We start from the raw sequence: 144,179 nt of genomic DNA, 5'->3' as shown, positions 1-144,179 counted from the left end.
AACTATAAAAACTGCATAGACCAGCAACCACCACACCAACTCCATAGCCAGCACCTACAATAGCTCTTTGATGATGTTCACCACCTCTTTACCTACTTCTGTAGTACTCTAGTTCATATCATCTGAAGCAAAAATAAGAGCCTCAAGAGCCCTAGTAACCTTTTTCCTCAAGCTCTACCTAGTTCTCTTACTATGACCTTCTGGACTCCCCATCTTAGCATTACCGAGAGACATTATCTCCTCATTACTCCTCTTACCCAAACTGGCCACCATAGCACACAAACTAGAAGTGACCTATTCCATTCTTTGACCACCTTTCTTCATTAAGTAATAAAGCTCCTACTCATATTCTTTAAGCTTTTCAAGGATGTTACCTATTTTTATTTCCATCTGAACTCTCCTAGTGTGTTCAAAGTCCAACTCTTTCTATATAACCCCCATTTTCTTCTTTGAGTACCATTATTTCATTATATAGCCAAGAATCACCCTGAAGGGAAACCTCCACTTTAAGCTTAGCAGTGTAAAGAAAGGATAGTTTCACTTCCTGAGAGTCATCCCTATCATCTACTACAACCCTAAGCTTAGAGTCAATCATAGAAGTAACAGTATTGATATGGATATCAGTATTGATTTGGATATTAGTATTGATATCCTACTTCTCTATCCTCTCCTCTTTTTCCTCTTTACTCTGGCTATTGTCCTTAATAGCAAGGTCTTTATCCTCAATTTCCTTCCTAGTATCCTATTCCATTTTCTCCTCACTAGCATTCCTCTTTAAGTGGGAAGGGTGATCACTGTGTTTCTCTTCATGCTCCCTGAGGGCTTCTGACCCAACATTTGAGTCAATATTTCTATCCTTTCTTTTCTCCACATTATCTTTACCAGTTGACACCCCTTTGCTCCCAGAATATCCATCTAGGTTGGAACTAAGTTCCCCCATTTCCATATTGTCATCATTATCAGAATTCTCAAATTTTTTGATTTCCTCAACATTTTTTTTATTCCTCTCCCATTTGAAAACCTTCTTTCTATCAGTAGTCCCTTACTTGCTTTTAACCTTTATTCTCTTAGAGTGAGGATCATTACTAGACCCTTTTCTCTTCTCTAAAACTAGAGAGGGCTTAATGACCTTACTTTTTAAGAAGTTTTCAATAAGTAATATTAAACCTTCATGAAGCACAGGATGGGAATCTTTCTTCCTATGAGCATATAGGCTTTGAAACAGAGAGTACTTTAGATAAAATAGAAAGGAAATCCTATCTTTGTGCCTAAGATTATTTAGGAAAACAAAGTGAAGTTTATGGACTCTCTTTGCTACCATCAAGAATAAAATACTCATGGATACATGACACCATGTCCTTCCAAATGACCTTTATTTGTTTCAGGTCATAGAAGTCACCATTTTTCTCCAAGTTCTTCTCTTCTTCATCTGTCTTTAGAAATTTCTTAAAAGTTTTGTTCAAGACACTAGTCTCCTTGCTGAATTTTATCCCTTTCATAAGAAGCCTTGTGAGCTCAGCAAAAAATGCTTCAGTCAATTTCATCATGACCCCATGCAAAGTGACCCTTTCTTCAAGCCATTTTTTAAAGAAGGTCTTTGTAATGTGAGGTTTATGCCCATGGAGTCTCTCAATGTAGGTCATCACTTTCCCCTTCTACAAAATATCCCACATAGAAGTATTTGCCTTCCATTCCTTGAAATTGCTCGGCTCTTGCTTTCTAGGTTCCCCTCCCATCTCGAAATCTTGTTTTCCCCTACAAATCACCTAAGAAATGGAAACCAAAAAAAAGAATATAGTTTTTTAATTTATTGAGTCACTATTAACCTTACTTATGTGTCAAATGCAAGTCATTGTAATGCAAAAGTACTTCCTAGGGAATCTCAAACTGTCCTCCATTAACCCTTCACTCTTCTTCATAAGTTTTCCAATCTTAGGAAATCTTTCCTTCTCTAGCATGTGTCTTGTCATAATTAAGTATCACCATTATCTCCACTTCCTTGCAGAGGTCAACTTGCCATCTTAACTTACTTTCCCCATAGATAGCTTGGTTGGCAATCTAATCAGTAACTAAATTACCCTCCCAAAAAATATGAGAAAATAATACATTATCAAATTTATTAATAAGGTTTTTTATTCCAATATACTTCCCTCAACTATCCAAGTAACCAGACTCTTGTTATATGCATATTAATAATGTTGAGTGAATCTCCTTCTAACCAAAGATTCTGATATCTAGAATCCACTGCCAGCCTCATAGTATATAGATCACTTGTAGCTTCTACTTTATGGCTAGTAGAAATCCTAATAAGAATTCCAATAGCATCAACAATTCTACTAGTATGGTCCCTCAAAACCCCTCCACAACTAGCTTTACCAAGATTACCTTTAGCAACACCATCAAAGTTACCTTTAATCTAACCCATAGGAGGAGAATCTCATTTTACATTCTGCCTCTAATCATCAATTTTAGTTCTATGGCCTTTAATCTTCATAGGATAATTGATTTGGATTTCATCACTAAGTTTTCTATAAGAATTGAAGTTTTACTTGATAGCTTTGATTATATTATGACATAGAATCCACTCAGAAATTTCTTTGTCTCTGAAAATTCTATTATTTCTCTCTTTCCCAATTCCCCACCAGAGATGGGGTGGAGATATTTTCCATGGAAAATCAATATTAGTATCCTTAGAAGGACATGTCCAACTCTAGAAACATTGATCAATATTATTTTGTTGAACCCAATCTAAGTTACAATAGAGAAGGATATAACTCCACATTTTTTAACTATACCTACAATTTAAGAAAAGGTGATTCCTATCTTCAAATTCCCTTTTTCATAGGCAAAATTTGTTGACCACATAAACCCCTCTCTTTTGTAGATTGTCCAAAGTTGAGATTTTGTTTTGAAGCAAGATCCAAAAAATAATGTTAATTTTAGGAATAAGACCTTTAAGCCAAGAGTTAGTCCATAAAGCTCTAATTCCCTTTTCCTTGGTTCTAAGAAAAAAAGAGACTTTTAAAAAACCTCTTGGTTCAATCCCCCAAACCATTTTATCTTCAATATGAGGATAAAGGCTAAAAGCATTTAAGATTAACTGGGAACCGTTAAAAAACATATTACTTTCAGCAAGATTGACCCATTCATTATTAATCCAATAGGTCTCCACTAAAAAACCAAAAGTTTTTTTACATTTGTCAACAAGAGTTCTATCCTCAAAATCCTCAATCAAAGGATGATCCAAAAGTCAGACATCATCCCAAAACCTAATCTTCTGACCATTACTCACTTTCCAAGTACAACTCTTGATTAAAATATTTTTGGCTCCATGAACAAAACCCCAAATAGTAGAAGGAGACTGGACATTAGGATGAGAAAGAAATTTGGTCAAAGAAGGAAAAGCAAAGAGGTATTTATGTTTCTAAATAGAACTCCACTCCTTATTGTCATGAAAAACTCTCCCACCCTGCTCAGCAAGTAGAACTTTATTCATACTCCTAATAGATGTGATACCCAAACCACCATCCATTTTAGGCTTACAAATTTTCTCCCAAGCACTCAAAGTCATTCCCTTTTTCTCCTCAATGCTAGACCAAAGGAAATTCCTTTGGATTTTGTCAATAGTATCAACATATTTAGCTATAATCTTGAAGAGACTCAAAGAATAAGTAGGAATACTTTGGAGGCAAGCCTTTAGGAGAGTAACTTTACCAACTTGACTTAGCAAATCATCTTTCCAACTTGGCAATTTATTGTTGAATTTCTTAACAAGATCCTCCCAAAATGAATCCGAAGGATTAGGTCCCAAAGGGAGACCTAAGTAAATACAAGGAAAAGACCCTCTAGAACAACCAAGAATATTAGCAATCTTACCATGTCTAGAAATAGGAGTATTAATAAAATACAAGGAACTCTTATTCTAGTCAATCAATTGACCAGAAGTAGAAGAATAGAGATTAAGGGCCTTTTTGAGGTTTCTCACCTCCCTAACCTCAGATTTACCCAAAAAAATAGTATCATCCACAAATTGTTCATGAGAACAAATAAGAGGATGAGAAGAAGGCAACAATCCTTTGATTTCCCCTAAAGAAACTAATTTCCCAATATATTTGCCCAAATAATCAACCATAATAGTGAAGATGATAGGAGATAAAGGAACTCCCTGTCTTAACCCCTTGGTTGTTTTAAAGAAAGTAGAAGAATGCCCATTAACCAGAATAGCAACTAAAGTAGTAGAGATCATGTGCATAATAAGGTTAACCACATTAACACTAAAACCAAAAGATAATAAGATCTTATGAAGAAATGATCATTCTACTCTATCATAGGCTTTAGTAATATCAACTTCCATAATAAACCCTTGATTATTAGAAAGAGATAAAGAATGGATATTCTCATGCACAAAGATAATAGAGTTAAGGATTTGTCTACCAGGAATAAAACCATTAGATTGCTCAAATATAAGAAAAGGAAGAAAATGCAATAATCTCAAAGTTAGGACTTTAGAAATAATTTTATAGATTGAATTGCAGAGACTGATAGGCTTGAACTGATCCAGAGAATCTACACCAAGGTTCTTAGAAATAAGACATAGGAAAGTAGAATTAATTTCCTCGAGATCCTTTTAGCCTCAAAGAATTATTTAACAACATCACACACATCTTTACCAACTAGATTCCATTTATTTCTTTAAAAATAGCATGAGAAAACCATCTGGCCCTGGTGACTTATCCCCTTCTAACGAGAAAACAATTTTATAAATCTTCTCTTCTTTAGAAATAACACTTAGCAATCTATTCTGATCTTCAGTAACCAAAGAAGGAATAACATCCAACAACTCAGCCTGATGAGTCAAATCAATTCCAGGATTTGAGGACATCAAAGAAGAGAAAAAGGAAACCATTTCCTCTAAAAATTCCTTTTCCTCAGTTAACTTTGTTCTTCCTTTAATATGACTTAAAATTTGAGTTTTGGGTTTATGTTTTGAAGTTGGCAAATGAAAAAAAAATTGTATTTCTATCACTTTCATCTAGCCAAATAGATCTGGATCTCTACCTCCAATAAGTCTCTTCTTTAGTGACTATATCATGATACTCCACCATCTTCTTATTTTCTTCCATCACCAAATCCATAAAGTACCCTTCCCACTATATTTTGTCTTGGATAACTTGCAAATCCTCATTAATATTAGATTTGTTATCAAAAATGTTCCCAAAACATCTTTTGTTCCAAACTTTTACTTTCCATTTAACATTTTTGATTTTAGAAGCCACACAAAATAGAATCATTCCTTCAAAATTTATGTTCCACCATTTAGCCAATTGATCTTCAAACTGTGGATATTGCATCCACATTTTCTCAAATCTAAAATAAAAATTCTTTCTATTTTGGATAGACTTAGCTCTAAAAATCAAAGGAAAATGGTCCAAACCAATCTTCTAGATAGCCTTTGGATTACACATAAAAATTTTAGTCCAATCCAGTGATATAAGAACTCAATCTAGAGATCTTGGATACAGTCACTACCAACCCTTTTGTTACTCCAAGTGAAATCAATCCCAAGGAGATCTAAATCCATTAATCATTCCTTGTTTATAAAATCCATATAATCCAATCTACCATCTAGCTAACTAGCATTTCCCCCTTTTTTTGCATTCTCATAAAGCAGAACATTAAAATCTCCCAAAAAGATCCATCTACCATAGCAGTCATAACTCTTAATGTTAGATAGAGTAGCCCACAACCTTTTTCTATCACTCTTGATGTTAGATGCATAAATAGTAACAATATACCATTCAATATTTTGGGCAAGACTCTTTATCTTAACCACCATAAAATGTTTATTAGCATTCAACAAAGTACCTAAGAACAAGGATAGCTTCCACATTATCATTGTTCCACTTGAGGCTCCTTCTAAACTATTAGCCATAATGTAGTAATTATTAAAAGATTTAAGCTTTTCAGCTTTCTCTTTATCCATTTTGGTTTCCTGAAGCACTAAAATATTCAGTTTGTGCTCTCTAACAAAATGTTGAACAATATCTAATTTATGAATACTATTCGACCCCCTAATATTCCAAGTAATAATATTTATCATAACTTTTTAGGGGTAAAATCCAAAATAGTTGCCTATTTCCCATTGGCAATATTTTATAGACTTTCACTTTCTCTAGTTTTTTTAGATGTTTTCCTTCCACGTTTATCTGGACTGCCAACATTTGGTTTCAATTTTGGACAGCAAATTTCCAATTCGCTACTTTGAGTCTCAACTCCTTTAGATAAAGTATTACCTTTCTTCTATGTTTTCTTTCTTTGACTTTGTTTCTATTTGGGCTCTTTCTTATCTAAAATCACATTCATTCCTTTGGATTCAAGCACATTCTTAATGAATATAATCTCTTGACAAAGGGGAGGCAATTGAAACTAAGATTCAACAAACTGAGTATTCTCTAAAGCCAAATTATGACTCCTTTCCTCAAGAATTTCTCTTTCCTCTATCTCTTCTAATTCTTCTAAATCTTCCCATTCTAGCTCTTTTTTTTTGATAAATAACCAACTGATTCATTGGATCCACATTCTTCTCTTTTACTTGCACAATTGAAGTATCCTCTAGTGCCATTTTCTTTCTTGAATATTGATTATCTAGGATATCTTTACCCTTAATCACCTTCTCAGGCATTGCTTTAGATTTCCATACCCTTTTTTGGATCTTAATTTCTTTCTTTTTTTCCACATTTACCAACTTAGGTTGATTTTTTATTTTCAAAGGACAACTTTTCACCTAATGGCCCTATTGTTTACAAAAAAAAAAAAGAATTTGCAAGATCTTCAAAGATTATCTCTTGCATTTTTACCAAGTTTTGAATTCAATTCCACCTTCTGTGGAAGGTTCTTCAAATGAGCAACTTTCACTTAGATTCTAGCACACTAAAGTTTTCATCTTGAAGTCCTACCATTGTCAATAGCTACAAGTTCACCAAAAGATCCAGCTATCCCCTTGAAGATTTCTTCATGCTAGAACTCTATGGGTAAACCAAAAAGTCTAACCCAAACCGGAGTAGTTAGGAAGAAGGCATCAGATAGATCCATATTGGGTTCCCATTTTTAATCATAAGAGTACTATTACCAAATGAACAAGGTCCACCATATACCACCATGTTTAAATCTTCCTTACAAGTAAAAAAAAAGGAAAATAGCCCATTCATCATAATTGCAATGTCCACTTGAGCATAGAGAACCCATTTCCTTTTGATCATATTTCTCAATGCATCAATATCAGGTCTAGCCCCCATAAATTTTTAGTTAATCAAATCATCAGACTCTATTTCCTCTCCTTCATCCTCCTCATTAGGTGTGAAAATTAACTTCCTTCTCAGCCTCTTTTGTGGACTCTACTAACTCCCTTTTTTGGTTTGTTTTCTCTTTGCTAGAATTTTCTTTGTTTTAGCAGTTGTGGGTTGTGATATTTTGGATCTTGTAATTATTCTTCTCTTAGGCTTAGATGTAAGAGGAGTAATAGTTTTCTTCACATTCTTCTTTAGATCTCTCTTCACCTTAGGATCAATAATTTTGATCTTCTTCTATTTAGTTATCTTGGGCAACAACTAGCTCTTTACCCTTTGAATCTTCCTCCTTTTCTTCTTCCTCAAATTCCTCATCTTCACCCTTGCCTTATGTTATCTAGAGGGGTCCTTCACCAATTTTTCCCTCAATATCATCTATCATCTTTTTATTTTTCATGTCCATCTTGGGAACTTTTGTTTGCATCAACATTTTAATCTTGGCTAACTCATAATTGTCAAAGGGGTCAGCATTCTTGTCAATTTCTTTAGATAAGAGTGCAGTTATTGCTATAGTAATTTCATCAACATTTACTTCATATTGCATAGGCCTCAACCATGCAACTCTTACTAACATTTTCTATACACAAGTGAAATATGTGTTCACTATTAAACAAATATCTTCATAGCAGTGATAGACCGCTGATTGTGGGATCCTCATTTTGTTCTTCATCTTACCCTTAAACTCCTCAAAGTAACCATCCATTATGGTTTCAAATTTTTCACCCAATTGTTCAATAAAACCATTGATTTTATTGGTTATGGGTCTAGTTCTATCCCATACAATAGTTCCAACAGTACGAGATGAGTTTTGTACATAGAAAAATATACAAACTTACAAAGATCCAAACTTACAAGATGTATTCCTAGATTTCTTAATTGCTCCAATATTTTCATATAGTTGTTACAGTTATAGCTCAACTAGGTCATAGTTATGGTCTTTCTTCACAATTGTATAACCTAGGTCAACTACGATGCATGGAATATTGTTCATTTGGCTTGACTAATGTAGCTTGTATGCAATTACATGCACTACAAATTCAATAAAAAGATCCATATTTCCATCAATCGACATTCCATGGCTATTCCACTCGACCTTCATCTAATCTTCAATGACATTCTTCATTGTACTTCTCCTTGTCTTCACCCTATCCAGGGTTGGATAACCTGTAACTCGATGAATTATCACTTTGTTAATCTTGATTGGTCCACCTTCTAACCACAAATTCATGTCATGTAGTTGGCTCAATACAATATTTATTAATTCCACTTTAAATAACTTTAGAAATGCTAGGGCACAAATAAGCCCTTTCTCAACAACAATCGTATTATCATCTTTTAGGATTCCATTGTCACATAGCTTACAATAAGAAGCTCATAACTCATAATCTCTAATCTCCCCAACCGTACACATATAACATGATCAAACATCTATTAAAATGTATAGTCCACCAATATTATTGGGGGGGTGAATTAGTTATCCAACCATTTTCACAATCATCAACCTTATTAAATCTTAACCATATGAGCAATATAATAAAAAACCACAAAAAGATACGGATGTACAATAACACCAAATATGTTAACTATGGAAACCCTTGATCAAATGGAAAAACCCGATGGGGGTGACACCTACAAGATGATGTACTAATATAAATATTCCTTGTTATAGGATGGACCCTGTTAGGAGTTTATGAAAACATTCAGTACATATCAATCCCTATTAGAAGACTTGGAATCCTTATTAGGAGATTCTAACCCTATTAGGAGTTGTGTCAACCCTGTTAGGAGTTGTAGAAGGAAGATGGACTCACTATCTAAATAGCTTTAGGAGAAAGATCAATGAACCTACTATCCAAATGATCTTTGTATTATTCCTTGTAGAATTATAGAATTAAACTATACTACTTCTTCCTCTTTCTTTGTCCTGTTAAACAAACCTTTGCTACTTCTAATCTTAATACCAAATCATAAACTTCACATCTGATAATTCCTTTGATTGCTTACTCACATTCACCAAACACTCTGCTCCTTTTCACACTTCCTTGATTACTTCACATTCAATACATTGATCACACTTTTACAAACAAGGAAAAAATATTTTCTTTATATACCATATCTTCAAAATAATTCCTTGGGTCGACCTTGAGGCTTTCCTAATTAACTATAATAAGATAATTAGTTATTTCATAATAACAATAGCATTTTTGATTCATAGTCTATACAAATTCTCACATGTGTGACACTAGGGCTTGTGTACTCGCTAACATTACCATTAGAGTATCTTCTGTCACTAACTAAATGTGCATCTCCAGATTATATCTCTATTAGAAGATATAATGCAATCACCAAAAATCACTTCTCAAGTAATTTGTCTCTATATAGCTCATTGTAAATCAAGCATATCTTATGTACGTCTTTGACTTACTTTATCACATTGAAACTTATCATCAAGATACAATGTGGAACATGTCCTTACCTGTGCATCACAAGAACACTAAACCTCTTTCTATATGACTTTGATATCTATCTGCTACTATGCCAGTCTTCACAGAATTACTGCTATGTTGGCATCAATGATAAACACAGTCATGAATGCAACATGTCAATACTCTCTAATGCTTGGGATACTCCCCCAAAGGAATACTATCAACATTCATGCTAATAGTCTCCCCCTTTGGCATTGATGGCAACATATATGACAAATATCCAGTTTCCAAGAATACCAAACAATTATTTGCCGATGTTGTTACTTGTTCTCATCTTTTCAAATCCTCTTCATCAATCAAATCAAAAATCCTCTGGAATATTGCTATGTTCAGCATCTTCTAGATTGACATCATGAGTTGTTCACTAAGAAACTTCTTATATTTTCCCCCATTCATCAAAACTCTTCATGCTACATATCTCCCCCATAGATATATTCCTTCTCTTTTACATGAATCTTTATAAATCTCCCTAATAACTATCTCTTCCCCATACATACTTAGGAGATGTTTTTCATACATTCTCTCCCCCATTGATATCAATGAAAAAGGCTTCATTATGTCAATTTATTGCCTCAAGTCTTCAACTAGCTCAAGTGTCCAAAGACATTACTCAATACCAAATACCAAGAGTCCTCAATGGCTCTACTCATCACAGATACTCCCCTATATAGGAATCATCAATATTCAGTCCAAATAAATAGTAGTGCTCTATATCACTAGACTGATGCATTCTCTACATCATATACTCAAAAAGAGGTAGGGACATAACCCTAAGCATACCTTTTCAATACTCAAATGTATCTTTAGGTGAGCGCTTTGTAAAGATAACTACAATCTGATCTATAGTACTCACATACTCTAATTTGATCTCCTTCTTTGTTTCCTTTTCTCTCAAAAAATGATGCTTAATAGATATATTCTTAGTCTTAGAATGCAATACAAGATTCTTATACATACTATACTTTTGTTATCATAGTATATGATTGATCTGGTTTTACGATCTAGGCAATTATATACTAGTGAAAATGCATAAAGGTGTACAAATACTTAATGTCTAATGTATAATTAAAAAGACATAAAATATTAAAAATGACACAATCAATAGAAAGAGAGAATTATATCACCAGAGATAGAGAATGGAGAGAGAAGAGAACTAATTTGATTTGGGAGTTCATCCGGACTATGCAGACTACATCTCTGGGTCTAGCTCAACTGAGTGACTAATGTATTAATGATACTCCCAAAGTTGATCTACAACATATTGTATTCTATCCAAAAATTCATTATACAAATCCTAACTCGAACCACCTTGCATACAAGCTCTCAAGGCGCAAGACTAGTTACTGAAGAGCAAGGAAGACTGCCTAAAAAGGTTTTACTACAAACACAAAACATCATTACATCACATTCTCCTTATTCCTCCTACAAGAATTCTTCTTGACTAGAGAAACACTCACATTCCTCTTGGCATCAAATGCAAAAAGCATTCGGAATGCTCTCAAAATGGCTCCTGGAATCTCCCCCCAAAAAGCTTTACATAAGCCTCTTTTTATACATAAAAGTTAGCCAAAATAGGCTAAAACCTCCAAACAAACAAAATCCCCCATTTTAAACATCAAATCCGATCATATGTCCCTTTAAAAATTTCATTTAATACTCATCATGCAATTTTTGGGGTTCATTTTAACCAAACAACCTTAATTTGTAAGGTTGGAGGATTTTAGATAAAGTTTAAATAAAAACAGCATTGTGTATATCTCAAAGTGTTTAAATAGCACAATGGCATGCCTTATTTTGCACAGGCCATCGGTTGAGGATTCAAACCCCACTAGCGGTCCCCTTTAGTCAGCCCAGTCAAAAGATAAAGCTTAAATAAAAACATAGCATTAGAGGTTATGAAAACCACTGGTGGCTCAACTGCCACTAGCCAGAGACTTATAGCTTGAAGGTCGCAGGTTCAAACCCAAGCAAATTTTTGGTAAAACAAACTCAGTCCCTTCCACCACGTAGGTGTCACATGGCACTTTCCTTGATGTTGACACGTGTCACCTTCCCTAATGTTGACATGTGTCACAACTACATTTTGTTATTGCCACATCACTTGCTGACTATGTATTGCCATGTGTCATTATTTTATTGGTCCACTGACATCACCTGTACAGACATGCCACATCACTGGTCAACCTTTTCCCCGATGAACTTTGACTGAGCATAACTTTTGTGTCTGGGCTCCATTTTTGATGAAACAAACATCATCAAAAAGCTCTTGATGAGACTCTTGACCTAGTGCTAGTTTTGACTTGTTTTGAGGAGTTCAAATTTTTACCCTTTTGATGGCCTATGTACCTGAGTTTGACCAACCTTTGACTGGTCATAACTTGAGCATACGGACTTCATTTTCACCCGTTCAAGTTGCGTTAAGTTCAAAATTCTAAGGACTTCAACCTTATGTCAATTGTTGGAGTTTTGGAGATACTTTAATTTTTGGTGAAATATCCCCTGGATAATGATAATAGGTTTTGAAAGTTCTATCCTAATATCCTTCAATATTTGCTTCATCCACATCACTTGATTATAATTATTTGTTGCTACTACATAGTCTACCTTAGTTGTACTCTACAAAATACAATCTTGTTTCTTACTTAGCCAAGAAACCAATCCTCTAATAAATAATGCTCCACCATTGTTGCTCTTTCTATCATCCATACTACATGCCCACTCTGCACCAATATAAGCACATAGAGTGAAATCACTTGATCCATCATACCATATTCCATAATCAAATGTTGCCTTCAAATATATGAATATCCTTTTTACTACTGCATAGTGATACTCCTTAGGATCAGCTTGAAATCTAGCTACAATCCCAACTACATTTTCTATATTTGGTCTGGAGTGAGTTAGATATTGCAAATCTCCAACCATGGATCTATAGTATTCTTTTGCTCAACTTTAGGTGTCTCATATTTGCTAGATAACTTGTGACTAGTTATCATTGGTGTACCAAAAGGTTTGGAACTTTGCAATCCAAATTTCTTCAATAAGTCTTTCAAATACTTAGCTTGTGAAATAAAAATATCATCATTGTTCTTTATAATTTGCAAACCTATGAAAAACTTCATTTCTCCTATCATACTAATTCCAAACTCATTCTTCATTTCTTTAGCAACTTATCACATGCTTCATCATTGCCTCTAAATATTATGTCATCAAAAAATATTACTATCATCAAAAATCTATTCTCTATTTCTTTCAAATAAAAGTTACTATCTATCATAACTTTAGCAAATCCAAGTTTTGCCAAATATTTATCCAACCTTGCATACCAGGTTCTAGGTGTTTGCTTCAGACCATACAGAGCTTTCTTCAATCTACATACCATATCTTTCTCTTCTGTCAAATGGAAAGTTTCAAGTTTCTCAACGTGTACCACTTCTTCAAGTTCTCCATTCAAGAAGGTTGATTTGACATCCATCTGATACACTTTAAATTTCTTATTTTCTTCATAAGCCAGGAACATTCTTACTACTTCCATTCTAGCTACAGGGGAATATGTCTCCTCATAATCTATTCTTTCTTGTTGTGAATATCCTTTGCATACAAGTCTAGCTTTGTTTCTTACAACTTCACCTTGTTCATTCATCTTGTTTCTAAATACCCATTTGGTTCTAATAGCATTCTTGTCTTTAGGTCTTGGAACTAATTCCCATGTTTCATTCTTCACAATTTGATCTAATTCTTTGTTCATTGCTTGAATCCAATGATCATCTTTACATGCTTCATCTATACTCTTAGGTTCAACTTGAGAAATCAAACATATCTCTTCATTAACTTTGTTCCTTGTCATCACTCCTTTGTCTTTGCTTCCAATTATCTTCTTTGGAGGGGGATTCTTTGTCAGATTCTTGCTAGAGGTAGGAGTTACTAGCTCAACTCTTACTTCTTCTCTTGGTTCAAATATTTCTCCTTTTTCTCAGTAATTTGTACATCATTCTATAAATCATTGTTAGTCTCAAAGAAAACTTCTACATTTTGTCTAACAATTATAGTATTATCTTCTTATTCATCAAAATTGTAGTCCATCATCTTTTCCTTAATTCTAAACTTTTCATCAACTTTTACATTTGCACATTCAACTATTGTCTTGGTTCTATGATTAAAACATCTGTAAGCTTTACTTTTCAATGAATAACCAAGAAACATACCTTTTGATGTAGGAGCGTCTTGGTTTTCCTTGTTATCCTGATCATTTTTTTTGTTCATTCTGTATGTTGGAGTCAAGTTACTGTAGCACTTAGTTGGAGCCAAGTTACTATAGCACTTAGTTGGAACCAAGTTACTATCGCACTCAATTGGAGCCAAGTTACTATAGCACTTAGTTGGAGCTAAGTTACTATAGCACTCATTTTGAGGTGAGTTACTATAGCACTTAGTTCAAGTCGAGTTATTGTAGCACTCAGTTCAAGCCGAGTTACCATAGCACTCAATTGGTGTTGAGTTATTGTAGCACTCGGTATCGAGTTACTATAGCAATCTAGTGTTGATCGAGTGTTCCTTCATGTGTCAAGTTACCCAGTGTATGTCGAGTGACCCTTCATGTGTTGAGTTACCCAGTGTATGGAAAGTGACCCTTCATGTGCTGAGTTTTCCTGTTTATGTTGAGTGTTAGCATTTGGATGTGATTTCTATGAGCCAACTTGCAGGATTTATTTTGATCATGATATTTATGTTACGATCTTTTCTTGGGATGTGTCCTAACTATTGTTGGGTTGGCCTTCCTATTTTTTTTTTGTGTTCTAGAATATTCTGTAAGCTATTTTGGAAAGTATAAATAAGGGTCTTGTTGAGTCTTTAGGTAGTGAAGCTTTGGGAGAGGAAGTAGATGCAAATATTGAAGAGCTAGGGTTGTGGCTTGAGAACTAGAGGATTGCTTGGTGGATCTAAGGGTCCAAGTGTAGATTCTCTTAGTATTTTTATCTAGCTGTGTATCTGGGCTAGCTAGGATTGGATCTATAAGTTGGATCTTGTGGATCTTATAGAACTAATTTTGTAATTGTTGTTTGTAGTTGACCCTAACCTGGAAGGCCTTACAGTCGAGCATATTACATGTAATCAGTTATCTTTTATGAATAAATTATTGTAATTTGGTATCAGATCTTGCATTATTATTTCTTATTGTTGTGTTTTTGTTGTGTGGTTGGATTTCTAGGGGCTAGGGCATCTCCTTTGGGGATTATCCTACCTTGTGCTACATTAGGTGGTATCAGAGTGAAGGTTATTCCTGAGTGTGCAGATAGATCACCAAAGATGAGGCAGTTTGCACTAGGACTTGGGTTGAAGAAGGTTGATCTTGCAACTAATTGATCTTCTTGATTGGTGGAGTCGTTGCTTAGGATTTGCCAAAATTTTGGATGATGCCTCCAAGAAGATTGGACCCTAAGGAAATTTTTGATCTTAGTGATACTGTAGAAGAATAGATCTCAGAGAAGATGACAGCAAAATTCAGATCTGAGATTGCATTGATGAAGAGTGACATGATTGCCGAAATTGTAAGCACTTTAGGTGGTGCACCTAGACATGTGAGTATTGAATATGGTTGTGAGGAAGCTGCTAAAGACTTTGAATTTTCTAAATCAAGTGGTGAGGCCAAAATTGATCATATGGAGAGACCTATGGGAAATAGGGCTAGTTAGTTTGCTTGACCTGGATCTCAATTGAAGTTGAAGCATAAGATGGAGGTTTCTAATGTTTCTGTTACTTTGAATCCTAAAGACTTGATTTATTGGATTGGTTAATTAGAAGAATAATTTGAGCTTGAGGACATTGAGGATCCACTCAAAGTAAGGTTGGCACAAACAAAGTTGAAGGAACATGCTGCTCTTTGGTGGAAAGAACTACAAAGAGACAGAGAAGAGGAAGGTGAAATGAAGATCAATAGATGGAAATTGATGGTGACTAAGTTGAAGGCTAAGTTCATTCCTATTGATTATGAACTTGAGTTGTTTAAGACATTGTACAATCTAAAATAGAAGGATATGACTGTGAAAGATTATACTAAGGAGTTCTACAAGTTAACTATTCGGTCTGGTCATAGAGAATTGTCAAAGGAAAAGGTAGCATAGTATATTAATGGTTTGAGGTTTCATATTTAGGATGAGGTTGGTATGTTGAATATTTTTTTAGTTGAGGATGCTTATCAAAATTCTTTGAGGGTAGAGGAGAAGCTAAAGAGGAAGAATCAAGGTAGTTCCCAAGGGAAGGAGAAGCAAGATAGTTCAACACAAGCTAAACCAAAAGAAGGTGAACCAAAACCTGTTGATTAGAAAAAGAGAACATATGGAGGTAGGTTCAGGGTCAACAAGGGCATAGATCTTTTGAAATTTTGATTGGTAGGATAGTTGTTGTTGTAAATGAGTTTGAAGTCCAAGACAATCAGCCCGAGAAAGGAGAAAGTGTGTTGAGAGGGCATTAGATCCTTGTCAGAGGACTAGTTTGTTTAGGACTTGTTGTAAGTCTGATGGTAAAGTCTGTAAAGTAATTGTGGATGGTGGTGGTAATGATAACCTCATCATTGAAGAGATGGTTTAGAAACTTGGTTTGAAAAGAATGAGACATCCTTATCCTTATAGGATTAGCTAGTTGCAAGGTGAGAATGCTTTGGAAGTGAGGGAGCAATGCCTTGTTGATTTCTCGATTGGGCAGTATAAGGATCAAGTGTTGTGTGATATTGTGGACATGAATAGTTATCATGTGTTGATTGGTAGACCTTGGCAAAATGATTGTAGGGCTATGCATGATTGTGTCAAGAATGTGTTTACTATTGAGAAAGGTGGTAGGAAGAAGAGCTCGATAGGAGGAATTTGAGTATTGGTAGCTGAGTTGAGTTGGCAGATTTTTAGAAGGTTGGAGATCAGTATGGAAAGAACACCTATAGAACACCTTAGATGGATGTAAAGAAGTAGAATAAGAACAAGGGAAAGAATGTACAAGTTGAAGATTTGGAGGATATATATGTGAAGAACCAGTTTAGGATTTATGTGTTGAATCCCAGAAGATGTTTTTCCAACTATTAGAACATCTTTGTGAACCTGGGGTATCTGATACGGGAGCATCCTGGGTTGCCTTGTTATCCTGATCATTTTTTTGTTCATTCTACACGTTGGAGTTGAGTTACTATAGCACTCAGTTGGAGCCAAGTTACTATAGCACTCAGTTGGAGCTAAGTTACTATAACACTTAGTTCAAGCTGAGTTACTATAGCACTCAATTGGACCTAAGTTATTGTAGCACTCAATTGGAGTTGAGTTACTGTAGCAGTCATTTGGAGCTGAGTTACTATAGCACTTAGTTGGAGCTAAGTTACTATAGCATTCAGTTGGAGCTGAGTTACTATAGCACTTAGTTGGTGTCGAGTTACTATAGCACTCAATTGGTGCCGAGTTACTATAGCACTTAGTTGGTGCCGAGTTACTGTAGCAATCTAGTGTTGACCAAGTGTTCCTTCATGTATCAAGTTACCCAATGTATACCAAGTGACCCTTCATCTTCCAAGTTACCCAGTGTATGCTAAGTGACCCTTCATATGTCAAGTTTTCCTATTTATGTTGAGTGTTAGCACTTGGATGTGATTTCTATGAGCCGACTTGCGAGATTTATTGCAATCACAATATTTATGTTAAGATATTTTCTTGGGATGTGTCCTGACCATTTTTGGGTTGGCCTTTTTTTTTTTTGTGTTCTAGAATGTTCTATAAGCTGTTTTAGAAAGTATAAATAAGGGTCTTGTTGAGTCTTTTGGTAGTTAAGTTTTGGGAGAGTAAGTAGATGTGAATATTGAAGAGCTAGGGTTGTGGCTTGAGAACCAGAGGATCACTTGGTGGATCTAAGGGTACAAGTGTGGATTCTCTTGGCATTCTTATCCAGCTATGTATCTGGGCTAGCTAGGATTGGATTTGTAAGTTGGATCTTATGGATCTTACAGAACTAATTTTGTAATTGTTGTTTGTAGTTGGTCCTGACCCGAAAGGACATATAGCTAGGCATATTGCATGTAATCAATTATCTTTTATGAAAAAATTATTGTCATTTGATATTAGATCTTGCATTATTATTTATTGTTGTTGTGTTTCCATTGTGTGGTTGGATTTCTGGGGGCTAGGACATCTCCTTTGGGGATTCTCCTGCCTTGTGCTGCATCACCTTCATCACTTCTTGGATCAACTTACCAATATCATCATCTCTCTTTATATAAAATTTTCTTCCAAAGATCCTGAAATACTTTACTGGGGGTGAAGACCAAACCATAATTCATAAGGGGTCTTATTTATAGCTTTTCTTAACTATACCCTATTCATGGTGTACACTATTGTATTGAGTATATTTCTCCAAAACATCTTGGATACATCATTCTCAAACATCATTTCTCTTGCTACCTCTACTACTAATATGTTTCTTCTTTCTATAATCCCATTTTTCTCAAGGGTCTTGGGTGAAGATAATTGTCTCTTGATTACATTCTCTTCACAAAACATGTTAAAATCTCTAGAGGTAAACTCTCCTCCTCTATCTAATCTCAAAAAATTTATCTTAACACCAAAGTCATTCTCAACTCTACTCTTAAAATCTTAAACTTCTCAAATGCTTCAGACTTTTCTTTAAGAAATGCTACCCACATAATTCTAGTGAAATCATCAACAAAAATCATGAAATACCTTTCTCCAAAAAAACCTCTTGTTCTTGAAGGACCACTCAAATCTGTGTGAATAATCTCTAGCTTCTCTATAGTAGTGAATTTCTTGTTGGGAAATGATACCTTCTTTTATATATCCAAGATAGATTCTTTGCAAACAATATTAGTATGCTTTATTATCTTAGGCAAATATCTAATTGAAAATGTGCCACTAACCTTCATAATGTTATCAAATTTTATATGACAAAATCTCCTATGCCATAACCAATTGTTATCCACTTTTGCAACCAAACATGTTATCTCAATGGGATTCAACTAAAATACATTACCTCTGGACCTTGTTCATGTTGCAATCAACTTATCATCTTTATCTTTGATAATACAAGTATTTTCTATGAATTGCAACTAATAACCTTTATCCACCAATTGTCCAACACTCAACAAGTTATGCTTTAATCCATCAACAAATTAAACATCATCAGTGTTAGTCTTTCTATCAAGAGTAATAGATCATATCCCTATAATGTGACATGATGCATTGTTACAAACTCTAATAATAGCTCCATCATGATTCTTGAATTTAACAAACTTATTCATATCACGAGTTGTGTGGTGTGAACATCTATTGTCTATTATCTAATCAGATTTATTTTCAAATTGGGAAACTAGATCTTTTCCTTCTCTAATTTCTTTTTCAAGATCATCTTCTTTAATGCTATGAATCCTAACTCATCATCACTTTGACTCTTAACTTTTCCATTAGATTCCTCATCTTCATTTGCATATAGATAATTTCTAGGTATTTTAGGCTTAAACTTCCCCTTATACTATTTTCTCTTTTAGGATATTTAGATGCATAATGACAAAATTCATTACAAGTCCAACATTTAAAAAATATTATTACCATCTGGTTCTCTTCTTATAAGAAGGGTTATACCTTCTTCAATCTTCTTTTCTTCATTAGATATGGTTCTACTACTACTAGGAAAATCTCCATGTATGCTCACACTTCTGGAAAAACTTGGCCAAAGACTTAAAACATTGAAAGATGATTCAACTATTGTCAATTCTCCAAACTGTCTCAAACCTACTTCTATTGCTTACAATATTCCAAGAAAATTTTCCGTGGTGAACTTCTTAGTACAAGGTATCAATAGTTCAATCATATGTGCTACTTGATTGAATGGTGGTGTTAAAGTTTTCAAGATCTTCCACACAACCTCATCTTCTTCCTTGGTTCCACCATATGGTTTGACTCTTGCAACAATCTTAGATATCCTACTGACATAGCTTCTTACAAATTCATCTTCCATCATTTTAGCATCTTGAAATGCACATATCCAATTCTACATTCTTATTCTTTTTGTATGTGTATCTCCTTCAAAAATAGATTATAATGCTTTCCAAATTAGATGGGATGTTTGAATTGACTTTACCTGACTATATTCATTCTTAGGAAGAGCTGGTAGTAGAGCTTCTATGGCTTTCATATTACACATGAACAAATCTCTTTTGGCTTCATTGTATCCTTCAAGTTTTTCTTCCTCCAAAACTACTTTGTTATTCATCAAAATCTAGTATCCTAGACCCATACATAGTAGATGAGTCTTCATCTTCTCTTTCTATCTTTCATAGTTAACTCCATCAAACTTAGGACTATCCTTTCTAAAATGACTCACCATTGATCTCCCAAAGTTGTTAGGCTTTCTCTTCAAGGACCTGATGCTCTGATACTGACTATTAGAATATATAGTCTACCAATATAATAGAGAAGGGGTGGGTGAATAAGTTATCCAACTATTTTTACAATTATCAATCTTATTAAATCTTAACCATATAAGTAATATAATAAAAAACCACAACAAGATACTCATGCACAATAGCACCAGTTATGTTAACTAGGGGAACCCTTGATTAGAGTGAAAACCCCAGTGGGGATGATACCACAAGATGATGTACTAATATAAATATTCCTTGTTAGAGGATGGACCCTGTTGGGATTCTATGAAAATATTTAGTACATATCAATCCCTATTAGGAGACTTTGAATCCTTTTTAGGAGATTCCAACCCTTTTAGGAGATGTACCAACACTTTTAGGAGTTATAGAAGGTAGATGAACCCACTATCCAAAAAGCTTTAGGGGAAAGATCAATGAACCCATTGTCCAAATGATCTCTATATTATTCCTTGTAGAATAATACAATTGAATTTTATTGCTCCTTCCTCTTTCTCTATCTTATCAACCAAACCTCTACTCCTTCTGATCTTAACACTAGATCACAAACTTTACATCCAATAATCCCTTGGATCGCTTGCATTCACCAAACACTCTTTTTCCTTTTTGCACCTCCTTGATTACTTCATATTCAATACATTGATTACACTTTTGAAAACAAGGAAAACATCTTCCCTTTATATTTTATCTTCAAAATAATTCCTTGAGTTGGCCTTGAGGCTTTCTCAATTAATTATAATAAGATAATTAATTATTTCGTAATAAAAATAGCATTTTTGGCTCACGATCTATACAACTTCTCACAAGTGTGATACTAGGGCTTGTGCACTCACTAACGTCACCATTAGATTATCTTTTATCACTAACTAACTATGCATCTCTAGATTATATCTCTATTAGAAGATGTAATGCAATCACCAAAAACCACTTCTCAAGTACTTTGTCTCTGTACTACTCACTTTAAATCAGGTATATCTTCTGTACACCTTCGAATTACTTTATTCACATTGAACCTTATCATTAGGACATAGTGTAGAACATGTCCTTACTCACATATCAGCAAAACATTAAACCTCTTTTTGTATGACCTTGATCTCTACATGCTATTCTACCAGTCTTCAAAAAATTACTACTATACTGACATTCATGACAAATAGATTCATGAATGCAACATGTCAATACTCTCCAATGCTTAAGATAACCAAAAGAATACCATCATCATTCATGCTAGCAACATCATACTCTAGGTATAATCAATGATAGGGCACTTGATATGTCTCTAGTCATTGCAATGTCAAGTATGCCTTAAATTTTGGTGGAGGACATTGATCATTCCTCACAATTTGCGCATTTCTTTCCTTCAACATCTCTTTCCTAGACATAGACATAGAAGATTCCATTTCAAAAATGGGTTTTCAAAACTTAACTTCACTAATCTTTGAAAAAAACTAAACTTAGCACTTCAAGTCTTACTTCATTCTACAATTTTTTCGATGGCATGCTGAGACTCACTTACACTTTTGTTGAAATTTCCTTTGAATCACTTGGGTGCACTAAATCTCTTGGTGAATGAAGATGAACTTAAAAAATTTGAAATAAACCTTCAATCTATTAAATTAAGTCTGTAATAAATGTGTTGCACTCTATTAGGTGCATTATAGTTGTCTCAACCTTCACATAACATTTTGTTTGCACTACTTTTGTTTCATCACTCTGTCTTTATTGCCTTTACATGTTTAGCTCAGTCAACATATCAACTTGGTTCTATATGAATGCTTGGCTCATATGGAATTTCTTGGTCATTGTAGACAATAACACTAATACTCGGCATCTATTATGAATATGACTTCTTTTTCTCAATTATTTTCCTAGATCTATCCTAATGCATTTTGATTCATGCAGATATGGACTTTTAATCATATCTTTTGTTAGGAATTGGTATATAATTTTTCATTCAAGTGTAAATTTCTTTACATACCTTCTTTTCTTAGTTATAAGTGGTGTGATCACCTGATCCATTGGATTAGTGATCTTTGCCTCACTTGATCCACTACTTCCAACTTCTACTTTCTTTCTCTAGCTTTGACTCATCTCTTTCTTTTTTTTTGTCTATGTCAACTTTTCCTTTTCCTTTTCCTTTGATGTGTTCATTTCTTGGTTCTAGTGCTTCGGTCCTACAATTCGTACTGACATGTCCAACCTTGTGACACCTAAAGCAAAATAAGCTTATATTTAACCATTTCTTGTAATCGCCTCTAAAATGTGTCTTAATGTAATTTTTTGGAATGTGACCATATTTTCCACAATAATTACAATTATACCATGTGTTATAATCCCAATTATAAGAATTAATTTTCCAAGGTGCATGTGCTTACTTCTTAGATGTCTAGTTGGATTTTTCCTTGGATCTGCATTCTTGATTTCTATGTCCATATTTATAATAGTTGTAACAGTGACCTTCAAATCTAGGTGCAATAGGTGTATCACTTTCCTTTGACCTACATTCATGTGCTTGGTTTCCTTTTTTCTTACATTTAGAATAGCTTCCAGTAAACTTAGGTTTAGCATTATGCATACCAATCTTGCTTCTGCAAATGTTTGCTATATAAGGTTTTCCACAATGATAGCATGTAGGGTTGCCTTTTGGGTTTGCATTTATTTTTTCTCAAATCTTGGATGATTCCCCTTCTTTAGTAGATGAAGAGTGCTTGATATTTCCTAATCCAAAAGTATCACTAGATGACCTTGGTAATCTCATTAGTTCGTCAAAGTATCTTATAGCTTTACTTGGTGTATTCATCCTCTCTATTACTTCCTTTTTAGATCTAAGTTCATTCCTCATATTTTCAATCTCTATGTCCTTTATATTCAACTCTTGATTAGAAATTAGTGATTAATTCATCATGTCCATTTGATTGTTTGTAATCTTATGTGCATCATTTCACATTTCTTTAAGTCTAGTAGCTATTTATCTCTTGTCTTCTTCATCCATGACTTTTTCTTCTCCAGCTTTCTTTTTCTATTCAGTCACTTAACATAGTATCACTAGTTGGATATCATGTTCTCTCTTTAATCCTCTGACCTCTTCATTCAAAAAAATTTTCTTCTCCAGTAGGTCTACTATTGTTGCATCACTTTCACTGAAATTCCCTTTCAAATAGTCCTTTGGTGTTTATTTCTTGGTAGACTATATCATTTTGTTGAATAGCCATATCTTGCCTATTCTTTATTGTTTCAAGTTGTTGCATTATGATCTAGATGTCAATCATTTGATTCTCCATAGTCTTTCCCAATTTCTAAGCCACCATCTCCAAGATCTGAACTCTCAAGTTGTTGACTTCTTATGAGAAAATAAGGCTCTAATACCAATTTTTGGAAGTCTTATTGGGAAGCAAGATACTAAGATGTGGGGGAGGAATCAAGATCTATAAAAAATTTAACTCCTTGAAACAAAATAATAGATAACTACATTCACTCCTAATCCATCTCATATCTTAGATCATATACCTTGTAATCATAAACTATAAAATAGATTTAACTATGCATCACATCCATCAACATAAAAAGTAAATGTAAACACATAAAACAAATATTTTGTTTACCTAGAAACCCTCCAAGGTGAAGGTAAAATTGGGGTGGGAGTGATACCCACAAATCTTCACTATTGCGACAATAAAGTTTTCTTGTTAGGGCTACAATTTTTTATCACTTTTGTTAATCTACCCTATCAGGGGTCTTCTCTGATAAAATATTTACAAGATTGTCAAGTCTATCTTAATTAAAGAATTTAAACTCATAATTAAGTAAGCACTCTGATAGGATATTTAACTAGGTCTATTAAAACCACGTTGTTAATAGATTTTTCCTGATACACTGGTTAGAATGTCTCAATACCTAATGCTTTGATTAGCACTTTATTCTAGATTATAGATCTTCTTTTTCCTTGTTTGAATTGATCCCCTTATCTAATTTTCTTTGTTCTAGCCTTCACTACTAGGTTTCTCTAATTGATATTTGTCTCTAGTTATCAAACTTAACCTTCCTTCACTCTTTCCTTGACCTTCATGTGCATACATGATCGTCCTTATGATTTAGGTCTTGGTCCCTTCTTAAATAGACAACTAATAAAGGTTATAGATCATGATCAACAATCTAGAGTTCACCCTTTTGTTTCTTAGTCCTTCTAATTTTTTAATTGGTTACTCTACCTTTGTAGGGATTTATGTCCTCTAACAAAATGCATAATTATCTCTTTAATTGTCTCTACAGTCCATAAATATTGCAAAGAATTCAGCCAAAATGATTTGCATAAGTGTTTATGCCATTACAAACACATATGCCAAAGTTGTTTTACTCAAAAATTGAATATCCTAATGCTTGGTCATAACTAATATTCATGTTGTCCCTTAGCTTCTATGTTCTCAATAGTTACTAACTCACTTGGCAAAAACTCTCTTCACATTGCTCATTTTTTCTTATCCTTTACTCGGCTTATATTGTGACTTAGTCTATACTGGGGTGCTCAGCAACCTTAGACTTTTTTGGTGTGTAATAAAAATATAAAAAATTCCATGTAGCTCGACCTTCATTAGGTGGCTTGATCACAATGATGACCAACCAATGTTGCCTAGAAAATGACTAAGTGTTGGACACTAATAGGCAACAAGGCTTAGGGATCAACATATTATTCCTTTAATTTTCAAGTTATTTGTGGTCTTTTCACCCAAATAAAACCAAGAGACACCTGGTATTTGAAGATTCTATAGGCTAATAAATAAAGATTCTTTAATGTAGCTTTAAATATAGAAGACTACTTGAACTAGCCAGTAGATCTTTCAAGATGAATACCATTATCAATTTAAGAGGCCCTTCTTCATAGATTTCCTTTGCCAATCCCAAAAATGGTACTCATCTCACAAAAGTCCCCTCAACATCAACTTTTTATTGGTTTGGCCATTTTTTAGAATTTTGGGTAAATAATTTATTATGAAGATAGATTGGTATAGGGTTCATAGTGATATCCCTACAATGTTTCTAGCAATTACTAGTGTAATTGGTATTGATAAAGGCAATATTAATAGGCTATGTAGATATTTTTTAACTAGAATATTTAGGGAACTTTGAAAAAGTACTTACTAATATAAGAAATGACCTCCTTACTTGTAGGTTGTATCACAATGACATCCCTCAGCATGGAGCCAGTTAGTCACCCTATATTTGAAAATCTCTTCCTTTGACCCGACTAGAGTAATAGAATGGTTCCACATTATTCATAGGAATATTTATTTCCTCCTATGCTTATGCATGTTAAGTGAACCCGAGTTACAAATTGGTTGGAGAGATATGTGTTTGAAGAAAGGATTGGAGCATGGGAAAATGAAATAGAGGTGAGCCTAGAGTGTTTAGAACTGTCACTTCTAGAAGAAGAAGAAGAGGTTTCATAATTTGAGGATTCACCATCTTCATCCCATATGCCCTTAGATTAGTTTTTCCTCTGGCCTCTTTCAATTTAATGGGAATGTAGAATTTATGATCTAAAATAGAGCTTATGTCTCTCATTTTATGCTTGCACTAATGTACTCCTTTAAGCTCTAATCATATTTTAAATTTGTAATTCAATTGATGATTCTATTTTGATGGTCCAAATCCTCCTTTTCTTTATCACTTTGATTGTATCATTTTATCTTTATCCAATTTGTTTTGTTAAAATTTAATCTTTATTTTTCTTTTTGCTAAATACTTGACAGGTAGAATTGAGTATGTTTTGGCTGGTTAGAGTTGTGTTATTTCAAGTGAGACTACAAAAAGGTTTACCTAAAGATAACTAGATGTTAGGAAGATGAGCTACTAATTTTGATAGTTTCCTATACATATTCATTGTAATTCCTTTGTAAAGAATATTTTTACTTATATATGGAAAGACTTAATGACTTCAATCCAACTCAGTCCTTTCAATGTCCCATGAGTTGGGTTGTATTTAAATTTAAATTTATCAATAGCTTCGACCTCTTTCTTATCAAAAAAAAAAAAAAAACTCATCAATAAAATTATTTTCTTTTTCAAGAAAGGGCTAGTAGTTTAGAAACTACATTCAACTTCCTATAGATTCTATTCTTACAATTTTTTTATATAAGGTTCTTAACTAGTTCAAAATTTCACACCAAGTTGACTAACATTGATGTCCCAATTTTTCATCACCACTTAAGGTCATTGTTTGGTCCCTTGTGATCAACTAGTATGGCCTTGTTCCTTAACACTTCTCCATTATCATTCAATTTGTTTTTGAAAAATCCACTTTGTTCCAATAACATTCTTGTTTGTAGATCTTGACACTAGTATCCATGTGTTATTCTTCTCAATCTGATCTATTTCTTCATTCATAGCATTGATCTTATAAATCAATTAATAATTTTTGAAGGGTCTTTCATTTTGCATCTATTATTATTGTAAAACATTTAATAAAATGATATCTTATAAATCATTTTATTTAAATGTTATCACAAATGCAAAATTTGTGTATTTTTGTTTTTGGTGTAGTTGTGGATGATTTTAGGGGGAAATATATTTTCTTTCTATATCTCTCATTCATCTGAAATTCTAATTTTAGGCAACATGCTCCATGAAGTTGAGATCCCCTTATGCTGATTTTCAAATTTTAGTCCCAGATTTGGTGGAGGTGACAAATGTGATTCTAGATTTTGAGGAAGATACAAATTTGGGATTGAGGGATATATATTCTCTTATCTTTGATGTTTTTCAGCTAACTCGGGTAATCTACCTCATTTGAGAGATAGTATTGTTTTCTATCTCATGCCTTATTGTTATGCAGTTTTGAGCATTTTGGCTCCTTCTAAATAATATGCAACATTGATCCTCTTTGGCTTTATTAATCTATTCATTATCTCTTTTATATTAGTTTTATCTTCTAAGTTATTGTGATCTTTAGATCCTTTACTTAAGGTTTTTAAATAGTTGTGAGGCATGTGAAAAGTGAGCTTTTATGTTAAGTAGTGTGACTTGTGTGCAATCAAGTTTAAAGATTGTGAATCTAATTTGCTTTCTTTGAATATTTACACCTTCTTGCATTATCGGCATAAAAATCAGTAAATTCATCATGTGAATAAGATTCTATGTGGTTGTTTTAGTTGTGAGTTTTATTTCAATCTACATTACTGTCATAATATTAGTGAATCACCTAAGTTTAAGTTTGTGATAATTTTCTCTATCCATTTTCTTATCAATTTCAATTAAGTTTTATGAGGTGGTTCAAGGGAAGCTGACTCTTCATACCAAAGGTTTATCCTTAACAAGGAATACCCATAGGCCAAGGATCATCCAATGTTTCACTAGATTAGTAATGGTTCATTTCAAGAAAAAGGGTACAATTTAGTTGACAATAGTTTTTGGCTTAGCTAGTGGGACAAGCATTCAGCTTCATAAGTCTACTAGTTAGCCAGTTTGAGATCTATTCATTCTTAGAGAATTTGGGTGTTATTCTTAGAGAAATCAAACTTTGGAGGCATTCATCTAACACCATGGATAATATATGCATCTATTGATTTCAAGCAGTAGCAGTGCTAGTATGTGTAAAGATCTTTCGATCGTTTGTGTTTCTCTATTATTTTTGTGACATTTTTTGTTTAAATACTTATACATGGACCCACTTCATAGAATGTCTCCCACTTTCCCTATATCATATAGGTTTATTTTACTCCAAGTTATCATGTCATTTTTTCCATGAATGTGTTAAAATTTCCCCCACCAAGTTCATCACAATCCAAGATTTCCAAGATTTTCTCCAACAGTAGCAAGAGAGGAAGATAAAATCAAGCATGTTTGTAGATTCCTCCTTGAGTCAAGTTTTCCTTGAAGCATCAAACAACTAGCCTGACAAGTCTCCTATAGAGCCCTGCAATGATTCCATGTCAAATCTAGGAGACTTCTTGGATCATATGATCAATTTGGGCTTTGGGTTTTCTAACTATAGAAATATTTTTTAGTGTCCCTAAATGTAATGAGGATACATATTGTGGGAAATTTGTATTTTTTATTCTCATTATGATTTTTTGGCTTAAGGAGCTGCATTATGAAAAATAAATGTGGGATCATGACCCATATATTTGTAGCATGGTATTTGAGGTACTCAATATTTTTGATGAGGCTCACCAAGATCTCCTTAAGTTGCAACAAGAAGAAGAATTCCAAAAAATGAAATTTGAGGACAAGCTTCTAAAAAGAAAGGCCATTGCACAAGATCCTCCAAGGAGTCACCCCCAAGTACAAGAGGTATAAGTTATTTCTCATGAGTCATCACATACTCTAGAGGGAGAAAATTTGTTGCAACAACTAGAAGCATAACGAAGGTAGTTGGAGGTAGAACTTGCAAGGCATTTGGAGGCCCAAAAAAAAGAATATGAGGTAATTCTTCCAAGGGAATTGGTTGCACAAAAAGAAAGATGTGAGAAAGAGGACCCCAAGAATAGCTCTGTCCTTGAGGAAGAAAATATTGATGTGCATGAGGTTTCCCCTCAACCTATGCTTATTATTATATCAAAGCAAGAAGAATTTGATGAAGATAATTTTTAGGATGAGTTGGAAATGTTTTGTTCATCTATAGACAACAATAAATATGCTCCTTTGTCATAAGATCATGAGTTGTAGTAGCAACAAGTGGAGAGACACACCATACCAGTAAATTCAAAGGAGGTGGTTTATGAGTAGCATGCCATTGAGGTGGAGATTATATCTTCACAAGAAAATGAGGATCCACTTTCAAAATAATAGGATACCATATTCATAGAGCACAACATGGTGATCAAGTTCCATCAAGAGGATGCCAAAAATTAGCATGTTTCCCCTAGTCATGCTAACTTTTGAGCATGAGGATAATCGTAAAAAGGAGGAGCATGTGTATCTTTATCAACAAGAGAATGTCCTAGTACTGGAGAGTTTTCTTTTTGTCAACATTGGGAAGGTATTTCAAATTGCAACATTATGTCTTTCACACATACTAATCAATTTAGCTACCCATGTGCATGAAAGGAACAATAAACTTGTTAGAAAGGGAAACTATTTCAATCAATTAGTAAATGGACATGTTTGAAAATTTTTATGATTTATAATCTTAGGATAGGTTAGGGGTGTGTTTTAGATTTAAGTTTTCCATAAGTGTTGGAGCACAGTTTCAGTTCCAATTGTTGTTAGTTTCGATTTAATTAGTTTGTTTCAATTTTGGTTCAAGTTGTTGTTTTTTTTTTTTTAAGGATACTCCATGAACAATGGATAAGCTAAGGTAATTGGTCACATGTCTAGTAGGCAAACACCCCTCATAGGTTGCCAAATGTTATCTAATTTTCACCCTGTATGCTTAATCAGGATGATATGCTACATGAGGTTGTATTCAATTAGAAATATAAGTGCAAATACATGAAGTAGAAATGGAGCAACAAGAAAAATACATTATGTAGGAAATATTCAACTTCAATAATGATGAAATCTAAAGTTATATGTTGTTGTAGGAAGAATGCAATTTCACTAGTTTTCTAATTTGTATTATTGCAAAACTTTGCTGACATGGTGCAAACATATATGGATATATGAATATGAAATATCATACGTAAATGAAAGTTGTCTGATTTTTCTTTAATTTAAATCAAATTTGAGTAGTTCTTGTCAAGAAATGGAAGATTTATGTCCATTCTAGTGACAAAACCTCATCAAGAAATTATTTTTGAACCTGCACTAGAGAAAGAAAATTTTGGCATGGCCTCATATGGACTCATATGACCCTATAAATTGGTGAGAAGTTATCTTTAATGTTAGGAGAAAACTTTATTGTAACCATAAAAATTTATATGGACATTAAAGGGGTCATTTATTTCATTTTTAAAAAAACTACTTGCCCATAAATTATTTTTGAGCCTGTAGTAAGTAAAGAAAAATTTGGTACAGCCACATATGGACTGTTGTGACTCTATAAATTGGTAAGGAGTTGTCTATTAATGTTAGGAACAAACTTTGTTCTTTCAAAAAGAAAAATTTATGGATGTTTAGGAGGTCATTTAATTCACTTTATAAAAACTATCCTCTTAAAATGGGTGTTGAAGCATATATTTGAATTATTGAATAGATGATTTCTAGCATCACCACATCTACAAGATGAAAAATTATATTGTAATTTAATGATTATTAATTGATAAAATCTTATAAATTAATTAATAATTATTGAAGGGCCTTCTATTTTGTATCTATTATTATTGTAAAATATCTAATAAAATAATACCTTATAAATCATTTTATTTAAATGTTATCTTAGATTAAAAATTAGGATGATTTGTGTTTGGTGTAATTGTGGATGATTTTGGGGGGAAATATATTTACCTTATACATCTCTCATTTATCTGAAAATATGGGGTAGTAGGTATTCTAATTTTGGACAACATCATCCATAGAGTTGAGATCCCTTATGTAGATTTTTAAATTTTGGTCGTGAATTTGGTGGAGGTGACAAATGTGATTCCACATTTTGGGGAAGATGATAATTTGGGTTTGAGGGATATATATTCATATTTCTTTGACATTTTTTAGCTATCTCTGACATTTGACCTCATTTGAGAGATATTATTATTTTGTAGTTGATGTCTTATTGTAATGAAATTTTGAGCATTTTGGCTCCTTCTAAATAATATGCAACAGTAATCCTCTTTGGCTTTATTAATCTATTCCTTGTCTTTTATTAGTGTTAACTTCTAATTTATTTTGATATTTAGATCCTTTACTTAAGGTTTTTAAATGGTTATGAGTTATGTGAAAAATGAGCTTTCATGTTAAGTAGTGTAACTTGTGTGCAATCAAGTTTGAAGTTTGTGAATATAATTTTCTTTCTTTGAACATTCACACCTTCTTTCATTATGAGCATAAAATTTAGTAAAGTCATCCTATGAATAAGCTTTCATGTGGTTGTTTCAGTTGTGAGTTCTCTTTCAATCTCCATTACTTTCATAATCTTGGTGAATCACCTTAGTTTAAGATCAAAATAATTCTTGCTATCCCTTTTCTTATCAGTTTCAATCAATTTTTATGAAGTGATAAAAGGGAAATTGACCCTTCATACCAGAGGTTGATCCTTAACAAGGCATTCCTACAGGCCAAGTATCATCCTATGTTTCACTAGATTGTTGAAGGATCATTTCGACAAAAACAGTGCAATCTAGTTGACAGAAATACATAAACAAACTTGTTATAATCCTCATATTCCTTCTTGCTCTCTTCATCATTCTTATCTACAAACTCATCAATTATCACATTTTTACTCTCAATCCTAGTGTTAGTTATTCAAACACTTTTAAGCCTTTCTCCTAGTAAAGTAACCTAGGAATATACCTTCATCACCTTCAGAATCAAATTTCCTATTCCTTGTATCTTTATGGATATAACACCTACTTCAAAATATTTTGAAACAAATTACATTCAATATAGACCATTCCAAAGTTCATATGGTGTCTTGCTTGTTCCTTTCTTCAACTAAACTTAGTTGAGAGTATATACTGTAGTGCTTATGGCTTATGTCCAGAATATTTGTGCAACACCTTTTTCAATTACCAGTGTTCTAGCACAATCAAAAATTTATATGTTTCTCCTTTCAATAATCTTATTATGTTGTGGAGTCCTTGGTATAGATAATTGTCTCTTAATTCAATTCTCAATACAAAAGTTAGTCAATTCATAAGAAATAAACTCACCACCTCTATCTAATCTTGGGCATTTCAATTGTTTACCAGTTTCTTTCTCAACTCTAGCTTTATACCATTTGAACATTTGAAAAGCATCAAATTTCACCTTCAAAAATATTATTGTCATCATTATTGAATAATCATCAATAAATAGTATAAAATATATATCTCCACAATATCTCTCAACTCTCATTGGTCCACATAAATCTATATGAACTAGTTCCATAATATAACTAGTTTGATGTTATTTTCTTTTTAAAAATAGATTTAGTCATCTTACTGAGCTAACATTGTTTGTACATAGAATTCTCATATTTATGCAAATTCAATAAGCATCTTACTCTCTTCTTTCTACTTTGATCATATTTTCAAAATTGACATGACATAGTCTCTTGTGCCACAACCACACATCTTCAACTTTAGTAAACATGTGTACTAATTAATAGTAGGATCAAGGAAAAATAGATTACCTCTAGTTTCTTTACTAGTATCAATCAAATTTCCATTATTATCATAGATCTTTACTTTTATGTTCTGAAAAATTATCTTGTGACCTATATTATTCAACAAAGCAACACTCAATAGATTATACTTTAGTCCTTGAACCCAATCTCTGTCATCACATCTTATTTTATCATTTAGCATCAATTACCTCTACCTTTCATAGGACATGGAACATCATTTCTAAGTTTAACAGTTCCACCCTCATGCTCCTCAATTTTATCAAAATTACTTATCTCTATTCATGTGATGTGAACATCCACTATCAATAATCCATGTGTCACTTTTACTAACTAGATAGATAAAGTTCTTTTTTCATCATATCTTTCTGGTGCAAGAGCACCTAAAGTACAAGAACATGAGAAAATTAAGATTCCTTATTTGAGATATTTAAATCCATTTGAGTCATTTATGTTGTATTTGAGTCAAGATGTAAAGGCTATGAAGCCATTTTGTCATAAATTGTAAAAGTTGTCAATTTTCCCTAGTTGTCCTAGTAAGGTCATGAATTGGACAAAAGGTCAAAATATGTTTGTAAACCCAAGTAAGGGTAAAAATATTTTAAATGGTGATTAATATTCCATCATGATATGTTTGTAATGTTGGAACAAATTTGTGAGGTCAAAATTTCTAAAATGTAAAAGTTGCTTAAATGTTGCAACTTTAAAACTTTGCAAAAAGTGAAAAAAGGGTTAAAGAATGTAACAAGTTGGTTCAAAAGTTGGTTGGAAAGTTATAAACTATAAAAATTAATATAAAATTTTTTTCATGGTCATTCCAAATCAATTTAATGAGAAGAAGGAGAAGAAAGAATCATTTTGGAGAATTTTGGTGTCTTCAACTATTGCTATTTTGATTATTTTTTTTAGATTTGTGCTGGTTCTAGGCCTTGTACATCCATGTATGGACTTGAAACCCTATATAATATATATATTTTGATAGTGGAATGAGTTATATTTCTTCTCTTTTTGGTTTGGAGTAATTTAATTTAATTTTGAGGAAGTTATGATCATTTTGGTGAAAGTTACTATTTTCATATTTGAGAATTCTTGCAAATAGTCATGTTGCAGCATTTGGTATGAAAAAATATGGATGTATCAAGAAGTATAATTGTATTAATTGGAAATATATGTGAATCACCTTCCATTTCCTCTTTTTTTGAGACATTTTTATGAAGATTTGTGAAAGTTATGAATATTTGAATGAAAAGTGGTTTTTAAATGTCTTCAATGGTGTTTCGGGAAAACATTTGTGCTTGTAAAATGATTTATGTATTGGATAAACTATTGGATTATATGTTTTGAAACTAGACTCATAAATGGATAATTTGGAATTTTTTTGGGGTTATTTGAATTCATTTTGTGAAATTTATTTGATGCCCTAGGAAGGGTTACCAGTTTTATTTCTGGTTTATGACAGAGAAAATGGGTCTATGTGTAGAGACTATAACTTGAAACGGATTTATTATTTTTGTATCATCTTTGGATATGTTATATTATTCCTAATTTTGAAAATTTCCTCCAAAATTTTTGGAAAGAAACATTGAATATTGAAAGTTATGAACTATGGAATCAGATATAAAAATCAGGATATGTGAATGGAGAAAGGTTGATATTTTTGTGTCGGAAAATGCTTTGTTTTACTTGTAAGATGCCTCTAATTATGGAGTTTATTTAATGGATTTTGAAGGTATCAGCATGTATCCCACTAATTGGTTGATTTTTTATGATGCCTCTATGTCACTTTCCTCATTAGGATCTTCTTTAACAACAACATACACCACTTCTACTCCTTTTTCATCTTATGTGTCTAACTCAGTCTTCTTCCTTGGCAATGTAGTATGACTTCTTCCCTTTGTCCTTTTATTCCTTGTTTTATCTATATATTTTTCTCCTTCTTTTCATTTTTATCACTCATATTCTTTTTAGGACATCTAGCAGAAAAATGACTAATTTCATTGCATTTAAAACATATTAGGGGTAGTTAACCTTTGAATTTGTCTTTACCTCTTGGTAACCTCCTTGCAAGCAATGCTTCAACCTCATCCAATTCTTCATCTAATTATGAATCACTTTCATCCTTAGTGTTCTTCTCTTTCTTTGAACTTCCAATGGTTAGTGATGACTTGAATGCATTCTCAATCTTAAGCACACTATTATCATAATAACTTGATTTAAATGCAATCAAATGACCAACTAAACCATCAAGAGTAATATCATTACTAGGCATAGCTCTGAATTCTTGAATTGGAAGTACTCTTATAGCATAAATAGGTAAAGTGTTTTGAAAACTTTTCTTAAAACTTATTCATTACTTATGGCACCTCCAGTATCTTTGAGAGCACTAACAACTTCCTTGATTCAGTCAACATACTGCACTCATCATATTTACCTTTTGAGCTTTCTTCTTTGACTCTTAACACATTCTTGTCTCCTCCATGCACAGGTGTCAGATTGTCCCATATCTCTTTAGAAGTAGCACAATTTTCACATCATTAAATTTAGTAGCATTTACTGTAGAAAAAATCTCAATCATGAGACTATTATGTTCCTTCTTCTAGTCCATATCATCAACTATCATAGTTCCATTGGGAGGGGTGTACTATTTTTCCAAATAGAATAGAGCATTGTCTCCAATCCTAGATAGATAAAGCCTCATCCTAGTTTTCCATTAGGATAAATTCTCCTTATTTAACTTTGGTACCTCTCTCTTATACATATTCAAATCTTCAGTTCAAGTTTCTTCAAAATTCTTCCTTCAAGCACTCAGCTTTGATACTAATTTTGGATAACTAAGAGGGGGTTGAATCCATTAGAACTAGTTATCCTACAAGCCTTAAAAAAATTGTACCAACTTCAACTTCATAAAATTTCAAATCAATAACTTAGTAGCATCATAATTGAAACTTATAACCTCACATCAAATTGGTATATCATTATTTCTTAATATATCGAGTATCAGAGTAATCATCTAGCTTATACCAAGTTGCAACATTACATAGTTAACATGAAATAAACTTTGTAACACAATAAGAAATCACACATTTGACACAAGTATTTAACATGGAAACCCTATAAAGGGAAGAACCACCTAGGAACTAGCAACCCAAATGTTTTCACTCTTCTAAAGTGAGATCTGTTAGGATCCAACCTTCTTAAAGGTTACATGCATATGTTTAGTGTGACCTTGTTAGAGTATTTTCACCAAAGATCATCAAGACCTTATCACTCCTTGACATTTCTAAAGAGTGGTCTGCTCTAAAGGACTTACAAACTTTACTATTAAATGTTACCATATAGGATTTCAAAGACTTCTTAGGTCTACTTGGTTAAAATGTTTTTCTACTACAATGGTAAGAAAGTAATAGTTAAGTGATCTATTGGGTTTTAGTACTACCTTTCTTGTTTAGATCTCTACTTCACTCTATCTCTTCCTTCTACTATCTTTCTAGGTAATTCACACACTTACACCCCCACTTAGCACTTCCTTTTCTTGATCTTCTCACTACTATTCTACTCAATTCACCTTTCTTCTTCTTCTTCTTCTTCTTCAATTCATATCAACAACAATCACCATTGATAGCAACATCAACAACAAACAATATCTTGTTCATCCCTTTGAATAGCTAACTTTTTCCTTTCTTCTAGATTTGGTTGCTTAATTACAATTGTAGATCTCATATTCATGAATTTAGACACTCAAAAAATAGACTTTCTTCTTGAACTTTTTTCTTCATTTTAAATTGTTAAATCTTCTCCATTAGATCTTTTTTGAATTATTCTAGTTGTTGATCTCATAACTGACTTCATTCTTATCTTTTAGACTTCTCAAACATTCTTAATTTTCACCAAATGTTGGCCTCAAATTAATCTTTTACAAACTTGTTCTTCATGTTCATGCTTGATGAACATTACAACTTACTCAGTCAATATTTGACATGATTAATAGTAAAATTACTTATTTAATACTAGACTTCAACACTTCTTCCTCAGGTGCCCAATGACAACTGTAGTAGCTTGGATAATATTGCATTCCTTCATTTACTGATCAAATTGTCTTGCATATACATCTTCCTTAAGATCATGTAAAATATTCAAACCAACATTATACTGTCAAAGTCTAACTCATTCAACTGTGCATTGAATACCATATACCTATCAACAATTATATTGTCATATTTTCTTCAAATCCTCTTCATCAATCATATCCTCTTCATTAATAAAATTATATGTAACTGTAGTTGTTGGTGTAATAGGATAATGCATTGCATAGTAGTTTGTGATTGAGACACTTGGGAGTTTGCACCTCAATTAAACACATGGTATAGGAGAATTCTTCTCTATGTGGTCATAGTTGTTATCTCATTCCACCTTTAGTGTACTTATCACATTATCATCCTCATCATCACACATACTTCATTGCATAATGGAGGATGATCCACCTTTCGTGGACATGTGATTCCACCTTGTGTGGGTGATAGCTTATCTTCTCCTTATCATTGTCTCTTATCGACTCTCCTATAAGGAGGCCTATTATATACATTTCAAATCAATCCATTAGATGTCAATCAAGTCCATTATCAATAATAGCATTCTTGCATCTTCATGTAATTGTCTTCTCATTCTCTTGTGGAAGTTATCTTGGTCTTTCATCTGACCCTAGGGGTGGTGTAGAGTCACCTAAAACTCTAACATGGTATCAGAGCTCTCATGGTGTGAAGACTTCTTCTCAAGAAGTGCAATCTTGGCTTCACTCATTATTAGTGCTGCATTTGGAAATTTGGACATCACAACTTGGAGGAGATTTCAAGAGTCCTATTTTGTGACCTTCTATTGCAGGTGAAAATTGGAGCTTGTTGGTGCAAATCAGAGGTTGGCATCATATAGAGGAGGTTCGAAAACCCCTAAATTGAATTTTGTTTCATCCAAATTGGACATCTGAGGCCAAATCTAGAGCCATTTGATTTTTGAAGGTCCAGCGATGGTGATTCAGAATAAATAATTTCAGAGGCAATTTTCAAACAATGATATCTCCCTTATATGGACTCCTTTTTCCGAGAATTTTTTTTTTGTTTTGGGGTAGAATTTCACAATCTACACAATGGTGCAAGTGATTTTGGATCTCTGTCTCTGAATTTTTCTAAAAATATCAAATCCAATTTTTTGGAACTTTCAAGGCTTTCTTTGGGCACATCCAGTAACATTTTCAGGCACAATTTTTTTTTTAAGTGCATGATTTTTCCTCTACTTTCCAAATCTGTAATTAGATTTTAGTGATTTAGAGTGGACATATCACTTTCAGAAATAGGTCTTTTTTGGCTATATTTGCACTTGGTGAATACTTGGATTGCAATTTTCTTAATTGAATTAGTAATTTGAAGGAGTTATCAGTTGATTTCAATCATTCTTTGATTCATTATGGTTTTTTCAAAAATTCCATTAGTCACTCTATATAACTATCATGAATAGAAACAAGCAGTTTCTAATCAATTGATGAGTATTGGATTGCTTAGAATGATTCTTGGATAGGATCTAGAACCAGCTATAGGTGTTGTAGAATGAAGGAAATAGTTTGATAGAAGGGATAAAGCACTTGGCTCTCTTAGATTTACAATCTCCAATGATTTGTTATATCATATTGCATCCTGCACACATCCTCATGATGCCTAGACTACATTGGAAGGAATTTTTGGTAAACCTAATAGAATAAGAAAATAAAAATTGGAGAATGAGCTTACAGGTCTAAGTCCATGTGATTTTGACAATATTCAAGATTTTTTCTCTAAGTTCAATTCCATTAGATTGGAGCTTTCTAATTGTGGCATTACTAAAGATGATGATCAATTGATATTATCTATTCTTTCCAAGCTAGGTATAGAATATTCAATTTTTTTTTCCACATTCTATGCTACTATGGATGCTCTTGGTAGTGCATACAAAATGCTTTCTCTTGATCAATTTTCAACTTAGCTCACAAGGGAACAAGTAAAGTTAGCACACATGGGTTAATCAAAGCCTTCAAAGCATCAAGCATTGGTTGCAAATGACTCCTCTCCAAAGGCTCCAAAAGGAAATGGAAACAAAAAACACAAGGATCCTAAGGAACATGAAAAAGATGGTGACTCTCCTTCACAACATAATATTGAATCCAAGTCCTCTTCAAGAGAGGAATCATCTAGAAGAAAGAAAGATAAATTTGCTTATTACAAAAAGTTAGGACATGATGAGCATAAATGTTTCCATAATAAGATTGATGATCTTACTCACATTCTTCAAAAGAACAATATCCAGTTGCCCTCATTAGTGTCTTCTCTTTCTTCTCAATATTAGGTAGCTACTACATCTACATCAATATCCAAAGGCAAAGGACTAGCACTCATTGCTTCCACACATCTTGACCAAGGTAAATGGCTTCTTGATTCAAGTGCATCACATCATATGACATCTTCTATAGATGTGTTTTCTTCTATTGAGCCTTGTAATTCTCCACCTATATTGATGGGTAATGATACATACATGAAGGTTTTTGGGAATGGTTTTATTCCTGTGGGAGAGGGTACATTTAATGATGTTCTTTGTGTACCATCCTTGACCACTAATCTCCTTTTTATTTACTAAATTACTCATGGGGTGCAAGGTAAAATTGTTGAGTTCACTCCTACTTATGTCTATATTAGAGACATGGAGACTAGAGATGTCATAGCTATGGGAGTTGTTGATCATACATCATGCTTGTACTATTTTACACATTTTTTTGATAATGATGATGATATTCATGATGTACCTAACCCTTTATCAAGGGTGAATTATTCAGGTGAGGAGGACATTGGACACTTGAATTAGTTTATTCTTGAGACAAGTGTTGAACTTCCTACTCCTCCACCTCCTCCTTCTTTAGACATGAGTTCTACTATTTAGGAGGATGATCTTTATGCTTTAGATCTTGTAGTGTGGGATGAATTCCTAGATGCTCTTTCAGATGAGTCTCATAATGCATATTTGATTAATACATCTGAGGAGTTTTCTCTTCGAGATACTTTTTCACCTTCTTTGGAGATTGGATTTCCCAACTCTTCATGTTCTCTTGATTTTTCACATCTCATAGGTCAGCTTGATGGTGTGATAGAATCTTTGAGCTTGGAGACACCTATTCAATCTTTAGAGATGCATACATGGAGACCTTCTTCCTCCTTCCTCTTTCCTCAGTTTTTACATGGAGTGGCTTCTTCATCTTTTGATGTATTTATCTCTTCCTAAGGAGAGACATGTTTCTTGGAGGCATTAGATTATATTTTGCTTGCAGGTACTCTTTATCTACATTGGAGCTTCTTCATTATGGTGTGATATCATGTCTCCTTATTTCCTTCCTAAGGGGGGATCATTCTTTGTATATCTTGTTGGCTATTTTTGCCCCCCATTCAACCCATCGGTGATAACCAATTTGAGAAATCTTCAATGGGCTAGATTCTTTGATATGGGTTATCACACTTTTTGTTCGAGTTAACATATTGTGTTAACGTGGTCTCTTCATGTGCCGAGCTACTTCATTTTCTTTATGTGTCAAGCTAGTTTAACTTGTTCATGTGGTGGGTTGGCTCATTTTTCCTTCATGTGTCGAGTTATGGGTTAACGTGCATTTTCTACCGAGGTTAACATTTTGCATTAACCATTTTTTCTATTTTGAGAAGTGACTTTTCTTGCTTCCACAAAATTGTGAAATTATATATTGCCTCTTCTACTATGTATTGGCAAATGTGCCAACAAATGAATGCCAAGTGATGAGCCAGTTCCTTTAGTGCATTTACTAACCATTAGATGAAGGATCATCTATGGTTGTCGCTATGTCGCAATGCAAAGTTGCAAGGTATTTATTTCATGTGACATAACAAGCACTTGCCAAGTTGGCTCATTTTTTCTTCATGTGCCAAGTTGCGGGTTAACGCGCATTTTCACACTGGGTTAACATTTTGCATGAACCATTTTTGCCATTTTAGAGAATGACTTTGCTACTCTTTCTAAAATTGATAAAATGCTACTGCCTCTTCAACCAAACATTCAAGAAATGTTTTGACCAATAGTTTCATGCCACATGGTAGATCTTTCTCATGCTGGGTTGTAGATCTTTGAATATTTTCTAAATGCAACTAGGTCATCCATTACTTTGGTAAAGATCTTGATCTATGGTTGTGTTTTATTCATCAGTTGGGGAAATTTTTTGCAAGCACTTGATCTATTCATATTTAAAAGAGGATTTACATCAACAACTCACCTCATTGGGGCAAATCAGATTTATTCCACACATGTCAACTCTATAATTTTCATGGTAGGTTAACTTGTGTGTTATCTCATCTCACATTTTTTGAGAGTGGTGCAAATTTATTTATGGCGATCATGGAAAATTGCAAGGATCATTTCTTCAAGGCAAATTGGCATTTTGGGGCTTGTTCCATGGTGTTAATGCATCTTCATGCCTTTTTATTATATGTAATGATTAGATCTTTTGGATTTGATCTCATACAATTGGATGCTTTAATTTTGGTTTCTTCCAATCACTTCTACAGCAGAGTGATTTCAAGATCAGATTTAGTTATGATATTCATGTATTACTATTCTCTGCAACTTGACTCCATCTTGTGGGGTTTGAACTTCAAGTAAGATATGAGTTATTCCTGAACTCTATAAGGGCAAGTTGTAAATAATTTTTTTGGGTTCCACTCTATTCTGATAATGTCTACTTATAGTAGCCTTGTGCTTTGTAATTATATTTCTTACCTTCCATAAATGAAATAGCTAGTTTCCTTACCCTCTCTTGTCATGCATTAGTCCAAGCAAGTATCTTGCCTCCTTTGAATGTTTCTTTTATGCTTCCTTACATTTATATGTTGAGTTTGGATTCCTTGGTGGTTGCTATATTGTAAAAGGTATTTTCCCTTAGCATTTGATCAACCCCAAACCCTCATGTGGTTTCTTAGAAGGTAGAATAGAGTCAAGAGTTGAATATTTGGCTTTTCATTGATGTGTCGAGCATATAGGAGCATATTCATGACCATTTCAATTAGGTGCATCGCCCCTTTCCCTTTCAGCAATTTACTTTCCTACATCTCCTTCTCCCTTTTCCTTCAAAGTAGTAGTTAGGTGCATCTTGATTATAAGGAAGTTGGCCTTCTATAGAGATTCAATCTCATAGTTCAAGTCCCATAGCTTAGAGATTGTTTCCATGTTACCCAAAGTTGCCTTTAGGTCACACTTCAAGAGAGGATGCAAACTTTGGCGATAAAAATTTTGGCACACCCAGTGGGACACAGATTCATATTCATAAGTCTACTGGTTAGCCAATTGATCTTTATTCATTGAGAAATTGGGTGTTTTTCTTGGTGCTATTATCCTTTGGAGGAAATCATCTAACACCATGGTGACTCTATGCATCTACCAGTTTCATGAAGAGGCTAGTTTTATTCCAACCCATCATGTTTTCTTTGGCCATGCATGTGTTAAAATTTCCCCAACCAAGTATATTCTAGTCCAGGAGTTCCATGAGCAGCAGGAGAGGAAAAAAAGATCAAGCCCATATGTTGATTCCTCTTTAGGTTCAATCTCCCTTGCTATACCAAATGATCAACCTACCCAATCTTCCTCAGAACCCTATAGTGATCCCAAATCAAAGGTAAGCGGGCTTTTTGATTGCTTAAATAGTTTGGGGCTTAGGTTTACTAACCTTCAAAAGGATTTAAGCTATGTTGAAAATCCATACCCAAATACAGACTGTGGGAATTTTTGTCATGTTATGCTCATTATGACTTCTTGGATTAAGGAGTTGTGCAATGAGAGGGAATGTGAGAGAATGACCCTCATGTGTGCACCATGGTATCTGAGGCATCTGATATTTTTGATAAGGCTCGGGATGCCCTCCTCATTTTGTAATAGGAGGAAGAATTAAGATTAGTGAAATTTGAGGAGGAGGCAGAGCTCAAGCTTGCCCAAATGCAAAGAGTTGAAGTGTAGGAGCCCCCCAAAAAGAGGTTTGCTAGCTTCAGACAAAGTAGTCATCCCCAAATTTCAACCCCAAGCTACCATGAACCTCAACCTTTAGTTCAGACACCTCCACATGTCAATCATGACAAGCCCCAAAATGATTATTGTCCCTTCTTTGTTGTTCATGAAGAAGCAAATATATCTTTGCCCACATCAAAGACAACTAAAGAGTAGTCACCAATTGCAAAACATGTACTATAGTAGGAGGTTGAAGGGGAAGAGCATCAAAAGGACATTCTTGTCCTCGAGGAGGAAGATGTTAATGTGCACAAGGTTGCTCCTCAGCTTGCATGCAATGTCACAATAGAGAAGACAATCCAAGAAGAAGATTTTCTTTCTTCTTCAAGCTATCATAGGGACTGTTGTGACATGGGGACATCACATTGGATGGGGGAGATTGATTTCTATGAGCTTCAGGCTTTGTGTCTATCTAAAAAGTCATCTTCCCCATATGAGGAACATTTGTTGCAGTAGACTATCCTACATGATATGGAGGATGGAAAGGATGATTCCAAGGACAACTCCATCCTTGATGAAGGACATGCTAACATGCATGAGATTTTCCCTCAACCTATGCATGTTATTGCAACTATAATGGAGGAGATCGATGATCAAGATGATCTTTTGGATGAGTTTGATGCTATCTACTCTTCCATAGATGTTGGTTCATCATCTCCTATATATGAAGAGCACATTCTTCAGCAACAAAAAAAGGAGACATGTACACTACTAGCCACACCATCAGAGCTAGCCCCTATTGGCCATGAGGATACAACTATTGCAAAGCACAACACTGAGGTCAGGTTGGTTTCTTAGACCCAACGCCATCAAGAGGATGCCCCATCTAGCTCTACAACAATGCTATTTTCCCTTGGTCATGTTCATTCCATAGCACGAGGGTGAGGACCACGAGGAGGAGCAAGTTTTTCTTGCTCAAAATCAAGGTGTCTCAGTGCTAAAGAGCAACTTCATTATCTTCAACATTGGGAAAGAGGTTTTCCATACAGTAGCATGTTTGTTATGCTTGTTGCTAACTTCTAATGCCCACATGCATGGAAGAAATAATAAACTTGTGAGGAAGGGCAACTACTTCAACAAGCCAGTCAATGGCTTTGTTTGATTTTTTATGTTGTAAATATTTGTACATAGTAGAGTAGGAGTTTTCTGCTTTCCAAGAAGTGTATGAGCACATTTTTTGCTTTTTCTAGAGTTTTTCTGAGCTTTCTGGAGCTCTCTAAAGTTTTGTTTTTTGTTGTCGGTTGCATAATTTTGTGAAGTTGTAGGTGGGATAATGTGTCAATTCTTGGTAGTGACTCTATGCCTGATAGATTGCTTAAGGCCATTGATCTATGCTTAGTAGGCAAGCATCCCCTATGAGTTTCCAAGAATGTTGGCTATTTTTGGCCCCCATTCAGTCCATCACTGATAACCAATCTGAGAGATCTTCAATGGGCTAGATTCTTTGATATGAGTTAACATGCTTTTTGTTCAGATTAACATCTTGTGTTAATGCAGTCTCTTCATGTGTCGAGCTAGTTCATTTTATTCATGTGTCAAGCTAGTTCAACTTGTTCATGTCCCGAGTTGGCTCATTTTTCCTTCATGTTCCGAGTTGTGGGTTAACGTGAATTTTTTGTTAGGGTTAACATTTCAAGTTAACCATTTTTTCTATTTTGAGAAGTGACTTTTCTTGCTTCCACAAAATCATGAAATTATATGTTTCCTCTTCAACTTTATATTGGTAGATGTGTCGACAAATGAATGCCAAGTGGTGGGCCAATTCCTTCAGTGCATTTACTCACTGTCAGATCAAGGATCATCTTTGGTTGTCACTATGTCACTATGCAAAGTTGCAAGGTAGTTATTTCATACGACATAGCGAGCACTTGCAAAGTTGGCTCATTTTTTCTTCATGTGCCAAGTTACAGGTTAACATGCATTTTTGCATTGGGTTAACATTTTGTGTGAACCATTTTTGCCATTTTGAAGAATGACTTTGCTGCTCTTTCTAAAATCTTGAAAACGCTACTGCCTCTTCAACCAAACATTCAAGAAATGTTTTGACCAATAGTTGCATGCCACATGGCAGATCTTTCTTGTGCTAGGTTATAGATCTTTGAATATTTTCTGGATGCATCCAGGTTGTCCATTCTTTTGGTAAAGATCTTGATCTATGGTTGTGTTTTATTCATCAGTTGGGGACATTTTTTGCAAGCACTTGATCCGTTCATATTTAAAAGAGGATTAACATTGACAACTCACCTCATTGGACCAAATCAGATTTATTCCACCCATGTCAACTCTATAATTTTCATGGTGGGTTAACTTGTGTGTTATCCCATCCCACATTTTTTAACAATGGCACAAATTTATTTCTGGCAATCATGGAACATTGCAAGGTTCATTTCTTCAAGGCAAACCAGCATTTTGGGACTTGTTCCATGGCGTTAATGCATCTCCATGCCTCTTTATTATATGTAATGATCATATCTTTTGGATTTGATCTCATACATCTAGATGCTTTGATTTTGGTTTCTTTTGGTCACTTCTACAGTAGATTGATTTCAAGATCAGATTTAGTTCTAATATTCATTTATTACTATTCTCTATAACTTGACTCCATCTTGTGGGGTTTGAACTTCAAGTTAGATATGAGTTATGCCTAAACTCTATAAAGGCAAGTTGTAAATAATTTTTTTGGGTTCCTCTCTATTTTGATAATGTCTACTTGTAGTAGCCTTGTGCTCTATAATTGTAATTCTTGCCTTCCATTAATGAAATATCTGGTTTCCTTACCCTCTCTTGCCATTCATTAGTCTGTGCAAGTATCTTTCCTCCTTTGAATGTTTCTTTTATGTTTCCTTAGATTTATATGTTGAGTTTGGATTCCTTGGTGGTTGCTTTATTGTAAAAGGTATTTTCCCTCAGCATTCGATCAGCCCCAAACCCTCATGTGGTTTCTTAGAAGGTAGAATAGAGTTGAGAGTTGAGTATTTGGCTTTTCATTGATGTGTCGAGCATATAGGAGCAGAGTCATAATCGTTTCAATTAGGTGCATCACCCCTTTCCCTTTTAGTAATTTACTTTCTTGCATCTCCTTCTCCCTTTTCCTTCAAAGTAGTAGTTAGGTGCATCTTGATTGTAAGGAAGTTGGCCTTCTCTAGAGATTCAATCTCATAGTTCAAGTCCCATAGCTTGGAGATTGTTTCCATGTTATGCAAAGTTTCCTTTAGGTCATACTTCAGGTGAGGGTGCAAAATTTGGCGATAACATACACATCATGCCTGCAATTTTTTGGGGGTCTTGAGTACTCCATCCATCCATGCATCTTGTTTTTATCTCTCTTTTTGGAGGAGAGTTTTTCCCATGAGATTTTCTCTCTTTCTCCACTTTATGAGAGATTATATTTCATGTATTACATTGCATATTGTACATGGGTACCTAAAATGGCCTAGTAGCCAAGACCCATCTTGCATTGTGAGTTTAAGTGCATTCCCCTAAGTTGCACTTAAGGGGGGCCATTGGTGTAATTAAATATTCACTAATTACACTTCCTTAATATTACTTAGAATAATGCATTGCATAGTAGTTTGTGATTGAGACACTTGGGAGTTTGCACCTCAATTAAACACATGGTGTAGGAGAATTCCACTCTAGGTGGTCATAGTTGTTTTCCACCTTTAGTGTACTTATCACATTATCAGCCCCATCATCACACATACTTCATTGCATAATGGAGGATGATCCACCTTTTGTGGACATATGATTATACCTTGTGTGGGTGATAGCTTATCTTCTCCTTATCATTGTCTCTAATCACCTCTCCTATATAAGGAGGCCTATTATTTACATTTCAAATCAATCCATTAGATGTCAATCAAGTCCATTATCAATAATAGCATTCTTTCATCTTCATGCAATTGTCTTGCCATTCTCTTGTGGAAGTTATCTTGGTCTTTCATCTGATCATGTGGATGTTGTAGAGTCACCTAAAACTCTAAAACTAGTGAATTAGCATAATGTCTAAAAAAATAAGGATTGGCATCAATGAAAACATAAAAACTAATGTGACTCTTACACATGCATTAATCAACATTATCAATTGGAGATAATGTGTTCATCATAAATCTCCTCTAACTAATGTTCTCTATCTTTAAGAGATAAAGGTAGCTTGTTTTTTTTTGTTTGTTGATGCTTGTCATTTTATTTGGCCTCACAACTTATTTTTTCTTCCTTCCATGAATCTAGTCAATGATGGGTGGCTATCTTGTTGGTGCCACATTGGTAAAGAGTAATCATTGATCATGATAAGGACCTCATACATAGATTGGTATGGCTTTATTAGGATATTGCTAATCACCATTTTGGTGTAGCTAATATTTTATGCCTCTAATGATGTGGTGGAAAGAGTTTACTACTAGTGGTGGATAGTTGATTCATTACTACAAACTACTTTGTTTCTATGTGGATAATTCAATATGGTTTAGGTGGCCTATTGTAAGGATTGCATTTTACCATTTCATTCATGGAGAGCTAGTGAGTGTAAGGCTTAGTTATATATGTGCATTAATTTGGACCTTTTTTATCCTAATACCAACCACCACCTACCACATGCAATTTGGCATACCTAGACTAATTTCATAGTTGGTTCAGATAGGGTTTTAAAGTGTTTTGATCATGTCATGTCTGCTCTCAATTTTTTTTCTTTTGGGATAGAGAAATCTTTGTTAGTGTTTCCATTAGCTAATGTCGCATTGTTAGACCACTTTCCTACTAAAATTTTCATTGAATGGAGTGCTCTTTTACATATTCATCACATTCTCCTTTTCTCTTAAACCCATCTTTTTTATGTTATCCTCTCACCCTTACATAAATTTAGAGAGTTTAGAACCTAGACCCTTGTCTTGCTCAACATTTAGATTAGATTAAATATTGGAACAATGTTATTCTTTATGTTACTGATTTCCCCTTATTTTTTCAAAAACAATTAGCCCAGTTGTGTTGTTACTACTACACATAAACCACCAAGGAATTTTGTGATTCTATTATGGACTTGGAAACTCTACCTTTTTTAGCTAAATAATCTTTTAAGGTGGTAATTCTTCATTAGCAAATATAAAGGCACATTATGCATTGGCTTATATTGGGTATCAAGCCATTAAGGAATTATTTTCCTCTTTACACCAAGGCATTCCTCTCTAGGTATTAAAAGGATCAAAAAGAGAAATTTAGCTCTTACATAACTTTCAAATATTTTACAAGCCTTTGTCAAATACTATCAAAAAATTTAAACAACACAAGATCCTCCTCCAACTAGTGAACAAGCTTTACAAAATTATCAAGCCACAATTGTTTGTCGAATTCCTGATGGATTTTCAATGATTCAAACTTTTTTTATTCAAGACCCTCGAGAAAAAACTATCTCTATGACTAATGAGAAATCCTTTGGTTGCAATGACTTCCCCTATGATTTTAATGTCTCTTTGGGCTCGTGTTGGGTTAGATCTTCATCATGTTTACCTACAAGCCTATCATTCAAGTTCATTAGGAACAAAAATTAATAAGGTAAATATAAAATTCCTACCTAGATATGATGATCTTGAAGATATATATATAAATTGGCACCCCATTACTTTGTTGAATATTTCTTATAAGCTTATTGACAAGGCTCTAGCATTGAAAATTTACCATCTTTTTCCTGAAATTGTCCACCCTAAAAAACTAGCTTTACTCAATCTAAGTGCATTATCATTGTTGTTTAGCAAGGTATGGAATGGGTGCACCAATCTAGCCAAAATATTATTTTTCTGAAATATTTTTTTATTAAAGCTTATGAATATATATAACAACCTTTCATTTTATCCATGTTGAAAGCCCTTAGCTCTGGTCCTCACTTTTTTTTGTTTGTTCAAATTCATTTCATTAATATTAATGCCTACATTACCAATGATGGTTGTCATTCCAACACTTTTGGCTTGCATTGGTCCATTAGGAAAGGTTTCCATTTAGCTCATTTTTTATATGTTCTTTTTGTAGAAGGCTTTGGTTGTCTTATTTATTTTGTTGTTTCCTTTGGTCAAGTTTGAGGTTTGTCTCTTCCCAATTCTCTTTGCCAACTTGTTAATGTCACCTATTGATGACTCATGTTGCACTCCCATTGAGGACTTAGTTAATGTGTAATGAGCTCTTTTTTTCTTGGACATCTTTTTCTTAGCCTCTGGATCCTCCATTCAATGGTATAAAACCAATTATTATGTATAGTCATTTATTCTAGCTCCTCAATGGATTTTGCAATATAACTAAAAATGGATATAACATGGTCAAGTGTACCATTTTTTAGGCATAGCTTTTACTTTTCATGGGTCACCTAAAAAGATATGGAATATGGTGGTCTCCAAAATTAAAACCAAATTGGCCTTTGGATTGATCAAGCCTCTTTCTTTGAATGGGTTCTAAAATTCTTGCAATGACACTTTTTTATTCTTCTTCTTGTTGATCTCATTGTAAAGAAACCTATGCCAAGTTTGAAAGGCTATTACATAATTTCTTGTGGGTATTTGATAAATAAAGACATGGTTTCCATAGGGTTTCTTGGGAATATTATTGCTTTCCTTGGCATTTTGGTGGCCTTAGCCTTATTTTCTACACAAAGGCAAGGTTGGGCTCTTTATGTTAAATGTATGGTTTGATGAGTATCAAGAGATGAGGCTTGGAAATCTCTACTTTGATATTGTATTTGTTTTGGGTACCCTTTGTATAGTCAAACCTAGAGAGGAATTGGTTTTTAGACTCTCTTAGTTATGTGAAAAACTATTCAAACTTAGGGTTCCCTTATTGCTAGAAGCATTTTGCATGTCTAGGAAGTAAAAAAATTGTGGCTATGTTCACATGGTAATGGATTTTGATATGGCCTTATCATTTAACCAACACAATCTATAGTGGACTCCTCTCATTGAGATATAAGGGCTACCTCTTATTAGGATTCTAGGAACTCATTCTTTGCATTTTCACAAGCACTTGAACTCAAAGGGAATTGCCATGTCCCCTTTTCAAATAATTAAAAATAATAATCTTTGCTAAGGCAGGCAAGCTCAAAAAGGTGAAGTTTCGGAAAAAGGGGCTAATCTTTGGAAACCAATGGACTAATAAATAAAAATTATTATTAAAATATGTTTCATTAACCCCTCTTGGACATGAGTTAGGGTTATGCCCTCTTTTAAGGGATTTGGAGGCATTTTGGGCTTATTCCAAAACTTGATTTTCGCTTATTGATTTGTTGTTCTTCAAAGGCTGCCAAACCTATGGAGAAGGAGACCCAAGGATAGGATTTTGCAGGTTTCTAGGAAGGCTAAGGATGGGATTTTAAATCCATTCCATGTGCAAGCTCATGCAAAGTTTTCCCTTATGCTGAACAGTGCAAATTTGTGAATTTTCAGGTGTGTTTTTTGTAAGAGTTTGGTGTTTCCGGTTGAGTATTTCATATCAGTTTGTGTTGCTGCTATATTTCAGACTTTTAGATGTTAAAATAGAGCTAAATATATGTATTGGGTCATGGTTAAACTTCTATGATATATTATTAGTGTTTTGTGGTGTTTTCGAGCTATTTTGTGTTATTTTCGGGAGCCTGATGAGCATTGTTTTTGCCCTCCATTTGGGAGCTGTTGTGTAAATGTTATAAAAATCTGAAAATGTCATTTTGTAGGCTTTTATGCAGCTGAAATTCTTATAAAAATGTTCACTTTCAAATCTATTAATAATATGTGAAGCTGTGAAGTTTTTGGCACTATTTTGGGCATACTCGATTTGGGGTTTATTGAGAAATTGGTGGATCTTTGAAATATTGGTTGTTTGATTTTGAAAATCTGATTAGAGGCTTGAAATATCAAATAAAATTAGAGGAAGGGACATTACAGTGGTATCAGAGCTATGATCTGGCCAACCTGAGGGTTTGTAGAAGTTTGCATGCAACCAAGTGAAAGAGAAAAGAGATATTTGCAGCGAGAAAAGAATAAAGAAATTTTGATCAAACCTCCAGTTAAAATTAAAAGTATAAAAAACAAGGAAGGAAAAAGTATGGCTGATCGAGATGAGATGGCAAAGAAATTTTTCCAAGACATCCAAAATACTCAGAAGCAAACAGTGGATAGTTTGGCAGAAACTAGAGAGGCTTTGCGGATATTGACAGAAAAACTGCAAGGAGTTGCATCTATTAATGAGAAAGGGAGCATTTCAGAGGAGCCAAGAAATCTGAAACCCACACCCTCTAAATCAACAAAAACAATTTTCCTGCCTGCAGATGAGCCACTAGTACCAAATCCAGCCCTTAATCCTGTGGAAGAGGTTACAAGTAACTTGATTGCATTAAGAGCTACTTACAATGGCCTAGATGATGACTTTTGCAGTTCAATTTCTTTTAGAGAATATGTGGATATGATGAACACTTTGATGCCCAAGAAAGAGTACAGGAGGGAGCATGACATAAGTGGAAGAGAGCTCAAAAATAAAATAAGCAAGTTTATAGCACCTACTTTTGATGAAACAAATAAAATTTCAGCTAGAGCATGACTACAAAAATTGCAGACCTTCTTCACACTTAACCCCATGAAGGAGAGTGATGTTGTTCAATTTGCAAGTCTACACTTGGAAGATGTAGCCTATGATTGGTGTTATCATGGAATGACTAGTCAAGGTCATGATCAGGTAATTACATTTGATGATTTTAGTCAAAGAGTGATAGATAGATTTAACTTCAAGGATGATGAAGAGTACTTTAAAGAATTGTCAAAGTTGAAGCAAACCAAATCAGTTAATGAGTATATAGAAGAGTTTCAAAAAGTGGCTATTATGGTACCTGATATGAGTGAAAAGAGGATTGTTTATCTTTTTTTTGATGGTTTGGAAGATTCTGTTAAAGGTTTGGTTAAGGCTTTCTCACCCTCAACCTTACAAGAAGCTATCAAAAGAAGCTTGCAACTTGAAACTTGTGTGCCTATGAAACTAGTCACTAATCAAAAACCCCCAAATCTTGGGCAACATAAGGGGAATTTTTAAAAAAAGACTTTTCCAACACTACCACCAAAAGATGTGATAAATGTGGCAAAAAAGAAGGTAGATGAAGAGACTAGGAGGGAATTACAGAGGAAAAATCTGTGTTTCACTTGTAGAGAACCATGGGTTTCGGGACACAGATGTTTGGGGAAAGGTCAAGTGCACTATATTAAAGTTGCTTCAGAATCTGATTCAGATGAGCATGAGGAATTTCATGACACTACGGAGGAGGAAGAAGAAGAGAAAGAAAAAGAAATCAGCAAGGATGGCACTTTAGCAACATTATCAGGAGTCCAAAGATACCATCCCTTTCGAATTCGAGAGATACTAGCAAGGCAAAGGTTGACAGTTCTTCTTGATAGTGGGGCAACTCACAATTTTATTGATGAGGGATTTGTCATGAAAAGAGGGCTTAAAGAAAAAAATTTTGAGGGATTCAATGTTACTGTAGCTGATGGATTCACTATGCCTTGCACACAGGTGGTGAAACAACTCAAGATGACCTTAGGAGATTATGAGTTATGTGATGACTTCTATGTGGTTGGCATTGGGGAGACAGATCTTGTATTGGGTGTTCAATGGTTGCACTCTATTCGAGGCTATTACATGAACCATCAAACTATGGAGTTTAAATTTTATTCCAATGGGAAAGAAGTCTTATTGAGAGGTTTACCAAATGGAGCACCTAAGGTAGTCTCTGCAAAGAGGATAGAGAGGACTTTTCGAAGAGGAAAAGTAGCATGGGCAGCAAGAGTCATAATCCATCCAACAAGCTCTCCAAAGAATCAAGGTAATTTCCATTTTGAAATTCAAAATATTCTTGATAAGAATAGTATAGTTTTCAATGACTTGCCTCCAGGATTACCACCAGATAGAGGTTTTGAGCATGTTATAGAGTTAGAACAAGGTGCCAAACCAGTTATAACAACCCCATACTGCCATCCAAGAGGTTATAAGAAAGAAATTGAAAAAACTATTAAAGAACTCCTGGACATGGGATTCATAAGGCCTAGCTCTAGTCCATTTGCATCATCTGTGGTACTTGTCAAGAAAAAGGATGGTACAATGAGAATGTGTATAGACTACAGGGCTCTAAACAAGAAGACCATAAAAAATAGATATCCCATACCACGCATAGATGAACTCATTGATGAGTTACATGGTGCTATATACTTCTCAAAAATTGACTTAAGATTAGGGTACCATCAAATCCGAATGAGGAGTGAAGATGTGGAAAAGACTGCTTTCAGATGTCACTATGGGAACTTTGAATTTTTTGTTATGTCATTTGGCCTCACTAATGCACCTGCAAGATTCCAATCTTGTATGAATAAGGTATTCAGCCAGCATCTTCAAAAATTTGTTTTGGTATTTTTTGATGATATCTTGATTTACAGTAAAACATGGGAAGAGCATCTAAAGCACATAGACATTGTTTTGGGAATTTTGGAGCAGCAATCCTTCTATGCTAAGCTATCTAAATGTGAGTTTGGTTTGACAGAGATCCTATATTTGGGACATATTATAAGTTCTAAAGGAGTACATGTTGATCAACAAAAAATCCAGGCAATTTTGGATTGGCCTCCACCCACTAATCTTACACAGTTGAGAGGTTTCTTCGGGTTGTGTAGCTACCTACTATAGGAGATTTGACAAGGGATTTTCTCAGCTTGCTACCCCTTTGACTGATTTGACAAAGAAAGGAGCTTTTGTTTGGACAGAAGAGGCACAAAAAACATTTGATAAGCTTAAGGAGGTAATGAGTTCATGTTGTGCTTGCAATTCTAGATTTCTCTTTACCTTTTGTTGTTGAATGTGATGCTTTTGGAGAAGGTATAGGGGCTGTCCTAACTCAAAAGGGACATCTAATAGAATTTGAGAGTAGAAAATTAAATCAATCAAAGAAAGGTTACTCCATCTATGATAAGGAAATGTTGGCAATCATGCATGCACTTCATAATTTTAGACAATGTTTGGTATGTGGGAGATTCATTGTAAATACATACCATAATAGCCCTAGGTTCTTCTTGAACCAAAGGGATTTGAATGATCGTCAACAAAAATGGGTAAGAAAATTGCAAGCTTATGATTTTGATATTGAATACATGAAAGGAAAGAATAATGTGGTTGCTGATGCTCTCTCAAGAAATCCCACTTTGTGTTCCTTAACATCTATCTCTGATGATTGGAAGGTCTCCATAATTTCAGAGTATGCTAAAGATTCCTTAGCCACCAAGATTTTGGATAAGTTAGTGGATGATAACAGGTACAAGGTTGTTGATGAATTGATTTATTACAAGAATAGGATCTTCTTAGTGCCAGGATCAAAAACTAAGGAGAGGATATTGAGGGCCTTTCATGACACACCTTTGGCTGGTCATCAGGGATACTTCAAGACATACAGGAAAATTCGAGAGCGGTTTTCATGGAAGGGTATGAAGGAGGATGTCCTTAAACACATTAAGGAATGTATGGTATGCCAACAAAGCAAGAGTGAGAAAAATTTTCCTGCAGGGTTGTTGCAGCCACTTCCTATTCCTGAACAAAAATGGGAAAGTATTTCCATGGACTTCATCACTGGGTTGCCCAAGGTTCAAGGTAAGGATTGCATATATGTGGTGGTAGATAGGCTAACTAAGTATGCACATTTTTAGATTACATGGCTTGCCTAGAAACATTGTCAGTGACCGGGACAGTAGATTCCTCAGCTCTTTTTGGAAGGAGCTCTTTCATTTGGTAGGAACTAAACTCACTCCCTGTACTAGCTATCACCCTCAAACAGATGGACAAATAGAGATAGTTAATAAATGGATAGAGGGATATTTGAGGAACTATGTTTCAAATCAACAACATGCTTGGGTGAAATGGTTGCACCTAGGGGAGTATTGTTACAATACATCTCATCACATGTCTATTGGTATGCCTCCTTTTCATTCTCTTTATGGTTATGATGCTCTTTCCTTTGTTGATCTAGTACTTTTAGATAGTAGAGTACCTGCAGCAAGTGATTTCGTCAAGCAAAGCCAAGACATAATAAGGTCCCTCAAGGATAATCTACAACATGCATAGAACCAAAAGAAGTTGTATGCCGATAGGAAAAGGATTGAAAGATATTTTGAGGTGGGAGATTTGGTATTTTTTAGGTTGCAACCATATAAGAAAGGCACCTTGAAGAAGATTGGGGTAGAGAAACTCAAGCCAAGGTTCTATGGGCCTTGTAAGATCATCAAGAAGGTAGGAGAGGTAGCTTATGAATTGGAGCTCCCACCAAACAGAAAAATACATAATATTTTCCATGTATCTTGCTTGAAGAAGGTTCTAGGCCAGAAAACCATAGTATCTATAGAATTACCACCTCTTGATGATGAAGGGAAATTAGTTTTGATACCAGAAGAGATTTTGGATACAAGAGAGAAAAGATTGAGAAATAGGAGCATCATAGAGCATTTGGTCAAATGGAAAGGGTTACCACTGGAGGATGCAACTTGGGAAGGAGCACATATTCTTGAGAGTTCCAACCTTCATTTCTTGAGGACAAGCAATATTTGGGATGGCAGGACTTATCATGTCCCCTTTTCAAATAATTAAAAATAATAATCTTTGCTAAGGCAGGCAGGCTCAAAAAGGTGAAGTTTCGGAAAAAGGGGCTAATCTTTGGAAACCAATGGACTAATAAATAAAAATTATTATTAAAATATGTTTCATTAAACCCTCTTGGACATGAGTTAGGGTTATGCCCTCTTTTAAGGGATTTGGAGGCATTTTGGGCTTATTCCAGAACTTGATTTTTGCTTATTGCTTTGTTGTTCTTTAGAGGCTGCCAAACCTGTGGAGAAGGAGACCCAAGGATGAGAGTTTTTAGGTTTTTAGGAAGGCTAAGGATGGTATTTTAAATCCATTCCATGTACAAGCTCGTGCAGAGTTTTCCCTTGTGCTGAACAGTGCAAATTTGTGGGTTTTCGAGTGTGTTTTTTGTAAGAGTTTGGTGTTTCCGGTTGAGTATTTCATATCAGTTTGGGTTGCTGCTATATTTCAGACTTTTAGATGTTAAAATAGAGCTAAATATATTTATTGGGTCATGGTTAAACTTTTGTGATAGATTATTAGTGTTTTGTGGTGTTTCTGGGCTATTTTGTGTTATTTTCAGGAGCCCGATGAGCATTGTTTTTGCCCTCCATTTGGGAGCTGTTGTGTAAATGTTATAAAAATTTGGAAATTTAATTTTATAGGCTATTATGCTGCTGAAATTCCTATAAAAATTTCCACTTTTAGATCTATTAATAATATGTGAAGCTTTGAAGTTTTTGGCACTATTTTGGGCATACCCGATTTGGGGTTTATTGAGAAATTGGTGGATCTTTGAAATATTGGTTGCTTGATTTTAAAAATCTGATTAGAGGCTTGAAATATCAAATAAAATCAGAGGAAGGGACATTACAGGAACTTTTTTATAGGTCAACTATGTCTATCTATAGTTAGAAGGATGAAAGAGTTCAATTTTTCCTAACCAAACAAGACCGGGATACTTGTGAGTTGTTGGTTTCTCTTTTACCTAGTTAGATTTTGCATAAAATTGGCATCATGATCCTGAGACCATGGTGAAAAGACTAAGAATGGTACCCAAAAAATGTCTTCCAATTATATAAGCCTCATCAAGGCTGTCTATGACATTTATGTCATTTTCTAATGGATGATATTTAAAACCAATGGTGGCATCTACAATCCTCTCATTCCATATGAAGGATTTTTTCATAATAGTTTGGTCTCGTATTACAAAGCCTAAAACTAAACATTTTGCTTGGTGTATTATTTTCCAAGGCTTATCTTTAGGTTCATGTCTCTATCATTTGGATATTCCTTATCCATGTTGTCCTTTCTAATGGCCAACCATGATTTTTTCTTCATCTTTGTTGATTCTACTAGAGAGTTCAGTTCAAAACTATTAGGTCTGGGTCCATGATTAAGTTTCTCCTTTCTGAGTCACCATGCTTTCTTGGTGTATGGTCCCTTTGGGTGATAATCCTTTACTTCTCTTTCCTTTCCTACAACTTCAAGACACTCTTAGACTAGAAATTATTTTTTCTCTTTGGAAAGACAAGAATTTTTTTTTCTCAATCATCTTGAGAGATAGCCATGTATATTTAATCACTAAAGGTTTTATTTGTAAGAATGCCATGGTTCTGATCTAGGTTCAATTTAACAAGGTCATCCTTGACGTGATCCATTTACAAAAATTGTTACAACACTAGGGAAATGCTTTAGGTATACTATGGTGAGGGTTCTTCTAGAGGCTTTTTCCTTGGCTGATAGCTCCTCTTCTTAGAGGCAAAATCATGGATAGGGTTCTTCCAAATGACATTATGATACCTAGTCCCAACTTCCTCACCACTGCCATCCACAATTTCAGTTGGTGCAGGAGCATCTTGGATTCTTGGGTTATCTTGCATCAATTATATATGTGTGTGTGTGTGTGTGCGCGCGCGTGTGTGTGTGTGTGTCTATATATATATATATATATATATATATATATATAGAGAGAGAGAGAGAGAGAGAGAGAAAGAGAGAGAGATTTGTGTGTGTATGTGTGTGTATTGCTTATTTTCTTTTACTTGGGTGCATTTTATGTGAAAACCTTTGTTGTTCATGTTCTTTCTTTCTATGTAGTTGGTTACTTGATGTAGACCCATCATGGATCCTTCTCCTATGTTTACAGAACTTAATTCTATCTCATTGAAGAGTTGTCTTTCTCCTTTCTCAAGGTGTGTTTATTTCTTTTCATATCAAGTAACATGCGGTGATTGGCTTTTAAGAGGATCTTGTGATTTCAAGGCTTTCCAAGGCCTTGGGGATACCTTCTTGGATTGCCTACAAAACGAGATCTTTATGTCCACTAATGTTATTTTTCTTAATTATGTGGTCATTGATTTCCCCTTTATGGTAGAACCTATATTTTTTATAAATGTATCTGTCAGATCGACTTGTGGTTTTGATGACTATATATTTGAGAACTAGGTTGAGAGTAGGAGGATTAGGATAGTAAGAAGACAGATAGAAGTATATTATCTCTATAAGTCTGAGATTCTAAGCTCACTGATTGTAATTCTATTATTTTTGGTTGCAACTAGGTAGGCCTTATGCTTGATACATCGTGAAGGAATTGTCTCGGCATATCTACATTGGAATAAAATATTGTGCTTTTATGTGTAACTATAGTAGGGTGGTTGGTGAGTGCTCCCTTGAGTCATTCTACCCATCATCCCTTGTGTCATCTGGTATCAAATTGAAGGTTTCCTTCCTTGTGGAGTCTTGTGGTCATGGAGAACCCTAAGTATAGTAGTTTTAGGGTGGAAGACTTAGTTTTTGACCTATAACTTGTAAAAGGTTATTATTCTTGTAGAAACTATTGTCAAAATGGTTTGAGGTAGAGGAAATGTAGATAATGTTATTATGGTTATGTTGAGGAAAATTGCAACAATACTTGAAGTTGTTTAAGACAACCCATAGAAGAGGAGTATATATTGATGATGTTAGTGATGAAGAAGAAGTAATTGCATCTAATCATAAACCTAAAGTGGAACAAGGTGATGAGAAAATCTTGAGATCTTTTACCAAAGAAAAATCCCAGAATTTCTTTTGATCCTTTTAGTTATTGTGGAAAGCTTGGCAAGGATGCTTTGTTACATTGGGTATTTGAGATGGAAAAAAAATTATTATGAAAGTACCCCCAATGATAGGAAAGTGAGGATAGTAGCCAATAAATTTAAAGGACATGCTTCTTTTTGGTGGGAACACTTTCAAATTGATAGACAAAGAAGAGGTAAGGAAAATGTCAACACTTGGGTGAAAATGGTTGGTAAGTTGAAGAATGAATTTCTTCTTATTGATTATCAAGTTAATTTGTTGAGAGAGTGAAAATTTTGAGACATAAAGACATAAGAATAAAGGACTACACTAAAGAAATCTACAAGTTGGACATTAGATCTAGACATGTTGATGATGAGGTTGAAAAGGTTATTATGTATCTTAATGCACTGAGAACTTGAATGCAAGATGAAATCATCTTTGTAAAGATGGAAAATGTGGAGGAAGCATTATTTTATGGAAAGAAACAAGAACATCGACAAAGTACAAGAACAAAGATTCCATAGATGTACATGTAGATCTTATGGAGAAAGTAGCAAATCTAATGGTACATCTTGTGACAAAGGCAAATAAGAGGGTAATGGTAGCAGAGGAAGAGGTATTGGTTACTCTAGAAATATTAATAATGGCAAAAGGAAAGACAAATCTTGGTTCAAAGGCACTTGTTTTAAATGTGCAGAAGGGCATGGGGCCTTTGAATGTATCTTTTCTAGTAACAAGACAGCAAGCAGTAGCAAGAATGCCTTGATTAAATAAGAAGCTATTGATCCACCTAATGAGCCTAAAAATAGAGAGAACTGAATGATCAAAAGAACTCTATTGGATGAACAACTGAATGAGGAGCTTTTTTTGAGGAGAAATCTTTTCAAAACCAAAGATAAGATTGAAGGAAAATGTTGCAAGTTAATCATTGATAGTGGTAGTTTAGATAATTTGACATCAGAAGAGCTGGTTTCTAAATCATAGTTGTAGAGGTTAAAACATCCAAATCCTTATCACATCACATGGATAAAGGATGAGCACAAATTATTGGTAAGTGGCAATGCCTTGTAAAATTCAATATTGGGAGTACTTTGATGAAATATTGTGTGATATTATGCCTAATATGGATTGTTGTCATATTCCTTTGGGAATACCTTGGAAGTATAATATGTTAGCATGAATGATAATGGTATTCCTTTGGGGGAGTATCCTAAGCATTGGTGAGCATGTGGCAGTACTGACATGTTGTATTCATGACTATGTTTTTCATTGATGTCAACATAGTAGTAAATCTATGAAGATTGAAAAATTAGTAGATAGAGATCTCAAGGTTGTATGGAAAGAGGTTTAATGTTTTGGTGATGTAGGGGTAAGGACATGTTCCACACTATGTCCTAATTATGAGGTTAAATGTGTGAACATAAGTCAAAGTAATGTGGAAGTTGTAAGTGATTCACAAAGAGTAGTACAAAGATAGAGTAATTGTTAAGCAATTTCTAATGATTGCATTACATCTTTTAATAGAAATCTAATATGGGGATGCACAGTTAGACAGTGAAAGAAGACAATCTAGTGGTGACATTAGCATGTGCACAAGCCCTAGTATCACACATGTGAAGTTGTATAGACTATGAGCCAAAAGTGCTATTGTTATTAGGAAATAATTAATTATCTTATTATAATTAATTGGGAAAGCCTCAAGGCCAAGGAATTATTTTGAAGATATGGTATAAAAGAAAGATGGTTTCCTTGTTCGTTGAGTGTGTGTGCATCCAATATCAATTGCGATGTGTGCAAGGAAGTGCAAAAAGGAGCAGAGTGTTTGGTGAATGCAAGTAAATGATCCAAGAGATTATTGGATGTGAAGTTTGTGACTTGGTAACAAGATTAGAAGGAGTAAAAGTCTAGTTGACAAGATAGAGAAAGATGAAGGAGAAGTAAAATTCTATTCTATTATTTTGCAAGGAATAATATACAGATCATTTGGATAGTGGGTTCATTGGTCTTGCCCCTGAAGCTATTTGGACAATGGGTCCATCTACCTTCCACAACTCCTAACAGGGTTGGTAAAACTCCTAATAGAGTTGGAATCTCCTAACAAGGATATAAAGTCTCCTAAGAGGGACTAATATGTATTGAATGCTTTTATAGACTCCTACTAGGGTTCATCCTCTAACAAGGAACATTTATATTAGTACATCATCTTGTGGGTACCATTTCGACCAGGGTTTTCCCTCTAATCAATGGTTTCCCTAGTTAACATATATGGTGTTATTGTCCATGAGTATCTTGTTGTGGTTTTTTATTATATTGCTCATATGGTTAAGATTTAATAAGGTTGATAATTGTGATAATAGTTGGATAACTAATTCACCCCTCGCTCTCAGTTATATTGGTGGACTATATACTCTAACATAATAGATAGGATTTTCATGATGGTATATTGAATCAAAATACTATATGTTCTAATGGAAAGAAGTCTTGTTAAAATAGACATGAAGAACATAATGTTTTTTTATAGTCCCTGGGAAAATAGAGAAACACAATGAACTTGAGAATGCAGCTAAGATTGCATCCTTATTGATAGAATTTGAAGACATCATTTTAAATAATGTACCTGATAGTTTACCTTCTATGAGAAGTATTAGTCATTGTATGAACCTAATGCCCAGAGCTAGTTTGCCTACTAAAGCATCACATAGTTTAACACCTACAAAGAATGAATAATTGAATAGAGAAGTGAAATAATTGCTTAAGAAAGTTTTGATCAGAGAAAGTTTGATTCCTTGTGTAGTACCTCCAGTATTGGTACCTGAGAAAAATGGAGAGTGGAGAATGTGTACAGATTCCATAGCTATAAACAAAACAAAAGTAAAGTATAGATTTCCCTTTCCTAGGATGGATGACTTATGGATTGTTTGAGTGGGGCAAGACACTTTAACAAAATTGATTTGAAGAGTGGGTATCGTCATATCAAAATTAGAGAAGGGGATGAATGAAAGACTTCTTAAAGACTAATGAGGGTTTGTATGAGTGGTTGGTTATGTCTTTTGGTTTAGCTAATTTACCTAACCCTTTCATGAGATTGATGAATGAGGTATTGAAGAATTTCTTGGGAAAATTTGTGATTTTGTATTTGGATGACATACTAATATATAGTAAGACCAAAGAAAAACACCTAATGCATATCAAACAAGTGTTGTAGAGGCACCTTATTGATAAACCTAAAGAAATGTTCTTTCATTAAGGAAGAGATTGTGCACCTTGGTTTTGTGATCTCTATTGATGGATTTAAGATGGATCCTTAAAAGGTAAAATCTATACTCACCTTGGTTTTGTGATCTCTATTGATGGACTTAAGATGGATCCTTAAAAGGAAAAAGTTATACTTGAATGGCCTACACATGAGAATGTTGGATAAGTTAGATCATTTCATGGATTGGAAAGTTTCTATAGGAAGTTTATCAAATACTTCAGTTCAGTATGTAATGCTATGATAGAGATAGTGAGAGGAAATAAAATGACTTCAAATGTATACGTTGAGAGAACAAAAGCTTTGGAATGTTGAAACAAAAGGTAGAAGAATTATGTGTTCTTGATTTACTTTATTTTACTAAAGTTTTTCAAGTTGATTGCAATGCTATTAGGAATACAATTGGAGCTATTTTGAGCCAAGAAGGTAAGCCTATAGCTTTCATTAGTGAAGATTTGAATGATACTAAGAGGAAATATTTTTTTTTTAATCAAGAATTCTATTATATTGTTCAAGCATTGAAGAAGTGGATGCATTACTTGATGCTTAAAGAATTTGTATTGTACACTGATCATAAAGAACTACAGTACTTGGGTAGTCAAAATAAGTTGAATCAAAGACACATGAAATGGGTAGCTTACATGCAAAAAAAATATTTTGTGTTGAAACATAGGAGTGGACAGTCAAATAAGGTAGAGATGTTTTGAGAAGAATAAGAAACATGTTAACAAAGATGAGGGTTGAAGTACTTAGATTTGATGATTCAAGGAACTTGTATGAAACAAGTCCTGATTTTTCAAAACCTTGGAAAGCTTGTAAGAATCACATACTTGGTGAGCATGAAAAATGGGTTGATTATTTCATTCAGGGAGATATATTGTTTAAAATAATTTAGATGTGTATACCAAGAGGATCTATGAGAGATAACATCATTAAAAAGAAATATAGTGGTGGACTTGTGAGACATTTTGGGATTGATAAGACAATGGAGTTGATTTTTGAGAGATACCTTTACCCACAGATGTATAAGTGTTGAGAATAGATTGAAGAAGACTATTAAAGAGGGATATTGTTGAGAACATATTGATACAAGTATGATCAATATATTTTAATAATTGTTTTGTCACTGATGTCAAACCTCCTATTTGCTGGTAAGACAACTGCTTATACGATTTAAGTACTATCGCTTATTTGATAGATGGAGAGGATTTGATCAAAAGATGTAACAATAGCACCTAGAGGAAAGGTTGAGTTATGATTATGATAATCTACTTAAGGTTACAAAGGTTGGTTACACTAATAGAGTTTAGAAGAACAAGTTAAACAAAGTTTGTCTACCAAGTTTGACCAAGTGGATAGTAGGTGTCGAGCAAAGTTAGTGCAAGCCAAGCAAAAAATTAGTTGGAGCCAAGTAAAAGTCTATTCTAGTGTATGCCAAGCAGAACAGTGGATGTCGAGTAAAGTTTAATTGATGTCGAGCACCATTAAACTTTAGTTCATGCCGAGTAATTTCATAGAGGATGTCAAGCAATGCAATATGTGTCGAGCATTAGAAGTCAGATAATGTCAAGTGGTTGCATTATTTGAAAGATTGTGAATTCGATGGATCTGAGCTGACAAGTTTATTTTCTTGGATGATTTGAACTAGGTGGAAGATAAGATTGATGAGCTAGTGGCATAGAATTCAAGCTAAACCATTTTGAGGTGAATTCAAAGAGGATTGAAGGAGAAGTTTCTAGAAGAGATATGAAATATGGGGTAGATTCATTGTATCCTACCTAATATGTCCTAACATAAAATTAGACGATGGAGAATGAGTGACAGAAGATCTTAAATTTCTATTTATAGGAATGGCTGGTCAAAAGCAAAGGAAGACAAGGAATCAAGGGTTTTGCTTCATCAAGTGACCTAAGAGAAGAGACTGCATTGGCATGTTAAGCAAGAAGGCCTAAGGGTATGAATGCTTGAAGGGTGAACAAGCTATCAAATTTGAAATGTGTGAAGGCCAAGTGGAATGGAGGACTGAAATAGAGATATGAAATCTGTAAATGGAGTCATAAGTTGTTATTAGATCAAGCCTCATTATTACTCTCTAATAATTATATTAGTCTAGGGTAAATCCTTTGGATTAAGGTTGACCTAATTGTCATTTGTAAATCCTTTAACTGGGTGACATTCCAAGTGAATGGTCTAAATTCCTCTAACAAGGCTCACTCCCAACAGGGCGATTGAAATTCTTTAACAAGGTCACATTTAATAGTGTGTATTGTAACCTTTAATAGGGTTGGCCTTTCATAGGGCATTACTTTAGAAGAGTGAAAAAGAGTAGAATGTTACTAGTGGTTTTTCTCAAATTGAGTTTCCACATAAATCATTGTGTCAAGTGTGTTGATGAATCTATTATGTTTCATGTTTACATTTTTGCAAGTTGATTTGATGAGTAACCTACAAGTTTTTAAGTGATTGCATAATCTTATGGATGCATGCATGATGTTAAATGTTTTATGGGTTCACTAAGCTATGAAAAGTTTTATTTATACATCTGGACCTTGGATAACTGATTGAACCCCCCTGCCCCCACCCCCGCCCTCCCCGACTTCAATTATTCTAAAGTATTCCAACAATAAGGATGTTCAAAAGTTGGTAAAGTGTTGCAAAATTTGTTAGGTAGCTAAGGGAACTAGTCAAAATGTGGCCTTGTATACATATTTGCATGTTTCTAGTAAACATTGGGAAGACATCAAGTGGATTTTTTTTTCTTGGATTACCTAAAATCTAGAGAGGTAACTATTCTATTTTTGTAGTAGCTGATCATTTTTCAAAAATGGTACATTTCATACCACGTAAGAAGACATTGGATGCAATTTACATAGTAGATCTATTTTTCAGAGAAATTGTGAGATTACATGGATTACCAAAGACTCTTATTTTAGACAAGTTTACTAGTTACTTTTGGAGAACACTTTGGAAGAAGTTGAATATTGAGCTTAAGTTTAGTTCTACATTTCATCCATAGATAGATGGACAAACTAAAGTTGTGAATAGAAGTTTGGGTAACTTGTTAAGGTAATTGATTGGAGATAAACCTACTAATTGAGACTTGATTTTGGCACAAGCAGAGTTTGCATATAATAATTTAGTTAACAAAAGCACTAAGAAGACTTCTTTTGAGATAGTGAATGGAATGCATCCTAGAGGTACTACTAAGTTGAGAAACTTAAATACTAAAGTGAAGAATAATGTTGAAGTAGAGGAATTTGTGGGCTTTATGAAGAATTTGCATGAGGAAGTGAAGAGTAATTTGGATGACAATAATTAGGGATATAAGGAGAGAGTAGAAGAGAAGAGAAGACATTAAACTTTTGATGTTGGAGATGAAGTAATGGTACATATATGAAGAAGAATAGATTTCCAGTTGGGACATATAGGAAGTTGAAGATGAGAAAAATGGGGCCTTGTAATATCTTGAGGAAATGTGATAGTAAATGCTTTTGAAGTGGAGTTACTTGAAGACATGGATATTTCACCTATATTCAACATTTTAGACAAAAAGCACTAGAGGAAAATGCTACAAAGAATATCTAGTTTAGTGGCAGAATAATCCAATTGAAGATAGTTCTTGGGTATCTCAAGTTGAGTTGGATCGTATTGATTCTACTTGGAATATCAAGGCTTCCTAATGTAGACATCGGTCTTTATTTTCCCTAAATGTCTAATGCAAGAGCATCTTGGGTTCTTTGGAAATCTTGCATCAACCCATATATATATATATATATATATATATATATATATATATATATATATATATATATATATATATATATATATATATATATATATATATATATATATATATATATATATATATATATATATATATATATATCCTCTTTTCTTATACCTATATGCAATTCATGGGAAAACCCTTGACATTCGTGTTCTTTCTTTCCATGTAGTTGGTTACTTGATATAGACCCATCGTGGATCTTTTCCCTATGTTCACATAACTTCATTTCATCTTTCCAAAGAGTTATCCTTCTCCTTGATTGAGGAATGTTCATTTCCTCATATACTGAGTAATGTACAATGATTAGCTTCTACGAGGTTCTTGTGATTTCAAGGTTTTCTGCAACCTTGGGGACACCTCCTTCGATCGCATATAGACCTATCTTTGTGTCCGTAGTTGTTATTTTTCTTAATTGTGTGGTCGTTGATTTCCCCTTTCGAAAATGACCTATATTTTGTGATAAATGTGTCTTCAATACAACTTGTGGTCTTGATGACTATATATTTGAGATCTAGGATGACAGTAGGAGGATTAGGATAGTAAGAAGAAAGATAGAAGTATATTGGCTCTATAAGCATGAGCTTCTAAGCTCACTGATTATAATTCTATTGTTTATGGTTGCAACTACTTAGGCTTTATGCCTACCACATTTTGAAGGAATTATCTGAACATATCTACATTGGAATAAAGATATGTGTTTCTTCTTCCATCTTTTTCTTGTGCTTCCATGTGTAACTCTAACAAGGTGGTGGTGAGTGCTCCCTTTAGTCATTCTACACATCATCCCTTTCCTCACTAGTTATGGCAACATGGTTTTTCTATTTTTCCACACAGTTGAGGCTCTCCCTTTGGCTAAGCAGTCACAACCTCTTCTTCCTAGACACCACCAATTTTCATTTGTTGGGCTTCTCAACTGGCGGATATGGCTCGACCTTCATCTCCAAAGTTTTCCCTAGCCTAACATTGGTCATTTCTTTGTGACATGAAAATAAGGAGACTAAAGAAGATAATGCATATGGTTGGACCATTCCATACTTTGAGCCAAAAATGAACTTAGTTCGGGAAAGAAGGATGGACCACAAATTTAGCTATGTGAGTGTGTTCCTTTCTTAGGCTTGGCCCTTTTTTATTGTCAACTCTTGTTTCTGGACAATGCCCATGTGATCTTTGCTACTCGATTTTGGACTTAGCTTGTTTATTATTGGATTTTGTAGTTCTAGGTATTGTAATCACCCTAAAATGGGCTAGTCTAACTAGAAGACCTATTTCCCCTAATTCAGAACCTACTCCTTAATTATGCTAGTCAATTTGTCTGATCACTTGTATAATCCATCAAAATCCCTAATCAAGCATCAAATCATCTTAATTTGATCAATCAATAATATGCATTGATTGCCTTAGCTTATTTAATTAATTCAGTCTCATTAATACCTTTAGCTAAAGTAAATAATTCAATCTCATTCATTTCCCTAGCTAAAGTAATTAATTATAAATTAATAAATGCTCCTAAATTACAACTCATCACTAAGTGACAAATCAGTTGTGAATGGACCAATGGGAGTTAACACACATGGATGTCTAATCCTAATCACACACTAAGAATCAATCTTGATCATTCATTTCCTCTCAATTTGTATAAAAGGAATGAATTTTGAGCTCAATGGATACACACTCTTGCATTCTTAAGTACATGTTATAGAATTGAATACTCATCTCAACTTAATAGTACACTTGGAATTTGGATTATTAACAAACACTTCAAATTCATAATGGATTCAATCAATTTAGAGTTGATTTCTTCATTTTAGGTACATGGTTATTGCATTTTATTAATTAGAATATCTCATTCTAAGATGCATTCTCATTGATCATGGATCTAATGTTTCTGAGAGCACCTCAAAGATCCATTTCATACTTGTTCTAGATATAGAGCAATGAGACACTCTCGTTAGTTTCTTTGCACATGATTTGCATTATTTGCTTATTATAGACTAACAATCTAATGTTTTATTGAAGTGTGATGTTGTGTGGAGGTCCACTATATTCCTATATAACTAGGGTGACTTTTCCTCCCAAATTTTAATTATTTTCTCAATATATTGTTGATATTTAAATTAATTTAAATAAATAGATTATTTATAAAAAAAATAAAATAAAGAGCTCGAAGAAATACTGAAAACAAATTATTTAAAAATCAAATATAATATACTACATTGAACGATCGAATATAATATACTAAAAATAACATATAAGAAAGCTATAAAAAGACTCAGATGGGCTAAATAGGGGCGTTCAGACAGGAGAAGTCGAGTTAAAGATGTGTTCAACGGAGAAGTGAAGAATCATGGCGGCTCTTGATCTGAAAATATTTGGCGTTTTCTCTTTAAATATCTACAATTACCTGCACTACGGCGAGCCTCAATAGAACTTTGTCTCAGACGGAAAATTCAAGAAATGAATAAGACCCTGCAAATTGGAGGATAACTGAGATTCAAAATAAGACTTGAATAGAGAATCAAAAGAAGGCTTGAATCGAGATAAATATCGGCAACAGAAGTAAAGAATCATGGCGGCACTCGGTCTAAAAATATATAGTGTTTTTCCTTTCTATCTACAATTAGCTGCACCATCTCGACCCTCAATTTTTGTCCCCGATACATGATCCAAGAAGTAAATAAGACCCTGTAAATTGGAGGATAACTGAAATTCAAAGTAAGCTTGAATTGAGAAAATACCAAAGGAGCCACAGCATGGATGAACAAGGCATAGGAGGCGACGAGATTCTGCCTTATCCTCCGCTCTATGATAATCTTCAGTATTTTCCGAACGATAATCATAATCTGCTGCAGCGGCATGAGATTTCGCCTTTCAACGGTGCAAACAATAATCATAATAATCTTGATCGACAAGCAATAACACAAATTCTGCAGCCGGAACACATTCTAATGAGGCGTCAAAGAAGATTTCAAATGCGGAAGCAGAGACAATTTCAAATGCTGCAGCAAACACAAATTCAGCATCAGCAGCCTAACATGGAAATGCAATTTCAGCAGCAGCAGTGGACGCACCATGTTGAACAGTGTGAGAATACAAATATGAATGCGGTTTCATGGTCACAGCTGTCTAGCATGGAAGTGCAATTCCAGCATCCGCATCTTGTTGAACAGTTCGAGAATGCGAATATGAAAGAGGTTACACAATCACAGCTGCCTAGCGTAGAAATGCAATTTCAACAGCGGCAGCATGTGGAACAGTGCGAGAATGCGAAAATGAATGTGATTTCACAGGCAATGGAGAGTGTCAAGGCTTCTCTACCAGAAACTCCAGGAAATGGAGAGAAAAGAAAGCCAGGTAGACCAAGAAAAACGAGTAAACATGCGAATATGAATGTGATTTGTCAGTTAATGGAAACTGCCAAGACTTCTCTGCCACTGACTCCAGGAAATGGAGAGAAAAGAAAGCCTGGTAGACCAAGAAAAACGAGTAACCATGCGAATATGAATGTGGTTTGTCAGTTAATGGATACTGCCAAGACTTCTCTACCACCGACTCCAACAAATGGAGAGAAAAGAAAGCCTGGTAGACCAAGAAAAACGGGCCACAATGCGGACGATCGAGCTTACAAACCGCCTTTGGGTTTTACCAAGACACCTCAGCGCCTTCAGTTTGGTACATTTTCTGCTTTAAATTACTATCAATCTTTTCATGTTCTGAAAGGCTTTCTGCTGTTGAGGGCATCATTTCTATTGAGACTGTGCCCTGCTCTGTTTCTTTTTTCTTGTTTAAAGTATTGTTTCATTAATTAACAATTGCTTTATACATTTTCTTGAAGCCCTTTCTCGCCAAGAAAATCAAGCGATATTATCACTTAACAGTTATATTTATTGACGGTCTTTAAAGAGATTTGAACTTAACATCTTAGGTACCCATTTGAGATATAGGCTCTGCAAAGAGATCTGCTCTCCAGAGAGATTACGAGCTTACGTTATCAACTACCTGTACCTGAAACTAATCATTCCGTTTCTTTTCATTCTTTCCTGAAAACTTAAATTAAGAAACCCAAATCAAATGTCTACTGCAATCAAGATAAAAAGTCAACAACTGATTGATCCGCTTGGATATGGTTGGGTTGACGAAACTTCTTTACACTTTTAGCAATACGCAAATCAAACGATTATCAAATCAATCTTCATACGGTCCACTCCATGGGACATAGTCAGCCAGGTGCATTATAGGAGAGATGAGCAGCTCCGAAATCCTCTGTCAGAATTTGCAATGTCAATCCACAGGCCAACGTGCCTTTTAACTTGCCAGTCGCAAATCTTGTTTACTTGCACTAATGGAATATATCAAATATGTTTTCAAGCCCTCGTGGATTCTTCTCATTCCTTCGATAGCTAATTGATGTAGACACTTGGTCTATCTCTAAATTACACCTTACTAAACCAATTCAACTAAAAAACAAATGCCACAAAAAGGCAGAAAGAATTATACAACTTCTAATAAATATCCACTAAATAACAAAGTAATTACAGAAGATCTGATTTATAATTTAACAACATAGTTTTATATATCATGTCCTTAGTGTCCATCTAATAAGCATGCATTGCTGTAAATAACGAATGGCAGAGTTCCTTGATGGCTGCAGCCAATATGCAGCGAATGTTTCATATAAAAAGTTCATTTGGAAAGTGATGTTGCCAACCATATCTCAAGAGTGGAGAATATCCATTTGCATAGACGGAAATTGAAGAGCATCCATTATCTAACAGGAGACAGATAAGAACACTTCTACATAGAATATAGAAGATAGTATCTATTAAATTTGAAATTTCTATTTTTTTTTTTCAAATTTAAAGTTTTTCTTCTTTTTATTCTTCCTCCCATTGTTACAAATCTACAGTTCAATATAACTTTTCTTCTTTCACAAAGACGTCCACTTCTAATAAAGAGCACTAAGGCAAGGGTCTTATGGAAGGGGCTTGGGCTCTAATTTTGTAGAGCCGAAGGTTCCATGAAAAAAAAATTGAAGGACTAAAGTAGAATCTTTTTTAACAAAATAGGAGCTCCGACTTTTTAGCTCTCTCAATTTGAGCGGGTGAAAATAAGGTAGGGATAGAAATAGCCCCACTAGCTTAAGAAATTTTTTTCCACATAACAACAATTGCTCATTATTTCTATAAATTTAAAATTTAACACTGATCTTTAATCTAAAATTCATGGGGCACCAGCTTCCTTAGCTTCCTTAAAGTTAGGATCTAAAAATTTTAAACTGAAACAAAATAAAAACTTTATGCTATTGCTCACTTCAAATATTTGTAAAAAATCTTATCTCTATTTTTAAAGAAGGCTCCCTATATGAGACCCCAGCCTAGTTTTTAGTAATCATGTAACAGTTGTTTCCCACGAGTCTCTATCATTACTAACTAGTTATAAACATAGCAAACACAGTTAAACTCGTATCCTAATTCTGCTGGATCGTTTTGGTTTTTCCATCTGATTCGTAGGTGTCAGTGTGCATCAATAAAGTAACCACCCCACTGCTGGCATAAGTGGTGTAGGACTATCACCAAGTAGCAAAAGGTTGTTTGCCTGAAGCAGTTAATGTACAAATGTTTCAAGGGGGTTGAATTTAATTGGTTAAAGCATAGATTTTTCATTGCTGCAAAGCAAGTTCAAATTCTAAAGAGACATCTTATATGAAATTCTAAGTTGTGAATCTTGCATAGTTGGTTTCTAGTGTGGAATTAGTTTACAAATAAATGGATTTTTAGGTTGTGATTCTTGGTCTTTCATTAGTAGTTTCTATCATAGTTGCTTAAAAGGAACTGATAATAGTTTTATGGTTGAACTCACAAGAACTTATATTCATCACATAGCAATAATTATCAATATAAAAAAGAAATCCAGAAACTCTTGCAATACCATCCTACGCAAAAGCCTACTCTTAACAAACTAAAAATCAAAGAATCCTCCCCTAGTATGTAAATGCCATATATTATAGTTTCTATTAAATGCCACGTATTATAGTTTCTATTAAGAAATTGAGCATTTAGGATACAACTGTTGTGGATAGTAGCAAAATAAATGCTGCATTTTTATTGTTGCCACGAATCTTCTGTTGTCACAATTAGTAACTACGATTGACTATTTGGTTACCTTGTATTTTTAGACTATTTGGTTACCTTGTAATTTTAGAATGGTTTACTTCAACTTCACATCAATGCTTGAGAAATATTTGAATCTGTATCGTATTTTTAACTATGTGGCATGTCCACATATTAAAATTAGGTTTGCGTGTATCTTATTTACAATCTATGCTATTTCCTCTCACATATATAAGATCGCATAGAAAGTAAGGCATCTGTGGGTGCGTACTTTTCTTCTCGATTGACTTTTTAATTACAATATATGACTCAATGAGAGCTAATATTGATGACAAATTTGTGACTTCAAGATCTAGTTTCTGCTGTTAGGAGAGGAGTAAGGGCAAATGATTATTGTGAGTCTATGCATGTTGCAGCGTGGCAATACAGTAAACCCCTAAAATTTATGCAAGTTCAAGTAAACAAGAACATAATACTTACAAATTAGAATTTTGAAGGAAATGATTAGTAGAAATTTGGCTCCAGAGATTGTTAGAAATCGCATCTCAAATGGATAATCTGTATCCTTATTTGGCTTTTGAGATTGTTAGCAATCATTTTCAGCTCATTCATGGCAAACTTTAGGCATGTTGTATTTCCAGGTAAGGTTCTCCCCTATTAGAAGAAGAAATAAGACTTTATCCTTTTACTTGAAGTCATTAAGTTCTCAAGATCATAGTTCTTCAGTTTCGAAATCAGAATGTTGAAGGGACTGAATAATAGCCATTTTGGCTTTTGTGATTGTAATTGCATAGATCATTTATGGCTTGATAAGCATATTGTTACTGTAGGGCTAACCTATTGTTACATCAATTAAAATATGAGTGCTTACACGTATAAAACTAATTGTCAACAAAATCATTTATGATTTTATTCCTTTGCGCATAAAAGCAGGAGCTTGTATTGCAGCTTGAGAAAATTCACTAATTTGTATGCGTTTTATCTTTAACATTAATGTACAATAGACACTTAATGATTATAAGAAATTGCTGATCATGTCCTTTCATAACGTATCCAAAATTGTTTTATGATTATAAGAAATTGCCGATCACGTCCTTTCACAACATATCCAAAATTGTTATCGTAAGTGTACTTGTAAATGCTATAAAAGTCATCCATATGATATCAAAATTATTTTTATAAGAGTAGTTTCTAAGTGCTCGAAAAATCTTCATCCACATGATATCATTGTTTCAATTTTATTCATCAGATGCTATAAAATACTATATTTATAGACATCTCAATATTCGCAAATACTATAGAATATGGCATCGAAGTTACATGTTTTTATTTTTTTGAGGTGTCATTGCCACGTATTCTATTGCTCAATGTAGCTGGTGATGTACGTTTTGGTTCCATTGTAATTTGTAATGTTGTCCATAAAAGTATGGTGCCGTTGTACACAATTACTAATCCAGTTGTGCCACAGATTATGGGGAACCGGCACTTTTTCGAGTCATTGTCATCGCAGCTGGGGAGGTAAGAAATTTGGCTTGTTCCCAGTTAATTTTTTGTTAGTCTCTTCTGTGTCAAAAATTGATATTTTGGTGTTCTGCTTTCATTTTGAGGATGAGTGATTGCTTATGATCAGTGTGTACATACAAAGAGATTAGACTGTTTATATTTCTAATAGAAGTCTTCTCTATGAAAACTTTTAATAAGGCAATGTTTTCAAATGGAAAACTCTCCACGTGGTGATTTATTCGTTGTTGGTGCAAGATTGAAGTTATTTTTTCTTAAACAACTTTCTCTTACAGAAACCTATCTATGCTTTAGTGGAATATATAATTTTTACAGGATTTGAGTTCTTCAAAAGACAAGGCCTTGAAGAAGCAACGCATCTTTTTCATGTAAATGGTAAGTGGGTTAATTGAGCACTCGTCTAGATTTACACAATGAAAGCACAAGAACACAAAATATTAACAATTTTTTGAAATGTGCATTTCTTTAATCTTTATAAAAGAATTGCACATTCTATGGGCCACTCCAAAAATTTACAAAACCCAAATAGCATATAATATCCAGCCCAATAAATCTTCAGTGAACTTGCAAAAACTGTCCATTGCAATCTAGCCCTAACCCTCTTACAAATTGATTCGATCCCTGAACTGACTTTAGGAGTTCTGACTCCAGCTACATCTAGAACGGAATATATGACTTTTATGTTGGCACGGTGACTCTTGGCCTTCCCACATGTGTGGGAATTGAAAGTTTGTTGTTGCACCACACATCTGTCTGTTAAGGTTAAAGAAACCTGATGCTTCACCATCCGCCCATTAAATTTGTAGGTTATCTGCTATTCTTGTATGCTTTTGAATCCCACTTATACATTTTGGACTGCTCGTAATAGTTTCACATAACCAACAAAAAAGCGTGTTTGATGCAGTGCAACTCTGGAAAATCTATGAGGAATTAACACTCAACTAGATTACATGAGAGGACTCATAATTCTTATCCAAATCTGCAAACTTTAACTAATTTACTGTCAAAATATGGACAGAAAGTGACAACTCCAAATTGCTCCTGTTGCCAAAGTCTTCCAAGGCTTCTCACTTGAACTCTTTTAATTTCTAATATCTTCAAACCAGCCTTCAATCTTATTTCCATGTCCCCCCAAATGGAATCCCAAAAATATCTATTAGTATGGAAAATCTGCTCATACAAAACAAATCAATCAATAATATCAGATTTCCACAATCCATTGTAAACTATGAAGTATGCTTCTGGATTCGATTGTGTATTTTTTTACATCAACGTTTCGGATCACAACACATGATCCATCATCAGGATGAAAAGTGTAAACGTTTTTTGCTACTTCAAATCTTGCACTCTTTCATCTTGATGATGGATCACATGGTGTGATCCGAAACATTGATGTAAAAAAATACACAGAATAGAATCTAGAAGCATACTTCATAGTTTTAAAAAAATCAGATTACTCCACTTCAAATATCCAATTCCATAAACTCCAAACTATATTAATGTATGGTAAAGTTTGAAATCTGCACCAATGTGGATATTGGAATGAAGAATTGAATCCATGGAGGAGATAAAAGTCCCTTTAAAAATCAGATTTTGCACTTCGAAAAATCTGCACCAAGAGGACCGATCCAATGATTTAATCAAACACATTATAAAATCAGATTTTTTCCCAAGTAGAATCTGCTCCAAGAAAGGCCAATGCATTCCATGTAAGCAAGGCTATTAAAATTAGACATTTAGACTTGTGCATGTACTGATTCTTGATTGGTTTTCTAATTGATAGAACTCTAACTATACCCGATATATGGAATCAGTTCTTTCCATGAATCATACCATTCCGCAATAACCGATATTACAGAGCATAAACTCAAATGATTTCAGACTGATATAAATTTCAAGAAATCTAATAATGGTCAGCTACCATAGCTGCAACATGGATTGAGAATTGCTATCCAAAACCAAAAAAATTTAATTGGAATCGATTTCTCATTCCAAACTCATTGTTTATGATAATGATTTCAATAATAATTTCATCTGCCGCTAACGCAAACTTGAATGGGTAACCCAAACATGGAGAAGCCGATACCATAGAAAATGTACAGAATGTAAATGTCAAGGGTTGACACATAGAGATGTCACCCTTCTATATCTGCACAACAATTTGGAGTTTTTGCAACATGAACAAAAATAACAATACAGAAATAAAACACCTAAATCTGAATAGAATCCTCCAATGGCTGACAGATACCATTGGAGGACCTTCAAAAATCCTCCACACAAAGACCACTCTTATTAAGACAGAGATTTTATGGTCTGTAGGAGAATAGAATGAAGACAACTTCTAAACTACTGAGTTTTAGAATCTCAAATTACTGTCATAGGAAAACCTAAACATAAACAGGAATATGCATGTAAAACCCTACACAGAGATAACCATGCAATGTCGTACAAGATGCACAAACTCAAAAAACTGTAGGAAAAACCAATAGTACTCCAATCTATTCTCTTCTTCAGCATATTACAACATGAATCCCTCTTTTTTTAGAAGAATCACAGTTCTGTAACTTCCAAGAACCATCGAATTCCTTCCTGCAGTTACATTCGAATACTAGTTGTTTCTAAAGATTGCTCATGATGCAAGATTGGAATTTTGCATCTTTTCCCCTAACTCTTGACACCTAATATATAACTGAAACTTTCTAATTTTTCCTTCCACTAACTTACGCACACACTTTGGAAAGAAATAAACTTTAAACACTTAAAACATATTAAAAGCAATGCCCAAGTCCTAAGCTGCTAATGTCTGCTAGGCTTATATGGGTTGCCATCGTGGCATTGCCTCAACATGGAAAAGAATTTTATTGAAAACTTGGAGACTTACACACACATAAATTTAAACTTTAAACTTTAAACTATTTAATTTGTCTGATATTTACTTTGTGCCCCTACACCAGTGTTGTTTTCCACGTGTGTCCTAGAGTTTGGATCCTTAACATATCTAGTCACTAATATGTGGATCAGATCTTGTGTGGCTTCCCTAAGCTTGCATGACAGGATCTAACACTTTGGTGACATGCTTTGCTTCATGAAGTTCTATAAGGAGTTATGCGGCATGCCATCTAAACAAAGGCAAGAGACTTCTTTAGGTTGTGTGCCTCATTTGGCATTAATATCAAAACCAATGAACTTTAGGGTCGCTTACTTAGGATTCCAAACCTCAAGAAACAAAATATAGAGGTATGTATGGAGAATTCACATGAATGCATGAAGTTGTGGAGCTTACACTATCTAGACACATGAATATATCGAAACACAAAGCATACACATGAAAAACAAAGTGTACACATAAAAACACAGAGCATACAAATGAATATATTTAGACATAAGAGAGATCAGGCCTAGGCTCTATAATCATACGCAGAGCCTACCTATTCTCATTTATTACGAAATGCTTCAAGGATCATATGGATCCACACTCACCAGGTAGAAATATTAAAAATAGTTGTTTATTTTCTTCCCAAATTAAATGACAAATTGTTGAGTCATGCCCAAGAATTTCCTTTAATAAAGTCAATGGTGTTCTCAACCCTCTTCCTTACTAGTCTACTTGGTTAGCAAAGAATCCTCAGCTACGCATTCTGGAAGTGCCAAGTCGTTCAGAGAAGCAGTTGAAGGGGTATTGCCCTTACCAAATGGAGCCAAATTCCTACACGGAGATAGGAAAGGAGCTAACTCCATTCCAAGAGAAGTGAGAAGGTGTTGTAGGTAAGGTACCTTCAGCATCTAGATTATTTATCAAACCTAATGCCCTAATGGGTATTTGCATCGAGTAAGAGAAAAATAGACTTAGGGATTGTGCCATTTTTCTTGCTGCCTTTGATATTTTGAAGTTGTCATCTAGGGGTTTTTGAACAAATGTTTGCATAGTATTTGGTAAAACAAATTAGGGTTTTGATTTTCATATTGTAGAATGATTGACAGGGGTTTATTTGTTATTTTTTTCTATAACCCTTGTTCCCAAAAAGAAGTTGTTCACAAACAAATCTAGAGAGTTGGATAGTGTGACTTTAGGGATCTTCCCTAGTCTCTTGATTCTATCCATAAAGAAATCCTTGTACTTTCAAGGCCTCGTTGGTTAACAGTGGGTAACCTTCCGCCTTTCCTCAGGAATCTTCTTCCACGGGTTCTAGACCCTATTGGTAGAGTGATTCGGATTGATAGATCCAATATTCTAATACCCAACACTGATGCCAGAGTTTTGGTATATATCAACCTGAGTCTTGATTTTCTTGAGAATCTCTGGTTCGAATTGGATGGCTCTCATATCTTCTACCCTCTTACTTTTCTTGGTGGTATCAATGCCTACTATTTGTGTAAGAAAGAGGCTCATAAGAAGCATAACTGCTCACTGCTTGCTAAGAAGCCTCCATCGGTGCCCAAACTGTAGAAAATGGTTTTTGAGCCCCACAAAAGTGAAGCACAAGCTTCCCAGGCTCATCCTCCTTGTACTATTGCTAATCAAATGTCCTCTCTATGATTCCCCCTCTCCGATTGGAGAATATTGATGAGATTTGTTCCCCTCTTGATGCCCTTAAAATCAATTCTGCATTTGATGTGACGACCATTCCTAGGATGAATCTATCAAAATTGGACAAGCTCCCCAAGCCGCAAAATATTAACTTTGGGCTTGAACATATCCCCCAATGGAGTGAATCACAAAACCAAGAATGCCCAACAATTGGCTCTGGACAAGATGATGAAGAGAAATGGTGACAGGGTTAGCAATAGTAAGCCTCGTACGAGATCCCACGTTCCTTTTAACCCTATTACGAGTGTCCTCGAGCCTAAGTCTCCAATCTTTTATCCACTTGGAATGGAGGAGGGAGAAGTTCAGCTTTTTGAACTGAGACTTTTATTTGGTGGTTCCACCCAAGGAGTCAACTAGTGGTATTGGTGGTGATGGTTGGGCTATTAGTGCAGATGGGCTTAGCAAGATTTGTATAAAAATTGATGAGGAAAAACTCAACAATTTTGTTGTGGCAGTCATTCTAGCCCCCCCTCCACTTCCTACCCTCCCCCCTCTATATGGCACTACCAGCCCAAACCATGGCTTAGTGAGGTTCACATTCTCTCCTCTTCTATAGCAGCTAGTTTGGATGAAGGAAAGGTAGCTCAAGAGGCTAAAGGTGGAGAATCTAGTGGGATGGACAAGGATGTGGTTTGTATGGAGTCAAAGGATGGATGTATTGATGCTTTTTCCTTTAAGATTGGTAAGCCAAATCTACCCAAAGGTGGTGGTCCCTATAAAGAGAAAGAGAGAGAGGCGTCCACATCTAAATGCAATAGTCAAACCTTAAGATCCCTAAAAAGAAATTACTTGGTTGCTTCAATAGTTTCCAAGCCCCCATTGATGAAGAACTCAAAATATAATGTGTTATGGAAGTTAAATGTGCTTCTTGGAATGTTAGGGGGTTAGAATATCCTAACATAATGTATATGGTTAAGAGGTCCCTAAGGATGTTCAGGAGTGTGGATTTCTTGTCATTATAAGAGGTCAAAGCTATTGGGTTCTCTTTGGAAATCATTCTTAAGTGCAACGGAGGGATGCTAAAATATTCTTCGCTAGTCATGTTAATGGGAAGGGTGGAGCATCAATTCTTATTGGTCCTAAGTGAAAGAAATTTTTGATAGAGTGGGTTCATCCCCATGCAATAGGGCTTTGTGGATATGCTTTGAATTGAATGGGGAGATATTTGGGATCTGCTCCATTTATACCTCAAATGATCATAATGAGAGAATTGAATTGTGGAATTGGCTTTGCAACCTTAAAAAATCCCTTGGATTATAGTTGGGTATTATAGTTGGGTACTTTAACATGACTAGAAAATCTTAGGACAAGACAGGAGGGTGTACGTTTGAATTGAAGGGGAACGAGAGGTTTTTCTAAGAGAGGATGATGGGTAAGCTAAAATTAATTAATCCCTTGGCTGAAGATAAACTTAAGACTAAGCATATTTGGTTCACTTGTTATAGCTTTCAAAAGGGTTCCAAGAGAATATACTGTGGGTTGGTAGATTCTATATGAACAAGGACATTTTCTATTTCACTAAAAGATCTGAGGGTGGCTTTGTAAAGGTGATCCATATTCTTTATCTAATCACCACCTTATTTTCTCCTCATTTTGTTCCAGAAATAGGATTGTGGCAGAAGGAAGGAGTAAGGGTGGAGTCACCCTCAATACCTCTTTCTCTAGCGTGAGGATAATGTTTTGGCTGTAGGAAATATCATTAAATGTTTCAATAAAGAGATTTTCAATTATGGGAGTGTAGTCAAGAGATGGAAGCAGAATGTGATTTCTTGGAGGTCTATGTTCCAAGTGGTAGATAAGTTGGCCAAGGATGCAAGGAAAGATGAGGTATGTCATTTCTCCTTTCTTTAGGAGGCTGACTAAGAGTGCAATCCAACCCTTTTGATCTAGAATTAGTTGATCTCTTGTCACATATCAGAGATGTACTGAGGAGATTGCAGAGTAAGAGGATCCAAGGAGCTAAGTTTAGGTCCAAGGCCCAATGACTCAACCTTGTGGACACGGGTTCAAAGTTCTTTCAAACTCTTAAAACTATGGAAGCTATGGATAGAATAGATTGCATTATGGATGATAATGGGACACCTCTCAACTCTTAGTAGGATATCCTATGTGTCTTTGCTTCTTTCCATAGTAGGTTGTTTAAGTTAGAAGATGAGGGTCGATGAATGGATGAGGCTAGGTACAGTATCAAGGAGCTCATCCTAACCAAGGTCTCTGAGGAAGATGTTGGAGTGTTGGGCCTAGACATATCAGCTAAGAAGATTAGGAATGCTATATCCAAGATGAGTAATGACAAAGCACTTGGACCAAACAGTCTTCCTGTGGAGTTCTTCAAGAAGAATTTAGAATGGATTGGGGATGAACTACTATAGGTTTATGAGGGAGCAATCAACAATAACTCATTGGGTTCAAACATTAACTCGGGACTAATTAAGTTGTTACCCAAAGATAGGGACAATACTTTGATCAAGAACTAGAGGTTGATCACCCTTCTCAATGTATCATATAAGATTTTGGCATAAGTTTTGGTGATCAAATTGGAGGAAGTTCTCCCAAAGATCATCAACCATTCTCAAACTAGTTTTGTCAAAGGTAGATACATCCTAGAAAATCTCATTACTTGCTAGGAATCTATGGATTGGGTCAGGTCTTCAAGTTAGAATATGGGTATGTTGTTGATAGACTATGAGAAGGCCCACGATAGGATTGAATGGCATTTTATTATTGCAATGCTAGGACTTGGATTTCCTCCATCCTTCTATAATATGGTCTCTACTCTTATGAATGGAGCAGTAGCTACTATCAAGATTGATGATGTCAGATCAAAACAATTCACTCTTTCCAAATCTATTAGACATGGATGTCCTCTGGCACCTACCCTATTTTTAATTGCACCAGATTCCTTGCATTATTTTCTAAGAGATGAATCCATATCTCCCAAGGTGGCTAGAGTAGTCTTGCCAAACAATAATGAGAACCTGAATATACAATTTGCACATAACAAAGCTATTCTATTTAGTTTAAATGAAGACAACATAAAAATCTGATGAAGAAGTTGGAACTATTTTGTTTAGTATCAGGTAGTAAAGTAATAAAGTATCCTTGTCTAAATCCATTCTCCTTGGATGAGATGAGACTCCTCCACCCTAGTGTGGTAAGTTCTCCATAGAGTGGGGGTGTCCTTAACATGTGGTCAAATATTTGGGCATCTCATTTGCAATTAATCCCAATTTGAAGAATATGTGGGGCCAGGTAAGGATTATAGTCAAGGAGAAACTCAATATATGGAACAATAGATTTCTATCTCTTGCTAATAGAATTAAGATTTGTCAGAAGGTGCGATCCTCCTACCCCATTTATTACTCCTCGATCTGGTTGTTTAATCATGGATAGTTCAATCTCTTGCAAAAAATTATCTGAGACTTCTTGTGGTCTGATGGAAAGGGCAATAAGAAGAGGCACGTTGTCAATTGGGATTGGTGCACAAAAGTAGAGAACTAGTGAGACTAGGATTAAAGAACTCAAGGACTCAAAGGGTTTCCTTAGCTGGAAAATGGATAGCCAAAGCAAGCTAGGGGGACGAGCCTTGGAAGATTCTTGTCAAGAACAATATTTTGAGGGTTGTCCCTTCTCATGCTAAATCTTGGAAAGGGCTAGGATTACTTGATCTACTATCATTCAAGGTGGACATCAAAGTCACAAGTTTCGATGTTTTTAAATCCATTTGGAGGAGCTGGAGCATTGTCAGGTGGCTTGTTGATGGGAAATTTAATTGAGAAGGAAGGGAACATTTGTGGGAATAGATCTATTGGTGGAACTTATGCATTCTGATAAACCATTGGCTTTGTTATAGGGATGCTTTGTGAAGAAATGGGCATCTCAAGGTATTCAATGTTTTAAAGATGTAATGTGCATCAATGAACTAATGAGCTAGGAAGTGACTGTATCTAAGTTTCACATCCCTACCACTCAATGGAGAACATGCTTTTTGCTAAAGGAGACTTGTCTTAGCCCTCTTCTTCCTAAACCTTGTTGTGTGCTAGGATCTAGTGCTGTAGTCTTGAGGTGGCAAGATAGTTCTATTATGCATTGCATTAAATCCAAATACATTTGTTCTCTCCTTACTCGCAAGTTTGATATTTATGACCACCTCAATCTTAAGTGGAACTTGAACTCGAACTAGTGTACAAATATCTAGAAAGTTTGTGGCACAAATCCATTGAGCCTAAAGTGTCATGCTTCTTATGGCACCCTTTCCTGCACAAACTACCATTCAAGAGACCGGGGAATGATCCTAATATATGTGATGTGTGCAAAAACTTTGAATCTGTCAATCATGTGTTCTTTGATTGCATCTTTACCAAAGAGATCTGGGGTCTGTTTGGTTTTTATCTGAACTATCATTTTACTTGCCCCCATGTTCTATTAGGCTATATTATTGATAATAACGAGTTCTTTAATATGTTTTGGTCTATTTTTTTATTTTATGTGCTTTGGATCATTTGGAAAGCTAGGAATGATGATATTTTTAACAAAATGGCTAGTTACTTATCTAGTCTCTTCGGAGACTCATATACTTTAATATTTCTCTGCAAGTAACAACAATATTCAAGTTCTCAGAAAAAAAATTTCTCAAGTTGCTAAGAGAGGGAAGAATCGCCATTAAAGTACTAGCATATGGGCACACTACAAAAATCACAACAAATCAATTTGACCTCACACTAGCGGAATTCATCTAGAAGCTCAAAGATGATGGAAAATGGCAACAACAAGAGGGTAAAGGATTGACCAAGACCGCAGGTGTTGGGGCAGTGAACTCGAAGGCTCCTGAGCATGAAATTCCTTCAAATGTTCAACAGATGGTGAATACTGATGATGGTATATATAGCTCTCCGGGCTCAAGAGAGGGGGGTTCCAATAATGGCATCAATCTTGAAGACTACGTGGTAGAGGATGATTCTAAAGATGAATGGGAAATCTATTTAACTAAATGTGTTTCATTGTGATTACATGTACTAAAATGAGAACTGCATGTATTTTGAATTAAGGCCCAATCTGTAATTTGTGAACTATGCTTAGTGAGATAAAACAATGATACTAATATGTACTCCTTTTTGTTTAAATGATAATCAATAGAAAATATATATATTTAGACATAGTTCATTTGGCCCATAAGAGGGAAGAGTGTCCAACTAGGACCAAGAGCATATTTTGGGATAGTCAATTCACTATGTAGCCCACAAGAGGCAAGAATGTCCAACGAGGAATAGATCCATCCCTTGAGGTAATCAATTCATTGTTTGGCCCACACGAGGAAAGAATGTTCAACTAGGACTAGATCCTTTCTTAGGGGTAATTAATTCATCATTTAGCCCACAGGAGGCAGAAGCATTCAACCTATGCTCCATGGAGTTTTCGAGACGGGGACGTGTTCCTGGTACGAGTACAGGTCGAAGCCAAAATTTAGGGAACGGAACCCCAAGGGACGATGATTAAAAACAAAGGCGGTTTTTATATAGAGAGACATAACTCAAATATGCATAACATAACATTGATAAACCATTCATCATAAACATTTAAAAATTAAGATGCTCAATACATTGAACCAATTACAATGCACATGTAACATAAGTATAATGAATTGAAATTAACAAAATAAAAGTACTAAGTACTCTCATAAATCATAATTCATTGCAATATATATGGTGTAAATGTAGCAAAAATGCCCAAAGGCTCCAAGTATTGTGCATGATGTAAATGATAAACAATAGTGATAACTAATAGGATGTCTCATGAAATCAAAATCCATAATGTATCCGCAAATGTCAAATAATAAATGGCATTGCCAAATATATGGCATGGTAGCTATAGGCAAAGGCTCCTCATCCAATGGAACCCCAACCAATCCTAGAAATTTGTCATCCTCCTCAATTTGCATAGCATCCTTGGGATTAACATCCCAACGTAGTGCTAGAATCTGACTTTACTAAGGAGTTTGTCAATCACATAGGCGCAAGACACTGTGAACAGCCACTAGCTTCTTCGATCATTTAGAGGAAAGGTTGTTCCTATTTACTGAGTGGATGAAGCTAAATGTGGACCAATTCCTCTCAGTAGCAGAGGAGCTCACAACCTGTGAAAGAAGATGAATGGAAAAAAACTCTCAGCTCAGGTGCATCTCTACCATGCCACGCCCACCATCCAATAGGGTCCCTTTGAGCTAATGTAGCTCTGTCTGTCTTGGCCTCAGGTCTACCAAATGTTGGACCACGAAGATTGGCGAAGTCAAGCCACTGCTCCCGAAGAATACTAGCATCAATGTCATTAAACATTTTGTAAGGGCCTTGAAGAAGCCCTCTTTCACCTATGTTGAACAAATAGAAATCACAAAAATGTCAACTAAAGAAACTAGAAATTTAAATTTAAATTGAAAACTCAAACAAAATACTTGAGATTTTAGAATAGAGACTCATCTCCTCATCCCTAGATGGAGCCACTCTCCCGGGCCTTGGTGCATACCATTTAAGATTGACTACATAGGCTGCCATATGAAGTGGAGTGTTCATTATGTTCCACCTCCTCATCACAATGGGCTTAAGTTGCTCCTCATAAAATGACAAACACCAAATTGGGGTCCTTGGCATGAATAACATGCTTGATCCACCCAAGCATGCTATCAAATGTCTCATAAATTTCTCCAAGGCTAGGAGAGTGACTATCAGCATATCTAATGACTGCTACAATAGGCTGAATGAAGGATAAAATGTAACTAAAAATGCAATCAATTGGTGATTAGTAAATTACATGTGAGAAAAATCATAAATAATAAAATCAGCAAATACTAAAATCAGAAATAATTTAAATTTTTATCAAATTAGTAAATAACAATTATTAATATTAATTTGTCAGAGCTTCTTACCTCATTGTGGTCCACCAATTTTCATCCAAGATTTTTTGTTTCACACTTATTCCATCCGGAGTGCTTGATTTATGCCACCTATTCCACTCCGCATTGACCACAATGGATTGTAAGGCCTCTTGGACCTCAAGCATCCTCTCCAACAAAATGAAGTAGCTAGAATATCTAGTCTCCATGGGCTTGAGGAATTCTTTCTTTGAAAATGTTCTAAATAATGCAAGAGATGTGTGATGATTGCAAATAAACATTTGCACATCTATAGCCTCACATACCAAATCCTTAATCCAATCAATGTTACATGTCCTTCAAGGTGTTATTCAATAAGTACTGTCCACCATCAAACCAGCTGACTTACACACCCGAGCTGAATCGATGTCTACTTGCACCACATTTTGAGGTCCAACCTCTTCTATAGCATCCTTCAAAGTCTAGAATTGAAAGGATGCATCCTTCTTTTTCCCTTAATAATCAATAGCTCTAAGAAAATAAGAGCCTGCTATGCTAGTGACAATAATATTGATGAGTGGTCAATGTTTGATATCAGTCCACACCTCTTCGATAGCATCCTTCAAAATCTAGAATTGAAAGGATGCATCCTTCTTTTTCCCTTAATAATCAATAGCTCTAAGAAAATAAGAGCCTACTATGCTAGTGACAATAATATTGATGAGTGGTCGATGTTTGATATCAGTCCACCACCCATCCATGATGATAGAGCATCCATCAGTCATCCATGTTTGTCTCATTTCCTATATTAAAATACTTACTTTTGAATACTCTTTATTAAGGATAATGGTGCGTAGTTTTGTCTCACCGGGTGGTACAAATGATAGACCGGCAGCAAATATATCTCTACACATTTGTTTACAAAATGAGGAATGTGTAACATGGTATGGTATGCCATGAGCAACAAGGAACCTACCAATAGATTCATCAGCCTTCTCTTTTGCGGCCACATTAAACAAATTAGCAACATTATTCTCTCTTTTACTTTTCTTTCCCTTTCCTCTAGTAGTGTTGGTTGTGTTTGTACCTGTGGGATTGTGCTACTTATAGGCATAGTGGCTTGCACATTCTCTCTTGGGCTTCCCATTTTCATCCCCCCCCACCCCCCCCCTCCATGTGCAATTTAGTGGCCTCATTTTTTTCGTCTTATATGATCAATTTACATCCTTTCACCCCTTGTCCACCTATCCATAAAAGGTGGCAATACACTCTAGTGTAGCCCCCAAAATAATTTGTATGACATATATTGCACTCCCATTCCCTACCACCCCTTGTATTTTTCTTCTTATCCTTGTCCACTTTTGTGACTAATTGTAGGAGAGGTTTTTTTGGGTGAAATGGGACTTTGACATATTTTTTGAGAGCTTGAGAAGGGCACTCAAATGGATTTGGATTTAAGGTTTCTATTGTTGCATGATCACCCACATTAACTAAAGCCCCTATGGCTGCCCTAGACCTTTTAGTTTTCTTTGTGATCTATGAGTTTCTTCTATAACTTCTAGGCTATGACTAGCACTACTTCCCTCATAATCACTCTCACTACTACTGCTCATATTTTTAGATTCTACAAAGTAATGTAGTGTTGCAAGTCATTACAAAAATATATATATCTCAATGTTGCCTTCAAAATGCCCTCTTTTTGAGATGAAAAAATTGGAAAATGACAACAAATAGCTACATACTTTGAAAACAGCAAAAGGAAAATGAGATACATACTTGGAATGAAGAAGGAATGAATGCAAAACCTCCCTTTGCAACTTGAAAATGCAATCTTAGCTTATTGTTATTGCTGCTCTATGCTTTCCTCTTCCTCTTAGCAAATTTCTCAAAACTACAAATGAGAAGAGGAAGTTGAAATGTTAGTGTTTTGAAGGTTTTTACATATTTTAGGAACCTCTAGAAACAATGTGGGGCCCGCTACCAAAGAGAAAAAAATTATTTTTGGCGTTTTGACATGATCTTTATTGCAATGGGAAATTGGGGATGACAATTCATCTTGGGGATAGGCAAGAGATGGGATTTCCATACCCGAGATGGCAATCTATTTCACCATTTTCAACTAGGTGCAAAATGCCCATTTCGGGTACCGTTTTTGACGAAGACAAATTGGGTACGGTAACAGGGATGGGACAAATCTGTCCCTGGGATAGGATCGGGCCAAAAAAGGTTGGGGATGTGTCCCGCAAAGCACAACATTCAACTAGGACTAGATTCATCCCTTTTGGTAATAAGTTCATTACTTGGCACACAAGAATTAGGAACATCCAACTAGGACTAGATCCATCCCTTGGGGAAATCAATTCATCATTTATCCCACAAGAGGTAGGAATGCCCAACCAAGACCAAACTCATCTCTTGGGGTAATTGTTAACCATTTCTGCCCCCTTCCTCAATTTTCAATCATCTAGGGTGGCAGCCATGTTCACATCCATTATATTATTCATTTATTGATATGCAAGTCTAATAGGGATACAAAAAAAAACCTTTCTTTATTCCTTATATCCTTAGGTCTTTTTATCCCTTTGCATCGAATGAGAAAATCCAAGTCATGACGATGCGAAACCCCTTTTTGCTCGATCGCTCTAATTCATTACTCAATTATCAAAGGGGTCACGAAGGTGTGACACGATCATCTCAACAGTCAGCACAGCTTCGCAGCTCAGGAGGGTAGCATTCAAATGACAGATGTGAGGTTGCAATCAAACCATAGCAGTTCAAGTTAAATGATTCTTCGCATCTTCGCATGCAATCAAGCTTAACCCATGGTCAAGGTGGCAAAGTAGCGATCCTCTTTATTCGCATTGTCGCAAGGGTCAAGAATATCTCATCGAATGAGGACAGATCAATTCAGTCGATGCTCTCCATCGAAAGCTTCAAAGTTTAAGTTGCGAAGTCAAGGAGCTGCAGTCAATTTCAGTACCTTCGCATTGTCACATGCAATTAAGTGTTACCCTAGGTCAGAGCTACGAAGTGGCAAAGCCTTTGGTCGCTTCATTGCACAATTAAATGATCAACCCAAGGTCAAGGCTACGAAGCAACGAATACTTTGTGCACACTATCGCAAGATTAACCTTTGGGTTAATGATTTGAGTTGCGATGGTGTGATGGTGATCAGTATAATGGTTTTGCTCATTTGCAGAAATAAGTGGACAGGATCAGCTAGCGGTTCTGATGAGGTGACGCAATTAAAGATAGAGTTTTTGTAGCATCGCATGATATGAGGGATATTAAGCCTAGACTGCAATGATGTTGCGAAGAGTCAATTTCATGTTGAGTGCAGGGTCGCAACGTTCAAAGGGCTAAAGTGGTAAAAGCTTGCAATGCAATGATATGGTATTAAATGGGGACATTGCGATTTCGCATGGTTAAAAGGTAAAGGAAATATTAGTTGCGAAGCCATGAACAAGGGCAATCAGCAAGTCAACATAAAGAAAGAGAGTTGGACAAGGTGGCAAAATGCTTCAATGATATAAGGCCAAATGGAGAGGTCGACTAATAAAATGATGACAGCTAACTTGGCCTGTCGAGAACAAAGACCAGCAACTCTTTAATGGCAAATAGATCCTTGATTGCTTGCAACTACTATTTTGAGTGTTCTCCATGCCTGATGAATGCAAATTTTATCCTTCTACCACCTTGTTTATCCATCTACCAGCCAGAGTAGTAATGGTCGTTGCTTTTGTCTATTCAAAACTAGATTTGCACACAAAGATTAGATTTCCTATATGTGGACGTGTGTCTGATCATGATTTTCTATGTTTAACAGTTATTGCTCTCCTCTACAATCCAACTCCACCTGGTTGGAGTTTGAACTCAATGTAACACCAGAGTTATGCCTGAACTCTATAAAAGGCAGTTGTAAATATGTTTTGAGGGTTCTTCCCTATTCTATCATGTTTACTTGCAGTAGCCTTATGCTCTGCAACTATATTCCTTGCGTTCCATTAATGAAATAACTCTCTTTTACCTGTTCTTGCCATTCATGATTTGTACATGTATTTTGCCTTGTTTTGAATGTTTCTTTCCTAGTTCTAAAGGTTGTATGTTGTGTTTGATATGTTGATGATTATTGTATTGTGAAGATGTATTTCCGTGAAGCATTTGATCAGTTCAAAAGCTACATGTAATTTTTTGGGAGCAAAATAGAGTTAGGATCTATGTATCTGAGCTTTTTATTGATGTGTTGTGCATACAAGGCACAGTTGCAACCATTTCAATTAGTTGCATCACCCCCTTTAGATTAGATTAGGTAGTTTTCTTTCCTGCATCTCCTTCTCCCTTTTCCTCTCAAGAGTATATAGGTGCATCCTAATTATAAGGAAGTCGGCCTTCTCTGGAGATTCAACCTCAAAGCGCAAGTCCCACACTTGGAGATCATTTCCATATTACACAAGGTCGCTTGAGGGTCATACCTCAAGCAAGGGTGTAGACTTCCGTGTCAACAGTAACCAATTCATCACTTAACCCACAAGAGGAAGGAACCTCCAACCAAGATTAGATCTATGCCTTGGGGAAATCAATTCATTATTTAGTCCACAAGAGACATGTTCACCCAACCAAGACCAGATCCATCCCTTAGGATAACATATTCATCACTTAACCACAAAAGGTAGGAATGTAGGGGTAATCTAACTTGCTTCTTAGCTCAGACAATAGGACTATCACTTCTTATCATTCTTCCTTTTAGGTTTGATTCTCATAACCCTTGTCCCTTTTATGTCCCTTCTTGGTTTAGAAAGTCATAAATATCTCTTTTTGGACTGTCATACCTCCATCCATGAAACACAAGGTTGGTGTTTCTCTATTATGTTCTATGGACTCTTTCAACTTTATCTTTGCTAGAAGTCTGCAGCCATGTTCATGAATTTCTCCATATAGACTAAATTCTTGGATTCCTCCCAAGGTTTTGTATTGTACTAATGGTATTTATTCACTGTAATAATTGATGTCTCCTCCAAAAATATAAAAAATAAATTTTTGATCTCCTTCGATTAGTTCTGAAACTCCTTAATTTGCTTTAAAAATTGCTTCTTAAATCTGCTTACAGTCTACTCAAGGTCTGTATGCATTTACTCTTAAGATCTGCAACAGAACACCTTCAAAATCTTCTTAATGTTCTTTAAAAAATTCTGATCAAGAAGGTCTAGTACAATCTGCCCACGAATCTGCATAAATGTGTTCGCAAGTCTAGAAAATGTCTGCCAAAAAATCTGGAGAATTTTTGCAATAAATTGCTTCAGAATCTTCTTATGCACTACAATGTTTAATACTTGTTAGGTCTGCTAAATTTGCTTAGAAAGTCCAAAATAATTTGATTATTGAACTTTCAAAAATCTGCTCACAAGGTCTGCTCAGATACGCTTTTTAATTGGAGTGACAATTAATTGAATCCATGATAAAATGATCTCCTATAACTTCTTATTTATACCTTCCAAAGACTACTTGTAATGCTCTTAGGCTGGCAGGAACATTGTTCTGATACCACTGTAATGTCACCTTTTGGGATCACCTTATACTTTGCCCTAAATCCAAAATCCAAAATGAAACAAGAGCAAAAAAGTAGTTAGAGATATAATTCTTACTCGAGTAAGATGAGATAATCTATATAAATATCTGAAGTCTAATTTCTCATATCAAGTTGATGTCTTAGATTGATCTGGACTTTATCAAATCCAATTCTTCTGCTTACTGTATTCTCACAATCTGAATAATACTCTTTATTTGTTGCTCCTCTTTTTGCTTAGAATGAAATCTCCTTTATACTTTGTTGGTGAACTGGTCACCACCTTCCATAAGAAACGAGTCGCCACTTTTCATTGTTGCCTTTGAGAACAATATATTTTTCTCCAAATTGCTCTCCCTTGGATGCACTCCTCAAATCAAATATTCTCCACTTTCTATCTTCCAATGTGGGATAGAGTCATCCATCTTCATCATGGCTACCCTTTGCAAAAGTCACAACCTTCCACAATCATCACCCTTCATCATTTATGCCCTTCGAAAGAGTGCAAACCTTCACAATTGTCTCTCTTTAAAAGAGTCACAAACTTTCATAATTACTACCTTTTTGAAGAGTCTCAACTCTCACCCTTTATAAAATTTTCCCTTTGAAGGAATACTTTCATTATATTTATTCCCAATTCTTTTTTTCCTATTATTTCTTCTTTTTTTCACACCTTCCTTTTTCTCTCCCTTCCTTTTGTTCCCTTCCAAATGAAGTTCTCTTCTTTCTTTTTGCAACTCATGTTTGATGGAGTCACAACTTTTCATTTTATGGTATTCAATTTTTATTTTTTATTTTTGTATTTTAGTTTTAGATTTTCTTTTATATTTTAATTTTATTATTTTTCTTTATTATTTAATCCCATTTCAAAAAAGGGACATCACATTGACTTGTAGAGTCTCTAAGGTCCAATCTGATGCAGGAGCATCTTGGGTTTGCTAGCAATCTTGCATGTTTGGAGGTATTTTGGTTAAGTGTTGTGGAGCTTGGCAGATACTGTTGTTTGGCATACACTGGGAGCTCGGCTTGGTCTGGGAACTCGACATGGTCTTTGGTTGCTCGACATGGTCTTTGGTTGCTCGACATGGTCTATGGAGCTTGGCTTTGCTTAGGAATTTACTAGTGCTCGGCTTGGTCCTGGTTTCTGTTGGTGCCAAGTTGTCTGTGAGCCGACTTTTGGCATTTAATTTATGTATGGGCATTTAATTTAGTGTTGTAGCCAACTTGTGGCTCAACCCATATTTAATGTAAGGGATTAAAGTTAATTTGTAATGAGCTGGGCCAACTTATGGCTTAGTTAGGTATAAGTAAGGGGTCTTGTAGTGTCTTTAGGTAGGAGGAGGATGGGCAGTGGTTATTGAATCCAACTTGGAGAAGGGGATGAAGTATAGATGCGAATTTTGAAGAGCTCGGACTGTGGCTTGAGAAACCAAAGGATTTCTTGGTGGACCTGAGGGTACAAGTGTGGATTCTTCTTGGTGTTCTTATCAAATTGTGTATCTGGACTAGCTGGGATTGAGTTTGTAAGTGGATGTTGTTGGATCTTGCAAAACTGATTTTGTAATTGCTGTTTGTATTTGGCCCTAACCTAGAAGGCCTTACAGCTGGACATATTGCACGTAATTAGTTATATCTATGAATAAAGCATTGTGATTTGGTATCAGATCTTGCATTATTGTTGCTTTGTTGTTGTGTTTCCGCTGCGTGGTTATTTGCTAGGGGTTTGGACATCTCCTTTGGGGATTCTCCTACCTTGCACTATGTCAGATGGTATCAGAGTCTAGTTGTTCCTGAGTGTGTTGATAGATTGCCAAAGCTGAGGCAATTTACACCAGGACTTGCAGAGAAGGTTGATCTTGTGGCTGATTGATCTTCTAGATTGGTGGATCTATTGCTTAGGGTTTGTTTAATTTTTTGAAGATGCCTCCAAAAAGATTGGACCCTAGAGCAATTGATGATCTTAGTGATGTTGTGGAAGAAAGGATCTCAGAGAAGATAAGAGCAGAGTTCAGATCTGAGATTGCATTGATGAAGAGTGACATGATTGCTGAAATTGTAAGTGCTTTAGGTGGTATGCCTAGGCATGTGGGTACTAAAGGTAGTTATGAAGAAGTTGCTAAAGACTTTGAAGCTACTAGATCTAGTGTTGAGGATAGAACTGATCATGAGGAGAGACCTATAGGAACTAGAGCTGGTCAGTTTGCTAGACCTAGATCTCAATTGAAGCTAAAGAATAAGATGGAAGTTTCTAATTTCTCAGGTACTTTGACTCCTAAAGACCTGATTGATTGGATTGCTGAATTGGAAGACTACTTTGAACTTGAGGATATTGAGGATCCACTCAAAGTGAGGTTGGCACAAACTAAATTGAAAGGACATGTTGCTCTTTGGTGGAAAGAATTGCTAAGAGACAGAGAAGAGGAAGGTGAAATGAAGATCTCTAGATGGAAATTGATGGTGACTAAGTTGAAGGCTAAGTTCATTCCTGCTGATTATGAACTTGAGTTGTTTATTAGATTGCAGAATCTAAAGTAGAAAGATATGTCTATGAAAGATTATACCGAGGAGTTCTACAAGTTGACTATTTGGTCTGGTCATAGAGAATTGTCAAAGGAAAAGGTAGCTCGGTACATTAATGGTTTGAGATTCAATGTTTAGGATGAGGTTGGTATGTTAAATATTTCTTCAGTTGAGGATGCTTATCAGTATGCCCTGAAGGAAGAGGAAAAGTCAAGGTAATGTTAGAGGGAAGGAGAAGCAAGATAGCTTGGCACAAGCTAAATCGAGTGTTGAAGGTGAACCAAAACCTGTTGACCAGAAAAGAAGGACAGGTGGAGGTGGGTTTAGAAGTAATTGTTTCAGATGTGGTAAAGAAGGGCATAGATCTTTTGAATGTCTGATTGGTAGGACAACTGTTGTGGTGAATGATGTTGTAGTTCAAGACAGTCAGCCTGAGCAAGGAGAAATTTTGTTGGCTCGGTGAGTGCTGGTGAGTGAGAGGACATTGGATCCTTGTCAAAGGACTAGTTTTTTCAAGACTTGTTGTAAGTCTGGTGGTAAAGTCTACAAGGTGATTGTGGATGGTGGTAGTACGGATAACCTTGTTGTTGAGGAGATGGTTCAGAAACTTGGTTTGAAAAGAGTGAGACATCCTTATCCTTATAGGATTGGTTGGTTGCAAGGTGAAAATGCTTTGGAAGTGAGAGAGCAATGCCTTGTTGATTTCTAGATTGGGTAGTATAAGGATCAAGTGCTGTGTGATATTGTGGACATGAACAGTTGTCATGTGTTGCTCAGTAGACCGCAGTATGATTGTAGGGTTGTGCATGATTGTATCAAGAATATGTTTATTGTTGAGAAAGGTGGCATGAAATTTTCCCTGATTCCTTTGCAGAATGAAGAGCTCGGTAGGAGGAACCTGAGTATTGGCAGTCGAGTTGAGTTGGCAGATTCTGGGAAGGTTGGAGATCAGTGTGGAAAGCAGACCTGTAGCACACCTAAGATGGATGTGAAGAAGCAGAAGAAAAACAAAGGAAAGGTACAAGTTGAAGACTTGGAGGATGTGTATGTGAAGAACCAACTTTGGATTTATGTGTTGAATCCCAGAAGATGTTCTTCCAGCTATTGAGAACATCTTTTCGAACCTGGGGTGTCTAATGCAGAAGCATCTTGGGTTTGCTAGCAATCTTGCATGTTTGGGGGCATTTTGGTTAAGTGTTGTGGAGCTTGGCAGATACCAGTGTTCGGCATACACTAGGAGCTCGGCATGGTCTGGGAACTTGGCATGGTCTTTGGTTGCTCGACCTGGTTTGGAACTCGGCATGGTCTATGAAGCTCGGCTTTGCTTAGGAGTTTATTGGTGCTCGGCTTTTTCTTGGTCTCTGTTGGTGCCGAATTTTCTGTAAGCCAACTTTTGGCATTTAATTTATGTATGGATATTTAATTTAGTGTTGTAGCCAACTTGTGGCTTGACCTATATTTAATGTAAGGGATTTAAGTTATTTTGTAATGAGCTGGGTTGACTTATGGGTTAGATAGGTATAAGTAAGGGGTCTTGTCGTATCTTTAGGCAAGATGAGGACGGGCAGTGGTTATTGAATCCATCTTGGAGAAGGGGATGAAGTATAGATTCGAATTTTGAAAAGCTAGGGCTGCAACTTGAGAAACCAAAGGATTGTTTGGTGGACCTGAGGGTGCAAGTGTGGATTCTTCTCGGTGTTATTATCCAATTGTGTATCTAGACTAATTGGGATTGAGTTTGTAAGTGGATCTTGTTGGATCTTGTAGAACTGATTTTGTAATTGTTGTTTGTATTTGGCCCTAACCCAGGAGGCCTTACAGCTGGGCATATTGCATGTAATCAGTTATATCTATGAATAAAGCATTGTGATTTGGTATTAGATCTTGCATTATTGTTGCTTTGTTGTTGTGTTTCCTTTGTGTGGTTATTTGCTGGGGGTTTGGACATCTCCTTTGGGGATTCTCCTACCTTGCACTGTGTCACAATCTAACCCCTTTTACAAGCTAAGTTATGTGTAAGAATCATTTTGTTCTCACCCTTAGATCCAAAGCTCACAATTTGTATGCTTCCTCTTAGTTCAACCACTAAAATCACATGAAACTCTTTGTCTTTGAACAATATATAGATAACAAAGAGCCAGTCTTGCAATGCCACCTTTTTATAATAGAAGCTTGAAGAAACCCAATGCTTCAGTCTCTAGTCAAACATGTGCTTTACTTTCTCACTAGCCAACAGTGCAGTTCTCTTTTTGTTTTCAAGAGGTTTTTCTTTGTAAATATTATTGAAAGTGCCTTCTTCATCTTCTGTGCTTGTATGTGGTACCAATATCACAGCTAATAACCTTTACCGAGACATTAGATGACTCGAACTCCCAAAAACACACAACTAGAACCACTTGCCAAAACTCATAAATCCACACTTCCAACTTAAACACAACAAATGAAAATGAACTCTATTTGGGCCATCCAAGATTGCTCAAACGCTATGATGCTCTTACACCAATTATCCCTTAAATAACTGGAAAAAATAAACTGCTATTACCTCCAATATTGCTTCTTGACCTTTTGAATTTTGAATCTCCTTTTCCTAGCTATCGAGTGAGGGATTTCTTGAGCCATAGCTAGGGTCTATAGGGTTTAAAACAATAAGAAAATCATGTCAATAGATATTTATCAAGGTTGCATGGGGACGAGGGTACTTAGGGTACCAGTACCGGTTGTTGAGTAACAAGGATCGCTTCTACAAATGTAATAACATTTCCATGGTATTGATGTGTTCCAAATACAAATCTGAATGACTTATAAATATGAGAGGAGACATGTCTCTATGGTTAATCATCATTAAATAATATATTAACAATAACATATATATATATATAACTATATCTATGTATGATATGTATGGTTTATATATATTATAATATAGGTAGATATAAGAGTATTTTCTAAATGATGACTTAGCAATAACCATAAAAGATTTATCTTCCAGTTAATTCAATCTGACTGAAGCTACAACCTTAACACTCCTTAGCCAAGGAGGATTGTTATAAAACATATTATGCTCTCAAGTATATGAAGAGATATCATCTCAATATGACATTCCTAGAATGGCATAAATAAGGATATCAACATATATCCATCAACTTAGATGTCATCTTTCAATATAATTCAAAGTATGATTCAACAAGAAATATCAATCATGTGCTATTCATCATACTTATAATCTTTTGGTATGTGCACCGGCATCAAATCCTAGATGCCTACCAAAAGAATATGTTATATCTTGGAAAGATGTGTGTTATCTGATCTCCGGCACTCAGGGACAACAACTGAATGTAGTCTATCAGATAATAATCATGATCTCAAGGACATCCACTTAATGTAGTCCATCATGACAAGTATCATGACCTCCGGCACACTCTGAGACATCAACTTAATGTAGTCTATCATGATAAGTGTATTATCATTAATGTCATGAATCGATGAGAGGAACTATCGCAGCATATATATTAATATATACAACTAGATCAGGGCATGATCATAAAGTATCAAATAGCATGAGATACTAGTATGTGAAGTAAATCGAATATATATATATATATATGTATTTACATATGCATGTATATACATATAGATACATATATGAATGTTCCATATACTGATAACAGATCCAAACAAAGCTACTACTTTAACACTCCCTCTTAGCGAGGGAGGATATGATCAATTTCTTAGTCTCAATAATCTCGTATTCGAGTTTGCATAAAAAATGCTTGTACACAATTATATCTCTTTAAGAATATATATACTATTTGATTTCTAGCACATTCTAGGACACAAACATAGTCAATTAGATATTCAGTATTGATCTGATTTCCGACTCAATCTAGGACTATCATGATTTACTTATTGTCATGACTTCCGGCACAGTCCGGGACAGCAAGTTAATGTAGTCTATCATGACAATGGATCAAGAATACATCACAATAATCACTATATCATGATCTCCAGCTCATTCCGGTGCAGCATTTTAATGTAGTCGATCATGATACATTGTGTTAACATGATTATCGACAAATTCTAGGACAACAACTTAATGAAGTTTATCATGAAAACATGGTCAAACTATTGCTAAGATTGTCACCTTACATTAGTGACCTCACACATATATCAAATGAAAGATCATCGTCTTTCATGACATAAATCACAATAGCATCTTGTAGTAACTCACATGATATCCACAATGAACCTAGTCAGAGGGTGGACCCACCATAGCTGCTCCTAGAGGGTGGAACAAGGGTTTTCACCTTAAACTTCTCTCTCAATGAATTTCACTTCAAACTTTTCTTTCGTAGAGAACTCGTTAACAAGGAATTGCATCTTGTAATTCTCCCTCTAAACAAAAGATTCTAGGAAGTTAGGTCCTCTAGTTACCCCCTTAGAGGCTCTCTTCGCCAAATCATGCCTGTCAAGCTCTCTCTGAATCTAATATTAATCTTTCAACTTTCAAGTGACAAGTTATTACTTCCTCGTGATGTATACAGGGGTAGGCCCATCAAAATCATGTGGTCACACACTTTATTTGTAGACACCCTTTGAATATCAATATTTTGAAATCCTACATTTCCTTTGAAGAAATGTCAAAGTCCCTCTTAATGGAAGAATACTCATAATATCAATCATCAAGAATCTTCAATGCTAGATGACTAATGAAATCTAGATCACAACTTCTTTAGAGTTGTTGCAATAAGATTGAGTCTGCACAATATTTGGTAAAGTACCAACCTTCTTGTCTTGAAAGAATGTCCTCAAACATAAAGGAAAAGATCAAGGCAAATAACTCTTATAGTATGTATAGAATTACAAATAAGAGAGAAACTACAATGAGTAGATAAATGTAAAAGATGAGAATACTTATCTTCACAAGAGGGTCCATAGACATTTGAGAATGAAACATCTCCTTTCTAAAAATGGTTCAGGTGGGAATGAAACATTTGTTATTATTCCCCCCCACAATGTAAAATTTTTACTCATTCCATTTTATAGAGTTTTCAGTCACTATCAAGTCCAAAGAGAGACAATCATCCAATTTTCACTCATTTCTAAAGCTCTCTTAATACTGGTAGGAGTTCTTGTATAATCATCACTCTCATCCTTCATCATTTTCACCATATTTTCAATCAACTTGACGCCCCTAGCTATTTATATGAGAAATCTGATGTCTCCATGATACATTCAATTAGTTTTCTTATTTGTTGATCATTGAGTTTTCTAATTTGTTTAATTTTGGCATAATGTGTCTTCCAAGTTTACAACCATAACAGACCATTCTTGATTGTAACAAAATTTGAAGCAAATGCAAAATTGTAATATGTACTCATAATTCTTACAATGTTATGGATTAACTTATAATCATAATCCCATCAATTGTATATGGAGGAAGGAAAAACTAGTTGAAGTATTATGGTAATGATTTATCGAGTCCTTCCTTGAGTGTAATTTCATATGCTTCTTGATCCCTCTTCATATATATGATGTACTCCTTAGCAATTCATAGAAACTCGATTTCTATATGATCTATTTCTAGGAAATGACTATGCCAAAAACCTTCACTTTAGCCAACACTTCGAATGGTATATGGTACTTGGTAAGCAAGTAGATTCTTTCCACTCGCAAGAAGGGAGAGACTGAAGAAGATAAACTTTGTGCTGAAGTGGTTCCCAAATCTCATAATCTTATTGACAATAGTTTCATTACAATATTTATTTGCTCAAGAAAGCATTATGTACGGAGTTAATAGTCCTTAGTTTTGTAATGTCCCCATTTTTGTCACCATTAGAGTTTGAGAGATTAGCCTATTATTGTGATCCTTGCAGGCTAATTTGTAATGCCCCCATTTTTATAATACAATTTAATAATAACATTAAAATAATAACATATAATATAGTCTATTGTTATAACAATATCAATAATTAACAATATTCTACAAATAACATTGGACATATATTTATGACAATAATATTATCTATATTATAACATGATACCACCTATTATATTATTCTCATGATAATATTTTCTATTTTTAACATCTAAAATATATTTTTTATATTAGAAATAAGGAGATCAAAAATACAAGAGATCGCAGAATAACAGAGTTCAGAGGCCAAGCCTCACACCTTCAAAAATGAAGTTTATACAACGAAACAACAAAACAAAAACATAGACCATGACACCAAGAAAAGCACAACAACCTAGGTGTCCACCCAAGCCATCCAGCCCAAGGGACCATCCATCCAAACCACACTATTCGGATCTTGAATTTGATTCCGCATGTAAATCATCTCACTAGAAACATTGTGAGGTCTTCTTTTAATCTCTTTGCTAAACCTACTGAAGGTTTGAATGAAAGCATGTATATTATCCAGGTGTAGCCTCCAAAAAAATCCATTATTAACCTCATTAGCAAAAAAGGTAGTATGATCGTCCTTGAGCAATCTTTTGAATTTAGCCTTGTTGATTTTCATGGTCATCTGAATCTGCGAAAAAATTTTAAAATGTGTGAGACTTCGAAAAACCTCAGTAAGCATTCTAGGGATATTTTGAAACCTTTCTTCATTTCTGCACTTCCAAATTTGCCATAAAATGTTAGATGAGGTAACATCTAAAATATATTATTAATAATATTTCATATATAATAGCATAGCCAAATAATAAAATTTAATAAATAAGTAATCTAATTCCGATGCTCATATGTTAATCATAAATATAAATATAATCATCAGTACTACAATAATGTTATTTGGAAGGACCATCGATGAACATAACATGATTACATGAATCGGTTTGTGAAGGAACGTGTCTCTATATTTTTAGAGGTATAAAAATAAGGTCACGAGGAGAAAAGCATACACTAGGGAGTATTTGACTAGAAGACATCGCCCCATAATAAGTGCCAGTTTTCAGAACAGAGAAGTAAACAAAAGGCACGAATAAGGGGGGGAAACAAAAAAGAGTTAAAGAACAAATTTGTACCCATTTGACGTTGCCACATAGTTTATAGTACAACACCTCTATTCAATCACTAAGGAAGTTAGATAATACCAAATGGAAAGAGGACAATAAGGCAGAAAGATGTTGATTTTGATTGCATCCTACTTGGAAACTCGATTGAACAAATTGACCAAGTTATGGAGATGGTTGCATAAATCCGAGGATCCTCTCATATTGTCAAATTAGAGTCAACATCATCAATTATTCCTGTAAGATTATATATTGAGATCAGGAACAACCACCCATCGTTAACATCTATATACATTCATATTGGCATATATCGAACATAGCTGCATATTCTTAGTTCCAGTCATATCAATATATCAAGCACAACATTATATAGCATTATTGCTATTATCAGAAGGTGATATTAAATCAATAATTCAGTGTGGGCATTATTCTAAATAATACTACATTTAAATACTATGTTGTGCTATTATAAACACATCCATTGTATATATTGAAGGTATGTATCAAGGAAGGATTAAAATATATATAATATCATCATTTGACAAGGCAGCATAGAAACTTGTCACAAACAAGTGATTTGTACAATAATTTCTTGGGTCTATGTACTTAGAGATACACCTTCTACTTTGGTAATTCCCCTCAACCTATTGTATCAACACAATACACATTTCTTATTTACAGATTTCCATATCAAACATAACCAAGGTGGCCCTATTATTGAGCTATTATATAGATTGAGTTGGAATATATTTGATTATAATATATGTTTCTCCTTGTATAAATCAACTTATCAAGTTTAAGTGAATTGAAGTCATCATTTGTTTCTAAGAAGAAAGTCCCTTAAAGCATCTATACAAGGTAATTGTCTCAAACGTATAAATATTATAGCAAGGGACATTACAGTGGTATCAGAGCCTAATCCTGCCATCCTCTGAGTGAAGACTTATGGAAACTTACGAGAGAAGGACAAATAAAACTACAATGAATGACTTAGCAAATGAAGTGAGAACATATATGGAGCAAACCAACCAAACCAACCAAAATATATTGAATCAAATGGAGAAGTCAAATTAGGCCCTCTTGCAAGCCTTACAAAACATGGGAAACTCGATCAATAGTTTGAGAAGTCAACCTAACATAGGGAGAGAAACTAATTCAATACATTCTGAAAATAACAATGTAACTTCAAGCGCTAGCCTTCCCCAACCCACATTCTTATGTAGAAGAGTAAATCTAAGAGAGGAGGAAGGGGTCGAGCAACCCCTAACTAGTACAAAAGATATTGCAAGAGCATATGTTGCTCTAGAACCTAACATTAGCAAAGTGATATCATTCAGAGAATTTTGTGATGATAAACGAAGGGAGATGTCTAGAAGGACTGTAAATGAAGAACTCAAACATAAAATTAACAAAATAAAGCTTCCACATTTGATTGTTCAGAAAAGATTACACCGTGCCAATGGTTACAAAAACAAATTTTTTATTCTAAATCCCATGACAGAATAAGATGCCTTGCAATTCACTATAGTTCATCTAGAGGGAGCAGCACATGATTGGTGGACCCATGGGCGTATCTCATTGGGACATAAAGATGTAAAATCCTATGAAGAATTCTCCCAAAAGCTCATGAACAAGTTCGATGATAAGGACATCACATGGTATTTTCAAGAACTAACTCAACTTAGATAAACTAGAATAGTGGAAGACTATGCTCACAAATTCCAAGAGTTATCAGTTATGGTTCCAGACCTTTCCCAAAAGAGACTCACTCATATATTCATAGAAGGATTGAAAGACTCCACTAGGCACTCTGTTAAATTGCATGAACCACAAAACTTGGAAGAATCCATCAGAAAAGCAAAAATGGTAGAATCAAATCCTTCAAAGGAAAGATCTAAGAACTTCTTAGCGAAGACAAAACATAGAAACAATGACTTGAGAAAAGATTATAAAGAAAAAGAATGTTATTTTTGCAAAGGACAATGGAGTGTTGGGCATCAATGGCAAGGAAAGGATGCTCTCAAGCAAGACGAGGACATAATGAAGAAAGGCTTATGCTTTAGGTGTTGAGAACCATGGGCATCAGGTCACAAGTGTAGCAAAAGGAATCAAATTAATAGAATAGAAGCAACATTCGAGAGAGAAATAGAAGAGTCGCATAAGAAAGCAAGACATGATCTAGGAGATCTGAATAGTATCCAAGCACAAAATGAAGGAGAGAAGCGATGATCTTTTGAAGAAATTCCACTTGATGCATGAATTTGAGAATGGAATTAGTAATCAATAATAGAGAAGAATGGAAGTTAAAGTGGGATAAGAGATTATTCACTTTCAATAGTAGTTATACCTATTTATGACAAGTACAAACAAGTTATTAATTATGAGAATTTGTAATAATCATATTAATACAAAACTTCAATTGTATTTATATTCAAATCTTCCTTGTATAAAACTATAGAGATCATACACTTCTAAAAACCTGAGAAGGGATAAAGTCTCTCCCAAAGATTATAAAAATGGGTAATCTTAAGGGGTTACCCCAAGATGGCTTAGGTTGAGATAAAGTCTCTCCTATGGATTAAATAGAGATGGATACTCCTAAAAGAATATCCTTAGTGACTTGGGATGAGATGAAGTCTCTCCGATGTCCACATAAGTGGGTACATCCTAAAGGGATACTCATAGAGACCTTAAAATGGGATAAAGTCTCTTTTAAGGATTAAATAGAGAGGGGTAATCCTAAAGGGATATCCCTAGAGGCTTTAAGATGAGATAAAGTCCATCCTAAGGATTATAGAGGTGGATAATCCGAAAAGGATATCCATAAGAGGCCTTAGGAAGAGATAAAGTCTCTTCTAAGGATTAAATAGAGTGGGAAAATCTTAAGGAGATATTTCTAGAGACTTGGGAAGAGATAAAGTCTCTCTCAAGGTTCATATAGATTATTCATCAGGAGCCATCATGAAGCAAGCAACAAGATATGATATCGTAAATCAAGATAAGTTTTATCCTTTAAATTATTAGGACTTTGTTTAATTATAAATAATGATTAAATACTTTCATGTTGATATATTTATTTATATTGCAGTTCTAACTAAAACTTAAAATTGTGGTGGCAAAACTATAATGGCATACATCAATCAAATCACAAGAAGAAAATCTTGAATTGCTTGAGGACAAGCAATTTTGGGAAGGGAAAACTGTAATGCCCCCATTTTTATATTACAATTTAATAATAACATTAAAATAATAATATATAATATAGTCTATTGTTATAACAATATCAATAATTAACAATATTCTACAAATAACATTGGACATATATTTATGACATAATAATATTATCTAGATTATAACAGGATACCACCTATCATATTATTCTCATGGTAATATTTTCTATTTTTAACATCTAAAATATATTATTAATAATATTCCATATATAATAGTATAGCCGAATATAAAATTTAATAAATAAGTAATCTAATGCTGATGCTCATATGTTAATCATAAATATAAATATAATCATCAGTATAACAATAATTTTATTTGGAATGACCATCGACGAACATAACCTGATTACACGAATCGGTTTGTGAAGGAATGCATCTCTATATTTTCAGAGGTATAAAAATAAGGTCACAAGGAGAAAAGCATACACCAGGGAGTATTGGACTAGAAGACATCGCCCCATAATAAGTGCCATTTTTTTAGAATAGAGAAGTAAACAAAAGACACGAATAAGAAGAAGAAACAAAAAAGAGTTAAAGAAAAAATTTGTACTCATTTGATGTTGCCACATAGATTATAGTAAAACACTTATATTCAATCACTAAGGAAGTTAGATAATACCAAATGGAAAGAGGATAGTAAGGCAGAAAGCCATTGATTTTGATTGCATCCTAATTGGAAACTCGATTGAGAAAATTGACCAAGTTATGGAGATGGTCGCATAAATCCAAGGATTGTCAAATCAGAGTCAACATTGTCAATTATTCTTGTAAGATTATATATTGAGATCAGGAACAACCACCCATTGTTAAAATCTATATGCTCATAGCCGGACATTCATATTGGCATATATCGAACATAGCTGCATATTCTTAGTTCCAGTCATATCAATATATCAAGCACAACATTATATAGTATTATTGCTATTATAAGAAGGTGATATTAAATCAATATTTCAGTGTGGGCATTATTCTAAATAATACTACATTTAAATGCTATGTTGTGCTATTATCAACACATTCATTGTATATATTGAAGGTCTGTATCAAGGAAGGATTAAAATATATACAACATTTGACAAGGGAGCATAGAAACTTGTCACAAACAAGAGATCCGTACAGACCATAGATAATTTCCTAGGTCTATGTACTTAGAGATACACCTTCTACTTTGGTCAATCTCGTCAACCTATTCTATCAACACAATACACATTGCTTATGTACAGATTTCCATATCAAACATAACCAAGATGGCCCTATTATTAAGCTATTTTATAGATTGAGTTGGAATATATTTGATTATAATATATGTTTCTCCTTGTATAAATCAACTTATCAAGTTTAAGTGAATTGAAGTCATCATTTGTTTCTAAGAAGGAAGTCCCTTAAAGCATCTATACAGGGTAATTGTCTCAAACTTATAAATATTATAGCAAGGGACATTACATAATTATTGTGAATAGAGGGTCTTTTGAGGCAGTGGCTTGGCTTGGGAGGGTCTTATCTTGTCCACAATTCAGTAAGTTACAAGTTGGTCTTCGTTTGGCTCAAATTGGACTTCGTTTGGGCTTACTTTTGTGTACTTACTATTTGTGGTTAATGTTGATCGAGATGGACCCTTCCTATTTTTGGAAAGTGCATTTGGTCACATGGAGAAATATTAGGTATGACTTCTATTTCAAATGACTTATTTAAATGATGAGTATTTTGGGAGTTATTATATATTTAGTGGCTTAACTATTATTAAGTACTAAGCTGCACAGGTACCTCCCCCCCCAAACCCAAGAAAGTTCAAACTAGTTTGAAGTTCGGGTCTGGTTCGAACTTGCTTTGACCACAGTGCGATTTTTGCACTCTTGGTTCAATTTGGTTTGAACTCGGGCAAAACTACCTTGAAATTTTCAAACCCAATTCGAACCTACAGCTTTTTTTTTCTTTTTTTTTTTAATTTTAATTTTTTTATTTTGCAAGTATGAGATTCTATTATTATTGTGATAAAGGTTTATTTATGAGGTTTGTATATCAAGACTCTCAGTTATTGCAGCAAATGTAGATTTGATTTTTATAATAGCTTATGGAACAAGGATCACTGTGGTAGAAAATTTTATACTTAACTATTCCAAACGCTGCTTTGAATCTTAAGAATTGTTTTTTCTATTTTTGTTTTTAATTTACATGATATATCATTCTTTTGATGATGCTATTAGTCTGATTTTCATAGGACTGTTTGGATTTTCTTGTAACTCAATTGTGTAAATGCTAGTGCTGTAAAGGTATAATTTTACATATATCGTTTCCAATAACAATATGATATATGGGACCGGATGCAGCAGGATAGGGATCATTGAAGATCAAGGAGAGGCAAAGGGAACTAGATGGCAAAATAAAGCATGGATATCTTTAACACTATAATAATAAAAACAATGAATTCTAGGGTGTGTTTAGGTTCTTAAAGTGGTTGGTGTGTGGTTGGTGTTTTAAAACTTTTTTTGTTTAAACTTTAAATGTGTTTATGCTGCTATGCTACATTCTTATTTTCACTCATGCTTCATAAAAATATGTATATATATATATTTTGTACTAACGAACCCTAACCCCTTTCCAAAATTTTGTCAAACTTGCCAACTGGTTCTCGAACTTCGAACTTGGAACCGAACCTGAATCGGCAACTTAGATTAAGTAATTAAATGGCTTATTATAAAGTTATAATTTAACTTTGTAATTTCACTTAAGTTAAAGGTTGAGTTATCATTGGAAAGAGTCATTTATTAATTAGTTAAGCCAAGTCAAGTGAGAGAATCTAATGGAAGCTTCTAATTAATGTTGTGTGGTGAAGCTTCTTGAGTGAAGTTACATTTTGGCAACAAAAAGGAATTTGGAGGTTATAAATACAAGCCCATTTGTTGAGAAAAGCATGCTTGGATATTATTTGCTTTTATTGCCTTTGTGGCTTTTCTGAATTTTGATTTTGTGTGCCCTTGCTGAAGTATAAGGATTATTCTGAGAATTACTCTTCAAATTGTGTTGAAGTATACAATTTTCCATTCTCCTACTATTCAACTGTGTCTAAGGAGAATTTGTTGCTGTGATTTATCTTTTGATTATCTCTTGTGAGGGTTTCTGAGTTGTGAGTTTCCATCCATTGCTGGTGTATAATGGATTGGATCTGAGGTTGTGACATCTCCTTACACTGTTCATCTGTGGCTAGGAGAAGTGTTTGTTGGCTAAGAATTTTGGGATCAATTATGGAAAATCTAGGGCAGCATTTATATATTACTGACCTGTGTATGTTGTTTAGAGCTTGCTATGCATTCTTGAAGGCTGCCATATTCTCCTATAGCAGCAACTAGTGTTATTTTTCATGCCTGCGATTACTTTTGATGAGTTAGCAAACACCAATTAGGGCCTACATTTATCTTCACATATGCTACAATTGTATTGGGAGAATTTGCATTGACTTTGGTGACTTGTGTTCCAATTTGGGAGCCCATGTTGTGCTGAAGTGGGGCTGCGTTCAACACCTAGAGGTTTGTAATTTGATTTTGGAACTCCACTATCCTTTGTGAGGCTCATGTAGCAGACACTGGACGCTGTAATTTGGTTCAGAATTTAATTGGATGCTCTATAATAGGATCTATGTTTTCAATTGATATAAATAAATGAATCTATAGTTTATTACTGTGCAAAGACACTGAATGAGGAAATTGTTCTTTGTTTATTACTAAATTAGTATCATAATTCAGCCAGTAGAACTTTTGCAAATGAGTTAGAACTAAATTGACAAGATTGCTACTTGGGAATTTGTAGTTTGTGGATTAGTTCAGCCCATAGCAATTTAAATCATATGCTAGTATTGGAGAATGCTTGCCAAGTGTTTGACAAAATATAGAGTTGTCGGGAACTCCTCTGTCCTTCCTTGGATGCTCGTATCCCCGTATTCAATTTGGAAACGTATACGACACTGTTCGGATACATGTCAAATATTGTATCCATGTCTGCCTAAAAAAACTTGATTTTCCAACCATGCCAAATACTATAGGATTTGAATTTTTAAAAGATTTGACATAAATCTTCTCAAATTTGATTTCAAAAAAACTTTATTAAAGAAATTTTTTAAAAATTAAACAAAACCTGCACCAAATGAGAAAGACAAATAAAATGTTTATCTATTTCAGAAACCCATTTTTGAGTTATCTTTTAATGTAACTCTAGTATCTTTTTACATATTGTGAAGTGTTAAATTAACTTATAAATATTTATGTGTCAATATCGCTTTTGAAGTAATGATGATCTCCTATAATAACACTTATAAACTATGTTAAATATATGTGTATGTTTTATTTATTAATGTTGTGTCCAGCCGTATCCATATTGGTGGTCTTAAAAAATGGCCGTATTCGTACCCAATACTGTATCCATATTTGTATCCGTATATGTATCCATGCAACTTTGACAAAATACCAGATTGTTGTTTAATGAAAGAATTTGATGTTTTGTTTAAGCTGTAACCAAACATGGTTATTACAAGTTCTTAATGAATTGATACTTTTCCACAGATGTGATGTCATGTGACTTGAAGGATAGCTTAACCGCCTTTGAGTTGTATGAAACTTCTCCTTATTTATTTGGACCATATCCATTATCGACTTACCTTTTCTTTGTAAGTAATTTCTTTTGAACAGTTCGTTCACTAGGGTGGGACCCAATGCTCTTATACGCAATGCTTTCCTGCTCCTATCTCTTTTTACATATGTCCTTAAATAAAGTGTGTGTTGCATGAATATTCCTTTCCAATTGGAACACTTTCTTGACCAGGTACTTTGTCGGTATTTGTTATGATAGCCCACTCATAATACGTGGATGCCACATAATCTGTTAGTGACTATCACCTTGTATGTATTGTTGTTCCTTACATAATTTTGAATTTACCTTGATCTTTGGTTGTCTGCGTGTGTAATTTATTACTATGTGGGTCTTGTTCATACTTCCTCCTTGACTTTTCAGGGTACTTTCCTTTTAATTACATTATGAAATAAATATTATTTTGCACTCAACACATATGACTATTTCTTATTCGTTGTTTGATGCAAACATTTTTCTTCCTTCACCCACTTCTACTGCGTATTGGTTTGTCTATTGTGTCGACATTGCATCGTTGAGTGTCAACGGGCCTATATCTCCCCTTGTCATTTGTTACTAATTTGCTTCCTCTGCTGAATTAAGATTCTCAAAATATGATGTCCATATCTAGTCTTTTCACCTTTCATTACACTTATGCATGGACTTGCTCACAGATGTGGCAAAGATAAATGTGGTGTTGTTTATTCCTCTTTTATCGATCGTTGCATAATATTGTACTCACTTCTTAGCTGGTGACATGGGCCCTTCCTTGGTTTATCATTCCCTTCTCTTTCTTGTGGAATTGTGTCCTTTTCTTACCATCGTTAGATGACAAGAGATGACTCTTTATGTCAATATATTTCTATTGAACATTACCTTCATACTTTAGTCGATACTGCATAATTATACCCTTTTCAAACATGTCTTTGTCAAAATCTGTTTGATACGTGATATACAGATTTTTGATATACATATTCAATCATCGATGATAATGAATTCAATCATCAACGATAAATTTAGGAGCAAATCTTCTTATCATTGATTGGATGTTCTTTTCGAATGTGCTCATTGTAACCATCCATACTTCTATCAATTCCAATCATTATTTCTACATATAAATGGAGATTACTAGATTGTGATCCCATGTTGTGATCTATATTCTAAACACAATCGTAGATGTTGATGACTTTTATTTTTTGTATTAGCAATTTCTTCATGGTATGAAAATTACTATCAATTGTCATTTCAATGATCTGTGTCTATAAGGAACATGTCCTGTAGTTTGATCGACAAATCTTTTGACCTTCCAATCAGTTATTTTTGACAATGATGTGTAGGGGTCCAAATCTTATAAACATTGAATGTAATGTGTGATTTATTTTCCTCCAAATATATCTTATAAATTTTTAGCTCTAAATACCCTTGTTTACATGAATTCTTGTTCGATTTTGCCACTAAGAATATGTTACTGACTTTAAGCGTTGATTCCATATGTTTCTTAATCATATTCACTGCTAACATCCCCTCAAGTGATAAATTCCATGTTCGTGTTGGATACTTCATATTTGAGCGATGAAGCGATGATTTCTGATTTTAATCTTTTGTTTCCCCTCTGCTGGTATATTCCACTTACATTTGCAGCCAAGTTCTAATACCATGTTGAGTAACAAGGATCGCTTCTGTAAATGTAATAACATTGCCATCGTATTGATGTGTTCCAAAGCATATCTAAATGACTTATAAATATGAGAGGAGACATGTCTCTATGGTTAATCATCATTAAATAATATATTAACATTAACATATAAATAACTATATCTATATAAGAGTATTTTCTAAATGATGATTTACCAATAACCATAAAAGATTTATCTCCAGGTCAATTTAATCTGATTGAAGCAATAACCTTAACATAGGTACAACTATTTTTCATAATAAGGGATGGGGGTTCTTGGGTATGTCAAAATTTATTTTTAAATATACTTTTATATTTATACTAAATCTGAGATTATGAGTCATGACAATGGTTTTCCAAAACAAGAATAATGATAAAGTTTGCAAATGTAATGTATTGTTTTCAGTTTCAGATTTGCTATATTTTTGTAATAATAATATATGATAAATGTTTAGATGCATAACAGAGAAGAGAGACTTTTAAATGAACAAGAAATCATAAATTGTATGACAATGACATATTGCAAATGATAAACTTTTGAGTTGAACAGTGATAAAGTTTATTGTTTATCAATATTGTATCAAAGTTTCAAATTGATTAGATATTTAATTAAGCTTGATAAACAACAAGCTGATACGCAAACAAAAAACCAAAAAAATTTCAGAAATCTTAATCAAGGTCCTTAGCTATGATGCTCTCCACCAAGTACTTGGTACTTGGGATACATGTACCCAGTACTTGGGTACGTGGGTACGAGTACCAAGGGTGTGGGTAGGAGTACTTGTACCCACGAAACCTTGATATTTATGCTTAGAAGCTTGTGAATCTTTTATTTTGATTTAATTAGAAAAATTGCACACTACATACTAAACTGCAAACAATTCAAATTATTATAAAAGCAATGATGAAAAAATAGGGCGCATGAATCCAATAGTGTAAATGACATGTGATGTGATATAAATGAAATATTTATTTAAAATGGGTCTTCTCTACGTAAATGTGGCATTTTTCAAATTAAATAATTTTCAGTGAAATCACTTTACCCTCTTTTTAGATGAAGTGCCTCAATATGTACAGCCAAGTACATATAGAAATGGAATGTTCAGCTTTGGCAAACGAATAAGTCATTCATTATACATATATAATGAGAAGTTGGATTGGTAAATAAGTACAAATAAATTTGATAGTTATTCTTGGATTTTAGTTAACTTGTGTTTTTTAAAATATGATCCTTTGGGGTGGTTTTGAGGGGTTCAAAAAATTTCAAGCCAACTTTATCACCCTTACTTCACATTCTACATGAGCTATTAAATGCACATAAAGTTTCAAATAATGACCATTGTTGAAGTAGTTACACCCTCTACATGTTAACTTAATCATTTTTTATTTTTGTTGAATTTGTTCAAAATTGCCACTCACATTAGTTACTTATTTTTCAGAAGGGATGGCTTCCTTTGCATCATTTTCATTGACCAAGCTGGAAGTTTCCTTCATCCATGTCTTCCTTAATCATTGCCCCTAGTGGATGATTTGACTTGCTTTTGCAACCTGATAGTGTAGTATTATTGTCTTTGTAGGGCTTTTACTCTCTTAGATTTGACTCTAGGATTTGTAATTATTTTTCTGCATTTGATGTTCTTGATTATGGTGGGAAATATGATAGAAGCAGCTCCACAATGGAGATATAGTGTGGTTGGATATATGGTAAAGCTTGAGGTTGAAGCCGTTCTCTTGCACTTTCTTGTTGTAAGGTCCATATTTGAAAAGTTTAGAACTTTAGATGTATTGTTTGTTCCTGTAGTATCTCCTTTTGGAATGTAGCCACACCAATTTGCCAATTTGATATTAGGAAGGATCTATGTTGGATGTTGTACCGCTCATTACTACTACATTGTAGACCATAGTTTAAAATTTGGAGTCAACAAAAACTAGAGGAAAAGCTTGGCAATAACCTGACAATTTTATCAACCATTTTTTTTAAAAACCTAATTTTTTAAAAATATTCTTAAAAACCATATATTATGAAATTTTTAGAAACATTATCAATGCAATCATTTATAAATCAAAATTAGAGTAAATACATATCATAGACACAATGGGGTTGAGGACCAATGCCTTTCATGTGGGTCTTGGGGTGATGCCTTTTGCTAGGTTGACGGGTAGTGCACCTCATAGGGGTTTGGGGTAATGCCCCCCATGGGGTCAAGGGGCAGCATCTCTCATGGAGCTTGGGGGAAATACCCCTTGTACGCTCCTTGTTGAGGTATGGGATGAGGTCAAGGGGTGAGCCACTACTTCCTAGCCAAATTAAGGCTTTTGAAACCACACAAACCTTCATGGTGCACACCATTTTCACAATTTTATCATTTAAGAGCAAACTTAGGTGTTTGGTGCTTTGTTGTTCATAAGAATGCTTTAAAAATCATTAAAAACTTTTAGCATTACATGAAAAAAAAATATAAAAAATATACTCGTTTAAGTGAGTTTGCAAGTTTATAGTGATTTATGGCAATTTTTAGCAATCACTGAGTTTTTAAAAAATTCTCAAACAAGTTATTTTACAAGGCTTTGGCTTGTGAGTACTTGCAAGTTCAATGATTTTTCCAACTATGCTTGATACTATAATGTGTGAATTGTTGTATATGAATTGTTGTATATGAATTATAATGATTCCTTAGTAGAAGCCAAAGGTGAAGCTAACATCAATTGTGACCAATGGCTAAAAATCAAAACATATCTTAATGGGTGGATCTTGTTGAGTTTGAAGGTTTTGGCTGCAGCTATGTTGAATGCATGGAAGAATGTTGTCTTATATATGTTGATTGTTTGAGAGGTGCATCACAAGGAGGTATAGAATCATATGCTCAACTACCTGCCTTTGTCCATGTGTCTAATGGGAGGTGTGTGAAAAATGTGGACAAATAGAAAACACACTTCTATGAATCCTTACACTCAAGATCAATCAATAAAACTCCATGAAAATGCAAGATCTCAAGAATCGACTCATAGCTTCCTATCATCAATGTGTGAAGGTTTGTAAAGAGGTGGCTCTCACATGAACATAGGTCTTGGTTTTCGTAAGTACATCGAATGAACGGAAGATTCGAATGGACATAAACATGCAAGATATCTCCAAGTCTTCAAGAAAGCTTCAAATTTGCAAGTACAGTAGTAGCATCAAGTGTGTATGAAAGTATGATCAATCACAAGAATGCTTCAAGTCCTTAAGGAAATTGCATGAAAGCTCCAAAAACCTGTAGCATAATGGTGATAATAAAATTGCATCATGAAAAATGAAAGAAGGAGGTCTCCTTATATACCAAAGCCAAGAGGCATGAGGAAATTGGAGGAAAATTGAAAATTAAATGAAAGGGTGTGACCCACATAAAAGAATGTGCAATTAGCATTTAATTAGTGATGTTGAGTGTAAAACTCCATAAAAATTATAAGTTGAGAGATATTTTAAAAATAAAATAATCTTTTTTCTTATAAAGTTAAGTGTGACATTTATTTAATTTATTTCTTTTAAAATAATAAATGTTGCACATAAAATAATGTGGAAAGGGGTTTTATTTAATTAAAAGGGAGCAAATTCCTTTACTTAAATAATGCCAAAAATCAAGTGATCAACCATTTATTTAAAATTAATTAAATAAATAAATTATAATTTAATCAAGGAAAATCTAATTAAATAATTCAAATAATTTAATTTGATCAAAGGAAATAATAGTTCAAATATTATTCAAGCTTGAGATAAATTATGAAACCGGGGCACGTAGTCAATGTGACCATTTTTGAGGGCTTACATTTGCCCTCTTTGACTAATGTGTGAGCATCGAGAACACATAGAGTCAAAGAACCAAATCAAAGATTCAAAAGATCCAACATAGACTTGCCCAGGGACCTTACAATTGTGGGAACCAAAGATTCAAAGTTCAAAGATGGATAAGCGTAAAACTCTTGTTACACAAACTTGCTCATATGGGACTCATAGTCATACAAGACAATTTTCCCAAGGGGACTCACAATTGTGGAATACAATCCAAGAATTTTTTAGCCATTCAATTTATAAGATAGATAAAGCCAAAAGAAAAATATCAGCACCCATAAATGATAAGCCAAGCACTAGCATTCCCTACGTAAAATAATCATCTGCCCCAAGCTAGGCAGAAAAAGATAGATAGCTATTGAATCAAATAAGAAAACAATGAAGAGCAATAGAGTGTTCCTGCCCCTTCATGATCGAAATCCAAATGAAGGAGAGGCTAAGCAAGAACAAGATAGATGTGATGAAATCAAAATAAAGGTTTATTGATGAAACTCTCACACATGGGACCCGAGGCACAAACCTAACGGTCCCTCAATTTGAAACACTATGATGAAAGAACACCAAGGATGATCAATAAGCGCGAAGATATATGCCCCATGAAAAATTTGACTAGAAAGACAAAGCATCAAAAAGCAAGGTCAAATCAAGAAGAAAGAATGAGGAGAAAATAAATGAAAGACAAAGAAATGAAAGAGATGGAAAGAAGAAGGAAAATACTCAAAGAAATATCAACTATTTAAGATAGGAAATTTCAAGTGAGATCACGAACAAAAGATGTGAAATAAAGAGCACAGTGTGATCACAACTGATAAGGGCTCACAAAAGATGAAGACCTCCAAAAAGAAGAAACAAAACCTCCAAAAAGAAAAGGAGGCAAAAATGCATGTTTATGTCCATATGACGCTTCTGCTCATTTTATGTATTTGCTTATTTCGGCCAAGAATAAGGTCCTAGTTTTAATTACAGAGCCGAGATACACAACCTCCATTGGTCGAAACCATGAAGATATGAATGTAATCTCAATTGCACAAAAAATGCACAACCATCACTAGCCACCAAAGTAACCATGAAGATATGAATGCAATTAGAAACATCACACAACCATTACTAGTCACCAAGATGACTATGAAGATATGAATGTGATTCAATTAGTGTTGAAAAATACTGTGAGTCTTGAGATCAAAGCACACAAGAAAGAAATCAACCAAAAACATGTCTCATGGTCCATAGTTCTTTGGCTATGCATCCCAGAGAAACCATAGAGACACTCTGACAAAAATCAATGTCAATCTAATCACACAACAAAAAAGAAACCACATACCCCTAGTCCTCTAGCTATGCATCCCAGAGAGATTAGGGAGGGAATAAAAGAACAAGCAGTGCAATAAACATGTATATATATAGCTATGAATAGTCAGCACACAAAGAAAAGATTAAAGCATAACTCAAGCATTAAGTTAAAAAATTTAAATGTGATAATCAACACTGAGTTCTGAGGAAAAGGTCAAAGGCTCACAAGTAGGCAAGGATCTCAAGACTCCCAAAGTATTGTTGAGAAACACTATTTTGGGTGTTGTTAAAAAATAACCATTGTGGTATTGAAAAACACCATTTATGAAGTGTCCCAAAGACTAACACATCCAAGAGACCTAAGCTGACACAAATGTATGCTCCAGACAAAGACAGAGACCAATTCCAGCCCAAGGAGTCAAAATAAGGCATGATGGAGGAATGGCTAAGTGTCAAAGAGATATGCTAATAGATAGGAGTGCAAAGGCCTCAAGCAACACATGCCACTTTGGATTTATTGCAATTTTTTATTTATTTTTCTTTGCAATATTTGATTTTTTTAGGGATTTTTGGAAAAAATTATTTTTTTGAATTTCTTCAGGACCCATAAATATGTACAATATATATAGATGCTCCCACCGAGAATAGACATCAAGAGTAGTACCTTTTCAGATGAAGCACATTGGTATGATCGGGGAACTGATCTCCCTCAGGTGTAGATAACAAATAGGCACCCGATCCAAAAGCAGCTGTAATAATGTAAGTACCCAACCAATTAGGCTCAAACTTTCCTTTTTGAGCTCTATTTTGCTGATTCTTAGGATTCTCATGTAGAACAAGGTCTCCCACTGAAAAGTCTTTAGGGCAAACCTTCTTGTTGTAAGTCTTAGATAACCTTTTCTGATAAACTCTCATATGATCAAAGGCAGCCTTTCTTTTCTCATCAAGTAATTCAAGTTCTTGTAGTCTCACAACTCTGTAATCTTCATATGTCACTAACCCTTTAAGAGTAACTCTCAATGATGGAATCTCAAACTCTAAAGGCAAAACAACTTCAAAACCATAAACCAATGAAAAAGGTGTAGCACTAGTAGGAGTGCGAATACTAGTTCTGTAAGCCCATAAAGAAGGATTAATCTATAAGTGCCAATCAATAAGATCAAGGTGCACAAGAGATAAGGATGAGGAAGACTGAAGATTGAAAATATGGATCTCATCTTCACTGGAAACTGAAGAGTCAAGAATCTATGTGGTTTTCCTCAATAGAACTTAAATCATAAATCCTTCTAATAATTGGAGAGTTAGGTTCATTAATGACACTGGGTTGAGCATCATAAGTATGAATCACATCAATGCCCAAATCAATTGTGAAAGGTTCTGAAAATGAATCTCATTCATTCTCATGTGAATCTATTTTTGAATCTCAACTAGGATGTTTACACCATGATGGTTTGGGACCTTTTGACATGGAAGTTTGATTGTTATCATAAGTAAATCTCTCTCTTTCCATTAAACGAACAAGATCATTATGCTGGCATTCTCTATTAGGATCTTCAATATCTGACTCATCATTTTCCATGTTTGTGCCATGTTGGGCTCTTGATTTAGAAGCTTCATTAATATGTTGGGTTCCTGGAGTGGAAGCTTCTTTGTCATGATTAACTAGAGTAGGCCCATCCCCCCAAGAAGGTCCATCAAAGGGACCCAATCATCACACATATCCTGTTGATTTGTAGTATCAAGTATACATATTTCCTCATCTTCATCATCATAAACATCAAACATGGGTCCATCATCATAATTATTTCCAAATCCCAAACCAATGGTATCTCTAGATTTTCTGCCATCAAGCCGATCAAGGAGTTTGGAACGCGCATCCATTCTATGACTCAAAGGATCATGACCAAGATAGCCCATATCTTTCACAAAAGTATAACCTCTCCCATAGTTGACAGGATTTGGGGAAAAGTTTTAATCGTGTTTAACCTTTTCATCCTTATAAATCTAGTTTCAATCAGCAATTTCTTCTTTCTCCTCCATAGGAATGGATGATATAAAAAATGTACCAAATTTTGTCTTAGTAGGAGAAGAAGGTTTCATTTCATATGAATGTAATCTATAGGAACGAGGTGAAACTGGAAGAGTAACAATAGAATTTATCTTGTATTCTCCCATTCCTATATCAACATATTTAAATCTATCTTCGCACAATTTGAAATCAGTGTATGTCTCATCTGAAGAGTTGTTGAGAGAAACATGTGACTCAGCTGAAATTTGTTGATAGATAAAGTATTATCCCTTGCAATACGGATTGTTTCCACATTATAAGGAATCTTAACACATTGATGATATGTAAAGGGAACCTCTTGCATGTCATGTATCCAAGGTCTACCCAATAAAATGTTGTATGCAAGAGGATTAACGTCCACCACTTGAAACACAATGTCTCTCTTAATTGGCCCAATCTAAACGGGTAAAACAATCAACCCTTTAGACTTTCTCACAACTTCATCATAAGCTTTGATAGTGATTTGTCTTCGAGTATCAATGACTTGCTCTGAATATCCCAATTGTTTGAGCAAACTAAAGGAACAAATATTTAGCCCCACACCCTCATCTATCAACACACACTTGACAATGGTTGTATGGATTATGACTTGAATATGTAAGGCAAGGTTATGCAGATGACTTAAGGCTAGATCATCTTCCTCCAAAAAGAAAAGATGATCAATATCTAAGTTGTTGGGAACATTAGTTGTGTGCAAAGCATCTTCAAGGACTTGCTTGTGTTTAGGAGACAACTCTAGAAGCTCAAAGACAAAAATCTTAGCAGGAGTAGACTTCAATTGATTTACAAGATCAAAATTAGGTTTATCATTTGAAGTAGACATGGGTTTAGACATAGCATCTTTAGATGGAACTTGCTTAGGTTTAGGCTGTGGAGGAGTATCCTTAAGAGCATAGGGAGCTTGACTCCAAGTGACAGCATTCAAATTCTCAAAGGTAGTAGAAGAACTAGAACCCCTAAGATTAAATGGAGCTTTAACTTCCTCATCATTCGAACTATATTCATGATAGTAAGGATCTTTGAACTTGAGCACGTTAACACTTTCTTCTTTAACTTCAACCATGTTGATGATTTTATCAGCATTGGTATATCCATAATCTTTATTGGTATATGTATAACTCACTTGAGCATTTCCATTCTTAGGCTTGGATGATTCACCCTTTTCGTACTTAGGCAAAGGATCTTAATAAGCTTTATGATCATCATTAGTAGTAGGTCCAACACCGTCAATTGTTAATTTTCCTTTATCAATCAAGTTTTGAATATCATGTTTTAGCCTTTGACAATTTTTTGTAGTATGACCAGTCTTGCTTTGATGATAATGACAATAAGCATTGTCATCCCAACGTGGGCCCTTTGTAGGAGGTGCTTGCCAATTCTCAATCAAAGTTAACATCTTGCCATCAACCAATTCTTTCAAAATATCTTCACAGGGTCTATTAATCTTTGTAAAAATCCTTCTTTCTTGAGGGTTTCTATTATTGGAGCTAGAATTGCCTCTATTATTCTGTTGAGAAGGTGCTTGAAGTTTCATAGCATGGATGCCATCTAATAATCTGAAAACAACTTGTTACTAGACTTGAGGTGTCAACTACACCATCATTAACCACGTGTTGATTTCCTTTATTCCAAGAAGTAAAATTGTTCTTATTTCCATTGTTGTTGTTATTCTTGTTTCCATTTACATTAGTCTTGAGAATCCCTTGATTTTTCAAAACATCTTCAATACGAAAAGCAATCTCTACCATAGCATAAAAAGTCTCAAAAACTGATTTGCCTAATTTATTTCTCATTTCAGGAACCAAGTTGCTCACAAGTATATCAATCCTTTCTTTTTCAAGTATTTCCCTAGAGTAGTGAGAGCATAACTTTCTCCATTTTTGTAAGAAAAAAACAAAGGATTCTCCTTGCTCTTGCTTGAGATTGCATAGATCCAACAATGAAACCAGCTTTTGAGCATTGTAGGAGAAGTGTTCGATAAATTTCTGAACAAGTTCCTCAAAATTCTTAAGTGGAGGAGTAATCTTAGTGAACCATTCCATAGCTTGGCCCTTTAGACTTTGAGGAAACAATCGCATGAGGTAGGCATCTTTGCTTGAAAACTCTAGACTCAAGATGAAAAATTGTCTCACATGATCACTAGGGTCTCCATTCCCATCATATTTATCATAATGTGGAAACTCTATCTTCTTTGGGAATTCAACCTCTAGAATACTCCTCTCAAAAGATAGAGGACAAACATTTTGAAGAGAGAATGGATTCTTAGGTGTAAGTTTATCCATCAACATCTTGACATTCTGTTTTGTTTGCTCTTGAAAAGAAGGATCTTGTCTCTTGATATTTTTATCCACATCAAAATTGTAAGGTACTTGAAAACCTTTGTTGATTAAATCCATGAAGTATTTATCCTTATTGAGTTCAACATATTGATCCATATACTTCTGAAAGTCGGGATCTTGTTCTAGCTGATCATAATCTATACCAAAACCATGTGCAGTATGCTGAGGATATTGCTGTGAATACTGTCTATGCTGATATCTTGGAGGAGGTGAACCTCTCCTAGGTGGAGGAGATGGTTGCCTCAGAGGAGGTGATGGTTGCCTCCTATTTCTCCTAGGAGAAGGTGAAGGTGACACATGTCGAGTAGCTCTATGAGATCCCGGAGGAGTAAAAGGTGGGGAACCATTACCACCTTGTGAAAGCATATCATTAAGTCTCTTATGTGCTATTTCATTAGCTTTCTTTTCAGCCTCATGTTGTATGTACGCATCCATGTAGGCTTGTCTTTCTTGCTCAAGACACCTCTCTTCATTATTACCTTTAGGAGACTCAAGAAGAGGAGTAGAAGGCATGGAACCATGTCCACCTTGTGAAAGTATATTATTAATCATCTTATTTGCTATCTTTTCAGCCCTATGAGTAACATGGGTATTCAAGTATTCCTCATTGACTTGTTCACAATCCTTAAGTCCTCCCATAGCATTTCTAGGAGAGAAGGGGACTCTAGAAGTAACATTCTGTCTCAATTGTGTTGATTTAGCCAAACTCTTATCAATTTGTTGAGATGCTTGTTTTTCCTTTTTCTCTAAGTAGGCTAGCCTTTCCAACTCGACTTGTCTAGCTTTATCACCATAGGATGGAAAGATCTAGGTGACAATCTAGGAGTAAGAAATGGAGAGTAGTGTTGATTTCCTCCGTGTAAATCTCTATCAAAATCATTCATTGAAGTAGATCCATATATATCTTCATGAGTTAAGGGAGGCCTTAATTGCTCAACTCCACGTTCTCACAATAATCTATCATTAATCATGTCATCCATGCTTTTTTCTTTGTTTCCAATGAATAACATGTCTTGTTCAAAGATTCTACGCTCAAGATGTGAGGAAGCTCTAGATGTGTTCAACTCACTAAGATGAGTAGAAGGATTAAACCCATTTTCCATTGCTTCCTTAGGTGGTTGATCAAAGATAGGTTCTTTTCCTTTACATTTTTGACGAGTTGGTACTAAGGGTAATTGATCAAAGTTAACTTGAAGTCGTTCACCGTGACTCACTTGAAACCTAGTCGTAACTGGCATGAGAGGGAAAATGCCAGTAAATAGGAAGACTCCAAGAAGCATTGGTATCACACTTGGGTAGTAAAGTAATCACTTGTAACTATCCATAACTCTTATCAACTCAATCTACCATAGAGGTCTCACAATTGACCAACACAATATGCCCGGAGGTCTCACAATTGTGGAAATATCCAAGAGTTGTAATGTAATATAAAAATGTAATAATATGAGATAAAATGATATGTTTAGACAAGTGAATACCCACGATCCAAGGATGAGATCAAAGAATCTAAGAGAACTCTTTCTCAACTAGGGTAGTCTCTAACCCTTTTGCAAATCTTGATTTTGGCAACAAGATAAGGCAAGATTTGCTAACTCAAGGGAGCTATGAAACAAGAATCCAAATGACCAACAAGTTTAGACATTTAGGATTAGGTCCACAATGGTCAAATCAACTCAAGAATGACAAAAACAAGGTAACCCTAGAGTCGGATCACTGAATTAAACTCTCCAAGGCAATAGGTTCACAATAAGCAAGGTAGCAACATGATAGTAAACTGGAAAGTTGGGTTGAGAACTCGAGGAACTCAGTTTTGATTGTTCTTTTCAACCAACTATGATCAATTTTAGATTTATAAATGATAATCAGGGACATAGAACAATGATTAGGGATTTCAAGAAACTGTCTACAAGCAATGAGCAAGGGACAAAGCAACCTTGCGCATGAACAAGAATAGTGTCATAGTATGTATCTAATCCCTAGAACCACTACTTGTATATGTTCTGAAAATGTTTTCCAATCACTCACATAGACCTAGTAAAGAAAAAGTTGGTTGCACTATGGTTTGTAGTAATGGTCAACTCTGCAACTCTTGCAATCTCAAGTGGGAAAAATCCAATCCTGAGACACCGAGGTTTTGACACAATCCAAGAATTTAATCAATCAGGAGCTACTAAGGAGATCTAATAGCCCAACAAGAGACCACACCTCTGGAGATTTCTTCCACAAGGACATTTATATAGCGGTTGTTGCTCCACGACAAGAATGGGTAATACTGCTTGAGGTTCCATCCACATGGTTTACCCAATAGAGAGGGTGTCCACTACGGTTAAGCCTCTCTAACAAGGAAGACTCACAACATGGACCACATAGGGACTTGGTTCGGATTCAAGGGTTCGAAGTTTCTAATGCTCCCAAAGGGAACAAAGCATAATTGATGCCCTTTGGTGGAATGCAAGGCATACTAATGTACTTTGGTTTTTTGCAATTTGTTTGCTATCAAATGCAGGGGGTTGGATTTGCCAACATACCCTAGGTGTGCATCTCAATGTGTACACCATACAACATTTAGGACAGTCCTTAGATTTTGATTGGGGGTTCATCAAGGCTTGAAACCTTGGATTTTTGGTCATTTTACATGCCCACACATGTCTCCATACTTGGGTTGAGTTTTTCCATAGTAGAAAGAGTACTTGTAGTGTAAATGGAGCCCTAATTAGGCCTATCAACCCAGTCTAATGTTGCAACAGCAGCAACCTCTATTCATTTCCATACTTTGGTGCTCAGGCATGTTTCATAAAACCCAAAAGGGTATTAGAATCCATAACCTAACTACCACCTCATTTGGAGATATTCAAACTTATGTTTCATTTTCATTCTAGGAAGGGCTACAAGCCAAATTCTTGGTTTGCAAAACAACTTATGTTATAAGTATTTTTTGATGGAAAGAATCATTGATTCCTTGTGAGTAAGACCTAAATAGGCCAGAATAGTAATTGTAGGCCACCCTTGGTCTTTGTATCCACTTGTTGGGGTTTGATCCCTCTTTTTGTTATGAGAGTCCATTAGTGCTTTTGGTGTTTTTGGTGCTTAGAACCTTGGTAAGCCTAGTCATTAGGTTAACTTGTCTAGTGGGGTTGTGATAACCTTCCTTTAAGCCCTTTTCCATAACTATGATAGGTATTTGGCACTTGGACCCTTCACCTTGGGTGTTGAGGGATTTTGAAAACATCACCATTCCGTATTGTTTGAGGCTTCCGCTGTCCACTACTGCATCAATAATCCTCTAACCTCTTCACCTCACCAAAACAAAACAAACAGATTAATTGACCTGCTAAATGGCTGATACCAACTCAACAAAGTCTGTCTACTGATAATGATTTCTATTTCTCTCAAGAGAGAACATGTTGTCAGTTGCCAAAGACTCGACAATATTTGAACCTAGAGTTGATCAGCACCTTCCCTACCTACAACTAGTTCTATCATCAAGAAGAGCTTGAAGCCCACTCTCTCAAGATCCACAAATAGTGTTCATAGGGCCTAATTACTATGTCTAACAGATATGTGAAAAAATAAATCTATGTTTGTTCTTTTAGAGCAGAAATTGGAATGTGATCTAGGAAAGTAGGAAATCTCTCAAGTAAGACACATGAGAGGTTTGTTTTAATGAAAGGAAACAAAATATTATAGAGCTTTAAACAGAATACCTAGTAATCTGCGCAACACACTTAGTAAATTTTACCTTATTTTTATTTTTGTTGAGTTTTTCCGCACAAGCAAGCAAACAAGCAAACAAGATATGCAATGTATACTCAACTTATGCAAGCCCTAGGGTTAGATCTGAAAATCAATCGTTAAGAGTAATAATAACCAGCAAATAATCCAAATGACAACTCATATCATACATTGAACCAAGTGAAAAATAAGTGCAAGGTAATCATTAAATGCCCTTTTTTTAATTTTGTTTTTTGACCTAGTCAACAAGATTGGACCTATATGACATGAATTTGGATCCCAAACCCTAAATGCAAAAAAGAGACCCCTATTAAAAAATAGAGAGCTTTCCAAAGATGTCAGAATTCTAAAAAGATCTTTTCATTTGTGCCCTAGGGAGCCATTTTCCAAAATAGACTAGTTTTCATAAATTGACCAAATGAGCTATGATATTGCATCTAAATTTAAAACATAAAGAATGGACCCCCTTTATAATTTAAAGAGCTTTTGGAAATGTTTAAAAATATGCTGATTTTTGCCGAAAAATATTTTTTTATAAAAAAATAAAGAAAAAATTATAAACACTTCACAATACCTTGAAAAATTTTGAATTTCTTACTGAAGCATCTCTGATATGTTGCCAACCTGAAAAAAATTCAGACCGAAACTCCAAGTTGTTTGGTCAATATGATCAAATCTTTGAAAATCTAGGGTTCTCCAAGTGAATCTACACAAGGGGGTTAGCTCTAAAAAAAACCAGCATGTAAAGGTGGGTTGCCCAATGGTGGGCACCAAAAAATGTCTGTGAAAAATGTGGACAAATAGCAAACACACTTCTATGAATCGTTACACTCAAGATCAATCAATAAAACTCCATGAAAACACAAGATCTCAAGAATTGACTCATACCTTCCTATCATCAATGTACAAAGGTTTGTAGAGAGGTGGCTCTCATATGAACATAGGCCTTGGTCTTCGCAAGTACATTGTAGAGAGGTGGCTCTCATATGAACATAGGCCTTGGTCTTCGCAAGTACATCAAATGAACAGAAGAGTCAAATGGAAATGAACATGCAAGATATCTCCTAGTCTTCAAGAAAGCTTCAAATTTGCAAGTATAGTAGTAGCATCAAGTGTGTATGAAAGTATGATCAATCGCAAGAATGCTTCAAGTCCTCAAGGAAATTGCATGAAAGCTCCAAAAACCTGTAGCATAATGGTGATAATAAAATTGCATCATGAAAAATGAAGGAAGGAGGTCTCCTTATATACCAAAGCCAAGAAGCATGAGGAAATTGGAGGGAAATTGAAAATTAAATGAAAGGGTGTGACCCACATAAAAGAATGTGCAATTAACATTTAATTAGTGATGTGGAGTGTAAAACTCCATAAAAATTATAAGATGAGAGGTATTTTAAAAATAAAATAATCCCTTTTTTTATAAAGTAAAGTGTGTGACATTTATTTAATTTATTTCTTTTAAAATAATAAATGTTGCACGTAAAATAATGGGGAGAGGGGTTCTATTTAATTAAAAGGGAGCAAATTTCTTTAATTAAATAATTTCAAAAATCAAAGTGATCAACCATTTATTTAAAATTAATTCTAATCTAATCAAGGAAATTGATGTAAAATAATAATGATTAAAAAAAATCAAATAATTTAATTTGATCAAAGGAAATGATGATCCAAATATTGATTCAAGCTTGAGATAAATTATGAAACCAGGGCACATAGTCAAGGTGACCATTTTTGAGTGCTTACAGGAGGAAGTTTGCTTGGATAGTTTAGCACTCATCATGTACCATAGAGTGAAGTACAAGAACTATCGTGTCTTATTGATGCAATGGTCTTTTGGAAACCTAAGTGAACTGACATGTTTTTCTTATAGGGTGTTAACAATTACCATCTTGGAGAACCTGTTAGCCACACAGAGACATAAATGTAAGTTATAACTATCTTGCCTATGGAAAGTCCTATAAATGAAATCCATTGATGAAACTAAATCTTAAGGATTTGTAGGCACGAGTAGTTGAGTTCCATGATTAATGTACTTGTTGATTCATTGCATATCTTTGACCAATAGAAATATATTTGCAGCACTGCTAGTTTTCTCCATGTCAAAATGAATTGTCTCCTAGACCATTTTTCAAATGTTTCCCTGATTAATGCCAAAACTGTCTCAAATGACACAGAAGTTTTTCTTGCAGATAAAAAACAGAAAACTCTTTCCCTGCAACCTTTCTTGGCAAGTGTCAGCAAAGGCAATGTCAAAGCCCTGTTGTTGACATTTTTTTGGTTTGAGGTTAGCTAAAAAACTCGGCAACCCAATTGGAAATCTCATTCTTGTGCTTGATATTGCAATAGAACTAAGGAAAGTATGTAAGATTCCACCCCTTAATCTGATTGAAGAAATCAATTTGACTCTTGTAATTTTAGCAAACAGTTGGTGTGCAATCTGGACGCTGAAAATGCTAACACTACCACAGTATTCCTTCTAAGGTTATTATCCAAATTTATAGTTAGGGTGATAACCAATAGATTAACCACAGCTAATTTAACTCCTTCCCAATCATAGAAAGAAAATGACAATGCAATATCATGGATAGTACAAAGATCAGTATTTGTAATATGATTCAGACATAATCCATGGAATATTAAATCACCAGAGTTACATACAATGAAAATGTCTAGCACAATGTTCAAGCATCTATACAGACCTGGGTCATAGAATGGACGTTTTACTAAATGCCTTCTGTAGTAAAAAATAGTTGTACCTATCACCATTAATGGTCTATCCCTTTATGCCAAGCATGCTCTCAGATGGATTTCATCACCACCACTTAGTTCAGACTTCCCTGTGATCTGCACTACACATCTGATATTCTGAGTGTGTTGCTACCATTTTACTACCTGTTGTCTGCCTGTGTCCTTCCTTGCATGATAGTCAGTCTCTGGACTACTGTCATCCTGGGATGGCCACATTCACTGCTGTTGTTTTAAATGTTGTTCCCAACTGTGCCAAAACACAACTGTAATGCTCCACGTTCGTTGATGTTCTGTAGACCTGGCAGTATGTGGCCCAAATGATCTGTTTTATGGTGTTGGGATATGTTCACCTTCAGCCGACTAATCCTCCTAACTCTGGCTATTGTTACAAATTTCCATTACTGCACATGTAAGCGATAAATCTATTGTTCGAATAGACCTAATGAGAGTTGAGTTTCACTCTTCCAATATCCACGTCCAACTGATAATAGGCTCCACAGGTAGTTGGTGTAGTACTACGTCTGCCCTATTCCTATTGATAGAAATCCGACTATCACTGGCTGCTCCTGTGTTCTACCCAAATATGAATGACTGTTACTGTTGCTACTAAACCACTTCACACAACCATCAAATGTAGTGGACACTAACTTACATTTTACACCAGCTAGTATAAAGAACTTCAGATGCCTCCTCTGTATTACTGACTAACTTCTGATTGCTGCCCACACTATGATGAAAACACTAAGTGCAGCTCCACACCAGGTATGAATGAAACCTTCAATCAATGCTAGGGTTACGTCCAACTTCTCCACTACCTCAAGGGGTTTCATCCTTAAGATAACTAGTCACATTTAAGCAAGCATTTGTATTTGATCAATACCATATTTTTCATTTTTCAATCCCAATGCAAATGCCTTCCTTTATAACTTCGAAATGAGGAGAGGTACGAACAACTTAGCAATGTGGGATAAAAGACTATTTCCTCTTTTAGTCACTTAATTCATTTGTCATAAAGTGACTTTATAACTTTCTAATAACATTAAAATATTTAAATAAATCACTTAAGTCACTTGAACTTTAATATCTCTTGAAATACTTGTCTGATTGTCATGTTGTCTGAAATAGGAATTTCTCCTTATAATTCCCCATTTGACCAAATACACTTTCTAAAATAGAAAGGGTCCATCTCTATTACTTCTGACTTACTATACATAGTAAGTATGGAAAATGGAGTCCAAAAGATATCAAACGAAGGCCAAATCCATAAATCCTTGAATGTTGAAGATGAATCAATCCTCAGAAAACCCTCTAACCATCCTTATTAGCGTACGAGGATCCAATATTAGGCTAATCCCTGAAATTCTGATGCTAGCAACAAATGGGGACATTACAAAGTAGGTGGTCAACTTCCACCAGTGGTTACTCTATAGATTTATTGCTAGGATTGCAAGAAATACTCATGGTCATATGTGGGAGGTAGCCTATTAATATGTTGTTTTTTGATAATTTGGATCAAATACTGTAACTAACTCAAAAATTTGAGACCACTCTTACATGCTTGAATAGATTTGCAGAAGTTTCATGAGCAGTAACCTTGATCTTTATAATCCTCAGAGGATGCAATTAATCCTCAAAGGATACAAATATGAATAAAATTATAGCAGAAAAAGAAAACCATTGAATTCTCTTTCCCTTTTCCTTCTAAGTGACCCCATAAATAATGGAGGGTGTATTAAAAGAATTTGTTGGGACAAGAAGTATTTTGTTGATGGATTTTGGGTATACATTCATTACCAAACTGCTCATAGGTGTTACTCTTTAGGGAGTCCTGACAAAAGAGCTCATGTGTATGTGCTTGCTGAAGAACTGGATTTGAGAGTATTGGAGTTGTTGAGGAGTAAAATGGTCCTTCCAACTATTCAACACAATAGGAAAAAGAGGATTGTTACTTTTACTTTCTTCACTTAAATCCTTGACATGTGTAATTGATAGGCCAGTTCCACTTCCATGAATTTGAACCAAGGTGATGAATAGTTAGATATTTTTCACCATTACAAAAAGTTGCCTCTCTTTGATTTACCAAAAGAAGAAAGAAACAAGTCCTAAAAGTTAGAAATAATGGTACATAGAATAAATAGAAATACAAGTGGTGTTATGCTATCAAAGAAACTTCAAAGGACATTTTTTGAATTCTATAATCTATAGGAGAGATGAAAATGCTCAGAATCCTATATAGAGAGACATCTTGCTCCAACCTAATTATCGAGTCCTAGTCTGCAAAAGGTTTATGTTTGATTTCATCCACAAATTTGTAAATATTGCTTTTGTAAATATTGCTTAGCCTGGTTGCTTAGATCAGTTTTAATAAGAGCTTATTCCACACATTACTTTATAATACAAATGGAAACTTAAGTTGTTTATGGCTGGAGTCATCAAATTTTTGTTGTTTTATGATAGAGTATTGTCTTGATTACATTGTATTGATTTGCAGCCAAGTTGACCAAAAGACTGACTCACTGGTCTGACATTAGCAATAGATGAAATTCTTGGTTGGCTTGTTATTCTTACTGTATTTCATGATTTGCAGGATGTGTACCAGAAAATTATGTCTTTTTATCAACAGACACCCTTAACAGTTTGTATAATCTCTGCAAAAGGAACTGTTTCTAATGTGGATTTTCTGGAGACTGAGTCTAGAAGAATTATAAACCATAAGGTAAGGTTTTGAAGTTTTCTCATGTTTTTTCAATTATTTTGTGGAGGGGTGCCCCAAAAAAATTTGTATTTTTTGTGCTGAAACAATGCCATTAATAATTATGATATAAAATTTTGAAGAACAGACCGTATTCACATAAAAAAGTGGAAGCAAAAAGTCACATCCCTAAGTCTATGCAAAGGAAAACCTTAGTCAACATGTCCAAAGAGGAAAACAGAACAAAATTGCTTAGGATTTGCTTTCCAAAATAGAAATATAAATAGTAATAGAAGTAGAAATATTATTAACTGTCAATTGTGAAAAATTGTAAACAATTTTTTAATGGATGTCAAAAGTTTCAATAAAGTAATTTCCCTTTTTTCAACCTAGGTGTTCAGAGAGGAAATACTTTAATTAGTTAGATAAAGTTCTCTTAAATTTATATTTCTTAGGTAACTTGCATTTAGTTAATTGTATTATTAAGCTGAATATTTTGTTATTATAAAGTGTCTTTAGTTGGTGCCAAAAAGTAGAATAACATAAAGCCACTTATAAGGAGTTAAAAAGATTATAAAAGGGGATTGAGGAGCTCATGCCACTCATTTTTGGAATTTGATATTTAATTAAGACCCTAGTTGCAGAGTTGAACAATTATCTAGTACCTTAGGATGAAAACCCTAAGGTGGAGAATTGTTTCATGTATGAAAGATCTTCCCTATCCTATTGCAAGGTGGATTAAGGCAAAATTTGATGTGTGTATGAGATTGAGTTGAAGCAATATATCTTTCTAGGGCTTGCCAAATTTTTAGGAACAAATTTATACAGGTTTTGCAAGCAAAAACAAATTTGTGCGAGAATTTTCTCTAATAGGCTATTCCTCTATAACATATGCTGTGGAGTTCTTGAATTTTATTGGAGAAGTTATTTCATTTAGAATAATTATTTAAAACCAATCCAAGAAAACCTGTTTGGGTGAGTTTAATAAGGAGAAGTGATGGAAGTTCAGATATATAGGTCATGTGAAGGGAAAATGAAGATTCATGGGGAAAATTTCAACCTAACATAGCCATATCTTGCTAAAAGGAAAAATATAGACTTAGGGATGACGTGTAGGTAGTCACAACAATTGAATAGGGGTATTAAGTTCCATCATTATAACCATCCCTATTTACGGAAAGTTCTGTTCCTAATCCATTTGCAGCCCTAATATATGCGTAGAAACATTAAAGGTGTGATTTCAAGTTGATTCCCACCATGAATTCCTGTCACTATTCACAAGTAGCTGTGGGTTTGGGATGCCAAGAAGAGGTTGTGGATTTAAGTCATGAGAATCCCTCAGAAGTAGCTGCGGGTTTGTTTATGCAAGGCACATATATTCTATAAAAGGTGTGATAACATCATAGAAGGTTAAATCAATACCTAACTGGTTATTCATATCTGCCACCATTCCTGAGTGTGAAAGAGGATTGCATGCCATGCCAATAGGAGTTTCATGGAGATGTGAAGGAGTTTGTAGGATCACTGAAGTTGTCACAGAACCATTGATAGCAACAGAAGTTAAGTTCCAGGCATGGCAAACTGAATTTTGTGAGATTCAGAGTTACCAATTGCTGTAGTCCAGTGAATTGCTAGTTTGCGAGACTGAATTTTCCACTTTCAGCAAAAGGACATATCAGCAATCTCATAAGGTTATGGGTTCTTGACTGGTTTTGTTTGAAAGTTTGTGCAAACATTACTTGTTCTTTGATAAGCATGCTAACATAAATTTATAGCACAATATAAAAAATAACAACATTCCATTTTATATTTGAAAAAAATAGCACAATATCGTTGTTCTTGTGATATTAGCCGTTGCATTATAAATTTGTCAAGATTTCCATTTTGGTGTGATTGAAATATGTGACAAACAATTTCTTAGCAACTGACAAGAGGGCTATGGAATGTTAGTAGATCCTCGTTATGGATTAACGATGAATAGTGCCCTTCAAGTCTCTAACAACACCAAGCATCATGATTGATCAGGTCCCTTTTTCCTACTTTTTCTGGTACATTTAACAAAGCTAGTATATACATTGGTCTTCAGGAAGGTTAGGATCTTTATCTATCTTTCATTTGTGTGAGGAAAAGATCCATTGACCCAAATAAGTTGGATCAGTGGTGGGGTTGATCTATCTGGAGTTAAAATTCTACAATTTTAAATTGACATAGAAGAGATAACATCTTGATGAAAGACTAGGTGACTTGTGAATTATTCTATATTTTCAGTTTTTCTAACATCTGTGTTAAGTTTCAGACAATTATCCTGAATTCATATTACATTATCATAAACCTCCACCTTGGAGTTCATGACACCATCATCTACTCAAAATCATACCCTTTCTGCAAATATCATCAAGCCTGTTGGGCATTACAGAAACATATAGAGAAACAAGGAAAGATAATGTCCTCAAGAGACCAAAGTAGGTCAATGGGCTCAGAAAACATATTCAAATATAAAAGCATGGTGGCCACAATTTGAAGAAATGAAAAGCTTCACTTTCAAAATACATGTTAAAAACCAATCATGTTACAAAATTCTATCTAGCAGGGTTGAATCTCAAAAGATACCACTCCACATTAGCTCACCTTTAGTTGACCACTGTTAAGAAAGGGGTGGCAGAAATGCTGAAAACCTCCTGATCTTAGCTCACCTTTCTCTGATAACAGTTAAGATAGGGGTGGTGGTCTCAGACACCTATTTTAAAACCTTTTGGAAATGCCACTGGATATTTGCTTGCCTTGAATGTTTTATTTGTTTGAAAATGAAAAATTGGAGCCTCGTGAAGTCTCGGAAACCTTGCAAATACCTGTCCAACCATATTTGCTTGAAAAGTTTTAAGTCTTTTTAATCTCACATATTACATTTTGAAAGATCATCAGGCTAAGTAGTAGTTTCAGTAATCATTTTGAGCTTCATCACATTAACATGTCTGGTTGTGGATGATGTGTGAAGAAAAGTTAATAATTTAAAAACTTTAATGCAGACCCAAAATCAGCTTGATAACAAATAGTATGTGTGTGCCATCTCAGATATTTAAAGAGTTCTTAAAACTTTTTTCTTTGTATTGTAGAAGATATGAACTCAGCGCCATTTAGTTTCCTACAACATGGACCAAGTTCATAAAACCATTCTCAATGTCGATGCCAGTTACAAAAGTATTGAAAAACACTGACATTACATGTTTGACCTTGGACCACCATTTGAATTTGAAGTGTACCTCCGAAGCCTTTTCAATGGGCATATTCGAACATTCCTTTGAAATACCCAGACATAATTGTTTGAAGTTTTGAATAGCACCACTATCTCTGTCCAATCATCCTATCTTGAGTGCATTTCATGCAACTGCTTATTTACTGTTGAGAATATTTTAAAGAACAGTGTAATGTCCCATTCCATGATCAAAAGAAGATTTGTTCATAATAAAGGCATCCTAAATATCATAGCCACTGTAATCTGTTAAGGCCATTTTGTACTCTGCATTGATAGAATGTTGACCATCTTATTTTGCAGCATTACTATCACTGTTTCCTTTCCAGAGATGTCCAAATTCTGTCTTTTTTCATTGGCATAAACATGAATATTTAAAAATACATTACCATCAGACTGGAGCTTATAATTTCCACCAACATTTGTACTTCATTCTTCGCGGTGAATATTATCTGTGATGTCCATTATAAGAAGGATCATTTACAGTAAAGGCTGCTGATATTGGTGGATTTTGGATCTGCTTTTGACAAGATTTAGAAACTATTTATAATGGCTCAAATGAATATGGCAAGTTTGAGAAAGTTCAAAATTGGCCAAATTATAATGTAGGCCAACACGTTAGATCAACATTTTAAAGTAATATAATTTCACGTCATAGACTTAAAAAAATTTACCACAGTTCTTGTAAAACGTGACTTCTTATGAAACATTGCTTGGTTCTTAATTTTGAATTAAATCTGTTGAGCTGTAAAATGTGAGCTTTTTATATTTCTTTGAATCTCTGTAGTTTTATATATGTTTTTTCTACGATTCTATGTCTGGCTTGTCATTGTTGTCTTTAAATTTAGATGTGTTCACATTTTCCAGAGATGGTATGATGATGTTCATTTATCTTAGAATATTATTTTACTCCTTTATGTTGATCTTCTCAACCAATAAGATGAGAGATAAATAATTTATTTTATTTTATTTAAATATGTACAAATTATAAAACTAGATAATGTTCATTTATCTTAGAATTTTATTTTCAATTAGGTGAAAGTCTTCTTACATTCCATGAACTACTAGGGTTCTTTCAAGCCTCCTTTGTCAAATCTTTCTTGCTTTTGGTTTTGAGGTTAATCTGTATTTCTTTGTGAATCGCTGGCTTATTTTCTGGGAAGCAGATTTTCTTCTATGTGTGTGTTTATATATATTATACACACACACACGATGCAGTGTTAATCCATTCCATTTACAATTTTCAAAATAGCGTGTTATAATTCTTCCTCTTCTTGGTTATCAGTTGTTTAGTTTTGGTCCTAACTTTTAATGCATTTTGCTTCAGGGAGAGTTTGAAATCATTTCCTTGTCAAGTTCCTACACGGAGGACATATATAACCTCCGTGTTACATTGGCTCATCCAGATGGTAAGATTTTTCGGGGTATGGTTGGAGGAGTGCTCATTGCAGCAAGCTCTGTAGAGGTAATGGCTCTAGTATTTTGTTTTCAGAGCCGCATATAGTTTATTTATTGAACAGGATTTCTAAGTGAATTGTTATTTGCAGGTAGTAGTTGGTGTTTTCTCCTCGTCCCCTTTAGATATCCCAAGATAAGTTGGAGATAAAGAATCTCGCATTGATAATGTTCGAGCGCTTACTATGTACATCCAGCAGACAAAATTGACCTGGCGGGACTGTTTTCTGCTATTTTATTAATCGAAAACACAAATCAATTGTGTTGAGATTTTAATTCAATTAATAGATCACAGATAATCATTTGCTGAGATTCCTATCTTCGTTTCAGGGCAACCAAATACAGGAGTAGCCGGATATATCCGTGCCAACGAGCAATGTAGATGCCATGTGATTGATTTTTAAACTGTTTGGCCTGAGTCTTCGTAAACTTAATTTAGAAAACTTCATTCATGCGAATATCTGTGAAATCTTAGATTTATGTTTGAATTATTGTTGTTTCTCTAGTTCTTTATATTTAAATCTTAGATTTCTAATTTTTTTAAGATATCCCTCATTTTTATTTAATACTTCAACTTTTTCTTTATTCTATTACAGCTACTTTAGTTATGGCTCTGGTTTGTATATTCTGTGTATTTTGTAAATCGTTAAATTAACTTATAATAATTTATGTAATACTTCTATGTCTATGTTGTTTTAAAGTAATAAAAATATCTTTTCATTATTTAGAAAATTGTGTAAAATAAATGTATTTTTTATGAATGTTGTATATAAAGTATCTATGTTACGAGTCTTAAAAAATGGTTGTAATTGTATTTGTGTCATGCTATTTTACTAACACACTACAAGATAAAACACTTATGAACAATTGTCAAACAAAGAACATTGTACCTAAAGATTTCTAAAACTTAATTATGTTCTAAAGATTTCATGAATAAAATTTCTTTAACGCCATCATTTTTCTTAACAATCATACACGTGATGTGTTAGATCTCACCTTTCCTTCTCAAGCTACTTACAAGGAAATTTTTGTACGAGATGTATGAAATGAACAATATTCATGTCTACCATCCTAATCATCTTTTAGCATTTTGTTTCAATTTATAGTAGCTAGGATTTTTGCAATAATGTGTAATGTCCCTTCTCTAATCAGCCCTCAAACTTTCCCTGAAATCATAATTGCACAAGATTAAGGTTAGGGCTTACCATATTTAGGGCTCATTAATTAAGCAATTATTTAACTTGAAATCCTACAACATAGTTAGGGTCCATAATCATGACGTTATAGTTACATTTCTTCAAATTATAAATAATATATATGAATGAAATGAATCAATTCGATAGATTTTGGAGTTAAGGGTGACCTAACCATAGAAGTGATGAGGTAGGAAAACTTATTGAGGTGCCCCATACACCTCCTGATCTAGGCTTGAGAGTAGGTTTCTTATACCTCTTGGCCTCATGTGGCATGTGCAATACATATAAGGTGGCACACCTAGTGTGGGAACTTATTATTGTTCTCCATCTTGTCACTCCTAACTTGCTTTCAGTGATTGAAAATCCATTTACCATAGTAGAGAGTGTGAGGGGCATTTACAATAGGTTGTCTTGAAAGTCTCTCCTTCAAAGCCTAAAGCCAATCCACTTTGTCCCCATTTTCCCACATAGTGACTCCTCAGTCACAACCATGAGGTGGTATTCTTAGAAGGTGCTCTTATCATCACTCTCCAAATTGAGATCCCCTTGGTTCCCCTATCATGGCTAGTTATAGCAAATAAAAAATTATACATGATATTTCACACAATTTCTATATTACCTGGTGGGATCAAAATGATTAGTTTTTTCAGTCTTTTCCAAGCTTTATAATACTATTATTTTATGTGTACAACAATAGTTTTTGCCTTTGGACTCGTCAAGAAAGTTACAGACCAGCGACTTTGAAGCAAATGTCCACTCATTTCAAGCATATTTATTTGTTGGTAGAAAAGTGGAGTTTGGTTTTTTCTCATTTTCAAATGTTGTCATGACTCTATGGTCTATATGAGTGCTAAGTGTCTTCATTTTTTTCATAAGAATATGGCCTGTCATTCCCCATTTCATGAAAGTTATGTTTTTATACCTCCTCATTAACCCCGTCAACAAGCTACATATATTCACCACCCTCCCATCCCTACTGAAATATCATAGCAACGTGTTTATCAACAACCACAAGAACATTTGCAGAATGTTTCCCAGCATGTTCCAAACATGAGCTTGGATGATATTCTAAAAAAATTTCAAGAGCAACTAAGAGTTGTAGAAAAGGAGCATGAGTACAACATTTTATAGAAAGAGCTTGCTTATCAATATCATGTTCATTAGCAAGAGGTGGAGGCCCAAAGATATGCACATTAGTTACTTGCCAATCAAGTTGCAGTCAAGGAGGAGTAGATGAGGTTGTTGATTGCATAGGTACAAGAACTTGAGGCTCAATATCTACTTATATCCTAGGTCAATATGCAATGCAAGAGGTTTCCAAGCCTAAGATTCCAAGTTTTTAGAGTTTTAAACCTCCAATAGATTTGGGACAGCCTTTGCCAGAGCTCAAGATTCAAAATGATCAATGGTATCAGTTGTTACATTATCAGAATGTAGCCAAACCAAAAGACAAGGATAGTTAGCTATCATGGCAGCCTTCACAGACAATGTATCCTGGTTATCGGATGCCAAATCTTGTCAAGATTACTCCATGTGAGCCATTTCAAGATCATAGCGATGGAAGTGAAGTTGTTGTTGATTCAAAATAGGTACAATAAGTAGTAGAGGTCCAAGAGTAGAACTATTTAAGTCAAGAGGAATCAAATATCTTTGTTGAGTTGCCTACATATTTTGAGCATGATGATGAACATATCTCATTGGTTGTAGGAGAGGATAATGAGGAGGAAGAAAGGGTCATGTTTTTCTTTGAAGAATTATCTTCTTTTATCGAGTAGGATGAGGAAGATGTTATTTCAATAACATTAACACAACAACAAAACACTAGTGAGATGGAAGTTGACCAAGGTCTAGAAGACTATTTTGACAATATTATAAAGGTTTTCTGTGAAAGTCTTATTGTTGAAAATTTAGAGTATATGCCTACCAAAGAAGACTAGAAAGCATTTTTCCTAATGATTCTAAGCCTGAACACAAGATAAAATCATTTCTCAACAACATTCAACGGGGTGATACATGTGATGATCTTCTAGCTATTTTAATAGAAGATGAGGATCCTTTGATTGTGGAGGAAGAGTAAGCATGATTGTCAATCATTCAAGGCAAGCATGATGAACAAGAAATAAAGAGAAATGCTAATGAAAGAAACAAAGCGAGCTTGAAGCCCTTGCTTCTAAGAGGCTACCCAATCAAGTATTTGGCCTAGCATCAAAACAAGCGAGGAGGCATCATTCATGCCAACACCGGAACATGAAGATTCTAATGGAGAAGGTTAAATGCAACGTGTTGATTCAATCCAAGATGATGATATTTTCAATTAGTAATGTGAAGTAACTAACAAAATTTCATTCCTCAAGAGATGTTGCATAAAGTGATTGAATATTTTTCATTTCTCCATATTCTAGTGTTTTCCTTTAAGCATGTTGATCATTGCAATTTGAGGAAGAAAGGCGGCTAGTTTATCCAACTAGTGAATGGATTTGTTTAGCATGTTTTCCTATTAGTTAAGTTAGGGTAGGTTAGTTTTCCAACTTTCCATAAGTGTTGTCGAGCACAGTTAGTTTAGCTTTAGTTGTAGTTTTCCCTATTTTTAATAAGGGTTCCAAGTTCAAAGGCCTTGGTGAGTTACAAGGAAGAGTTTTAACTGTTGTTAATATGAGAAGAGTGGTGCTTTGTAGTTGTCCCCTTGTCTTCAAATAGAGTAAAATCCTTTTCTGATGGTCATGCACATAAATGTGATTTGTGGTGATGAATATTTTATCTTCTACACCACAAACCATATACATTAACACAATCATCAAGGAAGGGTTATGCCACATCTATAACCAAGTTTCTAGTTTCATTCATGATTGCATATTTAACTCTACACCTAATGAATTGTTTTAGGCTACTGGTCATATGTCTTGCAGGTAGACGTCCATCAGAGTTTGTCAGAATGTTACCTAATTTTCACTCTATAGGCTCAATCAGGTAGAGGCCTTTTCTTGCCAAGGAGAAATATATTCAAAATTGGTCATATTACATGTGTTTCCAAAAAATCTAATACATTCATTGATATGATGCATATAAATATTTCATTTTATGAAGAAAAGAGAAGACAAGTTGAATTGAAGATCATACAAAAATAAACTCTTTTGTAAAAATGCAATTTATATTTATCAAATATTATATTGCTTCACGCAAGTCGTGAAACTAGCTAAGTTAGATAGAGACAAGTTTGGATTTTGAACTTCAAAGCTTAAATACATATGTGTGGAGAATATAAATGAATGACTAGCGGTTGTGTTGGTAGTCTTGGCCACCTGTGTCTTTGTTCTCCCTTATCTCTCACATTCTCACTTCCTTGGTCTACATTGCCAAATTCCAAAAAATGATAAACAAAGAGGGGGGATTAGATCCAATGGATCTAAACAATGACCAGTTCACTTGCCTACCATATCTCATCCATGTATCCAAAACATAAAATCTCAAAAACCATATTTATTACTAACTAGTTTGTGTCGTGTGCAACAATAAAGAGGGTTAGTAACATGTGGATGTAAATGTGGATCCCACAAGGGTTTGAGACCAATATGTCACTAACACACAAGAATTGAACATGAATAAACAGGAGCAATATCAAAGTGACATGCACTTTTATTATTTTCAAAGGAAAAATGCAATAGACACAATGCTTGGTTATTTAAGGGACAACATTCCATGCTTGAAACCTTATAGATCAATTCGTACATCACGTAGTGACTTGATTATAAAATGGTATTAACCATGAGTAGGGAGATATAATGCATATTTTAGCAAGGGGTATATATGAAAAGGATAGTGAAAGTGGATGCTAATAAAAAAAGGCATTAAAAGAAAGATACAAAGAATTGATATTTGATGGATCCAACCATGCTTTTCAATTAGCCATCAATCTGATCTAAGGATGTTGTAGGATGATATGCTACAGGAAAGAAAAAAAATACATTTTGTAGGAAATGCATTAAAAATACATGTTGTAGGAAGTGCATTCAATGAGAAATATAAGTATGCTACTATAGGAAAGCATGAAAAGAATAGAAATACATGCTATGAGAGAAAACATAATGCAAGTTTCTATAGGAAGTAAAGTGGGGCACTAGAGAACAAGGATGAAGTCAAGTATAGATGTGGCTAGAGAAGACAGAGCTCAAAATTATGATAATTCATACATTTGGATGATGAATTGAAAGAGAAATCAATAAGAATCTAAACATAGTGATACTTTGTTTTTTGCAACTCTTACTCTCTCATCCTGATGATGAATCACATAGTGTGATTTGAAATGTTGATGGTAAAAATATCAACACAATCTAATCCAAAAGCAATTACGAACAAATCCAAACATTGTTAATGTGTAGTTTCACTAGTTTCTAACTTTTTACTATTATAGCCACTTTGCATGCATGGTACAAACCTATAAGGATACATGAATGTGTGATACCATACTCGAGTGAAAGATATCTTAGTACACATTCATTTAAATCAGGTTTGAGTCATTTTCATGGGGGAATGGAAGAGTTGTGTCCATTTTAGTGACAACAACTTGTCCAAAAAAATATTCAAGAACTTGCAACTGAAAGAAACTTGTGGTGCAACTTCATATGGACTCATATGACCTTATAAATTGGTGAAGAGGAAGATATTGGTGCTATAAACAAACTTTGTTATTATCAGAAAACTTTATTTGGACATTTAAGGGGTCATATAATTCATTATCTAAAAATTGCCCTTTTATTTTTCTATGTGAGATTTTTCCACTATTGCGACAAGAAGATTGCAAACACTCATGTGATGTCATGGGCCTGATAATAAAGAAAAGTGTAATTATTTGTTGCCCCAAATATGAAATGTTGAACAAGAAGATTGAAAGCACTCATTTGATGTCACGGGCCAGATAATAAAAAAAAGTGCAATTATTTGTTGCCCCAAATATGAAATGTTGAAAGATAACAGTAATAGACATAAGGAGAGAGTGGAGGTCTCTGAAAACAACTGAATGCCAAGAGAGAATTCACTATTGTTCAAAGTTTCAAACTGGAAACAGTTGCTAAGATTTTATGCTTTTGTTCTAAAGTAAGTATTTCACAAGCATGAAGTACATGTTTTCTTCAATCATAATTTTAAGTAAATGACATCCCAAATATAACACTACTAAAGCATAGTATTATTAGTTTTTAAGCACCAAATGGAGCACATTTTCTTGATGCCATGCAATGGATAAAAAGGAAAGAAATGAGTTTTCTTATCAAAACATATTTGCTTAATATCTCTAGATCTCATAAATCAAAATGATAATGGTTGCAACTAAAGTTTAAAGGAAACTACATAACTTTTCCTTTATTTTAATGCATAAAACATTCTAGGTTTTTGAAAGAGATAGAAAGCTGATATTTTTCCTCTATTTTTTATGCAAAAAATATTAGATTTTGTGAGAAAGAAAAGACTAGAATAAAATCACATCATACCATGACAGATCTGTAGGGAAAGTGTCCAAAATCTTTAGCTAAATACTTTCATGATGGCGCAATAAGTTGCATCCAAAAACATAGAAAAAAAAAATTGTTTGAGCCCAGAAATTGCTAAAAAAATGGCATAAAAAACTAAGTTCAAGCTCTAAAAACTTTAGAGAACTGTATTATTTTTTCTTCAAGGTGGCATTATTATTCATGGTAGCTCTTTCAAATAGTCAAAGTCTGTGTTTTTTCTCCACCAAAACATAATTTCTTCCATGGAAGCCTATATTTTTTCTACTCCAAAAAGCCCTCGACATCTTTAATCTTCCAAATTTGCAAAAGTAAAATAGATGAAAATGAATAACTTTTAGGGTTAATGAGCATGCTCTATGCTCAATTTAATAATTTTGAAATGTATGCTAAGTTGTAAGGGATGTTTTTATGGCCTTCCTATTGATATTATTTTATTTTATTTAATAACATGATGATATATATCCTTGATATACATTGTTATTATATAAAACAATATAATATTACTTATTTTCAATATGTTTCTATTGTAATGATAATGTTATAAATTAGTTAATTATTATTAAAAACTTTCAAAATTAAATAAATAAGTAACAATATTAATTTTAATTGGAGTGGATAAGATGCATTTATGAGCTGGAGGACTTCTTCTTAAGAAGTAGAGTAAGTTTACAAAACTAAGGAGAGTATATAGGGGTGTTGGAGAAGTTTAAGGCTCAATTTTGACTTTCTCCTAGAGTTTGGAAGGAATTTAAGATTAGTTAAGCATTTTTAGGAGCAATTATGGTGAGTTGAATGGTTGTTTGTGATCACTTGGAGAGACCTTTTCATGCATATGGCTTCATTTTTAGAGAATGGAGGGGCCTATTTTGGGGGGCTATTTTCTTGCATTTGACCCCAGTTGGTTAAAGAGATGTATTTAGTGAATTTTTCACTCGCTTTGTAGATAGTTCATGCTTTTGGTACAAAAGACACTTAGTGATTTTTGTTCAATCCTATGTCTTCATTATTTTGAGTATTGTATCTCACTTGTTATAGATACAATTTTAAATATTGGATGTCATTGTTTTGCATTCCAGACGTTCTCATACATTACAGGGGTAGTGTATTAAGAACATATTTGATAGAAATTGTCAATGAAAGATTATTTTTTCATCTCATAGAAGTAGCTTCTCTGTGGTTTTTAAGTGTGATGTTGTAGGTTGTCAGAAGAATTCAGTTTGATTTTTTTGTAGTGAAGTGTTGATTTCTTCCTCTCTTATTTCATTAATTCATGGGATTTTGTGAAATATTTATGCATGGACATGAAGTTTTGATTAATATCATTTCTAGATGTATGTGATAGTTATCCAAGTAATTGCTAATTTTTTCTACTTTAAGTTTTAGTGCATCACCTCTTGTAGCAATAGGCTGCAATTCAAGTTATTTGAAGTTGTTGTTTTATCCTATTTTCTCTTACCTTTTCCCTTCAAAAAATTTTAGTTTTAGGTGATATTCAAGGAATTCATCCTTCTCTGAAGGTTTATTTCAATTACAAGGTCACTCGCAACCTTTCAAATAATCTCATGTTTCTCCATATTATGTCTAGTTTATGTGAAGATTAGCATAGGGTGCAAATCTAAGAGATAACAATTACAACATAAAGTATAGCAATGTGTGAATATATCTATATATAAGCTATTATCTACTAAATTATATTTGTAAAATGCATGCGTAATTCAAAAGGAGAACAATTGCTAAAATATATGTTTTTAAAAAAGTAGTGGAAAATAAGGGTGTTGACCCATGGAACAACAAAGACAATAACAAAGGATTGACATTAGACCATCGTTAAAAGAATATTTATAGAAGCTAGTGAGACAAGTAAACAAGAAACATCCTTATACCTTGACCAAAAATAATAGTCCAGACACAACCAAACCACCTTGGAAAATTCATGAAGGCCAAGAGAGGCCAAGTGTAACAAATATTTGAAGGCTTGAACCAATAATTACAAAGCAAGTGACAACAAAGGCCAACAAGATCACACTCGTAACTACCCAAAACAAAGGGATCAAACCAAATATCTTTGGAGATGGAGAGGTTGTTAAAGATCTTCTTGTACATAACAAAAACACCCTAGTTGCAAATCCAAGCACCAATTCTCCCTTTTCACCTCAATAGAAAAGGGATCCACCTTAATGAACAAGTCGAATGAACAATATGAAACACAAGTCATTAAAACACCAACAATCAACATGACCATAGAAAGGAGCTCAAAAAATCTCCACCTCAATAGGAGATCCATCAACGTGGACATGGAAAGTCCTAGTTATTACAACAAGGTTAAGAACTCATGTAGTGCCTCTCGTGTTTGCAATCAGTACCTTGTTTATTTTGATCTGAGATATACTTGTACTCATGTTATTTTTACATTTGAGATGATCTAATGGTTAGATGTTGTACTTTGATTTTAGTATCATAGATGTTAGATTATTATGTTGTTTAGTTGATCATATTTGCATGATGACGCCATTTTGAGATGACAGTACGTTTTATGATGACAATTGGTTATCCAGTATTTGGATATATCTCTAATTTGGTTATATGTGGATTTAATGTTATGGTTATTTACTTCATTCTTGCTTAGTTATGCTTTATATGAATGTGAGTGATGTAAATGGATTATTTCACTATAATTGAATAAATGGTTAAATTAGGCTATTTAATGCATTTGTTGCTTTGACTATGTTATTATATGCAATTGTACTTGATCGTGTGTTTTAGTGTGCAGGAATTATATCCCTAGCAATAGCACATGGAGTTAGTGATTCATCCATTCATGTTTACCAATGTCATCCCTGTATGGTCGACATATCTTATTTAAGTGTTTAAATTAAACCTTCTAGTGATTTGATAATCTAACATCTAGTATCATAGATGTTAGATTATTATGTTGTTTAGTTGATCATATTCGCATGATGATGCCATTTTGAGATGACAGTACGTTTTATGATGACAATTGGTTATCCAGTATTTGGATATATCTCTAATTTGGTTATATGTGGATTTAATGTTATAGTTATTTACTTCATTCTTGCTTAGTTATGCTTTATATGAATGTGAGTGATGTAAATGGATTATTTCAATATAATTGAATAAATGGTTAAATTAGACTATTTAATGTATTTATTGCTTTGACTATGTTATTATATGCAATTGCACTTGATCGTGTGTTTTAGTGTGCAGGAATTATACCCCTAGCAATAACACATAGAGTTAGTGATTCATCCATTCATGTTTACCAATGTCATCCCTGTATGGTCAACATATCTTATTTAAGTTTTTAAATTAAACCTTCTAGTGATTTGATAAATTCAGACTCATTTGCATTATGTGATTAGACCTATGAACATGTCTGTGCATTTAGAGGTTTGCATTGTTGCAAAAGTTGTTAAGGAATTTTTTGTGATTTTAGGTTTTGGGGTGTTATTCTGATTGATTTATTTCTAGCAGCTTTGTCATAGATGAATTCCAATTACTTGGAATAGCCTATTTTCATTTGGGTTGATTTGGGATTCAACTAGTCTTCTTGTTTATTTGCCCTAATCTATTATTTACTTGAAAAGTGAATGAGTATCCAAAGAGGAAATTAATTTCTCACTTCTCACTTTTGGAAATTAAGAATTTGAGAGCTTTTTCCAAAATGCTCTTCTAGAGAATTGTGTTTCTGTTTGTTGTGAGAGCTACGAGTGTGGGATCCTGCGAGATCGGTTTCGTTGGATCCAACTCGAGGAGACCTTGCTATGTCATGACTTTCAATAGTTTCTACATGATATTTATTTTATCTGGTTGTTTTTTGTTTTAACCCTTTTGGTTGTCAGGTAGGGCTCTCTCATTTTCATGTTTCAGCTCTATTTCTAGTAGTTGTTTGTTAGGAGGTTGAGAACTAGTATTCCCCTCCATTTTGGATTACTAGTTCTGCCCAATTGGTTGGGTATGAATATTTTCCCAATTTTTAGGATGAGGGTTTGGAATTTCACACCATTATGCTAGTCATTTTTGCATATGGTGTTCAAACCTAATTTTTATTGGATTTTTGTGGCTTTTGTGCCCAAAGACCAAATAGGTTTTAATTTCAAAGTTTTTGAGTTTTGAGATTTTTACCTCAATTTGTGCATCGCCTAGTTTTCTTGGGTTTTCTTGGCATGACGTTGGTCATGGAATTGGATCATCTGTAAGATACTAGTCTAACCATTGTTTCATTGGGATACATGTCACATCCATCCTCTTGAACTTTTTTTTGGTTGAGTATGATTTTTCTTGTTTTCTCATCCAATCCTAGTCTTATGATCTTCGTGATGGTGATGTGCCACACATGAGCACATGCGTGTGCATTTATCGGATGACTTGCAAGGCTCAATCTCCCATTTATACTTCAGTGGAGCTATGATCATTTGGGTTTGAGTTGGGAATATGCATGCCTATGGGCACACATCGTTGGACGAGCATGAGTAGAGTAGGGTAGCACCATGGAGGTGGCTTCCATCTCATAGCCTGGTGATTATTGTGTCATAGGGTTGGTGTGAAGAAGTTTTAAAATCTTCTATCTTGAAACCTAGTGTTTATTTCACCATAGGGTTGGCAGAGGAAGTTTTAATTAAGTGATAATTAAATAAAATACTGGGTAATAAAACTAAGATAATTAAAATGACACAGTGTGTGAGTCTTTGATTGGGAACTTGAGTTTGCATGGTACTGAGCTTGGGATTTTTGATGCCAAGTGACTCTCCATGTAGCAAACCCCTGCATAGTTATCCATTGAGAGTCTAAGTAGGACCTGTAGTACTCACATTATCTCATGATCTTGATTTCAGTCATCTTACTGTCTGGTATGAGTGTTAGCCATGGATGCTTGCTTTATGTGTGTTAATATTTGGGTCATTATTTCCATCAGTGTGGTAGGAGTGGACCTACGGGTTTCATGTGGTTGGGAGGCATAGCTACCTATGCCACTACTGGGGACAGGTGTACAAAGATGGTTTATTATTCTAGTGCAACCAGTGCTTGATGTTCACTTGGTATTTTGGTTTATCCAGAGTATGTTTACTTGTGATTTATGCTTTCATTAGAATGCTTGGATCTATCATGTTTAGATGTTAT

General features: G+C 34.5%; 1 protein-coding gene across 1 annotated transcript; it reads left to right on the top strand.

The window, feature by feature from the left end:
* The first annotated feature begins 67,522 nt into the window (after window positions 1-67,522).
* LOC149533657 (uncharacterized) lies at window positions 67,523-132,935 on the top strand. The gene is made up of 5 exons (XM_089804391.1): window positions 67,523-68,903; window positions 72,810-72,859; window positions 127,531-127,659; window positions 132,213-132,350; window positions 132,433-132,935. Exons 1-5 carry the CDS (start codon window positions 67,985-67,987, stop codon window positions 132,478-132,480), a joined length of 1,284 nt encoding a protein of 427 aa, XP_089660517.1. The 5' UTR covers window positions 67,523-67,984; the 3' UTR covers window positions 132,481-132,935.
* Window positions 132,936-144,179: the final 11,244 nt, after the last annotated feature.

The sequence above is a fragment of the Cupressus sempervirens genome, chromosome 10 (genome assembly GCF_028749045.1).
Source record: "Cupressus sempervirens isolate cs-2001-9-10 chromosome 10, ASM2874904v1, whole genome shotgun sequence".
Taxonomy (NCBI): Eukaryota; Viridiplantae; Streptophyta; class Pinopsida; order Cupressales; family Cupressaceae; genus Cupressus; species Cupressus sempervirens.
Note: the sequence above shows the minus strand (reverse complement) of the source record. Positions and strands in the feature narration are given on the sequence as shown.

Coding starts and splice junctions, on each gene's coding strand:
- LOC149533657 (XM_089804391.1), top strand. CDS start 67,985: ATGGATGAACAAGGCATAGGAGGCGACGAGATTCTGCCTTATCCTCCG. Junction 127,660..132,212: donor GAAGAATTATAAACCATAAG/GTAAGGTTTTGA, acceptor ATTTTGCTTCAG/GGAGAGTTTGAAATCATTTC. Junction 132,351..132,432: donor TTGCAGCAAGCTCTGTAGAG/GTAATGGCTCTA, acceptor TGTTATTTGCAG/GTAGTAGTTGGTGTTTTCTC.